This window comes from Nelusetta ayraudi, unplaced genomic scaffold (genome assembly GCF_046127955.1).
Source record: "Nelusetta ayraudi isolate G7.1 ecotype Tasmania unplaced genomic scaffold, CSIRO-AGI_Nayr_v1 ptg000011l, whole genome shotgun sequence".
Taxonomy (NCBI): Eukaryota; Metazoa; Chordata; class Actinopteri; order Tetraodontiformes; family Monacanthidae; genus Nelusetta; species Nelusetta ayraudi.
In genome coordinates, this window is record NW_027466061.1 from 5,096,039 (window position 1) to 5,212,247 (window position 116,209).

At 43.6% G+C, this 116,209-nt stretch overlaps 7 protein-coding genes and 1 long non-coding RNA gene across 11 annotated transcripts; 3 read left to right on the plus strand and 5 right to left on the minus strand.

Moving 5' to 3' along the window:
- Window positions 1-5,012: 5,012 nt before the first annotated feature.
- Window positions 5,013-15,538, minus strand: cnih2 (cornichon family AMPA receptor auxiliary protein 2). The gene is made up of 7 exons (XM_076020228.1): window positions 15,103-15,538; window positions 14,001-14,605; window positions 11,268-11,336; window positions 8,852-8,899; window positions 7,226-7,338; window positions 7,002-7,145; window positions 5,013-5,703 (listed from the first exon to the last, which is right to left on the minus strand). Exons 2-7 carry the CDS (start codon window positions 14,079-14,081, stop codon window positions 5,676-5,678), a joined length of 483 nt encoding a protein of 160 aa, XP_075876343.1. The 5' UTR covers window positions 14,082-14,605; window positions 15,103-15,538; the 3' UTR covers window positions 5,013-5,675.
- A 10,540-nt stretch (window positions 15,539-26,078) lies between these two features.
- On the plus strand, window positions 26,079-51,311 carry slc8a4a (solute carrier family 8 member 4a). Of its 3 annotated transcripts, XM_076020231.1 has the most exons (10): window positions 26,079-26,193; window positions 26,318-26,392; window positions 27,734-27,809; window positions 30,557-31,980; window positions 32,156-32,673; window positions 40,773-40,879; window positions 42,422-42,540; window positions 44,690-44,789; window positions 46,152-46,424; window positions 50,037-51,311. In XM_076020231.1, exons 4-10 carry the CDS (start codon window positions 30,646-30,648, stop codon window positions 50,414-50,416), a joined length of 2,832 nt encoding a protein of 943 aa, XP_075876346.1. In that variant the 5' UTR covers window positions 26,079-26,193; window positions 26,318-26,392; window positions 27,734-27,809; window positions 30,557-30,645; the 3' UTR covers window positions 50,417-51,311. The 3 variants fall into 3 exon arrangements, with proteins under 3 accessions (XP_075876346.1, XP_075876344.1, XP_075876347.1); XM_076020229.1 differs by lacking the exons at window positions 26,079-26,193; window positions 26,318-26,392 and adding an exon at window positions 26,512-27,378; XM_076020232.1 differs by lacking the exons at window positions 26,079-26,193; window positions 26,318-26,392; window positions 27,734-27,809 and adding an exon at window positions 28,100-28,150.
- A 5,876-nt stretch (window positions 51,312-57,187) lies between these two features.
- LOC142884530 (uncharacterized) lies at window positions 57,188-78,272 on the plus strand. Its single transcript, XM_076020233.1, has 4 exons — window positions 57,188-57,488; window positions 72,969-75,085; window positions 75,621-75,923; window positions 76,180-78,272. Exons 2-4 carry the CDS (start codon window positions 72,985-72,987, stop codon window positions 76,443-76,445), a joined length of 2,670 nt encoding a protein of 889 aa, XP_075876348.1. The 5' UTR covers window positions 57,188-57,488; window positions 72,969-72,984; the 3' UTR covers window positions 76,446-78,272.
- Window positions 78,273-79,535: 1,263 nt separating this feature from the next.
- On the minus strand, window positions 79,536-86,696 carry LOC142884532 (uncharacterized). The gene is made up of 2 exons (XR_012926178.1): window positions 86,540-86,696; window positions 79,536-80,382 (listed from the first exon to the last, which is right to left on the minus strand). It is a non-coding gene; the product is annotated as an uncharacterized LOC142884532 (long non-coding RNA).
- A 1,259-nt stretch (window positions 86,697-87,955) lies between these two features.
- gng3 (guanine nucleotide binding protein (G protein), gamma 3) lies at window positions 87,956-92,675 on the plus strand. Its single transcript, XM_076020234.1, has 3 exons — window positions 87,956-88,155; window positions 88,880-88,979; window positions 91,185-92,675. The coding sequence occupies exons 2-3, from the start codon at window positions 88,881-88,883 to the stop codon at window positions 91,311-91,313; spliced, it is 228 nt and encodes a 75-aa protein (XP_075876349.1). The 5' UTR covers window positions 87,956-88,155; window position 88,880; the 3' UTR covers window positions 91,314-92,675.
- Window positions 92,676-94,250: 1,575 nt separating this feature from the next.
- Window positions 94,251-96,333, minus strand: banf1 (barrier to autointegration nuclear assembly factor 1). Its single transcript, XM_076020238.1, has 3 exons — window positions 96,180-96,333; window positions 94,990-95,149; window positions 94,251-94,484 (listed from the first exon to the last, which is right to left on the minus strand). Exons 2-3 carry the CDS (start codon window positions 95,113-95,115, stop codon window positions 94,338-94,340), a joined length of 273 nt encoding a protein of 90 aa, XP_075876353.1. The 5' UTR covers window positions 95,116-95,149; window positions 96,180-96,333; the 3' UTR covers window positions 94,251-94,337.
- A 717-nt stretch (window positions 96,334-97,050) lies between these two features.
- On the minus strand, window positions 97,051-99,682 carry prdx5 (peroxiredoxin 5). The gene is made up of 6 exons (XM_076020237.1): window positions 99,285-99,682; window positions 98,152-98,286; window positions 97,930-98,061; window positions 97,762-97,800; window positions 97,616-97,680; window positions 97,051-97,374 (listed from the first exon to the last, which is right to left on the minus strand). Exons 1-6 carry the CDS (start codon window positions 99,378-99,380, stop codon window positions 97,269-97,271), a joined length of 573 nt encoding a protein of 190 aa, XP_075876352.1. The 5' UTR covers window positions 99,381-99,682; the 3' UTR covers window positions 97,051-97,268.
- A 588-nt stretch (window positions 99,683-100,270) lies between these two features.
- On the minus strand, window positions 100,271-113,988 carry esrra (estrogen-related receptor alpha). Of its 2 annotated transcripts, XM_076020235.1 has the most exons (8): window positions 113,644-113,988; window positions 112,081-112,177; window positions 107,830-108,207; window positions 106,998-107,114; window positions 106,747-106,860; window positions 105,734-105,901; window positions 104,840-105,109; window positions 100,271-103,741 (listed from the first exon to the last, which is right to left on the minus strand). In XM_076020235.1, the coding sequence occupies exons 3-8, from the start codon at window positions 108,200-108,202 to the stop codon at window positions 103,488-103,490; spliced, it is 1,296 nt and encodes a 431-aa protein (XP_075876350.1). In that variant the 5' UTR covers window positions 108,203-108,207; window positions 112,081-112,177; window positions 113,644-113,988; the 3' UTR covers window positions 100,271-103,487. The 2 variants fall into 2 exon arrangements, with proteins under 2 accessions (XP_075876350.1, XP_075876351.1); XM_076020236.1 differs by lacking the exons at window positions 112,081-112,177; window positions 113,644-113,988 and adding an exon at window positions 110,766-110,977.
- Between the last annotated feature and the right edge of the window lie 2,221 nt (window positions 113,989-116,209).

Below are 116,209 nucleotides of genomic sequence, written 5' to 3' on the forward strand. Positions count from 1 at the left end.
GTTATTCTCATACAGACCTGATCATTTGACTGTTGATTTGGGTTATTTATTTATTTACTCTCCATTCAGTTTAAATGTCTTCTCAAGTGTGCTACCGAACAGATTAATAGCACATATAATTCTTTCAATGTGAATCATACTGCAGTACTTATTAGCAAGTTTAGATTTTGCCTTGCTAATACATTTGTTGTGTTTGTTTGGGAGGCCATATTTTGATTACCATAAACCAAGACACTTGGCCAGGCAATGAAATATGAAAAATGATCCTGGACGTTTATTTAGATTACAATATATTTAAAGTATGCCTCCTCTGTAAGAAAGATAGAAAGAAAGAAGACGTGAAAACTGGGTGATTCGTGAAACAGTGCAGTCAGAGGAGGCAGCTCACCTCCCACTTGATATTACATACAAATTCACACATAGATGATATATTGACCAGGTGCAATGGTTACATTATGTATCCCAGTTACTCAGCTGAAAAAAATACTTTGTTTAAAAAAAAAATTGAAGTGAAGATTTCACCCCACTGTTAGTAATTTCTTGAGGCTTTTAATAGACCTTTGTGAGTTAGACATGGTAAAAGACAGCTCAGTTTTCATCTCTATCAAGATGATTAAATACAATTGAGAGGTTAATAATTACTTTCACGTTAATTGAAAAGAAAATGTCTCGGGGTTTTTTCTTCCAGCCTTTGTTTAAAAGGTGTGCTCAGCCTTTAGTTCCGGAGGAATGTGATGGATATTTATGTGAGGGAGACTGCAGCTGACAGAGTGAGTCACGCTCCAGACTCTGTCTGGACAGACGATTCGCAGACCAAATAAAACTAGAGGTGAGAACAAGTTTGACACATCCCTGGACACAAGCAGCTACTGTAAAAGCAGCACATCTGCCACAGCCCCAGAGAGGAGGAAAACAGGATACCTAATGGTATGATGAAAAATAAAACAGACACGTTTTCGACAGCTGTATTTTATGTTGGACTTATACAAACACATAATTGTGTAATGCACACAAAAGTGTGCAAAAGGTCAAAGGTAATGCACCATGAAAGTATGTTGCGAGAGTGTAAGAAAATAGCAGTAAAAAGCAGAGAAATATTCCCATTACAATTTCTTGTTTTTGGCAGAAATAATAATTTTTACAAGGTTTGAAATAGCGTACCTAACAAAGGTACATAAACTCCATAAACATTTTTCCCATTATTATTCTGTTGTAAATTTTAAGTTGTGGTCATGGGGAATTTGCCCCCATTCCAATTTACTCTTTCAGAAAATAACACAATATTCTCAGACCATCGTATGCCCCCTTTCTTTCTCCACATATCCACATTGCCATAACAATATGCAATGTCCCAAAGGGGATTTGAAAAATGTTGAATGAGCAGTGTGTGTGTGTGCCCATGTGTGAGTGCGTGCGTGTGTGTGTGCGATTGCACTTGCCACTTGTGACGTTTCAGGCGCATCAGTTGTGGCCAGTTTCCATGGCAACACATCTCCGGTAGATGAGAAAAGACTTGAGACAATTATGGCGGTGAAGAGATGATGAGTGCGAACACTGGGAACCATGAGCAGAGACAGAGGCGGAAAATGATGCACGAGTGGTGTGTGTGTGTGTGTGTGTGTGTGTGTGTGTGTGTGTGTGTGTGTGTGTGTGTGTGTGTGTGTGTGTGCGTGCGCGTGTGATGTAAAGAAGCTCTCCCCGCTGCCGTGTGAGACATGAATCTGCTTGTTGTGTACACATTAATGCTTGTGCAGCCGCTGCGCAGCGCTTGTGTACCGGTGTGCTCTCAGCGAGAGCCTCACAGTGAGTCAACAGGAATGTCTTAATACAATTTAGTTTCCATGGTGACAGCAGGGAATGATATGTTCTTTTCAAACAGAGGGGTGACGGACAAACGGCCGCTTCGATTCCTCGCTGCTCGTTGCTCTGTTGTCCGTCCCGATGGTTATTTAGACAGTGGGCAGCTGTGACAGACTTGGCTTACGGCCCCACCTCCAATCAGACGACAGAAAAGCCACAGAGAGCATTTCAAAAAAAAAAAGGAAAAAGGTCTGGAAATGTTAAGTGGGCCGCAGCCACGCTGACATTTTCATTAAGGATCTTGCGCAGTGGGAGCAATTTGGTGTTGTTTCATGCCTCCGTCATTAGCATTCTGAATGTACAGGCTTTAATGGAAGCTTGTCATTATGTCTCTGCTGCCTGCTTGCTCTTTTCACATTCCATTTATTCTCGCCTGCTTGAGAGTGCGCCTGCCTGCACGACGTCTCCAAAAGCTCTTTAAAGCGCAGCTGCTTTTTTTTCTCTCGATGGCCTCCACGTGCGTCCCGGACGATTGCGTCAATCTGTTTCCTTGCTTCTAAATCCCTCGTAGGGTCCAGAGTTATATTTTTCTTCTTGGAGTGATTCTCTGGCGTTGGCAGAGGATCGTGTTTCTCTCAGATGGGCCCAGTGCTGACCCAAGGAAATAAGACACTCAGGAGGAAAAAAAAATCTTTCTGAGCATCACTGTTTTATTAGAATATGGCATGAGAATCGCTGTATATTAACTGTACATCAATGTTTGACCTAAGGAATATAAAGAAACCCACCAATTTTACTGTAGCATACGTTGATGATAAATGTATAAAAGACAAATACAAATAGATATGCTTAAATACACTTCCCTAAATGCCTGGTTGGTAGCAACTACATCATGACATTCAGCTGCACTGTAGCTCTTCCTCATCCTCGTGTTCCTGTGCTTAATAGTGATTGTCCACACTCATTACACTCACACTCAGGGCAGGGTTCTAGGGTCTCACTGTCTTGTGCTGACTTCAGTGGGAGCATCATCTAGAACAACATGTACCATCCACTGTGTGTCTTCAAGAACAGGCTAATACAGGAGTTTTAGGTCAGGAAAATGTGAGTGAGCCAAAACTAAAATGGAGACCAACATCTTGTTTTCTTGGAAACAGAATAAAGTCAGTGCATCATGAATAACTAATGCTATGCCAGTTTGAGATGAGGACAGGGTAAGGGTTAGTCGAGGTTCTGATTACAAAAAATATGTTAAATCAATGACTTGCCAAAGTGGAAGGGAAAAAGCATTTGGTTTATCTGAATGTTCTTTCTCATCAGAATAACAGGACGACTGGTGTTGGAGCTAGGACAACATGTTTTTGTGTCATTGATGCAAGTCCTCAACTCCAAAATGTCTACAAACTAGGAACTTCCTGAATCTTGAGTCATATGAAAATCCACGCCAAGCATTTTGAAGCACTGTAACAATTTTTCCTCAGCCGTCTCTCCATCATGGTCTCTGGAATAATCTCATTTGTTTATTGAGTGCACGACGTACGTGAAAAAACCTAAAAAAACAAACAATCAAACAAACGAGTGTGCAGTTAATGGACACTACACACTCTCAGTGAACGCCACACTGGTGAAGTGGAATGAGTTAGCTAATTTGCTGGCCGGCCAGCACCACGTGGTGCTAAGACCCCTGGCCACCCGAGATCCCCACCTCCATCTCTTCCGATCAGTGCATGTGCCACACAATAAGAATTCTGTACTGAGGCGCACTGACAGAAGTGTGCATACCACAAAAAACCTAATAATGTGGCCAAGATACTGAGAAACACGACAACCTGCTGGTGATGTGGCGTAACCACACCATGGGCTTTACAGTTCTTATAAAATGCAATATTTTCACATTTTTTTAATAACAGACAAATGCATTTTTGTTCTGTTATGACATATTATCAAGATACATTTATTACATATCATTGTTATTACATGGTATTTGAATTTAGCTTCTAGTGTTGTCAATGAAAGTCTATGACTGTAATTTTATTGCAGAGCTGTGGCAGCCAGTCGTTCCTCATGGTATTGCTATGTGATGACTATTTGATGAGGAAATGCTAAAGCGCTTTCTAATGAAGTGTAGTCACACCTTGTATAATAAACAAAGCAAAAATCTAAATTGCACATGGTAATACAATATTAGCAATTTACTACTCTGTATTTCCATCTTTCCCAGTTTATTTTGAGAAATCATCAAGAATAGTTTAAATGACAGTTAACTCTAGGTCTGATGATTGAAATGTATTTATTTCACATAACCTGAAGCTACTTTAACAAGCTGCAGTGTTCAGATGCTTTTTTATTTTTTTGTGGGGACCCACTGTTTACATACTTGATGCGTCATCACCACCATCCACGTGGAGCCAACAGACATGGCAGCTCGTGCTCAGTCCCCAGAGATTCACTTCTGAAACCACCGCCTGTCTGCTAACGGATGAAACTAATGAGCACATGATAGCAACGGCTGAGCAGGAACTTTGCCATCAATGCAACCTCTGAAGCAGCGAAACGCTGTCAGTGAGCGATGCGTCGCCATCCGTCCCTTTTGTCACACACACTGAAGAAAGCTGCGTCAGCGTGTCCCTTGAATCAGTTCGCACTGCTATTGTTTCAGCCTTGAATTGCTTTTGGTACACAAAATGCTCTAAATTCTACCTCGGATCAGTCCGCTGTGCTGAAACCACTACAGTATAAATACAGATGATTAGGAGTAAACTTCACTGGAAAAGGAATAAGGCGCTCCCTGCACACAATAAAACAACACAACTACTGTTTTTCTATTAAAAACATTCTGGCAAATTGAGACAGACTGACGTCTGTATGACTAAATGTAAAAGAACAGGCTTTACAATACTCGGCATGTATGTGACAATGCTGCAAGCACTTCCTGACTCTTCCTTTGTTCTCAAACGCTTGTTGAAACTGACCTACTCATTTGGCACAATGTTTTTTTTTGTCTTTTTTTAAACATAGACTTCTGGCATTGAATGTGTGTCTAAGCAGGAGGCTCTTTGGAAAGCAAGAATCAAGCGTGTAGCATTTAAATAATACGTCTAAAAAAAAAAATCCTCTCAGTTTACAGACATACCTATTTTTAATCCATGTTATAGACCTTCACAGTCAAAGTTATGATTCCCCTTGCTGATTTTGACTCTTGGCAGTGGCTTGAGTCAAATAAGTGCCAGGGTGGTCTTTCCATCCAGGGTGAAATAATGTTTTGTTTTCCTGTAGATCCTATTGATTTCACGTGTTCAACACAATCAAAGCACTAGTTTGATATTTGTGGTATCATCTTAACTTTCAATGATGCCAAAACAGTCCTGCTTTTCGTTTATTTTTGAATATTACAGACATGGCAACTGTTTTTTTTTGTTTTGTTTTTTAGCCCCTATAGGTGTTCAAAGATTCACAGTGAGTAGAGCGACTGGATCAGCAGCGAGGGAAGGTGTGTGTGTGTGTTTGTGTAAGGGGGGGGACTCCAGCCCTTCAGCAATATATTGGTATTTTGTGGGTCAAAGGCAACACAAACACCTGCTTCTTGTCGATCTTTTTGATTTCAGTCTCTCGGAAAGACAGAAGGAAAAAAAAGGAAGAATTGTCCAGCCATCCGACAGCAGTGTCTGGGATAGACGGATGTAATTGAGCGGAGGCAACACTTACATTCACATTATCACTGAGGTTGGTCTTCATGTTGTCGTGTCCCAGGTCAGACTGTTAAAAAGCCGAGCCAGAGATGGGAGGGAAACACGGAGGGAGGGGAGTTCTGACGTCTCCTCTTGTCCCTCGGTGTCTGCCTTCTCGCTCTCGCAGGTCTGCCGCCCAACAGTTGACTAGAAGCTCACCAAAGCATACACCATACTTCAAAAAAGAAATGGAGACAAAATAGAACTTTAAGTGACACACTGTAAGCGTTTATTCTTAGGCTGATTACACTCAGATTGAATTTCACAATATTTTGCCTCGCTTGCTGTCATCCAATCTTTAATTGCACTGCAATTTTTTTTTCACATATTCATTAATTATTGAGCCTGAGGGCAACGTCGATATTGACTAACCATGGCAACATGCTGCGGTGCGGGTGAGTGAAAAAGGCTAAAGAAAAACAATCCAGAAAATTCTGCCAGAAACAGATAGAAGAAGAAGCATCGCGGCAGCAGCGTTAGGCTACATGCCGCCGTGCCCTTGTTGAATTTTGTCGATTTGTCGAACAATGAAACCTTGTACGGCTGCTGGGTCATTGAGATTTAAATTTGGAAACCTTACATGTCCACTGTGCCAAACTCCAATAAAAGGCTTGGCAGTCACACTAAGCATTACATAACCAACCGGCCACCTTTTAGAGGCGATGGTGCAGGAGGCAACTGGCGTTTCTGCAGGTGCAAATATATTTCACTGTGAAAAGGCTGTGATAGAGGTTTCCGTCTAGACTGTTGTGCCAGGCCTTTGTTGAGCTCCGCTGATTGACAGCGTTGCCGTTCTTCTCTTTGTAATGCAGGATTTTACATTAAGTGAACGTCTGCTTCCACAGCTCGTCTGCCTTGGTCCTACTGTTGCTTTTTAGTCCTCCTTGCTGGTGAAAGATTGGCCGTCCAGTTCTGCACTGGCCCACCCAAAATACAATTTCTGCCTACGCAACTGCTGCAAGCTACCTTTAAATTCCACAGAAGAGGACAAAAACAAGGAGGAGTAGGACTTGCTGCTGCTAAAGGGACGAGCGTGGAAGCTGCAGCCTCAGTAGTTTCGAGCCAAAGCGGACGGCACTTTCACATTAAAATGACAAAACGTTGGCACCAAAGGCTTTTCATGAGGGGTGTGGGAGGAGTGGTTTTCTTTTGACTCCACTGACTATGGCAAGAGGAGTTGAGTTAAACACAGTGTTGCATTTTGTTGAAGCGCAGCTAGCGTGACCCTTCCATCAAGGAAGCCTTGAGCCGTATCCACCTGGTCCGACTGGCAATAAGAAGTGATTGTTCCATGTCACGAGCGAACAGAGTCGTCCATCACTTTTTACCTTTTACCCGCTCTTCACAAATACAAAGCTCGGGCTGTTGACCATACAGATGTGTGACAAGAATCCAACAGATTTCAAGAGCGGCCCAACTGGCATGCAAGGTTAAAAAGCTCAAATGTTTTGAGCAAGGAGGCTTCAGACCCACCTGTAGAGATAATAGAAGAAAGAGAGCAGATAGAAGCCCAGCTTGCACCACGACTCCTTCTGGCAGTAATTGAGAATGTCGGCGTTCATCACGCTGACGGGATCGTACATGACTTCCGACCCGTCGGCCGGCCGGTGGAAAAACCTGCAAGAGGAAGAGAGGCTGGGCTCGCCCGTGCGCCAGACCAACAGAAGCTGCACCAGGCATCTGCCGCGGCACCGTACCTCCACAGATGGTAGAAGAGCAACGGGATATTTAGGCCAAGTGTGACCCACTCTCCGGCGCACATGAACATCAGGCAGAAGAGCCCGTGGATGGAGTACTCTGGGACCACCAGCTACCCAGAAAAGACACAGGAAGTCCCCCCCCCCGGTTACAAGTCTGCAGGCTGTCAGAAATGGATAACATCGCAGTCGCTCCGGGGAAATGTTACACCAATGAGTTGCATGTTGTGCTATGATCTACGACAGCAGCGCGGCACTGCGAGGCCAACGCTTTCACGCGGAAGGCGTTAATGTTACTCATGGCTCGCTCGCTGCTCTCACAGGTGCAAAAATAGCTTCAAACACTGGAAGTCCACTTTTTAGATATTAGGAGAAGTCGGACACGTAAGCCACAGGCTGCTTGGGGTGGTAGCTTGGTCCCTAACAAAAAAACATCAAGAAGACATTCTTGTTACAAATTGTATCTTAGTTGTACATCCAGCTGCAGATAAAGAGGCCAAGATGTGTCCTTTCACTGCCTCACGACATTGGTAGCTACACACTGCTGTCAAATTCCAAATGAGAAAACAAATTATTTAAAAACATCCCATAAAATCTTTCTAAGTTACAGTTAGGAGTAATTTATTATTGCAAAAATGTTTCTCATCCCTATATGACGAGTCTTCCCTGGATCTATTTCTGTATGTGGACTGACAGCACTGTAGATATGACTCTTATATTACCACTTATTGGATGGGGACCACTAACCTGGGGCAAGGGTGGAGTGGAGAGCTGGGCTGTCATGACACATTTTAAGGCATTGTGAACTTCATCTTTAAGCATCCTTGTGTGCTTCTTAGTTAAATAATTAATTAAACCTGTATTGAGGATGTATTCTCACATTCACTTTGCATGCTGCCTTTTTTTCCTCTCTACTAAAAATACCACTGTATATCACCATCTTATTTATTTTATTATTTATTTACTTTTATTAGGAGATAAATCTTGCTACGTAAGAACAAAAAGGGAACTAATCTCACAGTCGAACATTTGCAAACATCTGGAAACCAACAGCAACATGTAAGCATTGATATTTTTTTTTTAAAATCTCCTTCATTTTCATCCAAAACATAATCTCAGATTGTATCTCATAGTTTATTGCTTTATTCTGCACATGTAATGTCTTGTTAATCCCAATTTTTTTGCCACTTCTTTGTCTTTAGTTTCTACATCATCACTTGAATGTGTTTTGAGCATGCCCTGATGCATTCAATGCTTTCGAGCTTTTACCAAAACTCGAAGCAGCTCACGACATTTACTTCATGTCACATTTCAACAACTCTGGGTTCTCTTTGAAAGCCTTGGAATGGAAAAATATGGGGGAAATCATCACAACATAGAAAATCTTTGACGCTCTTGTGTGTGTGTGTGTGTGTGTGTGTGTGTGTGTGTGTGTGTGTGTGTGTGTGTGTGTGTGCGAAGGTGGGCTGAGAGGAGAGGGTACATGTGAAGTGAATCATCGTGCGTCATGGCCCTCGCAGCACTCGGGGGGGAGACTAATGGTCGTGCCTGTCTGGAGCCCTTCTGTTTCACCCAGGCTCCGGCAGAAGGTTAACAAAGAATATTAGTGAAACATCATTAACTTACCCTGCGAAGTAAGTTGCAGATCCTTTCGATGTTCAGAATCCGTTCCCTCTGTGGAGTGTGTAAAAGAACGTTTTGATTAAAAGCTCTGCAAATTGGTATGATGGATATTTATGAGGTTTAAAAAAAACATTTGTGGGTGGTTGCAAACAGAAGTCATAGCATCCGGACTGCAAGCACTGAAGGTGGCTGTGCTTGGTGGCATACACTCTCTGCTAAAACACAGCTGTTTGGTCTCCCATGTGTCACTGATGGTGTCAAGAAGACCAAAAAGCATCTCATGTCATTTTCTCACTATTCTAATGCTCTCTTTGAACTTCAGCTGGTGGTCTTAACCACGACAGCATGCCAGAATACAATGAGTAACTGCCTTGGCTGATTACATGTTGGCATTGAAGTGCAGTTGAATGGATGAACTCAGTGAGACACTGACGTGTTAATGAATTGTTCTGATGTAACTGCATCAAGCCTTCAACGCTGAGCACATGAGTTTAAATTCAAACTCTCCCCCAGTGACCTGGAAGTGGATTTGTTGCTCTGAAACTAACCAGGCTTGCTGTGCATTTTCTCTACTCTTGCTTCTCCTCCACTTGGTCTGTGTTGTTTCCGTGAATTCGAGCTTTCAATTCAATCTTTGCTTTATGTTTGCTGGACGTTTCAACTCCCAGTAACACGCCGTATGGTTTGTAACTGCGCTGGTAAATTGTCCCGCGACATTGTTGCCCGTAGCCTCCCGGAGGGGCCACGGCAGGGCGTCATCCATCTCATGCTGAAAATGAGATTGTTGCAACTACAGGAGCCAAACTGGGGAACCTTTCACAATAAAGAAAGTCTCTTTCCTGTCGCCAACAACGGAAGACTTTCACTCCAGTTAACTTTTTTCTTTCTCGCTAAGCGGCTGCACGCCAAAGCTCGACTCAGAAATCCATTTTTTCCTTCCTCCTCTGTTTAGATCCTTTGTCATTTCTAGCACTGACAAATATTTATTGGCGAAGGCAGCAGCGGCGGAGCGAGCGCAGGGACGATTGCTGTGTGCTTCCCTGGCGCCGTTGCCTCGTTGTGTGTCTCTTTGTGTTTGCGCAGTTTATTGATTTTGGGACAGAGTGGCAGCATTGCATCCCGACCCATCATGTTCTTTGTCAGAACATCCGACAAGACGACAGGACGACATGTTCAGGTTGTTTGCTATTGATTAAAAAAACAACAACACAAAAACGTTGCAACAACAGCCGCGCAGTTCCAGACAATCGGTCCGAGAGGCCGTGCAGCAAAACCCGCCGCGAAGATTGTCGACTGCGGAGAAATCAGCTCGTCCATCTCAGTCTTAACATTCAAGAAGCACAGGTTCTTGCGCAGACACTGTATTGCATAATTATCATTATTTTGTTCAGGTGATGCAATTATTGTGTCCACCACCCACCACCCGCCGCTCCAGCCGCCCATCTCTCCTGCTGGCGGGCCTCCCTCAGCACTCCCACAGCCGCCTCTCACTGTTTTTTGTTTTTTTTTGCTGCCCTCCTCTCAATGCTTCGCTGTTCAGACGCAGGTTCGCTGCGACTGCTGGGACATTAGCTCACTTGTGAAAAGACATTCGCGGCTAAAGGAATAATGACGATTATTCACCGCTGACTCACGACAATGCCCATTTTATAATCGTGTTTCTTTTGCACAATCGAGCGGAAACATCCAAACCAGACATGACGAATTACGCCAGAGTGCGAGACAGAATAGTCCAAAAGAATTTATCCGCAGGGCTTCAATTTACAGACACAGTCACGAGGAGCGCTGGAGAGCAGGAACGTTTGCGTGTTGGCTCTCATTTCTAATATTTCGCAGGAACTCGCTTGCATCGTTTAAAAAAAAATAATAAACTGATTAGGCGGTGAGCCGCCTTCACCGCGAGCTTGATGGCTCCAATCTGCATGCAAATGAGGAACATTACGCCAGAGACGATGCCGTGGCAATCACCTGCGACCTCTGATTAGAGGCATGTGTTTCCAGAGTGGAGCGCAAATATTGAGACGCTGATGAATCAATTCATGAGCTCAATTTAATTGAATAAAGAATCCAAAATTTGGGGGAGCTTTTTTTTTTTAAATAAAAATAAAAAAAACATTTAATTGGCTATTTATGCTGTTCAAATGACACCTTGCTGTGTTTGACAAGAAGACCAACGTTTAAAAGCTGCGACTAAGAATCATACAGCGTCTAATTTGAAAATGCAACTGTTTTTATAATTTGGGTCACGTTTTAAGGATGAAACCCCCTTATTTGTTCTCTCTATGTTTTAACACCTCGGGAGCCTCTTTGACGTGAAAAAAAAAAAAATAGGAAAAGAAAAGGAAAGAAAAGAAGGGATTCCTGCGTGCACGCAAGGGTTTGATGATCCTTGAAAGCAGAGAAACAGCAGGGCTCTTACCGCTCTGGTGGGATTGCTCTGATCAATGGGGTTTTTGAAGTCTGTGCGCAGCTCATCAAAGGCAATAATCTGAAAAACAACAGGCAACGTGAGCTTATTTCCCTGCAGTTAACTCAAGACAAAATGAACAGCAAATGCACTTCACCTAATTCCAATAAATCCCCCGATAAAGTGGTTTTGACTGTATGTGTGTGATGTGTGTTGCGTTTAGTACAGCTGCAGCCACACATTGTTGACTGTGCCTGGGCACCAGCGATGATTAAATGTTGGGTGAGTACAAGTCTAATTACATACAGCTTCAACCTTTTTCTTCCCAGTGTGTAATGTGCCAGCTCCCGCAGTGTATGGATCATTGTGCAACCTTTCTATCAATTTCATATGTAAGGGTTGTTTGTCCTCCCTCTGGTGTCAGGCACAGTTGGATTTGCATTTTATTTCTCCTACCTGCAAAATTTATCAAATGGCGACATTTCACAGGAATGTCATTTTTATTCATTTATTTTGCTGCCAGTGGTGTTTTTGATTATTAATGGACACTGCTTTCTTTTGATTATGCCTTTGAGTAAAATGTCAACATGACCTGTGTTTTTGTTGCAAAGTAACTCATAAATTGATCATTTGGAATTTGGCAGGATAAAGGTGATTGATTCAGAGTTTGTGACGTACAGAAACAGAAATGCTCTGCATGACTCCTCCCAGCGTCGTTCTTTTAGCTTTTCGAGGGAAATAATCAAAGGTAACATGAGGAGATTTTAATTGGGGGTGGGATGGGGTAAACAGTGTCATTGTCTCTGGCTTAAACGCCGCGCCTGGTAATTATTCTCACCAGCTCCTTGATTAATAGCTCAATAAAAACACCAATAACTCAGCGTAAAAGCCGCCCGCTGTGCTTATCGTCACTCCGGCTTTCCGACAGGGTGGAGGTGGTGGTGGGGGGATCCATTAAAACGCTATAAAAGTGCTGATAACAAGACAAATGGAGTGGAGTCGCCCCTTCTCCCTCCCCTCCTTTCACACGTTGTAAACAGATGCAGTTTCCATGGCGACATGGTGAACCCCTCTGTCGGCTCCATGGTTACTATAGCAGTGAGCGAGGGCTCCCATTGGTCTGGAGCCGAGCAGCGCTGGGGGGGGTGGGCGTAGGGCTGTGTGTGCTACTGCACCCGTGGGTGGTGGTGGTGGCTGTGTGTGTGTGTGTGTGTGTGTGTGTGTGTGTGTGTGTGTGTGTGTGTCTGTGGGTTGGGGGGGCGTCCACATAGAATGAGTTTAATGAGCGCTCCTGTGGCAGGCTATGAAAGCCGAGCCAGACGCACGCTTCTCGCCGCCTCTCTCACACGCAGACACGCCGACTGACTCATGTGCAGTCTCACCCACTTTGTCGATTGGTATGTTAGTCACTTCAAGCCTTATATTCATAACCATGCGTCCCGTCGCTGCACGGCATTCCCCGCCCCGACCAGATCCGCTGAGTGCGAGAGGTGGGGGGAATAGAAAGCAGAGCGTTTGCCGCGTGAACCACCAGCACATGTCTGCAAAACTCTGGACGGAGAAACTGACTGACTGACTGGCTGGCTGGCTGGCTGGGAGACGTCTGATGTCTCTGCTTCTTCCACCACCTCCAAGTCTACACTCTGACATCAAGAGGCCCAGAGTGTGATTCTAAATGACGACCTAATGTTGGGAAAATACATGGTAGACTGGGTTCCATTTTAATTTTTCACTGGCATCTTGTCTGATGTGCCATATGTTGTGTGTCAGATCACTCAGGGGCTGCAGGTTTGTTCTGGTGTAAAATGGCTGCCTCCGTACAAGTGGACCTGCTATACAAGTGTAAATGCTTATTTTTGAATTATCCATCCATCCATCCATCCATCCATCCATCCACTCAGGGTTGCAGGTGTCTGCTGGAGATTATCCCAGCTGTCACTGGGCAAAGACGGGGTGACACCCTGGACAAGTCGCCAGTTATTTTTAAGTGGCTTTATTTTCAAATGTAAGCGCACTAGTTGTCTGCGTTTTCTGACGTCATCTTGCTAAAAACAGTCATATGTTCCTATTGCTTTTACATTTGGCCTTAGACACACTCCCCTCTGAAGTTGAAACTAGTTGAAAATCATAACAGAAACTTGACTTGATTTTCTTTTTTCATTTAAGGCACCTGCACCTGCTGCCTCTCGTTGCATATTTAAAATATACATATATATATATATATATACATATATATATATATATATATATATATATATATATATATATACATACATATATATATACATATATATATATATATATATATATATATATATACATATATATATATATATATATATATATATATATATATATACATATATATATATATATATACATATATATATATGTATATGTATTTGATGTTTTAAGAAAAATTAACTTTTGCTTTTGACAGGCCACTTAAAATCTCAGTCACATAGCAGAAGTTACTCTGAGGGTTTGCAGCACATTTATGCATGTCATTACCTCTGGAGTACCAGTGTGTGTGTGTGTGTGTGTGTGTGTATGCGTGTGTGTCTATGCCATCATGTTGCCGCCAGTGTTGCTGACCGTGCGTGGGTGCATCGTGCTTGTCTGCCTGCGTGGGATGGAGTGCCCCCCCCCCCCCCTTACTCACCCCTTATTTTATTTTATTTATTTATTTAGTTTAATGTGGCTGCTCGTGGCGAGGTCTCAGGTGTGCAGGGGGTTGCCACTCACCTGCCATATGACAAAGAAGATGAGCGCGGCGCACAGCACCAGGGTGAGCATGTAGCAGAAGGCCGCGAAGGTGAACGCCATGGCTGTGCCAGCCAGCCTGACGACAGGGGTGGGTTGAGAGGGCAAAAGGGAACTTCGCCCCTCTGCTCTCTGCCTCTTGTTAGGCTGCTGCCAACTCTCCCTCCTGCTGCTGCTCTTCCCCTCCCCCCCACCGACCGACCTAAGACCACCAGCTGGGTGCTGAGAGTGTCTCGGCCAGGTGGGTGAAAGCGCAGGTGTTTAGCATCAATCAATAATGAGCCCGATCGTCACCGCGTGCCCTCATGTCCCGCCTTTGTCTCTTCTTCCACAGCAGGGTCGCCCCCCCGCCCCCACCCTTTGGATTTTGCCGAGCGTCTGCTCGCAGGTTGCCAGTTGTGGCCGGAGCGGCGCTCCTCTTTTCAGCCTCTGACGGGCAATATGTCTGTCTCCTCCTCCTTCCCCTCCGTGCAGTTTGTCCTGACACAAAGCCTACACATCTCTCTTTCTCCCTCCGAGTGTCTGGCCGACACGCCGACGGCAGAAGCACAGGAATCCCGCCGAAACACTGATCACAGCGCTGCCTTCTAAAAAAAATAAAAAAAATAAGAAATTAAAAAAAAACCGCTGCTATTATTGTTAAGATTAGTAGTAATAGTATTACTATTATTGTTATTCCTGTCCAGGATGGTTATGGCTTGTGATAGTTCAGCAGTTTGTCGCCGAATGGCTCTCGCTTCATCTGTTGCTCGACATCTACAGTGACGCGCACTTCGGAATGTTGCGGATGAGTAAACAAACAGAGTTTAAGATGGTCAGACAGATACGCACGTGCGTGACTGTCACATTACACGTAGCCGCAAGTAGATCCAAGGGTGCGAATATTGCTGTGGATACTACGCCTTATTGTTTTAAATTTCTTTGCAATAAAAAAAAAAGAAGAAGAAGAAGAAGAAGAAAAAACGACACACACTAGTGTAAGTCGGAGAGCCGGCAAACATCATAAGGAAGCTGCATCAACAAGCCAAATTCACACGTCCGCTCTGAGCAGCAACACAAGAGCTTAACAGCAGCGGATCAATACCTGGACTCACGGCAGCGTCGAGTGGAGAATACCTGCGCCTGGCCGGAGACGTGTCTGCCAGTGAACAGTCCTGTCTGCCCTCGTCAATGTGGGTCGGCACCATGTCACGGCTGACCGCTCTGCATCTGTTGCCCCTCACGCTGCTCCAGAAAAACATTGAGACTCAGCCTCAGCGCAGTTCTGAGGGGTGACAAGACGGCAGGGACCCCTCCGCTCGGGACTACATGCTGGGTCCTAATCTTTCCTCTGACTTGGAATTAACTCCAGCTTCTTCTTCTGTTTTTTTGTGGGGTTTTTTTTTGTTTTTTTGCACTGAAGCCCTCCTCTTTCTCCCCCACCCGACCCCCCTTCAGCCCTGAGAAGTCATTCGTTCCTCGATCCGCCTCTCTGTCAGAAAGCCGTCTCTCTGCGTCGACACCTGGATGTGTTTCCTGAGACTGCAGCCGCTCTCTGCTAGAGGGATGTTTCCACCACGCTTGATGTTCGAACACTCCACCAATAGCGTGACTCGGCCTCCCTCCCTCTCCAATTTGCTCTCCTCCCTCCTCCTGCTCTTCCTCCTCCTCTTCTTCCTCCTCCTCCCTGTCTGTCAGTCTCCTCTTGCATTTAGACATTTCCATAATCTCTTGTTCCCCTGAGAGTGATGAGGAGGCAGGGCAGGTGGCAAAAATGTTCTAGGTTTTTTTTTTTTTTTTTTTTTTTTTTTTACCCTTCACTCTGCATCCATCTCTCCTGGACACCTTTTCTCCATCATTTTCCCCTTTGTGTGAAGCCTTCACTTAGGCATCATTTTGCGAAATGCAGGTCCTATTTTCTGTGGGTGTTCCTTTTTAGCTGCACACCATGCCTTTCAACCCCCCACCCCCTCTTTTTTGCAAACCTCTGTTAATGACCCATTATTCCAGTCCAATTATTTAACAAGAAAGCCAGAATCATGAAATTGCAATTCACAGCGATGGGGTTTTTCAGATGTTGACTGAGCCTTGATGTTAATGTGTGCTACCGAAATTACAACTGACAACTATTCAATTCAGTCAGAGGCTCCAAATTCACAAAAACACTTCTTCGACACTCTCTTTCATGCTGTCAAAATGCAAATGTGAGGGTAGATGGCGATGATGTAATGTGATGGCTCTCATCCGTTTTGTCTGACATACCCACGGCCCTGCTGCATTCCCATACTGTGTTACTAACGTTTAGTCCGAATTGTGTTTGTAGAAACAGAAATCACATTGAGTTGTCAAAGTTGGGACAAGCTTGCACTCTGCAGACATATTTTAGCTACTGCAGGTTAAAAGTATTTCTCCTTACATATACCACGGTGCCCCTCGGTAATATATAACAATATGTACACAATATCTTTGACTTTAGAATGTTTCTTTTATGTCTCAGGTGAAATTTGATATTTTGTGACTGTGTATCTTCTTGTCTTCTTCAGCCAAGTCACACATGATACAGATTCTTTGCTGGCCAATTATTTTAGATTGTTTCTGTAATTGTTAAGACAATTATTATTATTATCATTATTATTATTATTATTATTATTATTATTATTATTATTATTATAAAGCCTTCGTTATAACACTATGATTCTTACAACTCCTAAGAATGTTTTTAATAGCTCTTATCACTTGTAGTCGTTATCACTTTATAGACTTTTTGTCCAGGGGGGCAAGGCAATCGGTGATGCTCTCATTACTTTGATTATAATTGCTTTCTTTGGGTGTATGAGAGCTACATGTTCCTGTCAGCTCTTCCAGACACTCCCTCCTTGACAGATCCATTAACCAACCAGCATGAGCGTCGTCTATAGGAGCTCTTTGGAATCTAGTGTACAGTTTTTGCGTCAGTACTTTTAATGAACGTTGAGTAATTTAAAATATGGGAATAAAAACACTGTTGTTATCACCATCGACAAAGGGACTTGTGTTCGGAACATGACGGCAAACAGTAGCAAAGTTCATGTTGGTAACAATCTTGTCCACCTGTGAACATTTTGCTCCGCTTAAAACCTGAGGACAATAGTCTGAAGTGGGCAGGTTCCAGTTCTAACCCAGCAACACTGCTGGATCACTTATTCAGGAGATACATGGTCAAGCACTGACACAGTGGCAGCAGTTGGAAAAAGCTTTTTTCATCTTGAGATTTAGCCATCGTCAAGTTTCTTTAGCAGATTACAAATAACTGTGATTAAATCAATTTGCCGGAATGAGTCTTCTTGATTTCCCTGTGATCCTTTAGAATCAGAATGATATCTGTGCAGGAGGAGAACAAAGTATGGGGATTTTTTATGATACAGGGATGGTTATTTTCCATTCACTGAGGATTTTTAGACAGTCACCAGCAGCAATTAAAGTCATTGTGTAAAAAGACAGTAACACAATGTTCTGCCTATGTCACACTGAACTGACTATAGAAGCACCAGAAGTGGTCACAGAGAGGTCAGTAAGAGTGGCGATTGAGATAATGATAATGATAATGATATTCTTTAGGATGTGGAAGCATACACTAGATGTATTATCGCAAATGATGGATTGAAATAATTACATCTTGAGGATCTAGCGCTGCAGTTCAACTTGGGTGGACACTAATGGCTCAAAGTGAAAAAAATAAAACACACAGCACATGCAGTATGGTACATATGGCTTATGTATTGAGTCGTGGAAAGTTGGCGAGAAGACTGCATTTGGGTTTAGAACATCAAGTAAATGGTGTTTGTATGCAATCTGGGTTACTGTGTTAGCCATCTAATGCTCAGACCGAGGCCACTGGTCTATTCTGGTCGACTGGGTTTTCCATGGACGGGGATGTCCTGCTGTCTGCACCAACTGCAACTGTTGTTGGCGTTGGTTTTAAAAACTAAATAAAATAGTTATTTAATAAATAAATAATGGAATTAATAAAAATATAATTTTAGCTGTAAGCGATAATTCATTGGTTTCACAGAGACCCTCGAATGAGATCAGTGGGTTAAAATAAGGTTGGGTTGTGATTAAATCAAAACTGGGTCTGCTATGTTGGACTTAACAAAATGTGATATGAGGGCTAATGTAATTTCCACTTTGCTCAAACAAAAATAATATTTTTCTGAGATAATAAGTAACCGCCAGGGACTTGCACAGATAGACACTAGGTGGTGCTAGAGCACATGCCCTTTTCCCCTCTGGAGCTTTGTGCCCTTGGGGGGTGGGGGGGGTGGGGGGCTGCTGATAGAGTGTTTGTTTTGTTGTTGTTGTTGTTGTTGTTGTTGTTGTTTTTACAGTGTACAATATTGGATTAACATACATTTATGACCCAAAATATGTGTGTGTGTCAGTAGGGGAGTAGCCATCATTTTACAAGTGAGGAGGACAAATTGTTCAGAGGTCTATTGAGTGATTTTTCATCCTCTCACATTTAATTGCACCTCTCCTTAGCAGCTAAAAAAAAACACACACACACACACAAACACAAACAGCACAACAGGAAACACACTTCAGCTCTTTCAAAATGATACACCATTGAAGTCAAAATCTAAACTCTAAACTGCCAAACTCTGGGGCATCTACAGTACAGCGTGAGTAGCCAGATAACTGATCACTGATGTTGGTAGGTAACTTCTATGGTATTGAAATTTGGTAATGAACAACAAGACATTTTTCAATACTCGATGGTACTGAGGCAATGCGGTTGATGCCAAAAAAAAGTATTGAACTCGATACCCAGCCTTACATAACTGTGCCTCTCACTTAAGGGAAGCAGCCAAACCTGGTCCCTTGTCTCCTCTCTCACCCTGCTATTTTTTTCAACCATATTTTTTAAACGTTGACTCAACCATTTTTCATCCATTTTTCACTGTCGATTCAACCATTTTCAACCATTTTGGGGTGTGATTTAACCATTTTTCAACCTAATTAAGTTTTAATCAAAATTGGGATTAGGGTTAATGGGTTCCTCACGTGCTAGAAGCCCCAAATTTGACGTGGGTGTGTCTTGAGGAATCCTGATGAACCTGCAAGTGGTCCCATATCTGTAGGACAACGTTGACCTTTGACCCTCATAGACTTGCATGGCATTAGGGTTAGGGTTTAGCAGTGGCGCCTCCAGAAATTTTTCATAGGGGTGGCCAGATGGGGACGCTTAAAATCTTGGGGTGGCACACCAAAACTAAAAGCCATAATTTCAGGATATCATGATACTGTTGTAGTAAACCAGCCAGTAGAAAACTATCAGAAAGACTTAAGGAAATGCCTACTGACATGCTTTGGTTTATTGTGTTATATTTAATGTTACTAATTATCTAATGTGCACAGACTCTATCTATGATAAACCAGAGGCAAAATCAGTTATTCTGACATCAAAATAATAATGATAATAGTGGTAATAATAATAACAATAATAATAATAATAATAATGATGATGATGATATTTAGTCCCTCTCAATAGTAATTGTCAATTATAGCTGTAATAATAGCCTGTAGGTATTTCTATTCAGACAAATGAAACTCAACTATCAATAAACAAGCTTTAATTGAGTGTGTCATGATTTGTAATTTAATGGAAACACACTAAACAAAACATACATTTCTCCAGATGCCGTTACTATCTAACCGAGCCGTCAATTTCATTATTAAGGCCAAGCAGTTATAATTTCACCTGTTGGTCCAGGAACAGGTTGAGCAGCTGCTTTTGTTGAGTCCTGCCTGGCTTCTGGCTGTTATTGACGCTGGCTGTGTATCCTGCTCTGTATTTTCCTCTACTCCATCCTCCTCTTCCTCCTTCTCCTCCCCCTCCTCACTATGGCTCTGTTGCTGCCTTGTCGTCTCTTTCTCTCCTGTTCTCATACTCTTTTTAAAATAAGAAGAGATGTCTGTGGACTTTCTCTTCATTGTCTGAAAATGACTGACATAACATACACAATCAGCAGCTAACGTTAGCTACGTAACTCAGTTCTACATGTCAAAAACCCGTCAAAAGGCTGCTCTAACAGGTGCTGTAGCGGCACTATTTAGCACTCAAAAAGCACACGTTAGGACTCATACTTCCCCCTCTTCTGTTACGAAAGAATATTTTGACTTTATGACTTATTTTGACTTACTGAGGCTCGGCTCCGATCGGACCAGAGGTCATTTATCATTTATCATTGAGGTCATTTATCTGTGTAGATACAAGCGACGGTCACGCACACACGCTGAGCTGTATACTGGCCAGTGGGGTGGCCAGTGGGGTGGCCAGTAAATTTATAGGGGGGGCCGTGGCCACCCTTGGCCACTCCCTGGTGGTGCCACTGGGGTTTAGGCTGGAATTAGGGTTAGGGTTTTGGAATTAGGTTTTGGCTTTTGGGGTTCCTCATGTGCTAGAAGGCCCAAATTTGATGTGGGTGTGTCTTGGGGGCTCCTGATGCAAAAGGAAGTGGCCCCATGTCAAAGTTGACCTTTGAGCCCATAGACTTGCATGGCATTAGGGTTAGGGTTAACACTGGAATTAGGGTTAGGGTTTTGGGGTTCCTCGTGTGCTAGAAGCCCGAAATTTGATGTGGGTGTGTCTTTAGCGGCCCTGATAAACCTCCAAGTGGTGCCATGTCTCTAGGTCAAAGTTGACCTTTGACCCTCATTAGATTTGCATGGCATTATGGTTAGGGATAGGGCTTTGGAATTAGAGTTTGGGTTTTGGGGTTCCTCATGTGCTAGAAGCCCCAAATTTGACATGGTTGTGTCTTGAGGGATTCTGATGAGCCTGCAAGTGGTCCCATGTCTCTAGGACAAGTCCGATTAGACGAGAAAATTGAATTATGGGCTTAGTCTGATTAAGCTCTGCATGTAAACGTGAGTGAGCGTGAGAGAGAGTGAGACTAAAGTGCGTGAGTGCAGCAGGTTGCCTCAGCAACATACACCGACACGTATCCTCCACTGCCTGTCACGCCATGCCCGGCAGGCTTTCACTGAATAATAATCACCGTCATTCTTCTAAAATGCCCAAGTGACGACCGAGCGAGCCAGGTAACAAATGAAACGAAACAAGTGTATTGTTTAACCCCTGGCCCCTCAACAAAACTGCCAAACTATAACTACTGTGAAGATTTTAAGAAAGTCTTAGTACAGAGATGAAAGATATGGCACAGAGGAGGATACTCCTCTAAAATAGGACTAGGACAAAGACAATGATAACAGGACCACAGTGGAAACCCTTTTAGGTATGTTTGTGTTATCATTATTGTATTTTACTTAACTTGCAGTCTCTCAAACTGTTAATAAAGTATTCAGTCAATCAATGGTCACTCTCATTCAAGTCTTTATTTACTCAATTATTTATTTTATAGTCACTAAAGGATGCACAATTTGGCGTTGCAATCCTAATTCTCAATGTTCTGTTGTGCCCAATTTGAATTGTACAGTGATTAGCAGAAACCAAGCAGTTGAATATTATTAACCATCTGCATCAGACTGCATGACTATTGACAATAGTCATATGCAGTCCTATGGGAATAAATACATATGCAATTACAACATAATTGCACATGTATTACAAGGTAATATAATATGCCTGTAACTTCCTCAAGATGTCTGTGCACGCCACTGGTAACCGCCATATCATTTTATTAGTCGAACTCCACCCAGCACCTTGGCTTTGGTTCCATCTTGTGCCGGTAGCTCAGTGACCATTTAAGTGAGTCGGAATCAAACTACTAGAAAGGGAGTCCAAGATGGCCAATCTCCTGGAACTCACCAAGTAATTTGCATAGTTAAATACATTTGTGTAATTAGATTTTATCGTGAGATTTGACTGCAGTTTAAATATCAGATAGAGCAGGCACGTGTGCAATCACTGCAACTGATCTGTAGCCACTACTTTCCCCCTGAAACACTGATTCATCTGCAGATGAGTTGTAAAAAAAAATATAGCAAAATATCATTATTATGATGGTTGGCCGATGTCATTAGATCACCCTCTAGTGGCAATCGGGGAGAACTGGAATTTTACCTAATGCGTTGGTGGTGCAAATTCACAGTGATGTTTTTTAAATTGTCCACAAGATGGCGACATAAGAAAGGCAGCAACAGATGGCAATATGTTGAGTTCATAATGTCTCACTTAACAAATATACCTCCGCGTTTTCTAAACAAGCAAGTGTGCTGATGCAAAGAAAACGTTCCCATTTTATTAAATGAGGTCATGAGCTCTGAGTTAACCAATGTTTACGTCCTCAGTCTGAGCGCATGTTTAAAACCTCATTTAGGACTCTGATGATTAAGGCTGGCCAGATGACTCATTAACTCCGGTCACAGTGCATCAGCAGGAATTAAAGCATGGCATTGCACAGAGGTCTGAACAGCTGAGGGCACCGTTAAGTGGGATATTGCATCAATTACTTCATATAAAGATCCTCCCAAGGGAGAGGAGGCCCTCTAAAGTCATCAGATAGTCCAGAAACGAGATTGGGTTAGTTTAATGTCTGCTGACCTGCTGCACTCTCAATGCAAGCGGCTTTATTGATCACGCCTTTGAACATAAGGCAACACAAACGCCGACGGCGCTCAAGGGAAGGCGGTGCGAAGCGGGGCCATTAAAGATGCGATGCAGTCATTTAAGGTTACGGCTCTCCACTGACAGCCGTGCGGCAAAATGGCTTTGTGGTGCGAATACCAGGGGTTAACTGCACGCAGGTGCAGTCAGTAGACACACGGCAGGAGCTTTTTTGTCAGACAGGTAGGCGTCTGCAGTCATTCTGCACCTCCTGCAGCAAAAGCTGGTGTAGATTCAGCTGTGCAGCTCACACCCAGAGCATTTAGATGATGCTCTTATAATGAGCACCTTGGAAAGGCTGCAGCTTCATCCATCTCTTTGCATTACATGCACAACATGCATTGCACCCACTGCAGGGAGGTTTCTAGATGGAGGTGATCCATCTATCTATCTATCTATGCGTGCTCATGGTAGTCAGGTAAAAGCTGACCTGAATGATCTAAAGCAGTACTATTGCCTCGCAGAGCAACAAACCATTTTCTTATTAATTCAAAAAATGCTAAAAATACATCTTCCGAGTGTCTGCCAAATGAGAGCTCAGCAGGACTCCCACCATAAAGACGTCCTTAACATCCGTGGATACACAGTAGCAGTTGTCATAGCGACCAAAACAAATCCACCATAAAAAGCTTGTTTTTTCCTCCTCAGCCTGGAAACATAAACTAAATGTTTTCTGCCCTTTAAATGGAGGTCACACAATCCTAAAGACATCTCAGCGCTTTTCACCGTAGGTTAGTTTGGCACATGATCTCGCTGGATATTGATTTGAAAAGAAGTTGAGCGCTATCGCTTGAGGCTGACTCTGTCTCATGAAAAGCGCTCTTCTATTTCAGGATGCGTTCTTTGGTTGGTTCAGATGTTTGGAATGAAACTGACGAGGAAACACCTAAAGCACGAAGACACGGGGCACTGCGCTGGAACGGCAGGAACTGCGGATGCATTTTTACACTGATACAAACGCTGTTTGTGTATCAGACCTTTGAATACATTCAGGTGATTTTTCATAAAGTGGGTATAACTGAATGCTACCCCACTGGTCTCTCGTGTGTCCAGTTAGCTCCTTGGTTACTATTTCTTATTTTAAAAGACCTTTGTCTCACTTAGAAGAGAAATATACCACCTTTCCATCATGTTTCAGTGTGTTTTTGTAGATTATGCAGTCAATCTGCATCCTTTTGTCACAGACTTCTTTACACAAGCAAAAAATGACAGCTTCAAACCACCCTTGAAAAGCTTAAGGGAAGAAGACCAAAAACGTGAAAAAGCAAACCTTGAATCCAGCCAATAATGCTTTTTTCTTCAAGAATTATTAAGCATTTTCATATTAAAAGTAGAACCAAACAACAGTGAAGACTGTCTTGCATGGAAAATATATGTTTGCTTTACCTCCAACTGGCCTTAGCAAGAGTTGTGTTGAAGGTCCCAGCATATCATGGCTCTTTACAGGGTGTTGCTTCTTCTGTAACCCTAAACCCACAGGAAGCCTCCAGCTGTTGCTAACAGACTTGACTAGCTGGGCTTTTCATGGACTCTTTTGCTGATTGATATGTGAAATGAACGAATGACTTTGGTAAACATTCCAACATTTTAATTTGGGTGATAATTGGGTTAACTCCAATACTAGAACACTGTAAAATGAATTTAGGGCAGAAACCGATTCTCATGAACTAGTGTGTGGGTGTGCTTGGTGTGGAAAGCATGCCTTTTGTATTGTTATTCAATGTAAGAGGGGGCTCAGGGGTGCTGTCCATGGTGCTGACTGTCAATGAGTGAAAAATGACAGACAGGGTGACGTGGCTCCAGCGGAGCAGCCCGAGACGAGACGTCGCCTGATAATCTGAGGGCACTGAAAGATTGTTGTGTAAGACCAGACCAGAGCTCTGTTTAAATGGCATGCATGCACATCAGCATCGCATCTTATGAAAAATAAAGAGGATGCTGTGCTTTTAAGAGCACCTGATACTTTAGTTATGCAAAGGAGAGTAGTTTGGATAGAGCTACAGGGCTTTCACTTAAGATCAACCTCATGCAGTCCACAGTCTGAGCATTTTCCAACAATGATTTATATTTGTTTTACTTTATGCAGAAACTAAAATGACTAATAGGGTTTAAAATGGAGGGTCAATTATTCACTATCATTATGAGGGTGAGTTCTGTGTAAATGTTCTCTTCTTTACTCGAATGGTGTTGCAGGAAGTGCTTTCACATTGTCAAGAGGAGGGGCTCCTACGGAGAGCGCATCGATTTCATTGCTCAAGATGGGTGGGAGAAAGAAAACAGTGCTGCTATAGTGTCTCTGTGTTTTTTGTTGTTTTTAAGCAGAAGTACAAGCTCCATCTTTGATTAAACAGAGTGTCCTGCTCCGCCTCATGGTGTTTGGGCTTTGGTGTGTTTCCTCCCTCTGGTGCTTAACGCTCCTCCACATCTCAGTCTAATCTCTTTTATTTCTCCCCGAGGTTCACCGTAATCACGCCCCCTCAGGTGGGTAATCTGCGCCTGTTCTTCCTCGGTACAGGCAATCACCGAACAATAAAGCTAAATGAATTTTATCCAAATGATAGCTTTATTTTTAGCTCTGCTGTAGCAGCCTGTCTCCGGGGTTGGTAAAACACACTGCATATCTGTTGTTCGACACCTCCACGGTTCTGACGGAGTGCGGAGGCAGGTTGACGGATCATCATCGCTCTTTGACACAGGTTGAACCTTAAAGCCCTGACATATGAGCCTGTGTTTGGGTTTTGTCTTATGTGTAGTGTGTTGGCAGGGTTCTTTACACAGTGGTCTCAGAGGATGCCAATTGTAGGCTGACCTTGGAGCTCTATCCATGACCTTTGTGAAACACACAGGTCTGATTGTGTGTTTTAGCAAACTTTCTCAGAACATTGAACAAGCAACCATTAAGACATACTGTTGCAGAGATTTCTCCATGTTGTGGTGGAACCTTTAACAGTGGTTTACACTGGCAGCGATTAAGGCTGGACAACATGAGACCCACTCACAAGTGAAACCATAACAGCTTACTGCCCCCCGGAGGCTGGCTGCAGTAAACATTACAAACACAACCCCCACTATATTAGCAGAGGAGCCACTGACCAAAGTCAAAACTTACTTGTAAAATGAATCATAAATGTGCACGCTAACCTGCTGAAATTTTGTTTTTGGTAAGTTTGTTTTCATCGGTTCGTTAGTGCTGAAACGAGGTGAGATTTTCTTTCTGACAGCTCTTACCTGCTTGCATTGGCGGCTGATGTGTGGCTTTTCAAGTCTATTCGGTGCCAACACATTAGCTACTAGACATCATTTCACAGTTCATGCAGATCTGTGAACAGTTCAATTAGCAGATGGTTGTTAGATTCCTGTTTAATCCACCAAACTCACTCACTGATATCTCTCCTGTTTTTGTCAAAGTGTGGCTCTATTTCTGCTTCTTTTTTCAACCCCCCAACGCTGAGCAGCACTCACAACGAGCAGCCCGAGCTGTAAAACGGATGGCTTCCACTGCTCGCCCCAAGGTCCAACCTTACATCTTGTTTAACCTCCATCAAAGGCAACCCAACATGTTTCACTTGTCCGCCAACCTTGTCTGCTGTGAGTTATGCTCTTAAAAAAGCCAGATTTTTTTTATTTATTTATTTTTTGGCTCAACGCAACGTTTGACTTCTGAGTGCAAACCCCTTTTATTAAATCACCTCTCTCCGTCTTTTGCATGTAGACGCCACGGTGGAAGGAAGAAATCGAACCGGCGGACGCCGAACGACCTGAAGGCACGGACGTCAGTCTGCAGCAGGTGGGTTATCTGAGCTGCTGGCAGGTCGCGCTAATGAGCAAATGATGAGGAATTAGCGGCGAAATGGCCATTCGGCCCGGACTCCCTGCTGATGCGCAGTCGGTGAGAAGCAGCCGTGCGTGCAGCGCTGCTCCGGAACGTCTCCTCCCCTGTTTCTGCAGTGTTGCCGCTTCTTCTGCTGCTTCTTCTGCTTCTTCTCCTTCCCCCTCATTGCTCATTTGGCCAAAATCCGCCCGCCACTGCACCGCACTGTTCATTCCTTCACCACCTTCCCACCTCCCCTTGTCCATCTTGTCCTGATCCCGTGTGCTCCGCGTCCTCTCAGCCGTTCGTTCGTTCGTTCGTTCGTTCATTCACGCCTACTCTTACGTGCAGTCCTGTTTGGTTCTTTTGCAGCGCAGACAAGAGAAGCAGAGGATTTTTTTTTTTCACTCTCTCTCTCTCTCTCACTCACTCACTCCCTTCCTCTCTCTATTCCCCACTCACTTTATTTCCCCCCCCCCCCCCCAGCATCGTTAGAGCATCCTGAACAGCGGGCAGGTGTGGAGATTTGCGGATAGATAGGAGCGGGACGCGGGAGGACAGAGTCATTTAATATTTTATGTTACGCATCAACAACACGTATAGTCTGGAGAGGATACAGCAAAAACGCATTGAGGCGGTATTGGAGGGGAGAAGGGGGGGGGAAATATCCACTTTGCCTTTCGGAGGATGTCGCCGCGGAGGAACAAGGGATTTTTTTGAATGTCTAAATAAAAAGAAGGTGGCGAGCCCACAGTGTTAAGTTTGCCTGAGGAGGGTACCTGTCGGCAGGAAAGCTACGCGTCATTGCCAAAGACAGCGGCGCAACAAGCCCCACACCATTACGCCAGGCTGCCGTGTGTGTGTGTGAATGGCACTCGGGTTGTTCTTTTCCTTCTCCTGTCCACCGGGTTGCGGGGAAGCCACGCCGCTTGCGGGGTCCAGCCGAGATTCGGGGGCTTTCTGTGAGTATCTGCGGGGAACCGCCGCGCGCACCGATTGGGTCCGTCTGTTTGTCCGTCATGCCCAGCCGGACACTGAATGGATTGACTTGCTTTTGTCTTAAATGTACCATACACAATATTCAGTTTCTTCTGTAAGTTTACACTTTGAATTTGCAAGAATGCTGTGTGTTGTTGTTGGGTTTGTTTTTTTGTTTTTTTCTCTCATCCCAATTTATGTTCTCGCTGCTGGTCCACAGCAGCAGCTTCTGAAAGGGTCCATTTCAAACTCTTTGATGTGGATTCTTCTCATGTAGTTTTTCACGATGAATTCGTGGCTTTCTGCTGTTTGTTCATTTAAAAAATGTCTTTGTTACAGTGCATTATGAAAGATAGGTTCATCTGCTGAGGCCAAAACACCTACACCGAGGTGGATCACTGAAACCTGCACCCAGGTGAGTGATGCACTTTGTTTGAATGGTTATTTAAATATATATATTTTTTAAATGCGCGTGTATGTACATTTTCTAGATCTTATTCTTTGCTGTGACGCTTACGCTGTGTACATGCATTTCAATTTGTTCTTTTCCTTTATTTCTGATCGTTTCCGCATCGAACACAAGGTCTTGAGAAACTTGTGTTTCCTGCCAACACTCATGCTTTATTCACAAGATCTGTCATATTTATTTTTCATGTTTGTTATTTTTTAACGGATTCCCCCCCAAGATAGAGCAACGACATCCACGAGGAATCCTGTTGCAAATTGAGGCTGCCACCATTTGGATCCCCTTCTCTGGTATCAGCGTGTGACTCATTATGTACAAGTGTTTACTTGCCAACCTGAGACCTCAAATTGCCATCCATCCATCTTCTATACCGCACTCAGGGCTCCAGTCCAAAGAAAAAGATTTGACGATGAAATCATCACCAACATCATCATCATCGTCACCATCATCATCATCATCATCGTCGGCGTCATCATTATCATCATCACTAGGTGAGAGAAAAAATGTATGAAAGAAAGTGACGCCTTGCCAAGCCATGCTGAAAAGGGAGAAAAAAGTGATCTGAGCTCATTGATCAAAAGGCATCTGCATTGTGTGTGTGTGTGTGTGTGTGTGTGTGTGTGTGGGTGTGTGTGTGTGTGCGTGCGTGTCAGGGCGGTGGGGAGGTTAGAGGGGGATCGCTAGCAGGAAGGTTGCAAAGCTCAGGATCCATAAAATGCTGTTGGCGAGATTAGCGAATGATCAAACTGGGGTGAAAGATTGCCACCCCTGGCTAGTCGTGTTGAATATCGAAGTCCTTGTTTAGGAACAAGACATGATGATTTGTGTCTTTTTCCTGGTGAGCCTTCAGCTGTATCTGCTGCTTTCTGTGAGGGAATGAATCCAACAGTATCAGACAGTGTTTCCAACACAGTGTATCGTGGTGGTGTGCCTTGATTCCAACCCCAATGGGCCTGCAACAATAAAGTATTAGTGGAACATATAAGTATAGATCCAGCAACAGATCCATGCATTTTTTTACCTACTTTATTGCACAATTTGCCCACATTGAGGCAAAAGTCAAATTATAAAAACAAATACAATTGGGCAGCTGAGGCCAATTTGAACAAATGCAGGTGTACTTCGAATATCTGGCTGTTTGGACACAAACGTCGAAGCACCGCTGCTGTACGCAACATCAGAGCGGATTAAAAATATGTCGACACCTTTGTCTCCACAGTGTTGTCGACAAAGAATGTTTCATCTCAGTGAAACCACCAGTTGGAGTGCCTGCTTTTGCCATAGAAACATCACCCACACAAAATTTGTGCAGGTTTATGTGCCAAAAGTGGTACCGGTCTTGTGATTATATTATATTATATTATATTATATTATGTTATATTATATTATATTATATCATATTATATTCCACTGCGAATGAATTTTTTTTATAAGTTGCTCTCACATCATGGTCTGCAGGTTAATCGTCCAAGCTTGACAGCTTCAGAAACACTGCATCAGGACTTCCCCTGATGTCTTTGTTTAAAGCTGATGAAATGTTCTCTCCAAACCAGCGATCGGATCTCATTTCGCCTCTCTGCTCCTCCTGCCAGTTGCCTTGGTTGCTGTCCGTGGTGCTGATTTGCTCAACCCTTTTTTTTATGTACTTGCCAAGATAAGCATTTCAAGGGTCAAGTTGTTGCACAGTGGTGTTGTCATTCCACAGGTACCACCTGTTAGTCCTACACATATATATAAATGAGAGGCGGGACATTAAATTCCATGGTTTTTGCTGCACTCTTTTTTTTATCGGCAATCACTGTCATGATGGGGATTTTGCACTCCTGTGAAGCAGGTCAGAGTGAAGATAGCAGCTTTCTCTCTGCTGCATGACAATGAGAGCATGTGCTGCATGTAGCTCACCGTCGGAGACAGATGCAGGTAGGAAACCTAGTTTTGAGAGGGAGGGGGGGTTTTAAAATATTCATTAGAGAGCGTGAGATCACCCTTCTCTGGAACTTTTTCCTCTTTCCCATACCTGCTCACAAAGGGGCCGCCGTAAATCCATATTGACACTGTCCCCTTTGAATTGCACATTGCAGCTGTCGCAAGCTAACCCTCTGCCAGGAAAACCACTGTGAGTGTGTGTGTCGTCCCCTGACTGGGTTGCGCGGGAGGTGAAAAGTGTTTTGTTCATCTCGTAGCATTTAACAGATTATTACAGACAGGAGAAGCTTGCTCACTGGTGAGGAGGACGGTCTCCGCTCGGACTAACCTTTTGGTATCAGTAAGACTGCGCTGCCTTACAAGAACAAATAGCTTGTTATGCGCACTGCCAGTGAAAGTTTATTTTTGGAATCCTATCGAGCTGCAGAGTGCATGGTGGACTGACTCAGATCCCCCCTCGGTACTACAGGTGCGGAATCTAACATTTCTACTACTGCTTAGCACAAATGACCACATTATGTGTGTGGGAGTTTGACAGGATGGTTCAATACCAGTGACTCAATGAGTGGTCGGTGCCTGGCGTTTCAGGCTTTCCAAACTCGGACCGAGCGAGCCGATGGATCCCACGTCATTTGCATACAAAAGAGTATGACTGTGAGCACTTTTGCGGTGTCAAACCTCTGCGTGTGGAGGTTAGCACAGGAATAGAACTCTGGGATCGGGGAGAAAGCCGTCCCCCGCACAGAATCACTTTTTCCTTTGTCTCTCAGGTGCTCACGCGGACCTCCACATGTGACTCGGATTCAAGGCAGCGCATCAGAAGGCTCCGAGCGTCTCCCCTCCCCCGCCACCCGCCGCCATGTTCCTGCAAAAACAGCGTCCGTCCGTCACGCAGTGTGTACGGATCTCCATCCTGCTGGTCCTCCTGCCGGGAGTCACCCATTTCTCCCAGGGGAGTGCCGGCCACGACGATCCTCCCAGCTCGCCGCCGGGCAACTGCTCCAGTGAGGACAACTGCTCCGATGGCGTGGTGCTGCCCCTGTGGAACCCGCAGAACCCCGCCGTGGGTGACAAGGTGGCCCGCGCCATCGTCTACTTCGCCGCCCTTATATACATGTTCCTGGGCATGTCCATCATCGCCGACCGCTTCATGTCCTCCATCGAGGTCATCACCTCTCAGGAGAAGGAGATCACCATCAAGAAGCCCAACGGCGAGACCACCACCACTACCGTGCGCGTCTGGAACGAGACGGTGTCCAACCTGACTTTGATGGCGCTGGGCTCGTCGGCGCCGGAGATCCTGCTGTCCGTCATCGAGGTGGTGGGCCACAACTTTGAGGCCGGGGCCCTGGGACCCAGCACCATTGTGGGCAGCGCCGCCTTCAACATGTTCATCATCATTGCCATCTGCGTGTACGTGGTGCCGGAGAACGAAACCCGCAAGGTCAAGCACCTGCGGGTGTTTTTCGTCACCGCCGCCTGGAGCATGTTCGCCTACGTCTGGCTCTATCTCATCCTGTCCGTCTTCTCCCCCGGCGAGGTGCACGTCTGGGAGGCCGTGCTCACCTTCTGCTTCTTCCCGCTCTGCGTGCTGCAAGCCTGGATCGCTGACCGCCGCCTGCTCTTCTACAAGTACGTGCACAAGCGCTACCGCGCCGACAAGAGCCGCGGCATCATCATCGAGTCGGAGGGGGACGCCATGTTCACCAAGATGGACCTTGAGATGGACGGCCAGGGCATGAACTCGCACACCCACCCCAAGGAGGCCCTGGACGGGATGCTGGACGGGGTGGAGGAAGGCGGCGGGACGAGTTTGGAGCAAGACCAGGAGGAGGAGGCTCGGCGGGAGATGGCCCGAACCTTGAAGGAGCTGAAGCAGAGGCACCCAGAGAAGGACATGGAGCAGTTGATCGAGATGGCCAACTACCAGGTGCTGGTCCAGCAGCAGAAGAGCAGGGCGTTCTACCGCATCCAGGCCACGCGCATGATGATCGGCGCCGGTAACATCTTAAAGAAGCACGCCGCCGACCAGGCGCGGAAGGTGGTGAGCTGTCACGAGGCCAGCGGGCAGGAGGAGGATCCCAACACCATCTACCTGCAGTTCGAGCCGTCGCACTACCAGTGTTTTGAGAACTGCGGCTCGCTCAAGATGTCGGTGACCCGGCACGGAGGGGAAAGTGGCTGCACGGTGAAGGTACGGGAGGGCGAGGGAGAAATAGCAGCGTGTGTAAAAAAAATGGCCCAAGTTCAATGTAAATGAACGGCAACAGCTCGAGGTGCTGGAAAACTTAATAATTCATCATTTTTTTCTTCCCCTACGTTGAACTCCATATGCTAAATTTTTAACGGGCTTTTTCTTTTCCCGGCAGGTGGACTACCGGACAGAGGACGCCACCGCCAACGCCGGCTCAGATTACGAGTTTGCAGAGGGCACGTTGGTGTTCAAGCCCGGCGAGACCACCAAGGAGTTCACGGTGGGCGTCATCGACGACGACATCTTCGAGGAGGACGAGCACTTCTACGTGCGCCTCAGCAACCCGCGCATCGCTCACCGGGCCGAGGTGTCCGTGCTGGAGCCCAGCTCCATCACCTCCAGCAGCAGCATGATGGGCCTCTCCTCTCACGGCCCGCCCAAGGCGGCCCTGGGCAAGGCCCACACCGCCACCGTAACCATCTACGACGACGACCACGCCGGCATCTTCACCTTCGAGAACAACTCCACCAGGGTGAGCGAGAGCGTCGGCAACATGCAGGTGAAGGTCCACCGGACGTCCGGCGCCAGGGGGAAGGTGGCCGTGCCGTACCACACCGTGGAGGGCACCGCCAAGGCCGGGGAGGACTACGAGGAGGTGTCCGGCAAGCTGGAGTTCCAGAACGACGAGACCATGTGAGTGCCAGCGGCTCCTGACGCTGCCCCGTCACTCAGCGGAGCGTTCGCAGCCCACGTGTTTGTATGACAGATTTACTGTTAACGTTAGGTTATAAACGGGGGTTGGGGGGGTGCATTTTCCGGAGAAACTGGGAGAAGTTGAGATCTTACAGATGGAAGCCGTGGGAGGATAAGAGAATATTATCGTGAGGCAGATAATGAAGCCTTGTGGCTGCCGCGTTAGAAGAAGAAGAAGAAGAAGAAGAAGAAGAAGAAGAGGCTCGGGAAGCAGTTTTCTCTGAATGGATTCATGTCGGGGGGATGAGGGAGCTTGGGGGACTGTGGGGGGGGCGTTCCTTTGGGATTTCTCCAGCATTTACACGGGAGTGCGGTTGAAGATGCGGAAGCACCGGGAAGCCGATGGCGGAGAAACAAAAGAGAGGAAAATCAGACAGGTGCGGAGCGAGGGAGGTAGGGAGTGAGGGGGGGGGGAGGGAGTTGAAGGAGCGGGAGAAACAGGTGCCTGTGCGACACTCTGAAGCAGCAGGCGGGAGGGCGGAGAAGAGAGAGAGGAGCGCCGGGTGGCGTGATGAACATTCTGGGGAACGACGACGACCAGTGCGCTTTGTAGCGGGCGGCCTGGTAATGAGCTGCGGGCCCCAGCGATTATCTCCAGCAGTTGATTCTTTCTGGAGCTCTGCAAGGGAAAATAAAATGCCCCCAGCCGTATCAAGCTCATCAGAAAAGCATTTGTGGCGCGCCAGAGGACGAGACAAAGGAGCGCAAAATGTGTCGGATGAGTCGGTTGGCGCGCGAAGGCTTCCAGGCAGGGCCGCTGTGTAGGTGTATTGTGTAGGTCGGGCGAGTGGGAGGCAGAGCAGGTGAATACACAGTGTCAACGCGAAAACAGGTCTTCTGGTTGGTCTCTTTTTCCAGTTCTCTTTCTCTCTTTTTTTCGCCTCGTAGCTCCGGTCATGTAATATATTTTCTGCGTTAGTCAGATTAGTTTTGCAAGCGGCCCGCAGTTGCTCACTCTCATCCCCATGTTCGTTCACCAGGGTGTTTGTGTCAACGACTGTGGACTAAGCCCCTCCACCTCCAAGCTCCACCCCCTTGCACCCACTTAAAAACGGAACGATGCTCCAAATGGGAATTAAAAAAAAAAAAAAAAAAATCTCCTTGAGCACCCCGAGGCAATTAAAGGGAGCCGAGAGGCGTCCCAATAGTTCTCAACGTAGTGCAGACAGGCTACAGAACAGAACAGAGGCTGCACTTAATGAGGCAGCGGCCTATAACAATGCGAAACGAGCGGCCGGAGGCAGGAGCTGCATTCAGATGGAGACGGAGCGCTCGGATCAAACGGCCACCTCGGCTGAACGACGCACATCTGATATGCGGGCACTCGTGACACTGACACGGCGCGTATCATCTCCAGCTCCGACCTTTTTTTTTCCAGGGAAAATAATGAAAAGAGAGCGTAAACGGTTTTGGGGGGAAAAAAACGCTTGTATGTGCTCGGATGCTCAGCTGCTCAGAGCGAGATGGAGTGCAGGAGAACTCTGATCACAGGTGTCAAACTTTGAGTCTGGCTCTGATCCTGAGTCCAAACAGCCGAGATCCTGGTGGGTGAAGGAGTCGCGGCTGCTTGTCTTTGCGGCGGCTGAAGAGCAGATGAAGGGGTTTCACGTTGGAAAAACTTTGCCCGCGTCGAGTTCCACAAGCAGCACAGCAGATGTCTGGAGCCTTTCTGAAAGCTCAGAGTTTTTGTTGCTCCTGCTTCGTGCTGCTCGGATGTTCCAGTCAGACTGAATATTTCATGAGCCTGTTTAATTTGGACTCATCGTGCCGGCCCGTTAGGAGACGGAGGTGAGGCCTCGTCCCCGCCTTCTGCGCTGCAGAGCGTGTCAGCCGCTGCCCTCAACCGTCCACTTTTATTGATTTTTGTTTTGCTTTTTATTTTTTCGCTCCCGACTTAATGGTGCACCGTGTCTGCTGGCTGCTCGGCAGGAGACCCAAGTTCATCGCTCTGACAGAGCAGCTCCTCTCACCCGCGTGGATTCCCTCGGTGTTTAGGACAAAGAGCTGACACTCAGCAGCAGTCAGCCTCAAGGCTGCTGTGTGAGCGTTACTCTGAGACTGTGTGTGTGTGTGTGTGTGTGTGTGTGCGCGTGTCCATGTCCCTAGCTCTATATCCATGTGTGCCTGCTCGTCCCCTCGTTGTTACAGAATTCAGATGAGGAGGAAGTGAGGGTTTTTTTAGGAGTAGGAAAATGAAGTAAAGAGTTACAAAAAAAACAACAACTACCACTTAAATTCTGCGCTGCAGCGTCTAGAAATAGGAAACACTGGCGTGAAGGCAGGATAAACAGGCCGACACAGAAAGCCGTTTAACATTTCTCTGTGTCGATGGATTAAAGGGAAGATGCTCAGAAACCATTTGATGACCTGGATCTGGATCTCTTCTTCTTCTTCTTCTTCTTCTTCTTCTTCTTCTTCTTCTTCTTCTTCTTTTTTGGTGCCTCGGAATGTGTGGCAACCGTGCACAGGTTTGAAGCCGCCGTGGATAACGGGGCCAGTTACATAACCAAGGATGAAAGAGATGCGAAGGAGATCACCATCGAGACAGGAAATCGATACCCTGATATTCTTTATTTCTCCCACTTTAATGCAGTCACAATCAATAACACCCTGAACCTTCGGACAAAAATGGATGAAAGTGGAGCGGCGGAATCACGCTCGGCCCACTTGGAGCTGTGCTTCTGTAAAATCCTCAGGATAGAAAAAAAGACTCTTTGAGTCTCTGATTGGCTTCCCTTTTACTATTTTAACTCTCTTAACCGAGGTGTTCAAAGTCATAGCAAGCCTTGGGAGTATTGGGCTGCGGTTCTTTTAGTTTATGCTGAGCTCAGAGATGGTTTGGGATGTATATGGTGTGCTGCCAGTGGTTCAGTTCCAGGCTTCTCCAAACCACCTGTCAGTGTGGCGAGACACTCAGCACCTGATGTGGCATTATTGCACCCGAGTGACAACTTCCTCCTTCACCTCTACCAGCATAGGGAATGTGTGAATGTGACCTGTGGAGTAAATGCACTCACATTGATCAATTTAAGTGTTTTTATTTTTGAAAAGATGCAATCAGATCCCTTTTAAAAAAACTATTGCTTTGTATGGTATGACCCTTTGTGTCTGCACATTGTTATTATCTGCAAAGGATCTATTCGAAGTACTTGTTTCTTGCTACCTGGAAACTGTATGTACATGCCGGATGGTAAAGGAAAGAAGCTTGCAGGGTATCAAGTGCAGTTTCCCAAAATATCTGAAAGTGCATCGCAGAAATATTTATATATAAAAAAAGGTTTGGCTAAAGCAGGATCCACACAGTGCTGTCACAAATAATCATCACCAAGCCAACACAAACTAAAAAATTAAAGATAGGCAAGCGAGTGATGTGGAGTTTCTTCCTGTATCTGTTTTCACTTATTCATGAGATTTGCTACATGCACAAGTCCGTCCATTCTAATAGTGCAAGTGAACATGAGCAGAGATTAAAAAAACAAAAAAACGAACAATAAAAAACTTTCCATCCCACACGCAGCAAACTGCAGCTCCTGGGTCCACCATTTTGCTCCTGACTCAGGCCACAGGCGCACAGATTAAGATAAGCGCTGTAAAAACAGTATCAGCTACAAGTAAAAGTGCCGATTGGATATCCCTTCCTCCAAGATGGTCATGTTTTGAGTTATTTGGGATGATTTCAAGCCAAAATCATTTTGGAAACATCTATCTCACACAACTGTCTAATTCTTTCAGTTAAAAAAACATCTCCAAGACCAAGCCGGTTGGTTATAACGAAACTGGATACGGTTGTTGACAGGTTGAAATATCTGGCAGCAGAGAAAAAGTGAATGGTCGGGGATGCTGACGCTTAACATTTGACCAGTCACAGTTCAGTGTTACGGTCTGTTGGTCAAAATGTGACGCAGTTTTAAGTACATCTGTCATTTTATTCTCTAAAACTCACTGTAGTAAATAATCATTAGCAATGTGAACTGCAGCAGTTATTAAAAACATATTTCTTACTGCTCTTTTTTAAAATTCTTTTGGCTCCCATACATCTTTCCTATGGCCCCTCCGGTGGAGCAGATACACGCTGGCGCTCCAGTTTTGAGTTATTCATCTCACTGACTGTGTTATAGCCAGTGGCACTAGTATAATATCTTGTACTGTATGTATGGATTTACTTACTGTATGCTCCCCACTGGCGTCACTCTTATCTAGAGAACCTCTCTCCGATCCGGCGTAAGAGAACACACATTCTGCCCGGGCTGAGCGGCGTAAAGGCATGAAATGGTTTACAGTCATACCTGTAGGCAGCGGGGAGTCTCCGCTTTCTGGGAACTTGCTGTTCAGTTCCCTTCCTGACTTGTGGGAAGAAATAGGAGCACCCTGTAAAAAAAAAAAAAACAATAGTGTGGAGGAGAGGAAAACTCCCAGTGAGGACAGTTCCGCTCCTGCCTCCTCTCCAAGGTGTCATCAGCCCCAGTAAGACCTCCTTCTTCCTCAGGATGATCCATCTGAACGCTGCTAATGAATTTGTTTGAGTATTGTACAAACAAATAGATAAACAGACTATAGACAATCAGAGCAACATCTACTGTGCATGTTCTTTATTGTTCCCCAAGGAGACATCCAGGCTTTTTTGTCCGTCTTCCTGCAGTCTGCAGTACATCCCACCCATGCAGCGCAGATTATAGCCTCTTCAGGTGGAGCGTGGATCAATATTCAGCACTAACACAAACAGGACCTACACATTTCTGCATGACTGATGCAGCAGCAGCAGACATGACCGGTAAAAACATAGCTTGGTGGACAGTTCTAACGCAATAAGGGAGCGGGCCCGTCCTGATAGAATACAGCTGTGCCTGTTAGTCGGTATTGACCTGCAGCGATACCTGGTCAGTGAGCCGTTAAACCTGATTACCAAAGTGGAGAAAAGTGGCCGACACGGAGGCAATAACATCACATGGATTTATCACCTGTTCCCAGGGACGGAAATGCAGTTCAGATATCAAGTTTGGATTTTAAGTGAAATAAATGAAGCCACGACTGTTGAAACCAACCGCATGACAAGTTGTGAAAAGTGAGCGATGTGGTTCATGTTTGGAGGAATCTCTTCTTTAAACTTGTCCAGCTGAGGTATGCTTCCACTCAACCAAGGCTAAATCAATAGCTTCAGCTTCATATTAAAAGGTTAGAGTCCCATTAACTGTCACATCTGACACCTGAGATTTATTTTCCACATCTGACCCATCGCCAGTGGGATTCTTCCAAACCATGATTTCCAACATAGTCATGAACCAAATTAATATTTGTTCTCTCTATTTTGAGGTTATTTGTCAAGAGACCATAGACAAAAACAATAATCCCACATAAAGATAAGAGATGTTTTATATATCGGATTTAGCTATAGTTGATTTCCATACATCAGTCGCTATGTATATAAATGTACAGTATTTACAGTGAAGCAAATACAAGAAAAAAAAACATTGAATGCATATATTTGAAAAATACAGTAAGATTTTCCCAAAGTATGCTAAAATATGCAAAATATACAAAAAGATGCATATAGTACATGCAAAGCAAGCATGTAAATAACACTAGACTAGTAAAATATCTATCTGTGTATTATTATTGCCTTATCAGCTTAGGAAAAATTAAAAAAAAATTGAAAATTGGCAAATTTCAGGGTTTTTTTCCTTTGTATTAATTGATCAGTTTTCTTTTTTAGCCTCTGCGCTCCCGCAGCCCATCGGTTGAGGTGTTAAAGCTGTTTACAAAAAACTTTCAGCATTTCTTCGTCACCATTTAGTTGGCCGGAGAGTTTGAAGTTCACAGCAAGACAGTGGGAGTCATTGGGAGTCAACGACAGCTGCCTGTGCGTCTGTGCAAGTGCTTGCGAGGTGAAAGCGCCGAGGCCTGTTGGTTAGAAGCTCCTTTATGCGTAAACACTTGACTTTCCCCATGAGCACCGAGGGAACCATTAGCGGTGACACACTCAAAGCAGACTGCTTTTGTGACAACGCTGCCGTTTCTCAGAAAAAAATAAACATTCGACTTTTCCATTCCATTAAGTGCTGAGGTAACAACATAAAAACAAACCTAAAATGTCAAGACTTTGCCTCGCCGCCGAATGACACATTTCTAGCTATGCCAAATTCAGTTTTTCGAGTTTTCTATTTTTCTCTCACTGGAAGATTGAACTGCTAAGTGTTACAAAAAGCCCATTCCCCAAAGTGTTTTATTGTTATGAGCTCTGCGAGTTGAGACCTGAAAAACAAATAGAGTAGCAAAATCTGAAATGCAAAAATTCCAGCTGCAGATGTATTTTAATAAGAGAGAGTCGAGTGTGGCAGTCCAACAAATGAACATCTTCACTGAGTTGTGGTGAAAGCTGGTCTTCAGAGGTGGATTTCTTCATGGATGACATGGAATACATCTTTAGCATCATCCTGCACTTCAGTGAGGGGAGAAAAATAAATATATACTGTATTACTTAATGTATTTCTATAGACATATGTAAATATATGTGTATATATGTAGATATATATTTCACCTTCTCGTCACAGTCTCCTGCCACCAGGCATGCCTTGTTGGATATTCAGCACGTTTGAAAAGGGACATAAACAATGTAAGAGGGTCACTAACCTTGCAGACATATCAGCAGCAGCAGCATCATTTGTGACATCACAAAGAGCTGATTTCCAGAGCCGTGCCTTTCAGCAGAACTTCGCTAGAGCGAGCGGAGTAAGCAGACAAAGTTCACTCGCTAAATCTTTTTTCATAATTGGTGACCTCTGGGTCCACATTTTTAATAGCACAAATGATACATCATCTCTGCTGTAATAGTTGCTTTCCAATCAACGTCCTCCACCACCCCACGATCACGGGAGCAGAACCGGACCCGAGTGTCAGATGATGGCAGGGGTCGCGACCGAACTTGGCCCCAATCATCACCGTTCACCTCTGCCGTTGTTTTCTTATAACGTCTCCTCGTTGGTTTTGCTATTCTCACACTGTCGAGGCTGGCAGCACGCATTCGCCACGGTCTGCGGAAGCCTCAAAATAGACGCTGCGCACTCGCTTGCCACCGAGCGCCGCCTCTCGCTTTGCCATCGTGTGTTCCTCGACGCATCTCGTGCGCTGGGTTTTGACCGGAGGCTCTCCTGCTGCAGGTCCTCCTCGTTTTCTTCTCTTTCTTCCACCCGCAGGCCTCGCCCGCTGACGGCCGCCACTGACTCTCGTTCAAAATAAACTTCTGCCTCTCCTGCGAAGCGAAGCAAAGCGCGCTTCCTGCGCAGCGTCGAACCCTGGGAGGGTGAGCGTAGACAGAAATAGAGACGGCCACCCACATATCATTAGGGAGATGGAGGGAGAGGGAGAGAGGGAGGCGGAGAGCGGCTGGCAGTGACAGCGGAGGAGAGGAGAGGAGGAGAACGTGTCGGTCACAGTTCGACACGGCAAACGTCACGTGTCTTCTTTTGTTGTTTTTTTTCTCCCCCTGAAGGCATCAAATTCCTCCGTGTCGACGCACACACGTTACCTGAAGGTCCTCTTAAGACTAGTTTGCTCCTGGATAGAGGACACTTGGTTTGCACCATCAACAAGACGGTGGCTCTATTGCCCATGACGTGTTTGACGTCCGCTCTGATAGAATTAACAGCTGTGGAAGGACTCCGCCCCCTCCTGGGTCACTGGGAACACGTTAACGCCTGTTGTTTTTGATTCGAAGATACAAGTCGGGTCCTGAGCCACGCATAACATAACATTCCAATTTCCAAAATAAAAATTGAGAAGAAAAAAAAGAATTCCGCTCCCCTCTTATCTAACCCGGTGTTTTGTGATTCACTGTGTAGGCTTGTAGCTCTCGGACTCGCTCTTTTTATTCAAAAGGGTCCTGAAGCGCACCGGGTCCCACTTGTTGCCCGGGAATCTATTTTTTGATTCCGTTTTACGCAACGCCGGCCTGCAGTCGCCAGGGACAGGGAGACACTAATGAACAGCGACCTCACGGCAATGTGCGCGGCTCCCGTGCCAACCTCTGACCCCTGTGCCCGCAGGAAGATGCTGAACGTGAAGATCATCGACGACGAGGAGTACGAGAAGAACAAGACGTTCACCATCGTGCTGGAGGAGCCCATCCTGCTGGAGGTGGGCCAGAGGCACGGTGAGCTGGGGGCGGGGTTGGGTGGCGCTGGGGGGTTGGGCCGGGGGCGGGGCTGGAGGCGTCAGTGCAACTGCTGTTTTTTGTCATTATTGAATAATTGATGGTGGGTTTTTGCGCTTCTTCCCCAAATGGTTGTAATAACTTTCTCTTTACTCTTGGCTAACTTTAGGAGATAATAATGGTGCCCTTGGCTCACCCTGATAAAAACAGCATTAAAATACTTTTTTTTTTTTTTTCCCAAAAACCTTATTATTGATGAAAGAAGTTAATTTAAATCAGAACTCAGTGGGGACAGGGACTCTTTTAAACCCCTGGCTTGTGTGCATTAAACTGACTCATGTGATAACTTCGATTGAACTGTGTTCAGTTGACCTGACGTGACAGACAAAGTGTTTCTCCAAATCCCTCGAATTCATTTCATATTTTCACGTGGGGGTTCGGAGCCCACAGGCTGTGGTACGGGCAGACTGAGTGAGTTGGCAGCAGCTCCAGGCTTCCTGTTGGTGCCATGGTTGAAATTTGGCACGTGTCATCGCCTCAGTAGAAGCTGCGATGTGCTAAAGGCCACCGAGGAGCATGAAAAAGCCATTAGCCTTGTGTTTCTCTCTCTCTCTCTCTTTTCAACAAATAGTTTTTCATTTCTGATCAAACTAATGCAGTTTCCGAGCTGAAAGCGGCGTCATTGACAAGCTCGCAGCGACTCTGTTTGTGTCCTAATGGGAGGCTGGCTGGAGCTGCCACCTCTTCCCGCCCAGAGCACACTGATTAGTCCTTTGATAGGCCCTTTGTCAATACTGGTCGTGCCAGAGGAGGCAACAAATTTAAGCTTAATGGTGCAAATTATAAGCCACGCTTAAGGTGCACTCGACTGAGTTTAACAAGGCTAAGATGCTGGAGAGGCTCTCTGTCTGTTCGATGTTACAGCACCACTGAAAACATCATCAAACAACAATCATAAAATTGAATGAATCTACAAAAATCAATTTTTAAAAAAAGAGCTTAAAAATGTCAAGAATTTTTAAATTTCTTTATTTACCTCCTCTGCCCACAAACGTCATTCATTGCTTCTCCTTGGCCTCTCCTCACTCCCAACACACTTTCTTTTCTGACATCTATTCAGAAATTTTTACACAGTCTGGCAACAGTCAAGTAAACAAACAGCTGAAAAATTCAACCCCACTGGCCAAAAATGTGCTAAACAATGGACTTGGACAGAGTATGAAACATTTAGAAAATTGCTAGAAATACACAAAAGTATTATATATTGTTTTGAAGATTTAACTGTCACATTTCTGCATTATTTGGATCTGGATTAGTGGTTGAACTCATGTATAGCAAGGTTCTACATGCAGGGACACTCAGGTTAGTGGAACCTTTGTTGACCTTCTACTGTGCAAAAAGCATCTGTTTCAATGGGTGAAGTCACACTTGGCAGTTCCACTATTGGTCAACATTATGGCTGCAAACAGTGGCTTTCACGGCCAACAAATCTTTTTTAAGGTGGGCAGAGCCGGTGGGTGAACAGAACCTCTGTGTCCGCAGGAGACACCAACGACAACAAGACGGCGGCGGGGCCGGAGGACGTGTCGAAGATGGGCTGCCCCATCCTGGGCGAGCACACCAAGCTGGAGGTGGTCATCGAAGAGTCCTACGAGTTCAAGGTAAGGTCTCTGACTTCAGTAAATACCATGGCATGGCGCAGCCTGTACGATGCCAAGTTCATCTGTATTTTGGAGCCACTGCGCTGGTGAGAGGGATCTGCTGTGCTGCTTCACAGGCCTCGGAAATCCAATCGCTACATCCTGTACGTGAAGGAACAAAAAATATGATTCCTACATGTGTTTGCTTTTAGTTTTTCCCCGCGTTGAAGGCTGTTTCATCTTTCAACGTGCGTCAGGGTGGCAGGCAGTCTGAGTAACAGGGTGGAAAGAAATGAAGTGGGCACCAGCTGCACGCTGTGGGCCAGCGCCTCTGAGTCCCGCTTAACCACGTCTTAATAATTCAGCAACACACACGTGATAATAAAGCATTTACAGACTTTGTTAGGAGGTAAATAAATGTCCCAGCAGCTTTTGAAGGTAGTCCAGGTATTACTATGCAGCTAACATTTCAGCAGCTGACAAACACTCCATGCGTCTGCAGTATCTCGCACTACTTCATCCCATTCTTTGCAATTTCCCTTTAAATTCGTTGCAGTTTTCCTTTAAATAATTGTATATTAAGATACACATAGATCAACATTGAGCTATTTTGCTGTGACTGCACAGAGACAATAAATGCCGTTATGATTCCAATTTTGATTGGGAAAAGTCAAAAGTAACCAGTGATGTACTTTGTCAGAACTCAAAAACTAACTTCAACCAAATTCATCAACTAATTTAATTGTAATTGAAGTGAATATATTTGAACATAAAGCTCAGGTTTTCTCTTGAATTAAAACTAAACCTTATGATCTGACTTTAATGACGTCAATGCATGGTCAACTTTTTTCTCCTTCTTTGGGTAGTTTGTTTAATCTCCTCGCAGATATTAGAAAGTCTGACAGGAAAAGAGACAGCATTTTAGCGCATAATTGTTTATGTCTCAGTGTTTTGGTTTTGCAGCAGATTAAAGTTTAATTTGACTGGGAATGGGTGATAAATTATTAGTGATGTGCGAGTATCTAATGGCTCTACCAGTCGGAGCAATCAACCCATCGCTTCATTCAGATGAAGTCGTCTGAAGTTGCGGAAATTGCATCGTTTGTGGAGTTTGCAGTCGTCAAAGTGGCGTTGCCATCTTACCATCGTTTCCTCACGAACAGTCGCAAATATTTTAACCCACTCAGTTAATTTTTACTGGTTGTAAATGTCGTTGTTTAGATGCAATATTATGGAATGGTTTGTCTCCAGCCAGTTGTTGAACTCCACAGAAGTGATGAAGGTCCATTCTGTACTTTTTTGTTTGGTTTGTTTTTTATTTTCCCTCAAAATGCATTTGTACTAAAACAAGCAGTTCTGTAAATTATCCCTTTGTGACATCACAAAATGGCAGATTTCTGATACCTCTTCCAGGCTAGTGAGCACCAGATCAGCTCACAATGTCCTTCCAAACATGTGATGTACATGGACGCTTTAGAAAAAGAATCCAGTTTTTATCAGCTCGCTTTTTTTTTTAAGGATGCCGTAAACAGGGGGCTAAATATGCTGTTTTCCATAGATATATACGGAGGTGTGGGGGAGGTGATACTTAATCATGCAAGGCTGCTCCACTGTAGCCTGGGATGAAAAATGGGTAAACGATGCAACCTTTAAATTAATGCGATCACCGTGACAAAGCTCCTGTCAGGCCAGGAAGCGCATTTTCCAGCTGTTTTGCGTCGTAATCATTTTGGAAACGACCCTGGAAGAAAAAAATAATAATACATGTGGAAATTTGTGTTAATTGCCAGCGTTGATCTGCGAGGTGATGCCGCAGTGACATGCTGGGCTCCGTTGTCATGATAGTCCCAGAGCCGTACATCCTGCGCTGGTGCAGTGCTGGCACACTTCCTTTTTTTTTTCCTGAGGGATCATGGGATTTTGTGCTCTCCCGCATCTGCACTGGTGACTCACTGCGCTCCACAGTGGGAGGAGTGGTACAGTTAATTGCGCCCTATTTCAGCAGATCAGTGTCCCCCGTCTCATATGAGCAGTGGCACTAACACGTTGCCACGCGCACCTGCGTAAAAGTTTCCACTCTCGCAGCACGGCCGTGTTTTTCTTATGTTTCTTTGTTTGTTTTTTGTGCTTCATTTAACGCTTTTTCTGTCGTTCCTGCGCCCGTCCGCAGAGCACAGTGGACAAGCTGATCAAGAAGACAAACCTGGCCCTGGTGGTGGGGAGCAGCAGCTGGAGGGAGCAGTTTGTTAGCGCCGTCACGGTCAGCGCAGGTGAGTCGGGGTGGCCGAGATGTCTCATCTGTGGAGAGAAACTGAGGTTGATTGCACCCAACCAGCTGCTCCTCAGGACACTTTGCCGGCAAGGCGGCGCTTCCTTGGGTAAAAACCCCAAATGCACCAGCTTTTTAAAGTTTCATTCAATGGATAATAAATGAAGCAGCTAAAAGAAAAACAATTTGTGAAGATACGCACGGTGAACGCTTTCCATTTTGTCACTTGCAAAGCCGTCTGCGCGGCCTTGTGAACCTTCCCTGATCTGCACCAGCGCACAGGGTACTCAGGCAAAACGCAGGCCAGAACATTGGAGATGAGCCCTTTCTTGCTAATGGGCTCGTTTTTTTTCCTCTTATTCCCCCTCTCATGTTGCATTTACTCAGACTTGCATGTGAAAAGGGAGAGTATGTATAAATAGAAGGTTTAATTCCAGCCTGTCCGTACGTCACGGCCTTATTTACAGATTCAACTCAGTGCCTTTGAAAAGGTTAGCTCCCACACAACTGTTTGATGCGTCAGCGGTTATGGTTGTCGTCTAGTATGGATTCTGCCAGATGCCATGGCAGCGTTTGAAGACGCAGCTCAGACCTTGTTCTGGATTTCATTTCGGTGAACACAGTGTCTGTGAAAGTGTGAATATTTAATGGGTCCTATTGAAAGTGAATTTATCTGTATGTATAGAAAGTAAGGGTCTGTGTCTCCAGTCTCCTGATGGAATCCCTCGAAATCAGATAAGCACGCTAGTTAATTTATTTTTTGCTCTGCTTCTTCCAAAAAAAAATCTTAAAATCAGCCCTTTGTGATTTTAGTGTAGTGGCCACAGTCCCGGCCTGATTCTCATTCCCCGCTGTGTGACTCAATGGCAAATATTGCACTAATGGTTTATAAAACCTTGCTCATCCCTGCATCTGCACAGCTGACTGCCTTTTGCACATCTTGCTCTTGTTTGTTTGTGGTATTTAGATTCATTTGACTCTTTCTTGTAATTACCATACAGTTTATTTTTTGTATTTTATTTAGTGCTGCAACAGCGTAGTTCCCCAATTTTCACAATTCTCTTCTATTCTATTGTGCCCTCTGAAAGCCGCTCAGGCTGCCTTGTATATGACCCTCTCAGTCGTGTGGGCTGTCCGACAAAGTTCAGTTTAGCGGGAAGCTAAAACCGGGACTTTGTGCTGGAGGCTGTAAACAGACGGCTAAACATGCACTGTTCTGCCGAGTCCGTGCAGTCGCTCAAAGGCTGCTCCACCGGAGTGCGGCATAAATGATACAGTTCTGCAAACAGAATTTACAGGTTTACAGGCTCCGCTCCGTAAACCGACCAGCAGGACATCACCGCGCTGCTTCTCTCTCCACCAGGCGACGACGACGAGGAGGAGAGCGGCGAGGAGCGGCTGCCGTCCTGCTTCGACTACATCATGCACTTCCTCACCGTCTTCTGGAAGGTCCTCTTCGCCTTCGTGCCGCCCACCGAGTACTGGAACGGCTGGGCCTGCTTCTTCGTGTCCATCTCCCTCATCGGCGCGCTGACGGCGGTGACCGGCGACCTGGCGTCGCACTTCGGCTGCACCGTCGGCCTCAAGGACTCCGTCACCGCCGTGGTCTTTGTGGCGCTGGGCACCTCCGTTCCAGGTGAAGCATCTATCAGTCCTAACAGTCTTTTCTTTCTTTGATCCCGGGGGGAGGGAGAAGCAGCTGTCCCAGCAGACCTTTTTGCAACCTCCCTCCACCTGTGCTGTAAGAATCATTGTTGACTGACGCCTTTTGCTGGACGCCCATTATCTGTAAAGTGAGAAAAGCTCTCTGTCACTCGCTACTCTGTCTCTGTTGCGTATATCTCCATATCATTACGCCCACGCTGCCGTGGAGACGGCAGAGAAAATACAGGCGTTAAGCTCCGACTCGGGAAAAATGCTTTTTGTGCGGCAATTTGCGCAGGAAAATAAGAGAATCACCATCAGGAAGTCCGATTAGCACAACAGTTTCAGTGATGTGAATCATAGGGGTTACTTTTATCCACTAATATCTGCATTTATAGATTAGCTACATCTACGCTGCAATAATGGTGCGCATCTTCAACAGTTAGCAACCCTCAACAGCATTTGGGTCGCACAGCCGAAATCCTGCTTGTCTGTCCTGCCAACTTGACAGCGCTTCTTTCTTTCTTTCTTTTGTCAGTCGATGCAATTCTGTAGTTTCCATAAGCAGCCAGTTCTCGTATGGATAAAAAGTGGGCCATGAAGCAACGGCTCCGGGCTAGAAAACAAAGCAAGGCAAGAAATGCAGAAAGAGACCAGGAATAAGAAGCTACTATAATTTATCGAGAGAAAAAATAGCTTCTGCTAAAGCGATTATTGCCAGTGCCGCAGTAGCTACAGTCTCAACAGAGCGGGGCGGTACTTTCACCCAAACAACATTGAAACAGTATTGACAGTTTTTGTAAGTGGACGGCGTGTTCGTGTGTGACTTCCGACTACTTCCGTTGGACACAGTAGTGTCACTGTCTCTGTGGCCGGCCCAGAGACAGTGACAAGCAGTAACGAATCAAATTCCTCTTCTTCAAATGCGACCAAGTTTTGTCTCTACTTTCCAAACTCTTCCTACGGCCTCTTCAACAGATGGACATGTGAGATAAACTGAAACAGTTAGAGAAATCTAGCATGCCAGATTAATACCAGAGTGATTTTAATTTAAAACTTTTGATTTACACTCCGTTCAAAAGTTTGGGGTCACAGACTCATTTCTGCATTGAACTCCATTATAACCAGTTTGATGAAATAATCATCTTGAATGCTCCGCCATCATTATGAGTGCATGAAAATCAGTCAAGATGTGCTTAACAATTATGGGAACATTTTAGTATGAAAACTGTTTCCAATGTCTAATTGAAAGTGACTGGGAGAATCAAAAATGTGCAAAATTCTGTGTGAACAGACTAAAAGGAGGCTGTTTTAAAGAGCCTGAAATATAAACCACCTTTTCTTACTCTTTCATGGCTTAGCAAACACAACTAAATCTGATTATAAAACAAAGCTTTGTTACATGTTTGTTTACATTTTATATTAGCAATTTTGAAGCATTCAACTTATGTATATTGCAGAAGTATTGCATACTTGATATTCATTCTCTAAAACCACATGCAATTAGACATTAAAGGCAACAATTGTCAAGTCCATCCCATAATGTGCTCAGCACATCTGACTGATTTTCCTGCACTAGTAATGTTCTTAGAGCAGCGTTTCTCAACTCGTGGATCGTGACCCAAAAGTGGGTTGCGGAGCTTTTTTTGCGGCCGGGACTAGAGGCAGGACTCAGACGCAGAGGATTGAGGCCAAAAGTAAATTTATTACACTCACAACTGAAACTCAGATCAGGGTGATCAAACAATTAGAAACTCCTATGATTTCTAAGCAATTCTAGTCTAACAAGTTACAAAATCAAAATCACTCACAAGGAGGAAAAGGCAAAAGGCTAAACTACAAAAAAATGATAATCTACTCTACAGAAGAGGAAGGAACTCCTCTCCTCCTTTCATGCACCAGCACAACATCAACGGACCAATCCGTCGACTGGTGGCCGATGCTGGTGCATCAAGGTGTTCCATAACTGACAACAGGTTGGCTGGGGCAACCTCGTTCACGTCTGTATCTGGGACGGCAGAATATGCAGCCAAGCTCTCGATCACCTGCTCAACTCGGTTCCGAGCGTCAGATTCAGATACGCCATTTAAATCTCAATTACCGGCAACTTCAATGACGTGAAAAGTAACGATGGCGAAGTGGTGTCATACCGCCATACCTTTAAAAAAATAATAAATAAATAAAATACATGTATGTATATATATATATATATATACATATATATATATATATATATATATATATATATACATATATATATATATATATATATATATATATATATATATATATATATATATATATATGTGTGTGTGTGTTGTTATAAATATATATATATATATATATGTATATATGTATATATATATATATATATATATATATATATATAAATATATGTTTATACCTTTATTAAATTCACAAACATTAGAATTTACACAAATTATACTTCGCGTCATACCGCCATACCCACAACGGAGGTGAAGAGCTGCTGACGTCACTTTCCTGCGCCACTGTGATTTCGTTTTCGAGTTGTGGTAACTCTTGTGCAGGGCAGGACCACGAAAATTAAAAAGCAATGCCCTTAGTTTTCTTTTTGATTGTGTCATAAAAGGTGCAACATGAATAAGAAAATGAAAATGCTTTTAGGAATATTTATTAAGCATTTTAATTACGAGTCAAAAAATGCAGCCACGTTCTTAAAATGAAAAAGCATTCTGCTATTGTTTTTTCATTTTCCAATTTTACATTTCATATTGAATATTGGTAACTCTTTGCTGGTGCATGTTTTGAAAATTAAATCTCAAATGTCTTTTCCTTTTTCCTTTGAATTAAGTACAAGAATGAGCAGTCTTGAATAAGAAAATGAAAATGCAGATTGAATGACTTATTAACGCTTTTAATTATGAGTCAAATAATGCAGCTTTGTTCTTAAAATGAAAAAGCATTTCTGCTATTGCATTTTAATTTTAATTATGTTAATTATCTGCTTCCATACAGGGCTAGACATTACAAACAAAGACACTATGGCACAAGGCAAAGGAAACACAGACTTTTTAAACACACAGGGTAACAAGGCACAGGTGGAAACAATGTGTGATTGGGTCGGACGCACAGGTGTCAAAATAAAACGGGAAATGACGAGACAAAACCCCAAGACAAGACAAAACCTCACCACAATGTGACAGAGAAAATCTTGGGCATTTATGGCATTTATTTTGGAGGGCACACAATTTAATTAAGTAATTTCAATAATTTATATACTAGACATGATAGAAAGTGGGCTAGCCTTTTTGTTTTTGTGGAACAAATTTGAGCGCTGTGGAATAAATTTGGGACGTAGCTTAATGATAAGGAAAAAACTGTGGGTTCTGAGACTGCACCAGTTGAGAGCCACTGTCTTAGAGCATCCCAGCAGGTTATTTCATGAAGCTGCTTATAATGGAGTTCAATGCAGAAATGAGTCAGAGACCCCAAACCTTTGAACGCTAGTGTACTTTATTGAAATGTGAATCTATACTGCATTCAGATCCGATCTCAGGCGTCTCCGCCCCGTTTGTTGACACCATTGGGCGTCTCACCCCATGTCCTGTGCCCCACCCCCCAGACACGTTTGCCAGCAAAGTGGCTGCTATCCAGGACCAGTACGCCGACGCCTCCATTGGCAACGTGACGGGCAGCAACGCCGTCAACGTCTTCCTGGGCATCGGCGTGGCGTGGACCATCGCTTCTGTGTACTGGCAGACCAAGGGCAAGGTGTTCCGGGTGGACCCGGGCTCGCTGGCCTTCTCCGTCACCCTCTTCACCGTCATGGCGCTGGTGTGCGTGCTGGTCCTCCTCTACCGCCGCCGTCCCAGCGTGTCCGGGGGGGAGCTCGGGGGCCCACGGACAGCCAAGCTCCTCACCTTCTTTATGTTCCTCTCACTCTGGTTCATCTACATCCTGCTGTCCTCGCTGGAGGCGTACTGCCACGTGCCCGGCTTCTGATGAGACTGACGGACCAACCCGAACCCCCAGAACCCCCCACACCTTGTGTTTACAGTCAGTCAGCCGAATGTGTTTACTCTTCGTTCTTGTCTATTTTCCACAAAGGTTTATAACTATTTGTATCATTGGTTCTTATCGACGGTATTCTTGACTTTGGATCTATGGACTTTTGAACTTTGCTACCACCACCACCACCACCGCCACCACCCACTATGCTGTGAAGTAGAGCTTTAGCCACCAACTCCAACCTCTCGTCAGCTTTCTTCACGTGGACGTTTCTCTATTTTACTGTTACCAGCATTGTTTGTGCCAAACCTTCCACCTCTCGTCACACTACACTTACACCATCATACTCTCTCTCGCTCTCTCTCTCTCTCTCTCTCCCTGCAGAGATTGTTATTTCTTTTCATTTTCAGTTAATAAGCGTTAAGAAGCACAAGAGAAAAGCAGCTCATTCTAAAAGATCCCCCTGTTTGTCAGACAGAGAGTCGACGGTGGTGCATGGGGAAGGACTTTCAGGTGGAAAACATAGCCGAGGCTTCTGTGGTCTGTAAAACATACTTGCGTGTTGATATTTATTACTCAAATTTATGACATGACAACTATAATCATTGTGTGCCACGTTAAAAAAAGATGACCATCGTGCGTGGGAGTTTCGTGAAGGAGTCGCTGTGTTTTTACTTTTGCACGCAGATTTTCTCAGTAACATATTTTAAAGTGCTGTGCGTGATATTTTTGACACGGTTCTTGATGTGCTGATGTGTCCGTGTACACGTGAAAGATAGCTGTATCATACATACTCTTCTCACCGCCTGATCCACGTTCCCCCCACACACACACACAGCTTTATCAGTCATGTCGGACATATCCAGGGTTCAAAATGTCCCTCTTTTTTTGAACATTTTAGGTCACTCTAGACCAGAGTCCTTGATTTTTTATTTTGTCATTTAAATTCTTTGAGCACATTTTGGATTTTTCTGTGTGTGTGTGTGTGTGTGTGTGTGTGTGTGTGTGTGTGTGTGCGTGCGTTGCGTGCGTGTGTGCGTGTGCTCTCATCTCATCAAGTCCCCTCAAACGTTTGGTGACCAAAATTTTGCAAGGACGGGCACAGGAGCTGACACTGAGAAGCAAAATAAGAATCACCAGGAGTCAGACGTCAAGAGGGACGAGATCCCAGACGAGACGATTCAGCAGGTGAAAATGCATTCAAATTCATGTACAGAAATTCCAAGGAGTGTCTTGTGTTGCACAGCAGTTGATATTGAAGTCAGTTTCTTTTTTTATTATTCAATCTAGAATTAATAGAGCCATATTTATTGTAATAGTAGAGGGTATTTATATGATAAATTTTACTCTCATTGATATGCACGTTTAATGTATAAAAAGTGAAAATAAATGTTACTGGTTTATCATGCCTCGGTATGTCTCTTTGTCTTCATTTTTGGTTTGAATATGTAGCGGATGAATATTCAAACGAAAATAAATGAATCATCTTGAAATACTGGGTTAACTTAAAAAAGTGAATAGATTGTGGTAGAAAAAGTGAACAAATGGCTGTGTGGTTAGTACTGAACAGCAACCACTAATTAAAAATGACATCCACTCAAAGACGGCAAAGTAATTCATGAATCATAAAGAAGCCATTGCTTTCCCGCCTGGACTATGTTGATAATTGTAATTTATTATTGCAAGCACAAAAATGTGCTAATTCCAAACACATTAAACAGAAAATGAAGCCCTACTGTGACAGAGGATTATAATTTCCTGCAGCGTGCCCTCCCTCTTGTGGCTTTGTGAGCTTATTTTATACTTTGTGCAATAACTCCAAAAAGCCAATTCTCTTTTTTTAAATTCTTCTTTCTTTAAAAAGGGAAACAGCACTTCCACTCTGCTGTAGGATGAAGAGTAATTCTCATTTATTTAATGTTGGTGAGGGCATGTTTGATAAACGATAGATTTATTAAAACAGCACATCGCACCGTTCAGGATTGTAATTAATCTTTCTCCAAAGTGAGTGGACATGCTTGATAGTCTCAATGGACAAAAATGGACCCTTTCATATATGCCACTCATGACAATTCCGCAGGTTCAATTCACTTTACAACTGTAACATTACATAATTGTAAAGATTCAGCACTCTAAAAAACACGAAACAACACATGGTCATGACGACTGTCAAACGCTGACTGCTGACTGCTGACTGCACGAATCATTGTCAATGAGCTTCAAACGCTGGCAGCATTGTCTCCAACGGTCGGTTGGTCCACGCAGGTCTCGTGACCACACGGCCCCTAATTCTACCGCAGGCCATTCTTGGTAGGCTGGTCATGACATTTGCCATCCTTGAACTTGTCCCACAGTTTAGAGGCTGTCACGTGTCAAGGAATGGTGGTTAGTTTCTCTCTCACGACTTCCTGTTTTATTTTGAAAATTTGAAACGCTGCTCCTGCGTCACTTGTCCTCTTCTCTTTGTGTTTCACAGGTGTCTGGTTGTGGTTGTATTGGTCTGGATTTGTGGTTTTAATACTTCTGTATTTTTTTCATTGTTCTAGGTAGACTCAGTAACTCTGTGGGAGTACTCTTAGTTCTTCTTGGATGCTCTTATTCTTAACTTTATGATGTGTTTTGTGGTTTTATGGATGAATTACAGAAAAGGTAACTTTTTTTCATGGATGTGACCAAGCTTGGTGTACTGTGTACACAGCTGTCACCTGTATGTCTGTTGCAAAAAACACTTGGAAAACCACATCGCCAATGATAAGTCTGTTACAAGGCATTATTTATGTATACATCACATAAATTACGCCTAAGACTTGAGACAGATCTTATTTTGTTTCTTCTTTTTGGGTTTTCAGAATATGGTCACACTAGTTTTGAATTCTTTTGGTACACATCCCATTCATTTAATCGAAATTGGGATTTAAATATCTGTCCATATAAGTCACCAGAGGGCTTAAGAGGGTTAAGCAGTTTGCAGCCAGCCAAAATTATTGTTCTCACGAAACTCTCTTTGCTCATTTCTTTTCAATTTACTGTGTCTTTCAACTACTGGATAAAGTCCTGTCAGTCTTTCTCAATAATTATCGGCTTGCTGTTTTAATCAGATAATGAGATAGTATATAGTGCTGTTTGGAAACTTCAACCACCTTGATATCAATGAAGAGGTGAGTTACATCCATCCATCCATTTTCATTCCCGCTTCTTCTACTTTTTGTAAATATTGAGCCCAGATCATGCTGTAGGCAAACCCAATTCATGTTCTTCTTTTGCCCACAGAGATGTTCGCTTTTTTTGATTTGAGTTGCTTTATTATGAAGGAGTCGGCTGTGGAGACAGTCTGCCGCAGCTCCAACGTAATGGAACCTGATGCAATTTGCTTTTGACGCTGACAGCAACAAAGACAAATCAAATAAGGAGGGACAACCGCAACGGCACCGCTAGAAGTCAGGATCGAGCTCCTCAAGGTAACCTGGAGAAGTTACGTGAGTGGTTTTATTGGAATTGTTTTGTCTCTGTTGCACAGTCATACTGCTCCCCAAGTCACCTCCACAGAAAGTTTGATGCACATGGGGGGACATCATCAGTAATGACAACCTCCCTAGGCTTTGGTGTCTCAGTAATCCATCCAGTAGATAAATTCTGTGACACAGTAACAAAATAAACACCAAATGTAAAGATCTTTTGGATGGTTAGATAATAATTTCTGGAAAGTTAAATGACTATTTAGCTCTAAAACTGAAGATTCTCTAGTGAAAGAAGCTATTTCTAGGAAGCTGATGTTTATAAGAGTCAAAACAAAACAACTTTGGCAAATAGGATTTTTTTTTTTCAGAAAGCGCATCATTGTTCACTGATCATTTCTTTGAATCTGTCTCGCAACACTCCTCCATTTATCAGGGGTTAATGGCCTACAGGACAAAGGGAGGCCTTCAGGAGACAGAGGACTTTCAGCAATATTTTCAAATTAAAAGGCTCTTTGCTCTGGGCTAACAGTTTTTTTTTATTAGTAATGGATGGTGCTGTCAGCACTGGCATTTAGTCTTAACACTTGTGAGTGAACACATCACATTATGCATTTGATCAATACATAAGATCACACCTCGGTCAAGGTCTTCTGCAGACATGTGACAAGCCTAGTAATTCCATTGATTTAATGCACTTATTTGTCCTTCTGTTAAAAGTAACCAAACACCAATAAGGATGTGGTTATTTTGTCATCTCAAGAGAACCACAGCAGTAACCGATGTCCTTCTTGGCTTTGCGCTGAACACCTCAGGTAAATGGGAAAAGACGTGTTTCTTTTTTTAGTTGGTGTAAAGTCAGAATATTCAACAGCGTCTGTTCTTTCACTTGAACGGGCTCAGAAGAGGTGCTGCTCGCATCTCCTGGGAGAGGATAAATCAGCGGGATGGGTCGTGAGGTACCCTCCTAATCAGATATCAAACGGTAAGAGAGACGCATTGAAATTCAGCTACTGTCCCTTTCTGCCTGCCTGCTCGGCTCTGCCGTGCTGCTCTGGGAGGAAGGAGAACCACGGCGGTACCAACCCGACCCAGTGAAACCGCTGGCAGGCCGAGAGGACGCGCCGGCACAGGGGAAGATTATTAGGGTGTCACGTTGTTTCAGCGGGAAGTGAGAAACAGCAATAATGAAATTGTCAGGGGGTGGGGGGGTCGGATGATGGGAGTGGGCGAGGGGGGAGACCGGGGACGGGGGTGTAATGTCTGCGTGAAGCGTCACTTTGCAAGCCATGACGAAGATGACAGCTGTGTCAGTGGAAATCAGTGGAAGCGTATGGCAGACAGATAGACAGATAGATAGACAGATAGACAGATAGATAGATAGATAGACAGATAGATAGACAGATAGACAGATAGATAGATAGATAGATAGATAGATAGATAGATAGATAGATAGACAGATAGATAGATAGATAGATAGATAGATAGATAGGAGTAAGGAATATGTGTTGTCGTTGGGCCCACACATCAAAACAAAACCCTTTTTTAATAAATACATTTTAATCGTGAATGAGCCTGGATTTGAGGTTCAGGTCGAGCCATTTGGCTGATGAGGAGGAGGGTGAGCAGTGGAGAATACTCCACACTCACTACTTAATGTATTGACACTGATTACTGTAGCTGAACTCTCACAGGGTTTGATGGGGGGTGTGAGGGAAGAACACACAACCACAGATGAAATGCCAAAGGTCTTTGAAAAGGTCACAGGGACAAACGGCCCCCAAACGACACGTTCACAAGAGGCTCTTGGCAGCTGCAATTCCTCTAAGAGCAGAATTTGCTGCACAGCGGCTGCCTCCTTCTGTCACTGGACACCACAATGAGAAGATCACTTCTTCTGGTCAGCGTGACATCAGCATCAATCATTAGCTCCTCTGGCAAAGGGAGAGACTTCAAGTTGTTTTCAGGAGTAACTGGATGGTCTAGCTGAAGCGTGTGTGCACGTGCGCATGTGTAAATTTACATTTAAATTAAAACTGACTACATAGCAGATTAAAAGTTGACATGATGATGTTGGGATTTATTCATGATTCAGTGCATCACAGGAGTGCGTTAACACGGTCCATCCATCACAGGCTCATTCAGACACATTTAGGTGAAAATACAAGTCCATAAGTAAATAGGTGAATTAATTATGACTGAAATCCTTATTATTGATGAAGGGAACATGAAAATGAATTAAACAAGCCAGTAGTTGCAATATTGCATTTCTTCACTTGGTGAGTAACCAAGTGAAAATATACTGATGTCTTTGTAATTGGCCTTTCGGATCATTTTCCTGTGATATTTGCTTCCACGGTATCAGTGTCAGTTGGTCCTTTCACATCATTTTTAACATTCACGCCGTTGGCTGCTGACACACTGTGTAAGATTAGTTGCCTGCATTTGCAAACAATGGTCAAGGGTAAAACCAGTTTTATGATATTGTCCTTGAAAAAAACACCGCTGTAACGTTGCAGCTAAACCAAAATAATCCTGCAGTCTATTCTATTCTACTCTATTCTGTTCTATTTGTGTTCTGGGCCAGTGAAGACACATGCCAGACTGTGCTTTTTGTAAAAAAAAATAGAAAATGACTTTACTATATTAAAATTATGAATACAATAGACTGGATTTTTTTTTTTAAATAGACTCTTTTTTGCTTATTTTAATGTTGTACAGGGCCTTTAAATTAAGACTGTCAAACACAAAAACAGTATTTTTCAAACAAGTAGTAGTCCAATAAAGCACAAGTTTGGTCGTGTGTGAGTGCTGAGTTCACCAATACATCAAATGGCATGTCACTCAAATAACAACGTCTCTTCCTCCTCCTCCCCTCCTCCTTCTTCTCCTCTCCAACCTCTTCCTCCTCCTATCATCTGCACCCTCCTCCTCCTCTCCAACCTCTTCCTTCTCCCCCTCTTCTCCCCTCTTCCTCCTTCCCCTCTGCCTCCTCCTCCCCTCTTCCTCTCCTCCTCCCTCCTCCCCTCTTTTCCTCCTCCCTTCCTTCTCCTCCTCCTCCTCTCCTCCTCCTTCCCCTCGGCCGCCTCCTCCTGCCCTGCTCCTCCTCCTCCTCTCCAACTTCCTCCTCCCCCCGGTGATGCTGCGTCGTCGTCTTCACGTCATCTTGCTCCTTCCTCCAGAGGCACGCACGTGCTGCGCGCTCGCGCCCCCCTCAGCTCTCCATCCGCTCCGTGTGTTTCGCCATTGGTCTGGGATGATGTCATCGGCAGCGGAGACAATAGAGCCCACCCCCTCCCCCCGCCTCCTGTCAGCGTCTCCAGCGACACACGCGCACCGCGGCTCGGAGTGACACGCGCTCGGACGTGACGCCAGCCGAGTTTGCCACGCACTTCCAGAGAAAAAGAATTTTAAAAAAGGAAAAAACACCGTTTCCTCTGATTTCCTTCTCACTCCGCCGCGCGCCTCCCGCCGAAACCTCCCCGTGAGAGCGCGAGGAGCGAGCAGCGAGCGTGTCAACACATCTGGATCACAGTCCGCAGCAGAGGCTCGCGCCGCAGACACGAGGAGCCACAGCACGATGAACACACGTCCGGACTGCCTCTGGTGACGTAAGTGACGCTTCTTTTGTTTGTTTGTTTGTTTGTTTGTTTGTTTGTTTGTTTGTTTGTCATTGTGAGTCTCGCGACGGTGGGCCACTACTGCCACCGCCGCGCGCTTTGGTTGGCTTTGGCCGCTGGATGCAGAGATGCCCGCGCGGTGGGTCCAGATGCTCGCGTGAAAGAGACGGACACATGCGCTGGAAGCGCGCTGAGATGGTCCCCGCGAGCTGCCGGAAGGAGGTCGGCGACGTATCGTATTGTTTAAGGACGCGAGAACAACACATGTCATGGAGCCGCTAATTATGAGTCGCCGAGGAGGTGATGGTGCGTTCAGGGCCCGGCCGTAAACATCAACCGCCCTCCTCGTTTTAACAAAAGCTTCCGTAAAAGGACGCGTTGACGATGGTGAGATTGGAAATTACGACACACACACACACACACACACACACACACACACACACACACACACACACACACACACACACACACACACACACACAAAATCAGGCGGAGCGCCACCTAGCGAGCCGTGCCAACAGGGCTTCGTCCTCCTGCTGCGGCCTGCAGCACAGCGGCATCATAAACAATGACGCGGGAGGAGATTGTTTGTAACAACTGGTTATTATTTGCGATGCTACTGTTGGGCCAGAGCAGCAGCAGCAGCGTTGTAAACAGGGACACAGTGATTTATTGACCTCGCAGCGCTGCTGCAGCCTCGGTCAGCTGTGGTGTCAGCTGTGCACCCAGCCGGCAGAAACAAAGAGTGGGCCAGTCGCAGCGTTCCAGAGAGGAATGAGAGGAAAATAAATATCATTAATGTCAGACTGATGAGTCTGACCTTTTAATGGTCTTCATTTAATTTTTGCAACGATGTTGCTGAGGGCATTAGCATAATTAGCACAAAGACTTCTACTTAGCAATGCAGTTGGGGATCAATTAAATTTTCACCTGCATTATAAGCAAAGCCTGTGGTGTTAATCTGGCTCAGTAACCCAACCCCATGGAGACTAATCAGCCCAGCCCGAAGCTGCCCTCAGCTCCCACTGGCTCTCCTGACGTGAAATAGAAACTTGTAAAATCGACTCAGCTGCTTTCTTCCAACCCTCACGTGGAACCTCGGGCGCCACCGGTGACATGCAGTGTTTCCATCTATTCTCAGGATCATCTTCCGTTCTGCATGACAGCTGTGATACAATTACGAGAAATTAATCTAACTGTGCAATAATCCAAATTGTGTTCCATTAATGATAAACCACAACGTGTTTCTCAGAGAGGAGTTTGGGTTAGGTTATCTCAACATTCACTATCTTTTTTTAAATAGCGGAGTGTTTTCTTATTGCATTGACCTCGAGAAGTCAAAACTCCAGGGAGGAGAGAAAGAAGCGGCTGAGATAATCCCCCAGGGATGAAGCCGGATGTAACCCCTATTTAAAAAGCATGTTTAATTATTTCTTGGTCTGAAAGGGGTTCTGTCACCATTCAGTATGTACCAGAAGGACAGAAAGGTCACTTGCTCATGTGTGACTTAGTGTGTGCGATGACCTATTGATGGCCTGTTCCTTATCTTTTGATTTTCTACTGTCTTTGTCTGGTTAGATTTCCGAGAAAAGCGAACATGCAGGTGGAGGGTGGATTCATTTTCAAGGACTACGTGAGAGAATTACATTGTGGCACTGTAGCAATAGTTGGGATTTTCTTAGGGATTGGAAGCAACTTGAAAATAATTTTAATGTTTGCCCAGATCTAATAATGGCTCAGCCAGACTTTACTGGTGATTTCTCAATGTTTCTCTTTGGCGAGGGAGGAGTTCAAACGTATTTGAATGAATTATGGCATATGCCTGATGTAGTTCTGCCTGAAGTGCTCTGAAGTTTGAGGTGCGTTCTTTGGCAAACCGCAATAGTGCAGTGTTGCTAATGGGACAACTTAGCTGGGAATTTTAGTTGCAGTTCCTTGAGTTGCCACTAGAACAACCGGCAGTTACGATGGCACTTGTTAGGTGAGTCCAGCATGCACGAGGCTGTGAACTGACTGTGTTTAGCACTGGATAAACTGGATCTTTGGATATTTGGAGATACTGTTTAATGTCATTTAATACCATGTTGGCTGAACTGAAACTAAATATTTGACTTCAGCCAAAGGTTTTTCTCCAGCAACAAGAAGCATTTCTGGCATCATGTGAAGGGATCCATCCCGAGTCAGGTTTAGGCATCAGGAGGTTGCAAAAATCAGTTGCCCTAGGGGGCCCCTGTATCTGTACACATCCATTAGGAGGCAGAAAGATTCTGAAAGCATTTCGGAAGATGACTGTGAATCACTGCAAGCTGGGTGAGTCACAGACATTTCTGTAAAGTCGCAACCCTACCTACCCACCAGATATGTGATAAGCAATATTAGGCCAGAATATAAGGTATAGCAGCTTGATGTAGTATATTTTCTAGGAACTTGAGTCTCACTTTATACTAAGTAGGTTGGTTGTATAAAATGACGCCCTGTGACTTAGTTTACTGATAAGACTAATGTAGGTGATTTGATTTTTTTTTTCAGTTTTTATTTATTTATTCAAACACCTTGTAAACGCCTGAGGTCAGGCAAAGATGCAGCTTTGTTGATGGGAAAAGCTAGCGTCACCCTAATCGCTCCCATCATTAATAATGATGACTTTGCACTGTCTTTCCATGTGTTGGTGCTGCCAGCTTGCTGTGATGCCACAGGAGGCCCTTAAATAGCCGCGGGCCGCCTTGCCTTCTTGGTTTCCGTCCATACATATAACTCTTTTTTTTGGGAGATTTCCTAGGAATAGATGATTGTTTTTCTTTGCATTCTGTCAAGAAAGGGGGATGGATTGCCTTAAAGCTGCATTTCCCAGTTGTCGCTACTGACAAACAGTTTTCAGTGTTCAATTGCTGCGGGAGAAACTCTGCCAGACACAAAATTAGCTGCAGACCTTATTAGGATCACCTGGAACGAGTTCCTGTGTGTCTCTGAGGTCCTTGCAGGCTGTAACGTCAGATCAATAAAGAGAAGCATCCACCAACCAGCCGTGCAGCACAGCAGCTTTTATTGTGTAACATTAGACCAAGTTGCAGGCTGCGTCAATAAATCCAAATGAGTTTGGTAGATGCACTGCGTCAGAGTTGGAGTTATTTAGATAAAAATAAATATATAAATAAATCAGTTCAGATCAAAAGTTTGCTGATTGGCAATTTCAGCCTAATTACCAACCATGACTCTTGGCTTTTTAAAGACATCATCCTTCCCCGAAAATTTATTCAAAGCACATCACTATTCCCCTTATCTTAATGTGACAGAGGGCTTAAATCCCAACCAGGCACAAAACCTTCCTTCCAAAGCTGCTTTTGTCCATATCTATTCCCAGCACTCTATTTTAGGATAGTCTTTTTTTCCCATTATTATTTCAGTTAAACCTCGGGTCAGACTCTTGTCTTAACGGTCCAACTCTGCAATGTGCTGTCACCTTGAGCTGACACTGCACCTGTCTAATGAACAGTGATATAAAATCATTGTTGATGGATGTGTTGGACAAGCTCATTTGCATTGCTTTCAGCTTTGCTCTTTTATCATTTTATTTAAATATCCCCAAATGAGGGCAGAGCCAGCAGTTCCTCGGCACCAAACACGATATGTTGGCCTGCAGCGCTGATGCGACTTGTCCTCTCATATAAATGCAAAATGTAAAAATAACAATAGCTCATTATTGCATGTGAAGGGATTGTAAAGCTGTCCAAAGTGTCTCCCTTTACTTTGACTGAAAAGCGGAGAGAGAGAGAAAGAGAGAGACAGAAGCAATAGCTGAATGCGCTCTGTCCCGCTGTCCTCTGATTGGCCAGTTTGTGCAGTTGCTTCCATGACTTTCTGTCCGCTGACTGTGCCGATACGGTGATGTAATTACTTTGACTTCCCCTCCGCTAGTAGCCTGTGGTGGCGTGAGTGCTGATGAGGCACTCAAACAAAGCAGAGAAAATATGCTAACACAGATTAGCGGGGTGGGGGTTGGGGGGTGCTGAAAAATACAAAAAATTGGTGAATCTGAAATAATGGGTCGCTCTAAAAATGATATAATTGAGAATCACTCTAGTGCGTCAAAATTCTATCATTAAAATGTCATTGCTGTCAAAACACTGTGAGTCACCACCAAGTCATCAAACACGAGATTCTGAGTTGCAAGTCATTTTCCTTTAGCCCGTAGTTAAGATGACACCGTCGAATGTGTAATTTAAGCCTCACTAAAGTATGACGCGCAGTGGAATTAGTCCATATGGTCTTAAAGTTATCTGTTCTTTTATTTGTGACAGTTATTGCTCTTTTCATATCTTCTCAAAACATGTAAATGTGAACGCTGAAGAAACAGACAGACAGAAGAGAATGATCCACAAAAAAGGGGAGCTGGTTTGAAACATAAAACCAGTGCTGTTGCTTTTCCCACAGTTCTAATACAGCGATTAACATGATCTATTTATGCAGATGCAGTTAGAGCAGCCGTCACTTTGTCTCTTTGTGTCTCGCTAGCTAGCTAGCGGTCGCAGGGACACGTGAGAACGAAATGGTCACATCACTGCTGGTTTGAGGGCCGACAGGAATTTGAAGGCAGTTATTCTTCAAATGTGTTTCTCTAAATGAGGGGCCCTTCTGCAGGACGGAAAAAACTTTGTCTGTTTTCAGTTCTCGATTGCACTTTCAGTCTACCAATAGATCTGCCTGGAGCACAAAGTATGATGGGTATGCGTAAGCTTGACCCAATGCCTTTCATTGTCTGTCCTCCATTGTCTGTCACTTCTTCTACAAGATACGGTAACATTAGCATTGAAGTTACTATATTACACTTTTTTATGAAGGGGCCTCTCCTTGCCAAACATTCTCTAATAGTTTTTAGGTGTATATGCAAAACACATCTAGATCACTAAGTAAAAATGAAACACTCAGGTTAGTCAGTTTGTGGATATTAAATAAGACCGCCAGCAGCCGCAATGTACATTTTATGTAAACTCGTTAATATTTCTCCATGTGTAACTGAGAAGCACTCTGTCGCTCCAGGACCCGACACATCGACAATCACTGATGAATTATTAACACTGTGTACAACAGCAGGTCTTCATTGCCACTCACTGTGTTTACTCCTTGCTGGCAGTGAATGACTCGTGTTATAGAATATTTTGAGGGTTCAATATCTCATTACAAAGTTATTTCCACACACTTTGGCGAGCAGCTGTCAGTGCAGAGTGGCGTGCTCGGTCATTATTGCTCACAAGGAAGAAGGGGCAGGCTTTACTGTCTGCAGCCGCTCCCTTTGAATGGCAGGCCCCGGCCACCACAGTCATTGTTTCCACTCTGCTAGATGTTAACTGGGAAACTCGATATGCCGTTGCGGTGCAAGTATCAAAGGGGACTCGGTGGAGTGCAAAGTAATTATTCATTTCTTTTATTTTTTGCGGTAGACGTGACCCTGGCCTAGCGCTAAATTGAATCCGCCTCTCCAGAGCAGTTGTACTTTGAGTGTTTAGCACCGAAGTGGAGAGACTGTTTCAGATGTCTGCCACAGTACAATTAGATGCAAATCAAGCCCGACTATTTAAAGCCTGGTCGCTCTAATCATTCAACGTTTTCCCTTTTTGATTAAGCTTGCTCCATTATGCACTTTTCAGAATGTTGTGAGCCCTGTGTGCAAAACCCCTTCCCCGGTGATTGTGTATGTTTTTGCACAGAGGAGTGAGCTCTGTAGCACACAGCGCTAGATTTGCAGGCAGCACCAGTGTAGAAGCAGGCTCTACGTGCTGCGGCAATAGGAGGAAATCTGTGGGATCTCAATTACCTGTGGGGAGAAGCTTGTAGTGTCGGTGTCTCAGCTTCCAGAACTAGTCAGAAAACTTCAAGGTTCCGCTGTCTGTTTACAGGAAGGCAAAGATTTCAACAGTTCCAGCAGTTTTGGTTCACAAGGTGTGTCTAAGAATTATGCCTGAGGTTTTATCCACATTTGCACTGTTGGCCCAAAATGAAATACTGGATTGTCATTTCAGGATTACTCAATTTAGGTGTCTATAAAAAGACAATGTGATGATCATAAATAATTAATAACTGTCTTAACTTTTTATATTATGCATTATTCCACGATACATGCATATTTGTAAAAAAAAAAACAGATGATAGTATTTTATTCTGACCATAGAAAACAAGCATGCAAGTCACTGAAAACACACACAAACTGCAATGTGACAGTCAGTAACTGGAAAAACTGGCGCTGCAGCTGAATTTTATTTTTCAGAAGACAACCTGTGATGGTTGTTGTTGCCATAGCGTGAAAATGTCTTCTTCTTTATGCATTTCCTGGACTCTGTGTTGGATTGTGGCTGCCAATCTTGTCTACCGCAGTCGCGTCACGTCAGGCAGCAGCAGACAGCAGCACAGTGCAGCCGCACTACTCGACGTCGCACATTGTGTCCTGTTCCGCTAATTACAAGAGAGGGGATTCAAGGCGGCACCGGTGGGATTCGAGAAGCGATCGGTAAAATCAAAGCTCCTTGTGACCTTAAATGCTCCACCAGCATCCATGAAACACCTCTTGCCCACTCAAAATGCTTGTTAGGGCCACCTGTGATATAATTTGGTCTAACTAGCACTTAACTTGCTGGTGAAAGTGACCTGACGAGAGCTGGAGGTCACCAGCCAACCAAGTGAGGATGGAACGTCACTCTCTGGTTTCTCCAAACCGTTCCTTTAACATTGCGCTCCTCTCTCTTTGCCCCTACATGGTAACATTAAACAGGCATGTTTATTGATCGACTGTCACCTCAAAGCCCCTGAGACCGCACTGGCCGTTTCCCACCCAAACCAGCGTGAACATCCCGGCGTCTTTCTCCTTTTGTGCCCGCCGCCCGTAGCTCTATTTATCTTGCGCTCCATCTGTCAGCTCGGTTATGTGCGAGGGGACGAGCACATAAAGGGAGAAGCGGACCGCCCGTGTCATTTTGTGCCAACTCAGAGCTAAACACGGGCGAAAAAAGAAAAAAGAAAAAAAGATGTAGAGCTGCGGATTGTCCTCTGACAGAAACGGCCTGCTCATCAGCCCCTGGAAACAAGTGACTCAGATGACTAATTTTCCTGCCATCCACTATCTACAACTGCCTCCTTTTTATGTGCGCAGGTTGAAAAAAACATAATTTACAGAGGGACAGAATTCAGCAGTGCATCCTCACTTCCACGCAAGGTGGCGTGCTCTGCCGAGGTGCTGTCCACTCTGCCGGGTGGGAGTTCGGCTGCCGGGCGGCTCTTTGATGAAGGAGCCGAATTAAATCGGAGGGAGGGCGAAAGGCGGGGAGGGACAAGAAAAAGGCAATCAATCTTGCAGAGTCAGACAGAGCATCTGCAAACACCAGCACCCTCAACAGCTTGAGCCACCACCCCCCCCACCAAAAAAAAAAAAGAAAAAGAAAAGCGCCGGGCGGCGCGTTGGCCCTGCAGCTGGACCCACATTTCACACCGTGCTGCGTTTTCAGCGGGCAGCCTGTGCCGAGTCACGCACCGGTCCCCCTCCAGCCAATCTGCTCTGCTCCTTTTTAAGACAAAAGATAAATGAGGCTTTTTGAAGTCTGCGCTGGCTGGGGGGGGCCGGAGGGTTGGGGGAGAGGGGGTGCAATGTTTTCACTGGGGGAAAACATTGCACGGCGCAAAGGTGTCAAGCAAGCTGTTTATGATACGCCAGCTTTTTCTCAGGTGTTTGGGGAAGAGTTAAATGAAGCAGGAGGAGAAACATTTGTACCTTCGCCTCGTCTCCTCTTACTGCTCTACCTGTGGCTGTGAAGCTGTTGTCTTTATCCTCCCTCCCTCCCTCCTTTCCTCCCACCTTCCCTCCTTTCCTCTCTCCCTCCCTCCTTCTCCTGATGCCAAGTGGCCCGTTGTCTCCTTTTATTAAGTATTTCTTTTCATTTGTGAGCTCTGCAATTTCAGCCCGTCCCACTCTCTGGGATCCGGAAGGCGCAGAGCTCAGCGTCGAGAACCTTCAAACGTTATCTCACACACACCTAATCGTGCACGCGTATTCATGCAATAGTCTCTCTGGGTTCTTGATCCTTCCACCGTCGTTTGTTTATTCAGGCTGATGTAAGTAGCCATGGCTGTCAAAAAAAGGTCTTGCACGATCGCTCTCTGCCTCGCTCCTTTTATACCGAGTACCCATCACTCATTCACACCATACAGCAATGGTATGCAGCCGCACGCAGTGCGCCCAGTGGATGGATTATGCAATCTCGCATATCTCATGTTCACTTGGGACGAGGCTGTGGTTCCTGTTTGAGGAAGAATCGTGAATCGTTCCACTGAAAGTAGTGCAGCATTGCCGTGCAAGTGAGAACAAGAGATGATCATTCATTATCGTTTCACCATGTCTAAAGTTTTACACTGTTTCTACAAGTAGAGGCACGATGACTGACAGCCGCTGCTCAATCAGCTGCTGTTAAATCAATATGCCTTATCAACAGTTTCTTCATCAGCAGTGAGTGATGGCCTCCCCTATATGCACTGTGTTGTGTTGTGCTCGTTCTGATGTTCTAAGGGGAATCGAGTTCAATAAACTCAGCAAGATTTTTGTTTGGACCATAAAAGGAAAAGTAAACAAACAAATCCATATGCCGTGTGTATTCCTCCCATCACTTTCTAAATAAAGAGGACTTCTGAAAGGCAGCCACATCAAACACACACAACAGCAAGAGCGTGCACATGTCAAAGATCTTCTTTAGTCTTTAAACTCTGCTGGCAGATTGAAATATTTCCTTGTGGAACTGCAGACACAAGACGCAGAGATTTATTTTAACCATTTAATTTTTGTGCATTTATTTCTAGTTTAAAATAGTTATTGAAACATTTACTTGTTTGTTTTGGTTTTTGAGCAATAAAAGGAAATGGAAAACAGTCATTAAGTTATTCAAAACAAAAACACATTTTGGGAGGCATCTCTTTTTCCTTGACTTTAAAATCCAAAGTCGGAAATGAGATTTGAAACTCCAACCTTTTCCACCAAGTTTCACTTCCAACACACTGAGCTGTTTCTCCTGACAAAGGTTTAGAAGCTTTGAAGAGTCACTGCAAACTATGCAGGGCTAAAAAGCGACAAATTAAAATAAATACATTTTTCAATGAATTAACAATTATGCCATTCATTATCAAAAGTATAAATATATGTATAACCAAATTATTAAATTGTTAAAACATAAATGAGTGTATTGACAAATGTAATTATTGGTACACAGTTTGCTCTTGTGTCTGCAGTGACACAGTGAAATACTTGAAATAAATAATTGAATTAATTGAAATAATTAAAAAACTTAAATTTACCAGTCACCAACAGAAGTAGAGAAACAATCTCACTGTATGGAGGCGTATAACTGTCAAGCTGGAACGGAAAAGATACATTTTTATTGATTATTATTTTTACTATTTTGAACAATTATAACCACATAATATCAAGTATGAGTTAGATACTGCAATGTGTCAAAAACCACAATTTTATTACAGAGCAAGCAGCTGTGGCATCAGTGAGGGTTAAGGTTAGCCTTATTCATTTTCTAATGGAAACCTGAGCTTTTTTCCAATAGCTTATCTTCTGATATTCTAGGAAGAAGATGATTTGTATGCTGAAAAATGGCAAACTATAAAAACCAAAAAAAGCCAAGAGCTGAGTTATCAAATGAAAAAGTCCACACACACACACACACACACACATACACACACTCCATTTACAAGAGGGGAGGTCTTTCACACAGGATCAACATAAAAGATGAAGGCTGAAAGGGTGGAGAGGTCATGTGATGAAGATGATCAGCTGTGTGCCTCCCACCTGGCTTCTTTCTGCCCTGTGCTCCTCCTGCATGTTGAATTGATTTCACCTGGAGCATTGTCACCCTCTGGTTGGTAACACATGGCTGCACACAGTCAGGCAATTAGGATTTATCACAGGCTGGGATGTATTTTGGAGCTTCTCATATGGGGGTTAACACTATTAGGGCTAACTCCAACCGTGACCTTAACTCTCAACCTTACTCTAACCCTAACCCTTACCCCACCCCCGCCTAACCTTAGCCCGAGCATCAACCCTAACCTCAACCCCATCCCTAACGCCAACGCTAACCCCAAAAGACTGATGACTAGACTCTCCACCGCAGCCAGTTGTTCAGACCCTGTTTTACTTAGATCTGCATAGGTACTGTATATAAGCAACACTATTTGTGTCATTTATCATAGGACAGGATTTTGGCCAAAGGCAAAAATCTGAGCCATGAACCATTTTCAGACTATTTATGACTTTTTTTCTTTTATTTATTTTTTTCAATTTTGAGCACATTGAGATTTTGCATTCTTTCAGTCTTGTCCATGCTAAACTATCAGAACAGTAATCCATACAATTTTAGGCTGATCTGAGTCTTCTTTTTTTTTTCTTCTTTTTTTTTTTTTTTGGCCCCTGAAAAAAAGTGTATGGTGTGAGTTTTTTTCCAGCTGATCTCAGTCTTTACATTTTTTGGCCACTACAAAAAAACAATGTGACTTTTTTCCAGATTTTTGCCCTTGTCCAGATTTTGTTCTCTTTCCCAATTTTTCATGTCAAACTATCGTAAAACAGCCTTCCCTGTGTGTTTTGCGCTAATCTGGGAGATTTACAAGTCTATGGGGTCAAAACTTTAACTTTGAGCCCATAGACTTGTATGTGAGCGTGAAGTAGAAAGAAAAGAAAAGAACTGGAACAGGTCCCATAAGGGGGTTCCCCAGTCTATGGGCACTGTGAAGTTGGAAAGACCTGGAACGGGTCACTTGAGGAGTTTCCCAATGAGCTAGAAGCCTCAAACTTCACTTGGGTGTGTCTTGAGGGATGCTGATGAACCTGCTAGTGGTCCCATGTCTCTAATAAAGGCGTTTACCCACTAGCCCTGAGCGGCTAGTGTCAGCCGTTCACGGTACGGGACAGCTCGGTTGAAAGGTATTTCCATAAGCCTGACCAGTACCTGAGCGTGGGCAGAGTCACGGTTGCAAGGCGAACCAAAGGTTTTTTGTGCCTCCCGTGTCCCCGAAACCATAGGATTCACTTTTTGTATTAACCGTGGTTTTGTTTTGTTTTGTTTTGTTTTGTTTTGTGCAAGACATTTTCCTAGGGCTTAGAATGATTTTGATTAATACTGTTGACTTGTATCAAAACACTGTCCGAGAAGAGAAAATGTAGGGGCTGAAACGATCACCTGAGTCTCACAGTCATTTATTATTAGACAAGAATATCCGCACAACTTAAGTCCACACAAAGCACAAAACAGCAACAGCTCTATTCGACCGGTGTTAACAAGCGAGCAGCGTTAAAATCGCTATAGGGAGTGAAACTTCCGAAACTTGCGAGTCAGAATCGCCGCCTCTTAAGTTTCACTGCCAGCGAACACAACACAAGCAGAGCACGGAGTTAGCGGTGGTGGCTGGCGGTTTATCAACACGATTCAGCGGCCGTACTTTGCAAATAGCCTTCAAAATAAAGTTGCTTGATGTTACAAAACACATTTACAGTCCTCAAGCATGTTTTCAAATTGTGTCGTGGCTGACTATTCTCGTTGTCCACTGCGAAACCAGGAAGGCTTTTCATTGCGTGTTGCTCCGTCCGTCCAGCTCTCTTTGAGCTTTTTCTTCGGTCGCGGAGAGCAGAAACGTCTGTAGTTCTACGTTCGCCCATGGTACAGTTTCATAAGCTTTTCAGTTTTTAATACGTGAAACTGTAAAAATCCACACGCAAGGCATTCAAAAATGGCGGTTTTGGTCTTTCGTGAAAGACTGCCTTTGGCTTTCGTCAAAATTCTTACCCAATCAGTGCCCTGCACATTGCTACGTCACCCTTATGGTCTCAGCTCTGCTCGCTTCGAACCCCAACGGGGCAGGTACCAAAATCGTAACCCCTGGGAACGTGCTGGGGCTCATGGAAATGCTTGATTACTGACCCGTACCGTACCGAGATGTTACCTATAATAATAATAAGGAAAAACGCCTTAAGACAAACTTCAATTTTGACGGCAAAGACTTGTATGGGAATTTGAAACGGTCACTTGATTGGGTTGACGATGAGCTAGAAGCCCCAAATTTCATGTGGGTGATATGAATATTTTAAATATTTCAATTTTTTTTGGGGGGGGGGGTGGAGGGGGTCTTGTACTTCTTGATGTATTCCTTTGCTTTTTTTTTAAATGCCACAAACAAAAAAATCTAAATATAAACAGCAAGATCAAAAGAAATATTATTTTATGACAAAGGACAAAATGATGGTGTTTATTTGTATGTATTTATTTGGTGCTTTACTGTTCTTTTCTTTTTGTGTTTCTAATCTGTGTGTGTGTCCTTCACTGTCCGCTTAAGCAGCGTCGGCTAGTTAGTGAAAAGGCTACTAGCCGGCCTGCAGTTTACAGTGTATGAAGGGAAATGATCAGAGTGATAGTGACTTCCACCATGATAAAACTGGGTCAATGTAACCCCAACCCCCCTCCACCACAGGCAAGGCTGAAAAAGGAAAAAAAGACAGAGAGGGAGAGAGATGAGGATACCATCACCAGACTCTGTGACTGGATATAAACATGGGGACACTGGAGTGCGGTTTGCTTTCTCTTTGGGTCGGTATATGTGTTGTGTTGACAGTGAAGGCATCTCTTGATTACTGTGACGTGTTCCTCCCTCCCTGCGAGTCTGTACTCCGGAGTGTCACAGTATAAACTGTCCCTCTGTATTTTCTCCTTCCAACCCATTTTTCTCTCTGTCAACGTCTGTTCCTGCCTTTAAGAGACCACCGACAAATGCACAAAAGCTTGAAAAGCATTTTGAAATACATATCCACCTTGAGATACAGTTAGAAAAACTGTGATACATACATATACTGTGTGTGTGAATGTGTGTATATATATATATATATGTACAATTATACATATACATATTATATATATATATATATGTATATATATATATACATATATATATATATATATGTACATATATATATATGTACATATATATATATATATACATATATATATATATATACATGTGTGTGTGTGTGTGTGTGTGTGTGTGTGTTTTGGTTTGTTTTTTTTCCACTCAATATCATTTAAATTCAAGTCTCTATTTTTCATTATCGAAGTGGAGAAATTAAATACACATGAGAATATTTGTTAGGTATAAAACATTTGGAGCACAAATTATATATTGCATAAAATAATTATGTGATGTCTTTACAGACACACTCAGAAATGTTTCTGCATTTCTCTGAATACCATTAAAATTGCACTGTTACTGTTATGATTATGATGTTATAGCTGCATTTAACTTCTTGAAGAAACTTGTGCATGACAATGTATTGCTGGGAGTTTTAAGTTTATGTTAAGTTAGTAGTCTGACAGTTTAATTTATAGCAATGTCTGCATTAGTAGTACAATATACAAAGGTATATTGGAGAAATTAATCAGCCAAGCTGCTGTATAAACTGACTGACTCTAATGAACAGTGTGTGGGTCTGGATTTTCACCTCAATCATTTTTAATCCTCATTTGAGAGTAGCCTCATTAGAACGACTGCAATGAAAAAAGAGTAGTCCTCAAATATCTGCACCAACGTTAATTACCAGTATTAATCATAGAGGCAATCTAATGGTGCAGGGAGGGATAAAACCATGCATATCTATTTTATTACAATGTGAACCTTTATAAAATACAGTCAGCCCATTTTTGCTGAGTCATCGATGGAAACTCTCTCTCCAGCTAAAATGTGTGGTTGTGTACGTGATGACCTTCTGTTTATACCACGGCTCGGACAAATGCTCCCTTCGAACTTGTCCAAAGGACTAGTTTAATTGAGTGAGTCCTGGAGGCTCAAAGAGTAGCTTGATGGCTACAAGCAGGAATTGTTTGGTTTCTGATTATTACATGGTTGTCCAGCATTAAACAAAAGCTTAAAGGTGAAAATTCCACTGTGTAACACTGACACAGACAGCTGCAGTGTTCATATCAGAAAAGCACATAAAGACGAAAACTTCGACACTGTGGTTTACACTGCAAGCTGCAACTGCGAGCTTTGTGCTTCTCTATATTAGGAGCAGTGAACCTGCAGGATCCAGCTGTGCCTACATTTTATTTTCCTATATGTCCTAAAACTGTGACAAGGCATATCTTATTATCTGGTTTCCTTGTTACATTTGTCCTTTTCAGTGAGTCCTTATCAGAAGGATGAAGGTACCGGTAGTTGTCTCATATTTCATGCAGCTGTTGTGCCTAAGCTTTTAAGAAGCCTCTCTGCCATCAGGATTAGCTAAAGTGAAATGATGATGAAAACAGGTACACAGACTTAGACCTTTGCATTTGGAATTCCACACCAAGACCAGTTATACTACTAGAAAACAGTTAAGATTTGACATTCAGCTCAAATGAATATAGTCCATATTGGACGTTACCCTGGTATAAGCAGGTCACAGACTACAGTGTGTATGTTTTGAATGGATTTCCAAAGTGTGATGCAGCGTCATCCATCAGAATTAGGGCTGTACAATTCCAGGGAGACATGTTGTAAGTGATAGTTGTGTTGATTTATGGTATATGAATATGACTCACCCGTTGACAATACCAATATTGAAATCACAGCAGGAATGTGGTTTTATTGACAGAAAGCCACCTCACCTGGACTTGATCATTTGACCATGGACCAATTCAGTTGCATGGCAGTAGTAGTTAACTGTGGCAACTGTAGTATCACGATTACCTTTTCTTTTCTTCAACAATCACTTTGTATTTTGGAGGCTCACCTGCCTGTACTTAAAGTCACTAGTTACTCTTCTCAGCTACTCCCATCTCTATGGGTGGCGACAAGCACAAACAAATTTCTTTTTCTTTTTCTTTTTTTTTACACGTTGACATTGAAATCACAATCAATTTTCAATATGTTGTGCAGCCTTAATTGGAATGGTAACCTCCTCGGGTGTCCTTCTCACATAACTCCTCCTTTTGTGTGCAGAAAATTTATTGTCACATGTCAATAGTGAACCTTGAGATGCAACATTGTTGGTCAGTGGCTGTTTCAACAAAAACAACAACAAAAAACTATAAATTGTTGGCGAAAGAAATGTGTTGTTGTTGTCAGTTTGTGTGCTTTGTATGTGTCCATGTATGTGCATGCGTTGGATGTGGTGTGTTTTTAATCGTAATCATCCAATATTCTAACTGAGATAAAAAAAAATATGCTTATTTTATGTGTATAAGTATGGGTTCACATACTTTATTTCATTTACTTTACTTATTATATTTTTTATATTTTTACTTTATATTTCCATCCATCTATATTATGTATTTTTGAAGGACAAGGCTAATAGCTTTGCATCAGAATGTGGTCTGTTTTCAAAATGGATGAAATGTAAAGTGTGTAAAGTGTTTCCTGGGTGTGTGGAATCACAATGTGTCCTATCTCTCCTTTTTCATTGGACAGATTTGCATAAACCCAGATGCCTCCCCTGCCTCTTGATGAGCGCATAGTGGTTATCCAGCGCCCTAAAAACGTGTCAGGCCTATACCAGGCCTCCCCACAAACCATCCAGCAGCACACCTCTCAAATATCCACTTCTTCCAATGGACCAGTTTCCCACCCTGCTCACCTCCCCTCGACCCAGACCCATTTCTATTCTTCACCCAGTAAACCTCTGACTTTGGAATGCAAGCGCAGATCCACCCGAGCACAAAAATTCAAGGTTGACCATCCTGTCGTTCCAGCGGGTGGGAGACACACCCCTAGCCACTGCCATAGCAATGGCACAGTGACCCTCGGCCCACGGCTTCCCTCTCACACGCATAATATTGATATCAGGGTTACAGTGGACAAAAGCTCACGACGAGGTGGATACAGCAATTCCTTAGGGCGCACCGGCAGTGTAAAAGGTAACAGGGGGAGATGTGTCTCATCGCAGTTGGATGAAGGGCTATTGGAGAAAAAAACTGGGACTGCAGGAAGGAGAGTCGGAGCAGAGCACAAGTCGCAGCAGAGTCGCCACTGTCAGCTGTCATCTTCCCCCGGAGGCGTCTTACAGTTCGTCCCAGCTCAGGCGCAGCAGCATCGGTCCAGGGGTGAAAAGGAGAAGGAAAACAGTAGCTTCCTTGCCAGAAATGACAGTGAATTTCCCTCTCTAGCTCAAAAAAAGAGTTCCAAACTGGGAACTGTTCATCAAAGCCATAACAGCCACACTCTGCCCTATCACCACAACTCTGTCCCGGTGCCCTATGCCTCCATCCTAAACTCCAACTATTCCTCATCCCCTCCCTCCCAACCAGTCCATGTCCCAGTTTCATTCCAGCAGCTCAGCCAGCCGCATCCGTCCCGCAGCAGGGATCACCGTCCTCACATCCTTCATGGACTGCCACTGTCACCCTGCTCCTCCCACGCCGGAGGGTTCCCCAGCCCTGACCATACGTGCACCATCGACTGCTCCCACCCATTTAACTGTGGCTGCTGGCGGTTGGTAAGATGCCGGGGGTTTAAAGAGCACTCTGCCGGTTGCCAAGGAGGTGGAGGGAGCTCGTCCACCTCAGTCTCCTGCGCTCAAAATGTTGGAGCCGTGAAGAGAGGTGGTAAAGACATGGGCCTGAGAAATCTCGGCGGGTGCCTCTCAACCGCTTCAACCTCTAACACTTCCTCTTCAAACAGCACTGTGTCTGACTGCCGGGCAAATCTGTTCAAACCTCTCCGCTGTGCAGCCTGCTCCGATGAGGCTGGAAATTTTGAAAGCCCGGCCATCCTTCGCAAAAAACTGGTGGGGGGATGCCTGCCCTGTGCCCCGTTGTCCTCATCAGCCCCTCTTCGAGCGATACAGAGCTGCGTCACCGGCTGCAACCCCAAATCCTCTCAAACAGGCAGCTCCACCTGCAGCTACTGCAGCAGCGACCCCATAGTTGTGACATTCAACCCTCGCAGAAGCAAACCCCCAGGAAGAGGCATTGGGGCAGCTCATCCGATGGGGACATACCCAAACGATGATGATGACTACAGCGTGCGAACTATCTGGCCGGAGGAGCTGGCCAAGAAGATGACCCATTCTAGGGCCCAGAAGAATCACTGTGCTGGGTTGGGAGGAGGAGCTGGAAAGCCCTGTGCAAGACAAGCCCCCAATGGCAGTAACCACCCTGGCATTGCGGTGCTGGACTGTCAAAACCTACAGGAATATGCTCAGACTCAGCTAACAGATCACGCTGGCCGACGGCGACTGCAGCAAGGGAAAATGGCAGCCCTTGATTTTATGGGTCGCAGGTCGGGAGTGGGATACGACGAAGGTCACAACTCGTTGAAGAGGCTCTTGAACGCAGCCGAAGACGTAGGAATGGGGGACGTCCAAGACCAAGACGGTGACGCAGCATATCCACGTTCCCCAACTCCCCGATCCGCATCGCCACCTTCACCCTTGTCCTTTTCGCCCCCGCCGTCTACACCAAGCACACTCATCAAACCCAAACCCTGGCAGAGAGAGCGGGAGGGAGGTCACTCCCTGCCGTCCGCTCAGTCACTTCACCTGGCCCTCAATTCTCTGAACAGAGAGCAAGATGAGGAAAACAGCAGAAGTAAGAGCCCAGTACAATTCAGGTTCAGGTGTTGACATCCACCACATCAGTTATGAAGTCACTGATTCTCTGATGCAGTTACTGAAAATCCAACCATAGTGGTTTGAATGTCATTTGACATTAAGCATTTATATGGTGCACATGTTCTCTTTTTGGAGATTAAAATTTGATGGTACATTAAAGTTTTAATCATGTCTATCTAGCGAAGACCTTATTCAGAACAGATGCACCCACTCTTTCCTATTTCCTATTATACTTGGTCTAAATTAGATGTTTTACATAGGTTCTTGAATGTCAAAGTGCCATTGGCAAGACCTCTTTTTGGAATGCCACTAATTTGAGCTGACCCTAATAAGCCAACAACAATGACTGAATCAGTGGTGAAATTGCATAGTTATTAGTTAGTATAACTTAATTTTATCATGGTGAGAATGTTTTTAAGTATCTTGTGAACTGTGGCAGCAGATGATGCCTTTGCTCGCTGATGACATGGCCTCAATATTTTTTCTCTCTCAATTTGTTTTTCTTCTCTCAGTGCACCTTTCTCTTCCGCTCTCGTCGTCCCTACCGGCTTCTCTGTCAGACGAGAGCCTGATGACACCAGATGCAGAGAACGCAGTGGTGAGCCCCATACTGCCCTTCCTCTACCTGGGCAACGAGAGAGACGCCCAGGACTTAGACCTGCTGCGACACCTGAACATCGGCTACGTGGTCAACGTGACCACGCACCTGCCCCTCTACCATGTCAAATCAGGACTGCGCTACAAAAGGCTGCCAGCCACTGATAACAGCAAGCAGAACCTTCGGCAGTACTTCGAGGAGGGTTTTGAGTTTATCGGTAAGGGTCCTACACCAAATGTTTTAATTTGTTGTTATTCTTAAACTCTTAAATATGGTGATTTAAGAAGTACATTTTTGACTGTCTATGGGAGAGGGCATTTTCCTGATGCTGAACATTTTTGTAGGGCTGTGTCGTCCAATGAGAAGAAGTGGATAAATAGATAGATTATGAAATAATGGGGAAGCTGTTTTTTGACTGTAGTGCTATCAGAAAATCAAACTGTCTTGTTGTTTGTTGTTTTCTCCCTCTCCAGAGGAGGCATATCAGAGTGGACGTGGTGTGTTGGTACACTGCCAAGCAGGCGTGTCCCGTTCTGCGACCATTGTCATCGCTTACCTAATGAAGCACACTCTTATGACAATGACGGACGCCTACAAATACGTGAGGAGCCGTCGTCCGGTGGTGTCCCCGAATCTGAACTTCATGGGCCAGCTTTTGGAGTTTGAGAGGGACCTCAACTCTGGGGTAACTCCCCGTATCCTGATGCCTAAACTTAACGGCGTGGAGACGCAGGTGTGAGAACGGTGTGGTCTAGAGCAGTCGGCCTAATTGGCAAGAGAAGTAAAAGGCATTAAAACAGTGGGCAGCACATTTTTAGAGAAGCAGAAAAACATGATGGGGCTGCAGGAACTCAAAACAATGGAGGGGTGCTGTTCAATTGCTGCACTTTCAATACTGTGAAACATGAGACAAAAGACTTGATGCTTCATTTCTTTAAGTTGTACGTCTTGGACAACATCTACCAGTATAATGTAATGTGCCAATATTTTGTATTAATGTAATATCTCATTTATTTTATCCCATTGATCCTCCGTTTATGACCCTCTTGTTTACATCCATGGCCTCACTCAGTGACTTTATTGTCATTAACCACCGATACATTCAAACATGGGAAAGGTTAAGTGCTATTGCCCTACTTCAAAGACCTCCGCCACAAGTAGCAATGCGCAGGTTAACACAAAGCACTTTAAGTCCCATGTGTTTCATTGACAGAGGATTTTCCATGAACAGAGGACACTGTCACACAAAACCCAGTTACTGTTTTGTTGTTTTGTTTTTTTTATCGGGTTTATGGTGTTTTCAATTACGTTGGAATGACAAACACACAGTAAGTTGCATCATGTAGCATTGAGTAGCATTAACCCACTAAACCTCAAAGCAATGTCAGCTATTGAAAACGTGTAGCGATTGAATAACTTCCCTGGAGCAGCCTTTGTGCTAAAACAAGTCAACCAACTCTGAAATGATGCTTTGTGTAAATGGAGATCTGACTGGATTTTATTTCAGCTGCTAACGAATCATTAAAGGAAAAACAGACAACTTTTACAGTCTTGGAACCAATGATAATCCAGTAGCAACTGCTTGTAGATAATTGGGATCTTTTTACGTCTGCATCAATTAATTACGAGTGAGCTCTATTTTCTCTTGTGTTTTAATGCTTCATTGTAGTTTTCTGGTATGTTTTTTTTAATTGCTAAAAACGAATAACTAAATGGTTACTTGCTTTGTGAAAGATTCCCATTTGAACTAAAATCTCAAAAACCAACAACAGCATAAGCTTTTACTTGCTTTACTTGAGCTTTCACAACCCTTCTATGCCTTTTTTGCTTTTCTGCGCTATTCAGCAGGACTCTTTTTTTTTTTTTTTTTTGCAATGCAAGATTCCTTTCAAAGACATACCAGGTCCACTGTTACCTGGAGATAGCTGGGAGCAATCCAGTTTCTACATTTGCTGCTTAATTATAGATATGCCTGTTTTGTGCTGGTCCTGCGCCAACATCGTCAAGAGATAAACTCCATGGTAACAGAAAGTGAACTGAATGAAACATTTTCTATGAGCATAATGTCAAAACAGCACAAGTTTGAAAAGAGTGTTAAAACGTTGTCTGTTTCCCCTTTAAGAATGACCACATTTAAATGTGAAAGTAATTTTAGACACAAGACTAAAAATTGACTAGAGATGAGGGTTTGTGTATTGATCGATGTAGCAATGTGCTGTTTTACAGGACACAAACTGGCCTGTGTCATACGTTCTTTAAGCCAAATCTATTCTGTATTCAGTTATTGTCATATATTTTTGAAGAAGAGACAAAGTCACTGATTAATTGTTCTTTCGCCTTAGTATTGTCCTTACTGAACTTCCTAACTGTGCCCCATAAGACTATGCATCGTTTCTAAAGTAACAGCTTTGAATTGATATGAGACAGTGATTTACTACACAGTCAAAGGACCTGAATAGCCATAGAGCGAGATACTGCAAGAGCCAGTGAGCAGCAGACACTGCAGGAAATTGGACATTTAAGAAAACAGAACTTCCAAAAACTATCTTATTATGTAGCAGTTTTACTGTGATGGTCAAGGTTGCCTTCAGTGCTGGACTGACAGCTAAAAATGACTTGAAACAATGTGATGATGCGTTTATAGACTTGCAGGCTTTTCAAAATGTTGTGAATTTGTCAACATGACTTAAGATAAAAACCCCTTTTGTAGAACTGAAATATGTGAGAACCAAGTGGAAAACAGCTGGTGTTTATTTTCCTAACTCGTTTGCTAAAAATGAGCATTACTTTGCATGTGTTTGGAAGTGATGCCATCCTCCCTTTTTGAATACATGCTGTTGTACGCGGTCGCTTTGTGACAGATATACCTGTGAAGAGGGCTACAGTTACTTTATGCAAGCTTTCATGAGACAAGGCACACGTGCTCTTCTTATTGGACATGCACATATTATTGGATATGTGTTTGTCTGACGGGGACGTTTGATGTGTTTATTGGAAAGATCTTTTGAGGAATATTCATTTATATAGGGGAAGCACAAGTTTTATGTGCTGACCCTCCCCCCCAAAAAAAATTAAAAATCCACCCAGTTCAAAATCTATAATTATACAAATTTAAGCATGTTATGTTATATTCCTGCCTAAACTTTATCCATATCCTGACTTTCCTTTTTTTCTAGATTTGAGCTACAAAAGGTTGTGTCAGTTTTAAGGTTTCTACAGCCAAATTGCCTTGAGTGTAGCTTGGTGTAGATCGCTCGTCTGGTGTTGTTGTTCTAAATATGAGCTTGTAACATACTGTAGGTATGGCCCTAAACTTTGCTCGTCGGACTTATCTTCTATCTACAGTAAGTGACTTCGATAGAGGCTCTATATTTTTCTACAGTCACACCTTTCAGTCATGTTCAGCACGCACGGGCACTGTGCCTGTGCAGTTACAGCTTTCTATATTTTTTTCTTCACACAAGTCTGCTTTCATGTTTGAAGGGCCGTTTGGCAAGAATGACATCTTCCAAATCTGCAGTGTCGACAAGGATCTTCACCCAGATTGCGCCGTCATTAGACCTCAGCCAATGAGGTTCCATGTGCTGTTTTTACCCCTCTCATCTCTTTCATTTGAGAGGAATTCAGTCAACACCCGGTTCTGCTCTTGTCTTTTTTAGCTCAGCTTAGCTTAGGTGTAGTATTAACCTTGGAAGAGGGCCTGTTAGTATCGCTCATAGACTTTTATACAGACTTTTTATGCCAAATGGCAGCCAGAGCATTTTCTTTAGTGTCACAGCTAATCGACTGTGCAGTTGAATCAGCGTCGAGCTCGGTTGTTTGTATTTGAGAGACACGTCGAAGAACAATGTATCGTTTCTCTTTAATTCCTTAACAAAAAAAACCCTGAAGGGCCAGTGTCTCTGTGAGTGTCGGTGTACTTAATCCAAAAGAGATAAGCTGTTGCTGGTGCGTGCGTGCGTGCGTGCGTGCGTGCGTGCGTGCGTGCGTGCGTGCGTGCGTGTGTGTGTGTGTGTGTGTGTGTGTGTGTGTGTGTGTGTGGGAACCTTTTTGGCCTCAATGTAAACCTGTGCATTGCCTGTCAGTGAGAATTACTCCTCTTTGTATTTTACCATTTAAAAATGTTATTTCCTTGCACCAAATATTGAATTCAATGATACTGATTTGTTGCGGCAACAAAGAAAAGAAAAAAGAAAAAGCAGACCACCTCCATCCTTTCTAACTGTGGTGGGCTAAAAACTCTTCAGGTACGACTATCATGTTTATTCTGTGCTCTTCTGCCTCTTCCAGAGACCTACAAATCTTAAATTATCAGACCTGTGATGCTCCTGTCATTGTACTTCTCCATTTCCTAACGGACTCTTATCACAAGCAAATGTAATATTTTCATATTGTAGTATCTGGTCCTTGTATGTAGACAATGTTTTTACCTTCATGCACTGTGACTAACACAACAATGCTGCTATATTACAAAGACTTTGCTTCTGTACGGCATGTTTGGCCGGTGCACAGTGTTGGATATCGCTAAAGGTTACGTACAGTGAGTGGGCCTTGAACCTGGAGCTCTGCCGACATTGTTGCAGGTTCCATCCAGGTTTTGTTTCTTTGCATTGTGTTGATCCCAGAGTGACTGTGTGCAGTGCTACAAGATCCGTCGCCCTTTCCTGTGGGTCTTCCTGTACAAGTAACAGAGAAAGAAAGGAAAAATGTAGATTAAAACAAGCTTCACTGAGACTCATGTACAACCTGATGATTTTAATTAAACATGTTTTTTTTTTCATTTATTTTTTTTTACAGTGCTCTTTACCTGAAATCAGGCAAAAGTTGACTCCTGAGGTCTACCTGAGTTCTGTAAACTGTAAAACCGTATTTTATCCTCCTCATTCTGCAAGTTGTTACATAGAATTTCAATTCAGAAGAAGAAGTGTCCAAGCACGTAAAACTGGAAGCAAAATCTCTCCTCAAATCACACAAAAATCTAAAAGTTGCGATATTTAAAGGTACACTGTAGGCTTTTGCAAATCAGTTGCAAATGAAAACTCAAGACTCAGTTTATTTTCTGTTATTCGATGTCAACAGATCTCCAAAAGTCTCACCTGCATTGGGCCTTCGAAACATCACCTAAAATGGAAATCCATGTGTGGAAAATGAGGTGTCAATGTGCACGAATAAGAGACAAGCAGCCGTTGCAATACACAATTTAGATTGAAATTAATCAAGATAAATCAAGGACACATTTTAAAAGCACTGCTGCTGTCTGGATTTCAGTCAGGCTGATATTTTGTTCCTTGTTGTTCACCTGTAGACTGTCATGAAACTGGACCAGCGATTCCTCAGCAAAGTTTTGTTTGGATGCTGAACTAGCGTTGTTTAACATTTGTTCCTATTTATTTGTCCCACCCAGTTGAGAATAATTTGCCTTAAAATTAAACTCATAAATTGCAAGACGAAGTCAAAAACTGAATTCAGCACAAGCTGTAAATGGAACCCGAAGCCGAGCTAATGTTTCATTTGCCAGCTGTTGAACTCGTAGTAAAGCCAAGTAAGCCGAAACCAATAATGCATTTGTTATTTCACATCAACATGCCAAAAATAATAACAATGATCATCAATCACCAACAATCTTTTTGCTCAAAGCACTGCAGCACTGTTCATATACAGTATAACACTACTTGTATTATGCAGCTGTTCCCAACAAGCAAATATAATCACACATATCAAAACTTAGGGACACAAACCTGCTAGTCTAAACACAAATTCATTTTAACTTGGAGATTAAACTGCTGCTTGTGATGGTTTCTTGACAGATGTGAGTGAGCAACAAGCTGCCACTTGACAGCAAAAAATGTTTTTCATTTCAATATGACAATTATACAGTATATGCAAGTGTTCTTATGTGACATCATGTACTTTTAAAACCGCATTTATAGGGACATCATCATACGTGGTGATAATGATACTAATAATATTCTGTCAGATATAGCACCATTGATATATAAATAATAATAATAATCACACGCAACACATAGCCTGAGAAGTTAGTGGAGAAATGTGTTAGGGGTCACAAAAACGAATAAATACGTAAGTTTAAAGTTAAACCTTTAAAGGATTGATTTAAAACAAATCTGGGCCTAGTTCAATTTTACTATGACAATATGTTTTTCTTGGTCGACCATAGGCCCTGAAGCTGATAAACAATACGTGGATTCAAAGGGCCACAAAAACAAGCATTAATACACCATTCCGTAAACTATATGCAAATCGTCCCCCAACACCAAAATCCTTTTCACATGACTTCCATGCATCCTCTGCTGTCACCTCTGTTTCAGAGAGAGTCCCAGCGCGCAGGGATTCACACTTTGTGCAAGTGACGCCAGTAAAAGCTGATCACTGGTGTGCATGTGACTGCGCTCGGTTGGCGTGACGTCAAACTGCTTTCCAGGCTGAAACTGTTGTGTAATAGGTACTGTGGCTGCAGAGCGTTCAGTGGATGCTCTCTCTGCGTGGGTGGAACTTAGTTCACACTTGCGTCTTCTCTCTCTTTCAACATGTGTGATCGGGAGCGGCTCAGTTTACGCTACTTCTTCATGGCCATCTCATCTTTCTTTTAGAATTCTTAATAAAAACAGCCATGTTTCATCAATACCATCCTTACATGTACAGTAAAAAAAAAAAAAAAAACCCTGACGGCTGGACTGTGAAAATTGTGCTCCATGTTTATTTATTGTAAACACACTGGAACTGGCTCTTTAAATAAAAAAGGAAAAAAAAAAAAAAAAAAAAAAAAAAGGAAAAAGCAACTACTTATTTGGGAGCGTATCCGTTATTGCCGATTCATCTGTGTGTGAAAACTTTGTCGAAGATGAACTTCCCTCCCATGAAACTGCCCCGCGTGAGGCTCGTCCAGCCGTCTGACGCCCGCCACTCTGTGAATGAAGTCAGAGGTGTCTGTTTGGAAAGTATCGAGCGGCTGCACTGCCGTCAATATAAACGAACAGTTGCCATTGACGAGTGGCTTGATGACCCCGCCCAGATCTGCCTCGCTCACCATTGCATGAGTCCCGCTGTGGTCACTGTGTAAGCGCCCTGAGGCGCATCGATCAGCGACAAAGGTTAAAGAAAATTCAACGTCTGCCTGGAAATAGCCGGGCAAGTCCAGTGGAGCAGCCCCAGTACTGACGGCATTTAATTATGTAGGCCAGGTTTGTGTTACACCGAGCTGCTCCACGCCTGCTCGCAGGGTTTCCTCCTTTAAACCTTCTGTGCTTTTTGGTTTCAATCATTCCTAAGCTGCTGCTGCTGCTGCTGCTGCTGCTGCTGCCCAGGGGATGAAAACATAATCTATGTTTATGACTGTGCAGCCTCATAGAATAATTTATCCCCCTGAAATAAAATAAAAAAAACTATACAGATCTACAGAATACAGTATGTTTAGCCCTCTGTTTACAGCCGCCTACGAAAAAACTACAGACATTCTTTGTTGCACACTCTATATGTTTAAAGGGGAAAAGACTGACTTAAGGGGGTTTTGGAATAATTAACTGTTTTGTCACCACCCTGACAAAACAGGGGTGTTTGTGATATCACAAAGGGCTGACTTTTTAAAAATAATAAAAAAAAAAAAAAAACACACACTCTGTGAAATGGAGCAAGCAATAGGAGTAAAGAATGAACTTTTCTCCTTTCACAGGTCAAAGATGCACATTATTGTTTGAGGACAGTGGCAAATTTAATTTTTAATAACATGGGACCTTTAAATATCATAATGGATGGGGAAAGGTCCACACACACAGCAGGGAATTTCACAGAGGACAGAGGACAAAATAAAGTAGACCGCAAACTGACTCCATGCCACAAAGAAATTCATATCAAAAAGTGTATCAAGATACAGGATACACAGTGCAAGGTGCACTAATATATAATAATAGTGATCAGCCAGGTTATGGAATTAGACGGTGTGCATATTGTGGCTGGAAGGAGTGACCTCCTGTGGTGGTGTGTGGTGCTCTATGGTGGTCTGGTAATGCGCTCTGATATCTGACTTCTCTTGAATATTTCATCTCTGCCCTTTCAGAGACGGAGATAAACCGCAATTTAAAGTGAGTGGCAAAAAGTAACAATATCTTCTTCCTTGAGGACCTTTATCACACTTTTGAGTGAATAAAGGCACAGAAGATTTAGCAGTGTGCTACTTCAGTACCTCAGTACCAAAGAGGATTAGGGCCACAAGATATATATATAAAATATTACAGGAAGGAGATTTTTATTTAACTTTTCATTACAAGTTTTAAGTTGAAATGTTGCGAATAAAGTCAAAATTTCATGAATTAAGTCAAAATTTCATGAATAAAGTCAAAATTTCATGAATAAAGTCAAAATTTTGTGAAAAAGTTGCCACAAAAAGTAGAAATTTCATGAATAAAGTCGATGCAAATAAAGTGAAAATTGGCAGATAGACTGGACTGGATGTATGTCGGATAAACCCAATCAGGAAACTGGTGAAAACGGAAGTACTCCACTAGACTTGTGCACAGGGCCTTTCCACTTTATTCTCACCATTTTTACTTCACAGACATTAATTGCAAAATTTCGATTTTATTCACAAAATGTCATCTTTTTTACGTCAACTTTATTCTCGAAATTTCGACTTTATAATCTTGAAATTTCAACTTTATTCTCGAATTGGAAACTTGAAAAAAAATTATATCTTAATTCTTTTCTCTTCTTCTTCTGGCCCTAATCCTTTTCTGTACCACAGCCACTGAAAATAAAAATGTAGGTTTTGGTAAACAGGGAGCTTTGCGAGCTGCCTTTAGATGTATACTTCCTTCTTTAAAAAGTAAAGAATAGGACTGGGATAGGATTGGAATAGGAGAGAAAGCCTTGTTTTTCAACTGCTTCTTGTCTTTGGAGAGTTCAGGTAAACACTGGAGTACATTAGCTTTTGGCATCAAGTGGCAATGAAGAAATCTATGTGGCTCACTTCATCTTCCATGTTTAATTAAAGGGCCCCTCCCCTTTCCACATGTTTTCATATGGATCTGGCTCATTCCCAAAACAACATGAGAATAAAATCCCCTGAAGCTGTGTGAACTTCACCAATATTACCTATAAGCAGCACTGTGTTCTACCAAGTGGATCCACCGCTAGTGGAGGCATCTTATTTCCTGTTCCGACAGACTGCAGTCCTGTGACCTTCTGACTTTGTAAAGCTGGCTCTCCTTTGCAAAAATGATCCTTGGCTGGATGGACATGTAAAAATAAATCCCCATGGAAATGTGAAATCCTTCATTGAGCATGGAACTGAAACTTTGTGTGGGTCTTTCACGATACACAAAGCACCACTTGAACAACTGTGGAGGGCACTTTTTAAAACACACACACATGTTACTGGACAGTATCATCAATGCAGCAACAGTGCAGCTGCTGTTGAGCTCGTAGCACACTAACACGGCATTTGTATGTTAGTCGTCGAGTCCAGTTGTGGAATCAATGGCCCAAATGGGCTGAAATGAAAATCATTTACTAACATCGTTTCAATATTTATCGACATGAACCTCGAGGCAGAGAGCTGCTGCATGGATTTAAATCAAAACGTCAGCGACACATTGACCGGGTCACTTTATAAGAGCGGTTTGCTGAAAAGGCCAAGGATAATCTAACAGTGTCAAAGAGAGAGATAAAAAGGTATTCTAAAATGTCTCAAATACAAAACAGTTTGTATTATTACTTACGAAAAATGATATTTTAACTGAAATAAAATTAAGACATGTTGCCATTTCTGACATCCCCTTATGATATGGCCTCAGTGTGCCCTAACAGTAATTAAGAGCAGCCTAATTAAGAACTATTAATGATGTACAATGTATGTCATGTTAATTAAATGTTATATTTATAGCATAACTGGTTAATTAATTTTTATCATACTATTAAGTCAGTAATACCTTATTTCAAAGCTAATAAAAAATACATGTTGCATGTAAAAATGCATTTTGATATTATTTTGTAATTGAGGGTAAATTTACAATGCAAAGTTATAAAATGACCATTATTTAAATGTCAAAAAGAATTAGGGGATCAATACATTGTTTTCTGCCCGGAGCAGCTTTATGGAATAAGGTTTTACCCTCCTGTTTGTCGTCAAAAAAGTTCTTAATTGAGGTTTTATTTTAGGTGCTCTGACTTCTTATTTACTTTGCTATTATTAAATAACATATTTCCTGGATAGCGTGCTCACAGACGCTAATTACAACAGAGCAGAGTCATCAGAGAAGAGGCAGGAGAAGATCTTTGAAACCATCTGCTGCAGTTGCTTGCAGTCTTGCTGCGGTTTGTACCTGCTTGCTACTGTTTTTCAGAGATTGTGCCAAGGCAAAATGAATGATTTAAAGTCTTTCTCAAGCATCATTGCCAACTCCCTGCTGACAGTGTGGCCTTTAGGAGCAGAAGAGTTGCCTAAACCAATTTGTTTGTTTTTTGTGATAGAAGATGACAAGCTGCATTGCATCATAGAAATAAACAGACTAAGAAACAAGAGCACATAGTAATATTAGGGCTTAAAGGTTTAAATGTAACACTATTATATTTACTATAGTTTACAGTTACCTTTTAGTAACCAGATTTAAATGATAATTGCTTAGCATCTCCAGAGTAAACACACTGGTGTGTATCATTTTAGAGTTTAGCTTGACCAGACCAACTTTGATGTTATCAATTATTAGATTGTAATCTATTAGATTAGTGTATTTGGTATTATTTGGCTATTTCTTACTGGTCAGTTATTTTATGGTGATATTGTGGAATCATAATGAGAAAATTTATTTTGTTGTTTACCTGTGATGAAGCTGGGGGTATACACATGGTTCAGCAGCAGCAGCAGCAGCAGCAGCAGCAGCAGCAGCTGTGTTTTCTAGACATCATCCAGCAGATGGAGTCCTTAAACGTGGTGTGTCTGTGCCCCCATGTGGGCCAAGTTTCTCTGCAAGCCTTGCCCTGATGGAACAGCCAGCATCAAAAAAAAAAAGAAAAGACTAACAGATTGGAAAAGACAAAATAAACATCAAACATTGTCTCACAATTTAAAAAAACAAAAACATTATAGATGTTATCAAGTAAATATTTCATTTTATTATCAGTGTTGTCTATGACGATGCTGTTGATTCTGCCAGCGCCACAGCGTTGAAACGACTGAAGTATATTTGATGAAACCTAAAAAAAATAAAAATCAAAAAAAAAAATCAAATTTCAACATTTTGTCTCCAAAAATTTCCGCGATGAAAAAGAAAGCGGAGTGTCTAAAATCTGAATAAAAGTTTAGCCTCCAAATGTATAACACAGAACCGAAGCACGGAGGACGGCAGGCGAAAAGGACAAACTAGTTTGGTTAGCGACACGTCGCCTTCGCTCTCAGAGACAGTAAAAGCAGAAAGATTGTCCCCGACGGGCGCCAGCAGCGGTGACGGCTCCATCATGGCGCCATTAGAGACAGAAATGTGGCCAGATGAGCAAACATGTCGTCACGCCGGTTCGTCTTCATATGGCGGTTACCTGCTTGTCTCTGGTTTATAATCCAATTATTTTTTATCAATTTATTTTCGCTCAAACGTGATGTCACTGTATGTAATGCCGAATTCTTTAAAAGACACATTTAAGTAACGTGCTTTCGACCTGCAGTCTGGTTTACGTCACTCCAGGGAGTTTCTCCTCTTTTTATAGTCTTGGACCAGCAGCATGAGCGGCAGAAACGCATCGTCTGCGCTTCAGACACACCGAACTGTATTGAAATATAAAGAATATATCAGCCCGCAGTAAATACAATGGAGATGTGATCGTAATGACTAATATATAAATCGAAAAAGTCAAAACCGTCGCTGATTTCAGCATTTTAACTGCGATGTAAACCCCTTCGCTTGACTGCAGCAGTCCCCATAGCAACAGAGGAGAGGGTGGGTATCACCAAAAAGCGCAGCGACAAATGATGATTCAGGCCTCTGTGCTTTATAACACAAATTCTGATTATGTTAACCTGCTAAAATTAAAATAAAGAAAACACGCAAATTACAATTCGCAAATATTGAGATTACAATTTATTCCCGATGGCCCCGATTTCCCGGGGATGCACATGGTACAATCCGCCCTGATAGGAAAACCTTGGGCAGTGGCTCCCCCTCCTCCTCTCCGTCTGGCAGGTACCACTCAGTGCCGAGGGGGTGATCCTATCCTACCCATCCAGCACTGATCTAGAGCTCATTGTGGCAGAATTGCAGTGCACTGGACTGTACAGAGCACGGGTACCATCCAGGCTGTTGTCTGTGAGGGGTGGGGTCCGGCTGCACTGATACCACCAAACACAAGCTGACAAGGGAACGGAGAAAAGGCTGAAGAAAAGCACTGGAAATAAAAGCAGAGAAGAGGGGGGAAGATTGCACCTGAAGTGGAATATAATACGGGTAAGGAGGAAAGGGGGTGGATGGAGACAATGGGGGAAAGGTCCAGAATGGCTCAAGTGGTTTCGCCCTTTTGCTGCTGTGCCTTGAGATTTTATTTTTCATCTGCTACATGTCTGTTTTCTATTCACCTGTGCAGCGCCGGTGGTTATTTCATTGCATGTTCGTCATGTCTATGGTATTTTTTTTTTAATTTTTTTTTTAATTTTTTATTTTTGCTCACAGTGGGAGAATCTGTAGGCCACGGTGAATAAATCTGACCATTTGCCCTGTTGACATGTTGTGTTTACATTCAATCCATTGCATATGCTTCTATTGCCACCTATTACGACATGGTGTAGCAGCTGTCGCAATCCTGACACAGTATTGACAAAAGTGTATCCTTCATTACTGGAGAATAGCAGGTTCATGCTTTCTTACTGCCAACCCTGCCAAATAATCTAAAATAAGCATTAAGGAAGCATTATTTGCGATGAAAGATATTATCACACATCAAATAATAATTCTGTAATGTATATTTATCTAGTTTTACCTCATATCAAACCATTTGAATTTGCCATTCAACACCTGCTCTGAATAAAACCCAGTAGAGCAGACAGAATTGAATTGTTTTATCCACAGCCAAATAAAACACTTCAACAAGCTTGTTTCTTTCATACAGATGTCTTATCAGTGGACCTTACTGTATTTTTAGAATTTTCTGAAATATGGCTGTGCTTGTGGTCAGGATGAAAGGAGACACCCCAGTGAACAGCACCATGAGCGTTGGCCAAGCTAGAAAGCTGGTGGAGCAACTGAAGATCGAGGCTAGTTTCTGCAGGATAAAGGTAAGGCAATCTATGCTCCTCAGGAGTGAATTATCTCTTTTCTCACACGACCCTGAATAAAAAGCACAAATACTTATGCAACACACACACGTTCTACGAATGTAGGCACTGAAGTGCTATGTTGATGCTGGAAGTCAAGTTTGTAACGTTGCATGTGTAACAGCCACGGAAGAAATTGATAGGGGTTTTGACATGAACAGTTTGACAGGTTTCTTTTTAAGTAGTTGATCAAAGTCAGGATAGACGTCTAATTTTTTTCTAACACAGCACCAGCACAAAGCCAAGGTGTCCTGGCTGTGAGCATGTCATTTTGAGCTGATGACATCATGTGGTACCAGTGTGTTCTTTCTGTTCTGCATTACTCACCTAAATGTGGGTTCAGTTGTTGCTTCATACAATTTTACAGCATCAAGCAGAGTTAACCCTTAAAATCTAAAGATGGAGATTTTAATATTGCAACGTGTATCAATATGATATGATTCCCTGAAATAAAGGGTAAAAAAAAAAAAAAAAAGGAAGAACATGGTGCAAAAACATTGTTAGGTTCTGCCAGTGTTCTGCCTGTTGCTGTTTGTGAGGAGAGCACGAGCAAGTTGGGATATGAAAGTTTTAGTTTTAAGGAGCACTTGTGTTGCCTATCTTTGTACACTGTCAATGCGGTGACCTTCTTAAATGTGCTCTCAGTCATTGCTTCCCGTTGGACCGTCTCCAAATGGTATTGGCTTCTGTCGTGTCCCCAGCAGCATCCAGAAGACCTAGCTGAACCACCTTGTGTCCTTAAATAGAGCAATCTGTCAGAGGATAAATTAGACAGGGGCAAATTCATATGCAACAGTAATAACATTATGTTCAGAAAACAACAGAAACAACAGAAAGTTTTGAATGAATGTCGTTCCTATTTTTCATTCTGAGATTTTGTAGAGTTTTCTGACTGAAACACCAGTCATTTAAAATAACCAATGTATGTAATCGCTAGCATGAGTCTTGTCTTTATATTTTTATTTATTCCTCGGCGCCACATTAAAAAAAATGTTGAATCCCTTGGCTGATTCCCAGAAAGAAAAACAGTTAGCCCTCTGTTTATGTCTTCCTTCAGGGTGCAAGGCTTTTACCTTCCTGCAGACACTGACGCTTTGTTCAGACCTTCCATATGTTTGTGGAACAAGATGAGACACAAAGAAAGTGATCATAAGGGTTTTCTTAGGTCTGGTCTGGTTGCAAGAACAAGTCCAGTTGCCTCAGCTTAACCTGGACGACTGAGAACCTTCACAGAGACATGAAAAGTAGTGAAGAAGTGACTTTTATGACATGACACAAGGCTGATTTTCAAATCGGCTTGCTTTCGCACACTCTTTCAGGAGCAAGCCAAAGAATTAAAGGATGGACTTCCTATTTTTGGGGAGCTCAATGGCAGGCTAGAGAAATATTTGGAATGTTGATGAACTTGACAACAGAGGACTTTTATTACCATGTCATTTGCCACAAGCCTAAATGATGATCATTTTAGATAGACTATGTGAACACTTTTGTTGCTGTGTATAATGATATATAATCAGTCACTCTGAGATGTAAATATGAAAGTGAACCACACTGCCATATGTTCAGCGCAGCTTCAGTTTTCCTTGTATATTGATTCTGAATTGTGTCTCTGAGTATTTTTGACCTTGTGTTCTCCTGTCACTTTGTTCACTATTCTATCATGGATACATTTGAATGTCAAACATTTGGCCTCAGCTAAGGTTTTTATCTAGTCCTTTCGCTCATGATGGCAGTATTGTCGCCTTTAAGGGTAAACAGAAATATTCCGAACCGCAGAGCTAGACATTAAGACCATCATTATTAAATATGTTAGAGCTCTAAACAATGCCACGATCAGCTGGAAATCATAGAATCTGCACAGACCAGTGTGTACGTGACCAGCTGTTAATTACTGAAGTATAAGGGCAAAAAATAGAACAACCTTCAAATTAAATTAAAAATCATGTCCAGTGCAGTTAAAATCAACTTTCAAAGTCGTCCAACAGGACAGTGGTGCTTCCCTGCAGAGAACTGTAATATCTGGTAGAAGCTAAATGTACCAAAATCCCTGACAAGTGACAGTTGGGGTCAACCAAATATTGCTACTGTATCTTTGAACAGCACAGTTAATTATTGTCTATCTGTTGGTCACGAATCACTTTCAACCTACTGCTCCTCCATCTCCAGGTGTCAAAGGCAGCGGCCGACCTGATGGCGTACTGTGACGCGCACTCCTGTGACGACCCCCTGATCTCCCCGGTGCCCACCTCAGAGAACCCCTTCAGGGAGAAGAAGTTCTTCTGCGCTCTGCTTTGAGGACCAATCAGGGATCGTTGTGTTTAACAGTACAACTGTACAGTATGTACATGTATGTACAGTGTGTACATGTACTTCAAATCCTAATGAGACATCCATGTACTATAGTAACCTTGCAAAAACAAAACAAGACAAAAAAAAAAGCTGCCAATGTACAGTCCATAATCAACTAATGAAAACAAAAGTGAGTCAGCTAAATTCTTAACTGCTGTCATGTGGCTCTGTATTGGTGAGGAACAACAACAAAAACAAAAAATAAGACAATAATTTGAACCTAATTACAATGTTATTCAAAATTTAGGCTTAGACGTGCTATCAGAAAAACAATAGTCTAAGAAACGTTTCAAGATAAATGCTATCACCTGGCATCTCATGCTCATCCATATTTACATGTAACTGTCAAAAGAAGGAAACGGCCCAAACATCAAGTGTCTTAATGGGCTCCGACGGTCACAACAGCGATCATTTCTATGGATGCTGTAGCCTCCGTTCACTTGAGGAACCGGGAGGCTAAATCCTCACATAAGGCCCACGGATTACGGAGGTGCTACAGGTCTCAGATGCTGCTCTGATCATCTTCAAACATCTGAGATCTGACGACTTGAGAGGAGACAGGCCTCTGTGAGGATGCGTTTCACTTGTGGAAGACCAATAATGTTCTTCACCGACAGGATCAAGCCTCGTTTTTTCTGCATTAGCATTCGGAGAGTCGCGTCATATCCACAGCTGTATGTTTTATACTCTTCAGTCGTATCCCTGTTTCCTGTTTCGACAGTTACTCGTGTCTGCAGACAACAGCTGTGATCGCCGTTCTGGTCATGTTTAGTTTTGACGTTTTATCAAGATCTCTACGTTTTGTTTATTTATACCCTGTTGCTATAGTGCGGGTACGGAGGTGCGTGCGTGTGTGTGCATAGGTGCTACTGTGAAACTTAAGCGACAATTCTTGAGCATTTGATTACTGTCGAATGGAGATTTTATAGTTAAATAGCACACAGAGCCAAAAAAATGACATTCCAGTGGTTATAGACATTCAGTATAATAATGTAAGCCATTTAAGCAAGATCAGATATTTTGTGTTTTTGAGTGTGGTGCATTAACAATTTTGATTACTTTGAAAAGAATAATCACCGTACAGTATGCAGTAATAGTGTACTTTTTAAAGACAGGAGTTCGTCATCATATAAACTCATCTGTGTGAGAGGTTCTCCAGAGTAAGAGGCCGTATAAAGGTTCCCTTACGGATCTCCATTTCAATTCAAGGCTTGACCATGGTGAGTCTGGCATTCACACTACAGTCACGTGGGCTAAAACAAAGGCTGTGATCATTTGGAATTCCATCTGACCATCGCAAGCTCCAAAATTCATGTTAGAAGTGGCAAAACTCTTTGGAACTATTCTGCTCTTGAAGTGAAAAAAATAATATATGTATTTTCAGTGTATTTATCCATTTCAATTAATTCTGAAGTGTTGGAGCAGAAGGTCATCATGAAACATCAGGCACCACCAAAATAAAACCTACTCTGATCAAAGGCTGGCTGTCACTTGTGATTTTATTTGAGGAAATCAAATCAATGTAAACTGAAAGAAAATAAATGATGGCTTTTCATCTTTCATACAACACAAATATAAAACTTGGGCAATATGCAAATGAATCAGGGTTACAAACTCAAGATTCGTGACTCAGTGCTGATATATGTGTGAGTTCTTGCAGAGAACAGCTCACATACATTAAGGCACTATTAAGCAGTACACACGAGCCCATTTCTGGCTCTTGGCTTTAGAAACTACATACAATATAGCCACGTTTGTAGTTCAATTAGAAGCTAATGCAAAATGAGGTTATTATATTATCAGCACCCTCTAGTGTGGCTTCAGCACCAAGCTATTTGGTTTGTTTTAAAAGAATGCTTGATACTATCTGTACAGTAGGTGTGCAAGCAGTACTTCTTCAGAACGTGCTACTCTTCATTTTCTCGAGTTTTGGTCGACACCATTAGCCAACTCAACACTAGACATTTAATCAGAACAAATACCTAATTGTTTTTAAACCAAGGCACTACTGCAGCTAAAACATTGCAATTGCAGTTTATGTTTCCATCAAACAGTGAATGCTGCAGCCCACTCATCGACAAAAGACCGACACAGCTTCCATTGGGTTTTTCAGTTTTCCAGCGGTATCTTTATTTATAAACATTTTCAACCTCAGCCGAGATATGGATGTATGGCTTTTCCACATCACTCTGTATTCAAAAGAAAAAAGCACCATCATACCAGTCCCAATAACAGGTTTTGCCAATCACAAAGACCAGTGAACAAAATGTTTTCAGAAAACTTGAGAAAATTCCATTCCTTCCACAATTTGCAAAATACAGTGAGGTTTACCCAAGGATCAATCAGCTTTTCAATGGATTGAAAGCAAGTGTGAGTCATGAAGGCCAAAGCCCACAGATTGAACAGAATGGAACCTCTTTAGGTTTCACAAGTATCCAAATGTAGTATAGACAGATAAAACAATGGATGATCCAAAAAAATAAAAACCACATTCATAACTACCTTCAAAAATATACTTCAGCACCGCCACGGCAGGAAGCAGATATCCTACACCCCAAGTCTAAAGGTTACATGTTAACTCTTCTTAGGAGACACTGACTCGTCAAGCACAGGCATGCCAACATAAGGAACAGCTATGACCTGTGATGTTGCTACTTTGGAAAGCCAATGTGTCTGCGGTAAAATGGGTCACAGACTAAAGAGCCTATGATAGAATTACTTATTGTTATTATTACTTATGAACCAAATCACCTTTAAGAAAAGCTTTGTAAATCTGCAGTGAAGGAAATTTACAAATGCATTAGTGAGACATATAGAGTAAAAACGACTTGGCATCGATAAATCCAGTGCGTGCCTTTGCGGTGAGAAGAAGCAAGACTGCTGATGATAATAATAATAAGAACCATAGATTTTATTTAAGATAACCCACACTTTTAAGAACAATATGTAGAAAGTATATGAGGGAACTCTTTACAAGAAGGCGCTGCACCATTCTTTGAGGCAGCCGTAGCAGTCGCCCTGTTGTTTCGTGTTGGCCCCACAAGTGTCCTTCAGCCAGTCCCGGAAAAGCTCCTCGTCCTTCTTTAGCACTAGGAACTGCCCGAGGACGACATAGGCCTGATGAAGCAGAGACGAGGGATCATGATTAGCAAAGAGAAAATTAACTTGCAGCTGGTAGCAGAATCAGGGTCAAGGTCAGCTTCACACAATGCAAGTTCCTGCTTATTTAGATGAGATATAAGCATCATGACGAATACAGTGTCGGCTCTTTGCCTTCAGTCTTAACTCTAAAACAGTGCTTATATGTCTCACACTGCAACAGGTACACACAAGGAGAGCTGTGGGCCAATAACTGTAACCAATATCAGACTAATAAGGACGATAAGATTCAGAAAATGTCAGAAATTTGGGACAACCACTGTAATTGTAATTTCTGCGGGCATTAAAATTGTTTTTACAAAAAATAATTAAATCTATTTTGATGTCATTAATCTTAGTGTGGTAAAATCTTTCCAGATTTTTTATGATTAGTTTTAAGTGAGAAATGTAACTCTGAGCCCAAGATGAAGGCACTAGAAATGTTTCAAGGGTGACACTACATACAGTGAAGAAATGAAATCACCTTGTCAAAACCTTTGTCCTCCAGTCTTTTGCCGAGAACCTCGCCGATGCCAGCAAGAGCGCTTACTGTCTTTTCACCCATTGGCTCGGCCACAAAATCTTTGTGTTTCTGCGATGTCGACGACATGGCTGCTCTATTCCAAGATCACCACCTTGAGGAACTGTTAGGCGAAAGAATGGCAATTATTCCTTACACCACCAAGAACGGACTAATCCATAATAGTTCATTATTTATGCCTTGCGTTTTGATAATGAGACGGAGTTCCTATAAGAGACAAGAACAGGTCTTTTCATACATGCCATGTTTCGACAATCATTTATTTGCAAGTATTGCACGTTTTGGTTGTCTTGCACTTTTTGTTTTTGCCCAATATACATTTTGTAGTTAAAGATTATACTTAAGTTTTGTTTAGTGATTTGTTAAACAAATACTGGCAAGTGTAACTGGACGTAAGCGTTGTTTGCACTTTGACACATTGATCCAGCATTCCTATGCTGTGGTTACAACGCCGATTGCAAAAACGTGTGCGACCAGGTGGTTGTAACAATGTAAAACTGGAGCAAGCAGCGGTGCTACTTTGATGTGCTAACTAGCTACTCGGCGCGTCCTGCCAAGGCCCGACTGGACCGTGCGCGGTTGACGAAACCAAGGTTTACGATGAACGACTCGGTCTTTCCATTTAAATACTTTTACGTTTGTGAGATGAGTAACCGGGTCTCCGAGCGGACACCTCAAAACGAACAGGGTTGGTCCTACTCACGAGTTTACTCAATGTTTCAAGCCGCTGAACGCAAGACGCGCTACGGTCGTTCCTGCCTTAAATCGCGCGCGCAATGTGCACAGCGAACACCAACACTACGACCGTGCGTGCAACAGATACCATTGGCCCCCGGTGTTAGGTCACCATTGCTTGAATATAGAAGGCGTTTTAAGAGTGGCATTAGTCGGAGAGACAGTAACTAACATTACACCTTGTTTAAGATGCAAAGTAATAAAAAATAAAACGTTCTGGCGAATCGAGTGACGTACTAGCTGAACGCAAATGTAGCTCACACTAGCCTGCTATGTAATTAGCTACACTAGTGCTGTTTGTTTTACTTAATACTAATCATTCGCCCACGGTGAGACTCACTCACTTGCTAGTTTGAAACGGTGTGCATGATATTAACGAAGCTCTAACCCACACTTACATGAGAACGTCGTCACCGAGCTCGATATGCCTCGAGTGCTCCGTAGTTGAATAGTTTCTGTTTCAATTGCTGTTTCTCCCACCGGCGACCACAATGCAATGCGCTCCGTGACAACGTCACGCATTGAAAATTGAACCCCTGGCGCTTGACTAAAAGGATGGTCAGAGTAGAGCGCTTTGTAACTATGATCCAGGATTAACCTTGTCTTTAATGATCTATCGTTTGGACGTTTATACATTGTAATATTCTTTCTTGCTTTTTCGCTGCATCTGGCCTCTTTAATCGACTTTAATCTCAAAATCCCATTTTATTTTTTTGACAACCTGTGTCCTATTACAAACAAAAACAAATGTCGATTGTGACCACAAGGAATTGTAATCAATTACACAGGCTCCTTACAAAGAGTTTGAGAACAGTTTATCAGTGTACTCATCATGATATATACAATAAACAATTCAAATTAGATAAACACCATCTTATTTTCTGCTCTCAGGTACTTGTCATACATGGATATATTATTTCATTTCAAATATAAATATTCAAAATAAATACTAAAAATGAATATAAACTAATGCCAATGCCCAAAAGATTTAGTTTTTCAGCTATAATAGAAAATATTAATTCTGAAATATTTATAAATTAATATTCTGTGCAATACTGAAGGATTAAAAGATGGTTTAATAAATAAAAAGTTGTCATTTAAGTTGTCCTGTTTGAATGTCAAATTTTCATAAATGTGTTGCATAGTAGAATAGCAGATAAAAAAAACAGTTCAGGTATTTTGACTACCAAGCACTTAAGAATTGAGGGTAAAATGCAAAAATAAGTGAGTGAATGAATGAATGAATGAATGAATGAATGAAGAGGATTGCTTAATGTCTATTTTATTTGCTCACATGTAACAGTATACAGCGGATAAAGAAGGTTCCTTTATATTATTACTACTGCCATAGTTGTGCGCATTTCCAGCTCAGATTTTGACCTCAGCACCCATCTGACAATTGCAATAGTCTTTGGGTTCAGAAAGGAGGAACGGGTCTTTATTAGTGCAACTTTAACAGAAAGCCGTGGTGTGAGCTCTTAATAACCCTACAGCCCAGACAGGATGTTGGGGGCCAGGCTGCAGGTCAGCCCTGTGCCATCTGGTTCCACGAAGATCTTCTTCACAACACCATCTTCCACCAACATGGAATATCTGACAGAGGACAAAAAAAAGAGCACAACAATTTACTGCCATGAACTTCAAGACTAACAGATTAATATGATGTGTGATGTCTGAATTAGATAAAGAAAACCTTGCTGGCTGGAATCACATATTTAAAGAGATTAGTTGTGTTTGAGAAATAAAATGCAATATTTTAGAAATCCAGCAATGCCTCAGCTTGTATTTATACATTTTTTAAATGGCAAGAAATAAGAAAAAGAAAAAAAGATACCTCTTGGATCGCTTATTCCCAAGCACTTGCACAATTTGGTCACTGTCAAGTAACAGGTCAACTGCCTAATAGGGAAAAGACAGACATGTTGTTTACACAAAGTCACAAAATCTAGAGTTTAAAATATGCCAGAGATATAGTTTTACCTTAGTGAAAGCTCCAGTGGGATCAGCTAGCATCCGGACCTGAATACAGCATCAAGCACAATTTAATTTTCATTTAACAACTTCCCACAGATGTAGAATTATCAATAGCTTTCTGCCTTTAACTGGAAATGGTACTTTACCGGCCTCTCTATAAAAAGCAGCTCATACCTTGCCATCCGCTCCATGCTCCTTCCCCCAGGCAGCCATGACAAACGCATCATTGACTGAAATGCAGGCGATCTCATCGATGCCTTTACCCTTCAGTTCTGCAGCTTGTTCCACAAAACCAGGGAGGTGAGTCTGAAACAAAGGGAATAAAAACAAATAGAAGGTCAGCCATTGTGAAGCAATGACAGTGCAAGATGCCGCTGGCAGAAATGAAGACTCAACCTTGGAGCAGCCAGGGGTGAAAGCTCCAGGTACGGCAAAGAGGACCCCCTTCTTCCCCTTAAAGAGCTGATCCATAGCCACCTTGTTCCCTGGCTCCCCCTCCTGGACCTCCACCGCTGGGAGTGTCTGACCAGCCTGTTGGAAACAACAACAGCAATTTCAGGTACAAGAAAAACAGCACAGACAGCATGTTTATTTCACAAGTCAAGTCAATCGAGGGAACACGCAATCTACACAGCAACCACGGAGGAGACAAACGTAGTAGTTACAACAGTGACTGCGTTGTGATTTAGATATTTTTATGTGTGCATTTCTCTCTCATACCTGTATTGTTGACTTAAGCAAATGTTTGTTCAAGAGATTTTTGTCATTAGAAATGTTAACCTTTGGTAAACCAGGTCAAGTTTTACAGTTGAATTTACGTTTGTTTTTTTTGTTTATGTTGAGCCATTGTAGATTCTTAGATGTATAAAACTGGTCGTTCGCCAAAACAGTTAAGTGGGCCTTTCTATTTTATTTTAGCGAACTACGACTGTAACAGATGCACATTAGAGGCTGTCGCCACTAGATGGAGCCTCATCATCACATATAATCGCAGGTGCGCCATTAAAATGGCGACATTATAAAGAGTGAAAAGACGGATATTAATCGACGACGGCGTCACAAGCTACTGTAATATGTCGACTGCTAAAACTATTGATCGAGAGGAAGTTGTGAACCCAAGTTTCGGCGCGACATTTTAATAGAAACTTAATGAAGAGCAGACAGCTAACTTCACGTTGTTCCGCACACTAAACCATCCAGCATGACAGCCGCTGGCGTAATCATTGACACTTCGCATAGGTCACGTCCATATCGGGTAGTGAAGGTGTTGCGGAAGTAGCTGGACAGCCACTGAGAGTGAGTGCAGTCGCGGTCACGACAGACGAACGAACAAGCAAAGCAACGCAGGTATAATTGAAGCTAACTGTCTGTCATGGCGGGTGCCTGGGAGACTGCCGCAACTGTTAGCGGACAGTGGCAAGGAGAGTTAGCCATAAATGTCTGGGTTGTTGAAACGACCCCTTCGGTTTTTTTTGGTGGGAAGTCTCCTCGGCAATATGAGGAGGGTGGGTGGCCGCAGTCGGTCTTACCTCAATCGGCATTTTGCTCAAGGGAGACGTATGTAGCAGGCGAGCGCACCGAAAGACAGCGGAGTTCCTGATGACGGAGCGACTAATGGAAAACATCGCCGCGCAGTGTTAAGCAATAGCTGGCGTTGGGTAACGTCTCACGGAAGCTAGCTCCGGTGGGAAAGTGCGGCGTCCACTGCGACCCCGACGCGTCTCCGCTGTCACTCCAACGTCGCCCACTTTTAACGACCGCACGGTCTGAAATTGAACTGGGCCGCCGGGATTTAAGCGAGCTTCCAGCTTTGCGTCCTGCTAAATCTTTATTTAACTACGCCATCTGCTAGCAAGCACACACGTCCAGCTTATGTCAAAAAGTTTTAACAGCGGCAAACCGGGCATTGGGATGGCGTCGTGGTTCCAACTGCCAGACGAACACAAAACTGATGGCAACTTTTCTCTTAGGGTGTCTCAATCTGATGTGGTTTGGATTACTCGTTGATTTAAACAAATATCATGTCGTCATGTGTCAAATCAAAGTTCTGGGATAAACGCTTGGTTGGAGGGTTCGGCACGGCACGGCACACTTCAGGAAACAGCTAAATTGCATAATAAGACTTAAGCACGCCGCATGGAAGTATAACGCTGGAGAGGGCTTGGATATTATTCTGTTGTTCAGAAATTCTCATTGAAGATGTGACTGCGGCCTCTCCAATTCAGAATTAAGAATAAAGGTGGTTGGATCTTGTAATGGAACAAGAGGAAGTGATGCAGGATAGTAGTTGTGAAGTAAGTGTGCATTGGAAGACAATTCGTGGCTGCTGTGATTTCCTAATCATTTGTCCTGGCTCAGTGATAGCATAGATGTTCAACTGCAGATTACAGTGTTAACAGTCTTCATCATCGCACCGAGTAGTATATACAAACAAAAACACTGCATACTTGCCTGTGTGTTATAATAACATCCTACAATGTACACAGACAAACGTACATAAATACAGGACCAATGATTTGTGGTGGTGGTGTGTCCATTTATTACACAGCACAAAGCACCTACAATAACTCTCTCTCATGTCAGACAGCGGGCTGATCTCACTTTTTTTTTCACAGTGATCTTTAATGTGGACATGTTCAGACAAGGACATCAAACGGTCTAATCTAAATGAAACAAACAAAATGAGGAGGGGGAAAACAGCCTACACACAGAAATTCACAGCCAGTATCACACACAGAAATAAAGCCGTGTCAACAAACAACGGTAAATTGAGTAAAAAATAGAATTTAATCATTTAAATAGTTTTTCAAAATACAAACATTGATTTGAACTTCTAAATAATATGTTTAGTTTCTATTCATTATAACTGGCAATGTTAAATGTACACTGTGGCTATACAAGGAAATGTGTGAGGTTTGGTAATTTATTGTATTGCTCATTTATATTGATGCGCGTATAGTTATTAAACCTACAAAGAGCCGTCTAATTTCAACAGTGACACTGGAAATATTATTTCCATATCGAAAACATCTAAAGGTTGATGACAAAAAAAATCCTAGTTTAAAGGTCCCATACTATCATCATTTTAAGGTCTTCATTTTTCATCCCGACCTCCAAGTGGAGCAGCATTGCACAATAAAGAAAAAGACAAAAAAAAAAAAAAAAACAGCATTCTTTTTACCCATTCAGCCTCTTGCCACGACATTCTGTTTTAGCCTCCTGCTAAAGCTGATGCTTTGTGGAAACTGTTGATGTATTTGGTATAATATGGGACCTTTAAAGGACAAAATTACGTCATTAATGTAGGGTATTTGTAAGTTTTCAGAATATATTTTAGTAAACAATTAGGAGACTGACAGACCAGTTTAGAATTATTTAAAGTCTAACTTTTGAACCACCAAACATGTATTAGCTGCAGCTTGGAAGTGCTACCTATAGCTAATTAACAGCTTGTGTGTAAGACCAAATTTCCAAAATTGAAACATCAACAAAAAACTACAGATTTTTCAAGCCGCAAATTCACTGCTGTGACAAAAAGCAGTTTGTACCTTGGGGGATTCGTACAAAACAGTCAATGTGACAGCTGCATCTTGCAGGGAAGATAACAAAAGTCAAAGATGCAAAGTGTTTGCAAAACCGCAGAACATTCAATTAACCCAGCAGTAAAGCCAAGAAATCAAAAGATTAAACGTTAAGTTTGTCCCCACAGTTACTTGGCCGTCTGGCTTACTCTGCCTTCTGAGGTAGCCCTCTGTAGCCTCGCTGCTAAATCTGCAGTCATGTAAATTGCTCCCTAAAATGCTTTAAAAACAAAAACAAACCAAAAAAAAAAAACATGCAAATCCTTTCTTTAAACCAACACAAACAACAAAAAAAAACAATCATGTCCTGAAGGGAGAAACTCCTTCTCAATACTAAACCCCACAAGTGTCACAATGTAAATAAAATACCCTTAAATCCTAGAAAGGAAGATTTATGAAAAAGCAAGTTTCAAGTCTTTACAAATATCTGAACACTGTAAGCTGCACAAATAGAATTGTGATGGGGCGGGGGGGTCATCTCATATTTGCTGGCTTTTTATTATTTTTCCAATGGTAAATTGCAGTTTTTCTTATATTAAAATGGAACTGTACATGGCTGAAAGACCTAAGGCCCCTCTAGGCCACTATATTCTTGTTATATTCACAGATCTGACTTTGGCAGCAGATACTGTAGGCTTTGCATTACATGTGAAGCTTCTTACAATAGTCGCCTATATTAATATGCACACAACCTGCAGAACAATGAGTGTGACTTTCAATCTAAAAGATGTTGCATATGTTGCATTTGGGTCTGTCCAGAGCCCTTCAGGACCCCGACCAAGTAGGACCTCGCGTAACCTATATACACCGAGGAGGGATCTGAGCTGAGCTTTTCAGTGACGTACCTCACCACTGGAGACAACGCAGCCAAATCTCAACAAAGTCAATGTTCGACACTGTAGCCCGCAGGTCAGCACAGCGCAGCTGCTCAAGTCAGAGACAGTGGTTGGATCTCATACGAGGAAGTTTGAAATAAAAAAAAAAAAAAAGAAAAGGAAAAAAATTATGAGGCATGTAATTTCTATCCACCACTTGTACCAGACTGGCTTGAATGTCAAAGACTTGTATTCTATCCCTGATCTCAGTGTAGCTCATTGGTTTCGACTGCGCAGGAACACACACTTTTGGATGGAAGTCAGGTTTTTTTGTTGAGTCTTTTTTTGCTTCCCTCGTACGCAATGTTAGTCACATGGAACCCCCCCGGGATGCATTTCATCCTGGTACAGCATTCTGAAATTACGCCATCTTTGCACACAAAAAACTGATTGCACAACCTTTATAAAGAATGACACACCTACTGTGTGCACCAGCAGTTCCCAACTCCATTGGTTTTAAAGCCCACAAGTGCGGACAAATCTACTCACCAGGCAACTGCGACCCAAATGTCTTTATACTAGAAGCTACAATTAGTTTGGTTTTTTTAAGTTAGAAAAATTAACTGGGCCCGGGAGCAGTGAACTGCTGATGACACACAACTAGGTGCCTTCTCATTTTCTCAACGTGACAGACCAAAATTGAGTCATATTGCTTTTCAACATATTGCAAGTTATTCCTATGAGTTTGCCTACAACGGCATGCTAAGCTAAAGTAATTACAAGCACTCTGTGAGCACGTCCGGCGGACCCTATGCTAGACCTTTAAGCCTTTTCGCCGCATATGTTGCTATGGCTTTTATGAGTAGATGTCACATTGTTAGTTTTCACTGTTGTCGTCGTTTTTTTCTTTGAAAACGTCCAGACACCGCGTGAGCGCAGCCTGTCGTCGGGTACCTTAACATTTGTTCTTCAGTGGTTATGCAACGTCGGCTCAAAGCGTGGATGGGCACGCCATGGAGGTGGTTGGAACTGAGAAGCGTCTCTGTTCTGTTTGGCATTGTTTGTTTTTTTTCACTATTGGATCTCCGGGTGTTTGGCAGTTACATCTCAACGCGAGCGGCCGCATCCCAAAAGCAGGGGCGCGGCCGCAAAGTTTCTCATTTCTCTCGTTTCTTAACGCAGCCTTCGGGGGAGGAATTAAAAAGGAGGGGGTTTCCCTCCATGATTCTCTAAAGTTTTCTCGTGCGAGTCACAGACCACTCCTTCAACTTCATCGACTAGAGTCTCCGCCGGCCTTTCCCAGCGTCCCGTCCTCATCTCCGCCGCCCCCGGCACCTTAGGGCGAGTCCATCATGGCTTCCAGCATCTCCAAGAATAGTTTGTGCATGGGAACGCCGCCGCGGGTCTTGATGCTGTAGAAGGTGGTGAGAGCGCGGCCAGCAGTCTGTCTGAGGAGAGGCAGCGTTAAGAGGAGGCGGCCGGCCCGCTGGGGGTCGTCCGGGCGCCGCTGACACTCCAGCTCCAGCAGGGCCTGGTGGAGGAGGTCCCGCAGCTTCTGCACGGCCTCCATGTCTTCAATGTAAACAGAGTCTGGTGGAATGACAGAGGACACACGGTCAATATTCTCAGCTTTTTTTGGTTCTTTTGCTTTGACCATTAACTTGTTACAAATACAAACTCATGACTGCCCTTTGTTTACTAAACAAACAGCGGCTCTGTAATGCAAGCAGGATGTGCCTGGTGATCTGTTGACAGTAATCTCAAGGAAGGGACGTCTGCATAAAAAGGTTGGCAGGAGGAAAACCTGCCGCCGCCACGATCCTTTCTAGTCTCAGCGTGTTTCCATGAAATCAGCACATCACTGGATGTTAACCTGTGCCGTTGCGCTGGCAGCGTTGCACTTTCTGCTGCACCTTACAGTTGAAATACGAGGTCTCCATCCTGCTGCTAATGTGCTGACATGATAAACAGGTGAAGCTGAAAGACTAGACTGCACACTGGGCTGATTACACCGACTAGCCTTCTGCTCATCAGAAACTTGCAAGTCCAACGACTGCATTCATAACGGATTCTTAAGGGATACAGTGACGGCAGCTTCATTTGGTGCGCCCACCTAAACTTAATGTCGCCTATTCTAAATGTATGTCATAGTTATTACTTTGTTTAGCCCCATGTTATTTCAGTTACCTGTTTTTGTGGTAGCGTGTATCAGCGCTGCAAGACTTTAGCACAACAAAACAAGAACTAATTAAGGCAGAGGTCACTTTATACTCGTTCAACTCAAGCTTCTTCTCACTCCTTTCAAACAGGTCACTTGTTTTCTTTTTTGTGTTTTATTAATTGTGCTTCCTCACATTTTCTTTCTATGTGATTTTATATTAAGCAGTTAGGAAGCCCCGTCAAATTTGCATATTTGAAATAAATTATATAAAAAAAAACGTATTTGATTAAATGGCATTTGTTAACAGACACTCAGGATTAGGAATAAACCCGATGCGTCGCTAAAATGCTTTCATTTCACACCAGACTGGAGTCATGTTTGAAAGGCCATCAATAATCAGTTTTTATCAACACTGCCAGTGACCAAAGGTTCAGTTCAGTCAACATGAATTATTCTTTCAGCCAGTTCGCATGACCGTGTCGAGCACATTTGGTGCGTGCGCGGTTCCCCCGGGCGTGCATCGGTACCTGAGTTAGTGAGTGCAATGGCTTTAAGCATGACGAACTCCTCGCGGTCCACGTTCAGCGCGCGGAAGCGGCGGGCCAGCTGACTAATTGCCGCGTTCAGCTCCGTCAGTCCGGCGACGCGTGACATTTCCTCATCAAGGACAAAGTCCTCGGCGAACACCACCTCCTCATCGCAGCCCAGCGAGCGGTAGGCGACGCCCAGCACCAGCACCTCCAGCCACACCGACTGCAGCACGGACATCTGGTCTGCCAGGGAGAGCGACAGGAAGCCTGCGGCGGCGAGGGACAGGCAGATTTAAATGCAAGGGAATACGGGGTAGTACAGTAGCTGAATGATTAGCTGCACGCTGAAGGCTGCTTGTGATCAAACATTAGCTTGTTCAGCTGATTACAGCACAGCTCCTGCTCTCCACAGCAGCGTCTCTCTGGACAAACTACTACTGCTGCTGTGGCGTGGTGCATGCGCAGGTCACAACTTGTCCACGAGAGCGTTTTTGACTTTTTGGATCGTGTATTTGATGAGTTTGTGGGAGGAAGACCAGGACCTCCATTTTACTGGCACAGCAGCTGGAAGCTCTTCCCCACTGGATCTCAAATTAACCGGTACTGATGATTAAAAGGAATGCACCAACTCATATGACTGCAGGAATTGTGGCAATAGGCCAATTTACCAAAATATTGAACTATTCCTTTAAGCTTCAAATATCACAATCTGAGCGGGAGAGGACATGCATATTATCATCTGCATTCTAGTTCTATCAAAATTGAAATATGCTCTGAATAAATTGATGACAAAGCAAGTTTTCTGGGGGGATATTTTTGAGTCTATCCTGCTCAGTGAGATTAGATCGTTCTCAACCCGCCGCACTTTCATATCCTGACTGCATCTCCTACCGGGAATGTGTTTGGCCCAGCCGATGATGACGACCAGCTCGCGGTCGGCGAGGTCACACAGGGTGGTGAGTGTACGCTGGGCCGTGTCTGGCTGCAGGGGGTCCGGCATGGCAAATAACTTCTCCGGTTCTGCCACGAGGAGGTGGGACACGATGATGTTGGAGGAGCCTAGGAAACCAAAAAACATTCATTCATTCATCTTCCATACCCGCTTCTTCCTGAGCTCAGGGTCACGGGGGTCTGCTGGAGTCTATCCCAGCTGTCATAGGGCGAAGGCAGGGTGACACCCTGGACAAGTCGCCAGGGCAACCAAAAAACAAAAAAACACATTCATTGATGCACTCATTCAAGCTGTATGTACAAGAGATATTGATGCTGCTATTGTGTCTTGAGTATTAACACACACAACTGCAATTTGCCTGATTGCCGCAGCAATGTTTTTGTTTACTATTACTGTAGATCAATCATAAATGAATCAAGTCACTGGAACTGTAATTTTACTCAGGTGACAGGAAGAGCACTCATATTTTGAACCACAGTGTGAGGGTCATTCTGTATCTCTGCACACAGTGGGTGCTTTGTTCATCATTTCAGGTCATCCATCGACTACCAACGCATTTTCAAGTAAACTTCCTCAAATGGCCTCATTTTAGATATATTGCGCCTGTGATGAATGTCTGTGGCCGTTTCTAAAACACCGCAATGGCTGCTGGTGTTGCAGTGATGGAGTTTGCCATTACACTATTGATTAACAGCTGATAAAGGGTTGCCTCGCAGCAGTCAAGTGCCTCTTACTGGGGCTGGACAGAAGACACTCGGGCACTCAATGTCATACTTCTTAATGGTTGGGAGTTTATTTAGCTGTTTAAAAAGCAACACGTGAGCATTTCAGATCATCTTCTTATATAAAACATCCAGGACTCGTCAAACTTCTTTGGGTCCGACTCTTTAAACATTATATTCCGCTGTATTGTGCCGTAAAACTAAGGCCACAGCGTGAGCCGGACTCCCACCTTTTTCACTCTCCTTTGTCAGTGGTAGAGGGGCACTCTGGTATGTGGCGTTCTCCACTTCGGGGCGTCTCTTGTACTTTTGCCGTCCTCCTCTCACTCTGTCGAGGCGAACTCCTTCGTTGTGAAAAAATCAAAACGACTGGGGTTAAATGCGGCGAGAACAAAGATCAAGCATATCCCGTTTCAGGAAAAATCAACACGAAGGAAAATGAAGTCCGGTGGCAAAGCCGCTGCACACCGCTGGCACTGACCCTCTTTCAGCATGCCAACTTTGAGGCACTTGGTGAAGCGGCATGCCTGGCAAGCCTTCCTGCGCCTCTTGGTGATCTCGCACTCGTTCGATGCCGGACAGCTGTACTCGATGTTACCTGAGCGGCAGAACAGAAAAAAAGCATTACCAGTCTGAGGAAGACGCAAAACAGTCAGCGTGATGAAGTGTTTATTAAGCATTCAACAAGCATGTTGAGATGAGGGGGGGGTGGGGGGGGCTCACAGAGGCTTGCTTTCAAACTAACTTTCAGGGACACATTTATTATTTTAACTGCTCCCTGTTCTGTATTATTCATAACACCTTGACAAGTCAGATGAATTAAAGGAAAATACTCCATCACAACCAGGAAGAACAACACACTGCTCTGTGCCACAAGTCTCGCTAGTTGGAGATAGTCTGAAGTAAAATGAATGTATTTTAAAACTGTGCTCTAGCCAATGTGGCTTGTCCTGTATTTGTATTTATTTAATTATTTAATCTGTGTACTATCTGTCTATATGATGTCTTCTTGTCTGTGTCTATTGTGTATTTTATTGAAGAGTCTATTAACATGTGGCAAAGGGACTACCGATGGAAATTAGCCTTCAGCTAACTCGTGTAGATTTACTTCCCCATGGAAATGTTGATCAATGTGCTTTGTCCCATTTCTAAAAATAAAACGTTTGAATCTTGAGTGGAATGTAAAATACCTACACCTCAAAATGAAGAAATCTTTTTCTCTACCATGTACATTAGAACGTGTTGGCAAGCAAGTGTTTCTGTCACTCGGCTCTGCAAAAGAAAACCCTCCTCCTTGTGGTCATAACACACACCTTGGATGGTCCTCTTGAAAAAGGCTTTGCAGGCTTCGCACGACGCCACGCCGTAGTGGTAACCCGAGGCCACGTCCCCGCACACCAAACACAGCCTCTTGGGCAGCGTGCTCAGGGCGTACTTGCAGCGGCCGGCTCCGTTTCCGGCGGGGCCCTCCTCTGCGCCGTCGCCGGCCTCGTCTTTGAAGTGGCAGCGCAGCGCCGGCGTGTACAGCGGCGGCGAGTAGCGCTTGACGCCATCTCCCCGGGTGCCTCCGCTCTGGGACGAGTCTGAGGACGCCCCGCCGGGGCTCGTCCGACCCCCGCCGCCGCCCTCTGGGCTGCTCGGCTCCGCCTTTATGTAGACGTCCGACCGGCGCTCCCTGGAAGACATGATGCCTGCAAAGGAAGAGATAAAAAGCAGAGAAGAGTGAAAGGAAGAAAAGGTGCTCTCCATCTCTAAAGCCTCCCTGATACGCAGACTCTGGTCTCAAAAGTCACAGGTCATGTGTTAATAGTATGAACAAGCCACTGTGGATGGTACCACAAGTATAACAGGGTTTAACTTGTCTGTAATGTCCACAAAGGCTTGACTGTATATTCAGGTCATTCCTCTCTGCCTTGACGTCGACCACGTGGGACGATCTGAATGCAAAGACGGGATTCACGGGCGGACGGGCGAGACAATTCCACGTGGACGTCGTTCATTTTGTTGCCTAAATTCAGCAGAAAGCAAACGCAGCTGCAGAAAATCAGGCCAAGTCCATCTTATCTGCAATCACCACTCACTCATTGATAGGCAAATAACGTGGTTAATTCTCGTCACTGTCGTGTCATCTGCCTCTGGCGGGGGCACATGCGGTGCAAAACACATCAATCTCGCAAATAAAAGGCTGAGACATAAGACGACAAGACGGACGGTGGCTCCTGCTGGCTTTGCTTCCTCCCTCACTCTTCGGCAGCACTCAGTCCTCTTCCCGTTTGTGCTATTTATTCCTCCGTTGGACTTTTGAATCCATTACAAAGACACCTTAAGGTTTCACCAAACCAGAGGCTTCCGTGCCTAAAGCAAAGCCATACCGTCCCCGAGTCATGTGCGCGCCACGTACTCGTTGTCTGTGACATTTATAGACATTAAAATAGCCAAGGTGACAGGATGAAGGTCACCCGGCTCGTGAACAGTGACCATGCCTTCCTCTTCAGAGACATAACTCATGTTCAAGTATGGCAGTGAGAGTACTGCAGCGAACCTGCGTGCCTGCCAAAGGCTTGCGGTGGTTTCAATTTTATTACAAGAACTATGCCGGGAAGCCTGTATGAACACAGGCACGCAGAAAACACAAGTGCACTTTGTGGATTTTGCCCTTCTGACAGGGGGAAAAAATAAACAACAGTATATCACCTATAATAACCACTCAAAATTTGTATTCTAAGCAGAATGATCATTCAAAAAGCACTCATCTGACAACACAATGTACAAAAACACACACGACTGAGGTGACACAAGCTACAAATGTGATAATTAATCTGCAGCAAATATAGGACATTCACGTTTAATGAACTAATAATTGAACACTGTAGCGCATTATAATTTGTCAATTGTCAGGGCTTTTTAGTATTAATAATACGCTGACTGAAACAGTGGGCCTCAAGGCCGACGAAGATGTGATATCACATGGAGATCTGTGACGGGGAGTTTAGCGACGGCATTAATATTTGTGAGAACAGAGTTCCCTGCTCAAAGTGCGGGAATAATTTTCCGATTGACCGCAAAGATTGTTCAAGTCATGTTATTACACCCCTATTGGGAGCCCTTGTCAGTGCGTTATGAACAAAGGCGACGTGTTGATGTTAAATTACGCTGCACACAACGGGCCGGAGGAGATACATGTGCATGAAATATGGTTAGACGGTACAGTGGTTCAGTGGCAGCCGGTGTGTTTGCAAAGTGTTGCAACAATGCATGACTGCTGGTCAGTTCATTGCTCTGATCTTTCGCCCTGCCGACAAGGACAGCATTATATGAAGGCCCATTACACGTGTGTCAAAAATTAACTCAACATTAACTCAATTCGTCTGGCAGGAAGCCAATTTGTCTTGCACTAAACATTTTTTTTTTTTTTTTAGTTTTTCATCTATAAATCATCACATTACTAGAAGGAACAATGTGTACATACAGCATTAATCATCCTGTACGAAGACGAGTGCCGCACAGGTTGGCATACTTATCTACTTTACCAGATGAAAAAGGCGCTGGTCCACGAATATATAACCTACTCATGCACGACTCTTTGAAAATCAAAGGCTACCTTTATCATATTTAGCGCAGTAACAGATAATTGTGTCCTACAGTTGCTCCATGTTCGGGTTGGAGTTTGTACCCCGTGGACTCGATAGTAACTCTTGGCAAGGCAGCAAACAAGGGGGAGGTTCGCAGAAAACCTCGACCGTTTAAAGTTTAGCTCGCTCTCACCGGGTCCAAAAGCTCTCGGAAGTGATGAAAAACATATACGTGCACATATACGTGCACATATACGTGTGATTCAGGGTTTAAACGCGTCGATCTTTAAACGTCACGTAATCTCCCATGTGCACCGCTGGCCACTGCCACATCTGTTTGGTCAACTGGGAGGAAAGCTAATCAAAATAAGCTAAATAAACGGTCACCCCAACCCAAACAATATAAATGATGCCCATAACACACGTTTAGCCCGCTTCAATGCTCTGTCACACATACTGCAGACAAGTAAAGCCTGTTTATCTGCCGGCTACTACCAGCATGTTTTGAGCAGCGTTAGCATTAGCTCCAGCAACAGCAGACGATACGCTGCTGGTTGGCCACCGTTTTAGCAACAGAAGCTAGCCGCGGCTAGCGCTAATCCTGACTGACCAGCTCTCTCCTCACTATGCCGACGGCTATTTTTGGCCACTGTAACCCGGACTAGGCTGCATCTTACCTGATAACGTGGACCCTTTTAGCACGTTAAGCGCGGCGTGATATCATGGCACACGCTGGGAGAAAATCTGTTTGTCAGCCCACTCCTTCTTTCGCTAGCTGTCGACTATGCGTGATTAGGTCTTGTTGTGCTGGCTGGCGAGGGATGGCTGGCTCGCACCTATCAACTAGGGACGATTAGAGCCACGTGAATTTGGACTGAGCTGTGACTTTTTCTGTCTTGCTCTCTCCCTCTCTCTCTTGAAAAATTCTAATTTTCATAATGATTGAGAAAGATAAAAGTGTATTTCACCTGAGATTTTGGGATTTTTTTTTTTGATTCCAAGATTAATGTCAGATGTGTAGATTCCTAATAGGAACTATGAACAGTGATTTGAAGCGACTTTAAAAGTTTAGAGTGACCACAAAGAATCATTACGACCGATCCTAAGATTCACATTCAGTTTGTTGCTCTTTTGCTGGACAATAAAAGGATTGCCTAACAATTATGATAGACACTCAAACGATGTCCTCGCCTGTCATTATGTTCAGTTCTGACACTGGATTTAAAAAAAGGTCAGACGTGATCATTCCAGGCTGAGGACCAGACGTTCCGACTTGATATGTAGCCTTTACTTACTAGCGTTACTTCCAAATAGTGATAAAGAGGATGTGAATTGTTTTCATTTCGCTGTTTTTGAGCATTTCAAACCACCAATGGCTGAGACTGCCTTTCACACCCCCGGCCTATTCTATGATGCTCAAACTTAATCTAACAAGTGACATAATAACAATTGATTCTGTTATTTTAAAAAATCACAATAGTTAAACAGATGTGTTTATATAAAGTTAATGGAAGTGTCTTGACATAAATGACACATATACCTATAACAAATTGGTACACAATTGTTCTAATGTTGCATCTATTTCACCCAAAGCTGCAAAAAGACTCACATAACAAGGTTGTGGCAGCACTGGACACCTCGGACTGCATATGAATCCTCTCTAGTCGCTTGTTTCCAAATGTCAATCCTAATCATGAGAGATGATGACGCTAAGAGCAGGTACCTGTAATAATTTGGATGTAAAACAAGTAGCCAACATCTTAAAATGATTGTTTCTGCTGCATTTCCGATTCCATATGCCAGTTATTAACACCGCCAGCCAAGAGTGCGTCGCATCATTACAAGAATGAGCTGTGGGGCAGGGGAGCCAATTGCCATGAGACAAAAAAAATAAAAATAAAACTCAAGCAAACAAACAATAACAGCCCTAATCCCCTGGGTGCTATCGCATAATGCTTCATCATCATGAGGAGTGATGTGAAAACAGATTACCTGTTTGTTAAACCGAAGTCTGAAGCGTATTTCACTCCCAGTGGTGGCTCGGTGAAGTGCTATTGCTCTCTTATGAATCTGTATCTTCTCAGGACACCTGCAAAGTAAAGAAAAAAAGTAATTGAGCTCTGTCACACAGTTTTACAGCAAAGTCATTTCCCTCACTGCACAGGGTTAGCCGTCGTTCCAGCGGTCAGCGTCGCGCACAGTTAGTCTGTTAGAGTGTACTGCATTTCACCAAAGAGGTTACTGTTTTAACTTTTGAGAATGGTTGTGTTGACTCTCGCTATGGCACACGCTGTGCCTGAATCTATACGGACTTCTGCCCACTGCTGGTGCACCCTCCCCCTTTTGCTCCATGACACACTCCAAAGGTCACACTCTCAGGAATGCTTGAAGGACAGACGGAATAAAGCCAACACCTTGTCTCGGAGACATGAGCCAAAGTTTGTGCAGAGTGCTCCCGCTGAGTTTAAATTGCACAAAAGCACAGGACGCATTGTTTTAAGTGACAGGAGGAAGAAGCAGACAGTATAATGTAGAGACAACTTCTGTTTTTCCACCTTTTAACCAAAAGTTGTCCTGGCAGACTGTAACTGACACAAACCAAGTCCTTCTTTAAACGTTTTCCCTTCTCTCTCATAACACAATTGATGCAAAAGGTTCGATTTAATCCGAGGTTGAAAAGGAGTATCTGACATGTATTTCAAGAATCTAACAACCAATTCAAGGAAATCAAGCAAATTATACAGTACTGGACTGGCACGACTTTGGCCGTGCCTTATCGCAATTCTTCTCGGGGACTCGGCGGTCTTTGACACGGACAGTGCATCATCACCGACTGGACATAAAACTCTTTTGGGGGAAGGGGGAGGTGAATGCTGCGGGCGGCGTGCACCGTGGAGACCCGCATGCACGGACCGCGAGGGTCACCTTGCCTACTGATCTCGGGAGCGGTTAAAAGGTTAATTGCCATAGTGGATTATGCCTTAAGATCAGTGACCTCAATCCCAGTGCGGCATGGCTGGAGGTCTCGCATAGTTCAGTGTGTTAAGGCAAGAGAGGAGAACGACGCCACGGGGTTAAAAGCCGCACTCTTAACGCGTGAGTGTGCTGCGCGCACTTGGAGAGGAACGCTAACTTGGTGGTGGTGGTGGTGGGGGACGATGCTGGGCGCTTTTGCGCCGCGATCGTCACCGGCGGTCTTGCATTATTACTCAATAACCGCGCGGGCGTTCTGTTAGCAGCGAAGTGGGGCGGCATTCATGCAGGGCTGATCAGCCGGCAGTTTGTGGCTGTCGTGCAATCCAGGATATACAAACTGCGTCTTTGAAGATAGAAACAAGATGCAAACATGCTACGCACACGGGAGTAAGCGGATCGTGACCCCTACCCCCAATAACGTGGCCGGGGAGAACCGTGCACGCACACCAAGGCTGCTTTTAAGACGACAAATAGACATCTTTGCGCGCAGATTAACACTATGCATCGCAGTAACTGACCGCTATGTGGAAAAATATGCAAATCGCCGTGTCGCCGGTTCTACGGTGGAGAGCTACTCACCGGATAATGTGCACGCATCGCAGGCTTGTTGTCTGTTTAATCTGAAGTCAGTCAAGTCAACGCTGCTTGCCAAGTCCCACAGTGGGTTAAAGCGGTTTAGCGGTGCCGTCCGAGCTTCCTGCGGTTTTCAGCATCGCATCTCCCCGCGCGACTACGAGTCGAGTCGATGACAACAACCGGCACGGCAAGGCACGACGCTGTCCGTCAGCTCGGTTCCGTAGGATCGCCCGCTGTTGTAAATTCTCGTCTTCTTCGGCTGTCTGCCACAGTCGAGGGTTGTATCTGGAAATCGGTGCTGAAAAATATCCCTGCGAAGGCTTCATATCCGGTTGGAAGCCTTTCATAATAACAGTACCATTTATGCAAAACGTCTGTTTTTCCCATGGAAGCGTCGTTAAACGAAGCGAATCCTGATATTTAATATTATCTATGTGCATAAATATTCATTTCGAACCAAAAAATGTTATTGCCATCGAAACAACAACACTATCAAACAGTTTAATTTCATCAGAGGAACTTCCGGTTTTGCATTACCTTTCAAACTAGCTTGACGCGGCTCGATGACGTAGTCTATCCCGTGCCTTTTCTCCTCCCTCTGCCAAATTTGCGTCCACAGTGTCTCCGTTACGTATACACGCACCTTCCACCAGCGTCATCGGCATTAGAATACGGGTCTGTACCTCGTGAATAAAAAATATATGGCCCAGTACCTTAATCCCGATTTAGTCCAGGCGTAGTGACTCCAAACAGTTTGTTTTAAATATGCAGCGGCGACATAACACAACGTGAACGCTTTTATTTTGAGCACATTTCCTCCCATCCAAAGAGAGAGAGAAGTTTCCGAAGGCAAAGAGGCAGCGGTCAACTGCCTGCAATGGTCAAAACCTCGAGGTTTTGATGGTCTTCCAATGTTGATTCACTGTTCATGAAGATATTTTTATGTCAAGTGTAGGAGGGGTGCGGGGGGGGGGGGTGCGGGTCCCTTGGAACGCGCCTCTATGGAAAATACAGTCATGCCCTCGGTCTTGTGACGCTGAGACGCCTCTTTCCTTCCTTCCTCCTGCTGCGTAATTTGGACGGGAGCCAAAGAGAGGAGACATCAAGGGATTTATGGGATAAGAAAGTGAAACAATCAGGGGGATAGTAGTATTGGTGGGTGAGGTGTGTGTGTGTGTGGGGGGGGGGGGGGGGGGGCGCACTCTGCAATGCAGTTTGCCAAGCACACTATCGGTGCGATATCGCGCGTGTCCCTCAGATCTTGTGTGTGTGTGTGTGTGTGTGTGTGTGTGTGTGTGTGTGTGTGTGTGTGTGTGTGTGTGTGTGTGTGCTTTAAATGTTAAGTGTAGCCGACAAAAGGTCCCCTCTCCACCCCTCCCTCCATCCCTGCCTAGCTTTGTTGCCTGCTGAGTCTCGAAATAGGCTCTCCAACATGACTGGTAACAGCTGGCACACAGGAGAGGGAAGTTGCCACCGAGGAGTTGACAGCCTTGTTCTTTAATGCAATTAGAATAAACAAACGAGTCAATGAAAGGGAATAAAAGCCGGATAGTCAGAAGTGAACACCCCCACACAGCGCCCCCTATACCCAAGCGATACCCGGCTGTAATTATTAAGTCTAGTCTCTTCAGCAATAATATTAATAATTTGAAAAGAATGGCTAAAATCTAATCCTGCATTTACTGTGCGCGCGTCTCGCCGTGGTTAGGATCGTATAAGCGCGGCCGGGGAGCTCGGGACAGTGCGTTGCCGAGGCGCGCTCACGAGAAGGGGAGGGCGGGCGGTGGGGGGTGTAAAACTGACGGCAGTGTCACTGCGACCTTGAAGCAAGGTCATGGAGTCTGTGCTGCAGACACTGCAATTCTGCGGGGCTGCATCATACTGGTGCAGAGTCCGCATTATCACCCGCTTTAGTGGAGGCATGAGCAGTGTCGTGCCGTGTCATCTTTATTCTCTCAAAGAGCCCGGAGATGGGGTTTTTGCAACCAAAATGCCAAAGTCTTGATTTACTGCATTGTGTTATAAGTACAGCTGGTACAGCTGTCCCACACGTGACAAAGTGGAGTCTCAGTGTGGAGCTGAGGAGGAGGAGGAGGAGGGACACACCACAGGATGCCAGCTGAGGTCCCATAGGTGCTCCTTAACAGCGGGTCCATGACCTCGGACAGGTGTCACCCAATATGCTACATGAATGCTAAAGCAAACACTTTGGCTGCGCACACAAATAGCTGTGGGCAAGCGTCAGTGATGGAGGACAATCTTCACCAATTCCCTTGATTACACTGGCATGAGTTATCTCAGGATTGTTTTTTAGAGTTGGCTTTCACTTGCCTGATTTAAAAAAATATATGTCTTTAAAATGTATTGACCTACATTTTCTATGTTTAGGGTCTTATTGGGTCAGATTGTTATGGTCCTGTGGAGCAGCTTCACACTACAACTCAGAATAAAGCATACTTAGCCTTATGTTTCCAGCCTCTGCGTGGCAAGAAAATAAAAATGTAAATGAGCTTCTTTTTTTTTTTTTAGATGTTCCCACCTTCTACATATTTAGAAAGAAGGTCAGACA

What these genes read in the sequence shown, in the direction of transcription:
- banf1 (XM_076020238.1), bottom strand. Translation starts at nt 95,115, where the DNA reads ATGTCGTCGACATCGCAGAAACACAAAGATTTTGTGGCCGAGCCAATG. An exon ending in AGGACAAAGGTTTTGACAAG is followed by an intron (nt 94,485 to 94,989) that starts GTGATTTCATTT and finishes CTGCTTCATCAG; the next exon opens with GCCTATGTCGTCCTCGGGCA.
- prdx5 (XM_076020237.1), bottom strand. Translation starts at nt 99,380, where the DNA reads ATGTTTTCCATTAGTCGCTCCGTCATCAGGAACTCCGCTGTCTTTCGG. An exon ending in AGCATGGAGCGGATGGCAAG is followed by an intron (nt 97,801 to 97,929) that starts GTATGAGCTGCT and finishes TGCTGTATTCAG; the next exon opens with GTCCGGATGCTAGCTGATCC. An exon ending in GGGAATAAGCGATCCAAGAG is followed by an intron (nt 97,375 to 97,615) that starts GTATCTTTTTTT and finishes GTCCTCTGTCAG; the next exon opens with ATATTCCATGTTGGTGGAAG.
- LOC142884530 (XM_076020233.1), top strand. Translation starts at nt 72,985, where the DNA reads ATGCCTCCCCTGCCTCTTGATGAGCGCATAGTGGTTATCCAGCGCCCT. An exon ending in AGATGAGGAAAACAGCAGAA is followed by an intron (nt 75,086 to 75,620) that starts GTAAGAGCCCAG and finishes TTCTTCTCTCAG; the next exon opens with TGCACCTTTCTCTTCCGCTC. An exon ending in GGAGGGTTTTGAGTTTATCG is followed by an intron (nt 75,924 to 76,179) that starts GTAAGGGTCCTA and finishes CTCCCTCTCCAG; the next exon opens with AGGAGGCATATCAGAGTGGA.
- cnih2 (XM_076020228.1), bottom strand. Translation starts at nt 14,081, where the DNA reads ATGGCGTTCACCTTCGCGGCCTTCTGCTACATGCTCACCCTGGTGCTG. An exon ending in TCTTCTTTGTCATATGGCAG is followed by an intron (nt 11,337 to 14,000) that starts GTGAGTGGCAAC and finishes GTTGTTTTTCAG; the next exon opens with ATTATTGCCTTTGATGAGCT. An exon ending in TTCTTCTATTATCTCTACAG is followed by an intron (nt 5,704 to 7,001) that starts GTGGGTCTGAAG and finishes TCTTTTTTGAAG; the next exon opens with TATGGTGTATGCTTTGGTGA.
- gng3 (XM_076020234.1), top strand. Translation starts at nt 88,881, where the DNA reads ATGAAAGGAGACACCCCAGTGAACAGCACCATGAGCGTTGGCCAAGCT. An exon ending in CTAGTTTCTGCAGGATAAAG is followed by an intron (nt 88,980 to 91,184) that starts GTAAGGCAATCT and finishes CTCCATCTCCAG; the next exon opens with GTGTCAAAGGCAGCGGCCGA.
- slc8a4a (XM_076020231.1), top strand. Translation starts at nt 30,646, where the DNA reads ATGTTCCTGCAAAAACAGCGTCCGTCCGTCACGCAGTGTGTACGGATC. An exon ending in AAAGTGGCTGCACGGTGAAG is followed by an intron (nt 31,981 to 32,155) that starts GTACGGGAGGGC and finishes TTTTCCCGGCAG; the next exon opens with GTGGACTACCGGACAGAGGA. An exon ending in TTCCAGAACGACGAGACCAT is followed by an intron (nt 32,674 to 40,772) that starts GTGAGTGCCAGC and finishes CTGTGCCCGCAG; the next exon opens with GAAGATGCTGAACGTGAAGA.
- esrra (XM_076020235.1), bottom strand. Translation starts at nt 108,202, where the DNA reads ATGTCTTCCAGGGAGCGCCGGTCGGACGTCTACATAAAGGCGGAGCCG. An exon ending in AGTTGGCATGCTGAAAGAGG is followed by an intron (nt 106,861 to 106,997) that starts GTCAGTGCCAGC and finishes TTCACAACGAAG; the next exon opens with GAGTTCGCCTCGACAGAGTG. An exon ending in CATTGCACTCACTAACTCAG is followed by an intron (nt 103,742 to 104,839) that starts GTACCGATGCAC and finishes TCATTCCACCAG; the next exon opens with ACTCTGTTTACATTGAAGAC.